At 38.3% G+C, this 144,179-nt stretch overlaps 8 protein-coding genes across 13 annotated transcripts; 2 read left to right on the top strand and 6 right to left on the bottom strand.

Annotated features, from left to right (window-relative positions):
- Positions 1 to 391: 391 nt before the first annotated feature.
- atp5f1b (ATP synthase F1 subunit beta) lies at positions 392 to 4,161 on the bottom strand. Its single transcript, XM_081357830.1, has 10 exons — positions 3,977 to 4,161; positions 3,182 to 3,355; positions 2,904 to 3,078; positions 2,628 to 2,749; positions 1,839 to 2,023; positions 1,584 to 1,742; positions 1,369 to 1,491; positions 1,075 to 1,287; positions 782 to 983; positions 392 to 638 (listed from the first exon to the last, which is right to left on the bottom strand). Exons 1-10 carry the CDS (start codon positions 4,080 to 4,082, stop codon positions 541 to 543), a joined length of 1,557 nt encoding a protein of 518 aa, XP_081213956.1. The 5' UTR covers positions 4,083 to 4,161; the 3' UTR covers positions 392 to 540.
- Positions 4,162 to 14,574: 10,413 nt separating this feature from the next.
- On the bottom strand, positions 14,575 to 26,813 carry mknk1 (MAPK interacting serine/threonine kinase 1). 3 transcript variants are annotated; one of them, XM_081357006.1, is made up of 13 exons: positions 26,664 to 26,813; positions 24,148 to 24,235; positions 23,910 to 24,017; positions 23,595 to 23,692; positions 23,435 to 23,514; positions 22,640 to 22,713; positions 22,448 to 22,552; positions 21,583 to 21,638; positions 19,340 to 19,435; positions 19,035 to 19,229; positions 17,951 to 18,115; positions 17,104 to 17,147; positions 14,575 to 17,024 (listed from the first exon to the last, which is right to left on the bottom strand). In XM_081357006.1, exons 1-13 carry the CDS (start codon positions 26,718 to 26,720, stop codon positions 16,835 to 16,837), a joined length of 1,356 nt encoding a protein of 451 aa, XP_081213132.1. In that variant the 5' UTR covers positions 26,721 to 26,813; the 3' UTR covers positions 14,575 to 16,834. The 3 variants fall into 3 exon arrangements, with proteins under 3 accessions (XP_081213132.1, XP_081213133.1, XP_081213134.1); XM_081357007.1 differs by lacking the exon at positions 26,664 to 26,813 and adding an exon at positions 25,619 to 25,740 and having other exon boundaries at positions 15,480 to 17,024; XM_081357008.1 differs by lacking the exon at positions 26,664 to 26,813 and adding an exon at positions 24,386 to 24,418 and having other exon boundaries at positions 15,480 to 17,024.
- An 853-nt stretch (positions 26,814 to 27,666) lies between these two features.
- On the bottom strand, positions 27,667 to 38,128 carry mob3c (MOB kinase activator 3C). 2 transcript variants are annotated; one of them, XM_081357586.1, is made up of 4 exons: positions 34,709 to 35,010; positions 31,578 to 32,106; positions 30,254 to 30,456; positions 27,667 to 28,361 (listed from the first exon to the last, which is right to left on the bottom strand). In XM_081357586.1, the coding sequence occupies exons 2-4, from the start codon at positions 31,993 to 31,995 to the stop codon at positions 28,332 to 28,334; spliced, it is 651 nt and encodes a 216-aa protein (XP_081213712.1). In that variant the 5' UTR covers positions 31,996 to 32,106; positions 34,709 to 35,010; the 3' UTR covers positions 27,667 to 28,331. The 2 variants fall into 2 exon arrangements, with proteins under 2 accessions (XP_081213712.1, XP_081213713.1); XM_081357587.1 differs by lacking the exon at positions 34,709 to 35,010 and adding an exon at positions 37,959 to 38,128 and having other exon boundaries at positions 27,718 to 28,361.
- A 652-nt stretch (positions 38,129 to 38,780) lies between these two features.
- On the top strand, positions 38,781 to 68,924 carry elovl1b (ELOVL fatty acid elongase 1b). Of its 2 annotated transcripts, XM_081357771.1 has the most exons (10): positions 38,924 to 39,025; positions 39,247 to 39,329; positions 56,999 to 57,082; positions 62,681 to 62,782; positions 64,841 to 65,031; positions 65,242 to 65,322; positions 65,423 to 65,479; positions 65,567 to 65,672; positions 65,932 to 66,068; positions 67,245 to 68,924. In XM_081357771.1, the coding sequence occupies exons 4-10, from the start codon at positions 62,722 to 62,724 to the stop codon at positions 67,581 to 67,583; spliced, it is 972 nt and encodes a 323-aa protein (XP_081213897.1). In that variant the 5' UTR covers positions 38,924 to 39,025; positions 39,247 to 39,329; positions 56,999 to 57,082; positions 62,681 to 62,721; the 3' UTR covers positions 67,584 to 68,924. The 2 variants fall into 2 exon arrangements, with proteins under 2 accessions (XP_081213898.1, XP_081213897.1); XM_081357772.1 differs by lacking the exon at positions 56,999 to 57,082 and having other exon boundaries at positions 38,781 to 39,025.
- A 71-nt stretch (positions 68,925 to 68,995) lies between these two features.
- zfyve9b (zinc finger, FYVE domain containing 9b) lies at positions 68,996 to 84,772 on the bottom strand. The gene is made up of 16 exons (XM_081357770.1): positions 84,620 to 84,772; positions 81,097 to 81,688; positions 80,923 to 81,022; positions 80,704 to 80,837; positions 79,649 to 79,763; positions 77,006 to 77,128; positions 76,597 to 76,752; positions 76,275 to 76,502; positions 75,264 to 75,346; positions 75,066 to 75,170; positions 74,696 to 74,846; positions 73,239 to 73,319; positions 72,918 to 73,080; positions 72,735 to 72,840; positions 70,779 to 70,955; positions 68,996 to 70,358 (listed from the first exon to the last, which is right to left on the bottom strand). Exons 2-16 carry the CDS (start codon positions 81,580 to 81,582, stop codon positions 70,197 to 70,199), a joined length of 2,370 nt encoding a protein of 789 aa, XP_081213896.1. The 5' UTR covers positions 81,583 to 81,688; positions 84,620 to 84,772; the 3' UTR covers positions 68,996 to 70,196.
- A 1,062-nt stretch (positions 84,773 to 85,834) lies between these two features.
- btf3l4 (basic transcription factor 3-like 4) lies at positions 85,835 to 89,081 on the bottom strand. Of its 2 annotated transcripts, none has more exons than XM_081357269.1 (6): positions 88,970 to 89,081; positions 86,891 to 86,952; positions 86,668 to 86,781; positions 86,381 to 86,582; positions 86,235 to 86,294; positions 85,835 to 86,154 (listed from the first exon to the last, which is right to left on the bottom strand). In XM_081357269.1, exons 2-6 carry the CDS (start codon positions 86,942 to 86,944, stop codon positions 86,108 to 86,110), a joined length of 477 nt encoding a protein of 158 aa, XP_081213395.1. In that variant the 5' UTR covers positions 86,945 to 86,952; positions 88,970 to 89,081; the 3' UTR covers positions 85,835 to 86,107. The 2 variants fall into 2 exon arrangements, with proteins under 2 accessions (XP_081213395.1, XP_081213396.1); XM_081357270.1 differs by having other exon boundaries at positions 86,891 to 86,949; positions 88,970 to 88,990.
- Positions 89,082 to 105,410: 16,329 nt separating this feature from the next.
- ptgfr (prostaglandin F receptor (FP)) lies at positions 105,411 to 107,167 on the bottom strand (the record flags this gene model as incomplete). The annotated part of the gene is made up of 2 exons (XM_081357666.1): positions 105,411 to 105,734; positions 106,358 to 107,167. The coding sequence occupies 2 exons, from the start codon at positions 107,165 to 107,167 to the stop codon at positions 105,411 to 105,413; spliced, it is 1,134 nt and encodes a 377-aa protein (XP_081213792.1).
- Positions 107,168 to 133,362: 26,195 nt separating this feature from the next.
- chrna4b (cholinergic receptor, nicotinic, alpha 4b) lies at positions 133,363 to 139,637 on the top strand. The gene is made up of 6 exons (XM_081358172.1): positions 133,363 to 133,462; positions 134,098 to 134,249; positions 134,456 to 134,500; positions 134,644 to 134,753; positions 136,070 to 137,456; positions 139,280 to 139,637. The coding sequence occupies exons 1-6, from the start codon at positions 133,405 to 133,407 to the stop codon at positions 139,403 to 139,405; spliced, it is 1,878 nt and encodes a 625-aa protein (XP_081214298.1). The 5' UTR covers positions 133,363 to 133,404; the 3' UTR covers positions 139,406 to 139,637.
- The last annotated feature ends 4,542 nt before the right edge of the window (positions 139,638 to 144,179 follow it).

A 144,179-nucleotide genomic window follows, 5' to 3' on the forward strand; every position in this document is an offset into this window, starting at 1 on the left:
TACTCCTTAAAATTAAACAATTGTGAGAATATGAAGTTCATTGTCATTTATATTGACAGTCACATTGTCATTTAGATGTCCAGTGTAAAACGAAATAGAAACTCATTGATTTACATAAGCTATAAGCCATTTACATAATATGCATATAAATACCAGCTGTCATTCTGTTTCCCAATGTCAAAGCTCTGGACAATAAATAAAAGAGATGAACATGTAAAATATTGACATGTTTCAGTCTTCATAGCAGATACAAAATGTACTAGACAGCAGAAGGCACTTTTTTTTTAACAAAGTTGATTTAGAGGCCTTAGAAATTCATGCATCATATGATGTAGGTTCATAGGACAACAGCCAACTTCTTAAAATTAAACAAAAATAGACAAAGAAACAGTTCACGGTAAGACAGTTTTATTTCCATCATTAAATATAACTTCAGAAATGACCAGCGATAAAGATACAATTTGTTTTTGAATGTGACGTTACAAACCAAGTGCTTCCCTCTTTCATTCAACCTGCCCTGACACATTTAAACAGACTCATTTACGAATGCTCCTCAGCCAGTTTCTCTGCCTTCAGGACGACCTCCTCGATGGGGCCCACCATGTAGAAGGCCTGCTCGGGCAAAGGATCATACTCACCTAGGGGAAAACAAACACTATGAGCAACACTGAATAAAAACACATACATATATATATATATATATATATATATATATATATATTATATATTCCCAAAAGAGACTAATAAAAACAGCCAAGACAAATGGAAGGACTTGACTTACCATTGAGAATGGCCTTGAAGCCCTTGATGGTGTCTTTCAGGGGCACCAGCTTGCCAGCATGTCCAGTGAAGACCTCAGCGACTTGGAAGGGCTGGGACAGGAACCTCTGGATCTTACGTGCACGAGCCACTGTGAGCTTATCCTCCTCAGACAACTCATCCATACCCAGAATAGCAATGATATCCTGCAGGGACTTGTAGTCCTACACAGAGAAGAGCAGGAACAAGGTCATGGATTGGAATTCAAAAATGGAGTGAAGTGCTCCGATGAAGCCTTTACTCGTTGGCGCTCACCTGGAGGATCTTCTGGACACCACGGGCTACATCATAATGCTCAGATCCCACAATGTTGGGGTCCATGATACGGGAGGTGGAGTCCAGTGGATCCACAGCGGGGTAGATGCCCAGCTCAGCAATGGCACGGGACAACACAGTGGTGGCATCCAAGTGAGCGAATGTGGTGGCAGGAGCAGGATCAGTCAAGTCATCAGCAGGCACATAGATGGCCTATGAGAAACAATGACGTTGAAGAACATGAAGAGATCCAGGAAGCGGGAGTGTGTGCTGTGCAAACAAAAGGAGGCATACCTGCACAGATGTGATTGAACCCTTCTTGGTTGTGGTGATTCTTTCCTGCATGGTACCCATGTCAGTGGCCAGAGTTGGCTGATAACCCACAGCAGAGGGGATACGACCCAGCAGGGCAGACACCTATGAGAACAGAAGTAAAACCCAATCTATAAAACGCTAATTTCAGACTAACAGAATTCAAGTTTAGACTTCTAAACAATCCCAACACTGACCTCTGATCCAGCCTGGGTGAAGCGGAAAATGTTGTCGATGAAGAGCAGCACATCCTGCCCCTCCTGGTCACGGAAATACTCTGCAACGGTCAATCCAGTCAGAGCCACACGGGCACGGGCACCTGGGGGCTCGTTCATCTGTCCGTACACCAGCGCCACCTAGCGGGAACCAAGAGGACCTCATAACTTACCGCAGTTCTCAAGATGGACCAAATTTAACTACTGTATCAGAGGATATTTAGATCTACAAGTTACCTTTGAGGTGGTGTCCTTCAGGTTGATGACACCAGACTCAATCATCTCATGGTAGAGATCGTTTCCCTCACGGGTTCGCTCTCCCACGCCAGCAAACACGGAGTAACCACCATGAGCCTTGGCCACATTGTTGATCAGCTCCATGATCAATACAGTCTTTCCCACACCAGCTCCACCAAAAAGACCTGAAGAAATGAGAAGGTGCCTTTAGCCCAAAATCAAAACAAACATGTTCTGCTTCAATTTGAATTTTAATAATAAACCGTTCAAAAGTTTGGGGTCAGTAAGATCTTCATCAACATGTTTGGGGGAAAAATACAAACAAACATGCATTTTAAATAAAGTTGAATTGTAACATTGTGAAATTTTACTACAACTTAACTTAATGTCTTAATCTTATTTATTCCTGTGATAAAGTTGAATTTTCAGCATCATTACTCCAGTCTTCAATGTCACATAAGGTTTGTAGGGAATTACAAACCTGTGCACATATTCAAACGCGCATACCAATAGACTCAACTCGTAATACGCATGTGCACGCCATCAGCGTTCTCACAGGTTTCGTGTTTAAAGTCTGTGTAGATTTTCCTGTTAAAACGGTGTCGTATTAGCTTTTCTCATGACTATTTGACAAAGAAATATTTTGTAAAGTTACATTACTCACTTTTGATCAATTTAATGCATCCTTGTGGAATAAGTCTCTAAAAAAAAAAAAAAAAAAAAAAAAAAAAACCCACAACAACAACTTGCAGACCCCAACCTTTTGTATGGTAGTGTATATTCACATACCAATCTTGCCACCCTTGGCATAGGGGGCCAGCAGGTCTACAACCTTGATTCCTGTGACCAGAATCTCCTGTTCGACACTCATGTCTGTGAATTCTGGTGCCTCAGCATGGATGGGGGCAGTCCTGAAGAACAGATCACAATATTTAACTTTAAAAGACATTGCTACAAATATATCTGCATCGATAAATGGACAATTATATACTTTACAAGCGGCATAACAGCCATAAAATTAGCTAGCAAAAACAAGGTTGCTAAGTGCGTTTCATAAATACTCACTGTTTTGTGGAAATTGGTCCTCTTTCGTCAATGGGCTCACCGATGACATTCATGATCCTGCCAAGCGTCTCAGGTCCCACAGGGATTCTGATGGGGGCACCAGTGTCAAGAACCTTCTGACCACGCACCAGTCCCTCAGTACCATCCATAGCAATGGTACGAACGGTGCTCTCCCCTAAAGAACAGAAAAAAACTATTATTTGCATGTACAAATTCATCATGACTTTACATATTTTTGCATTAAACGATCAGTTCCAGTCAAGCTTTAGACATGTTACCCAGATGCTGAGCGACCTCCAGGACTAGCCTGCTGTCACGGCCAGCAACTTCCAGGGCATTGAGAATGGGGGGCAGACCCTCGTCAAACTGGACGTCCACTACGGCACCGATGACCGCAACGATACGCCCGCTGGCGGCAGCAGCAGCGGCGGCAGGAGCGGCATAATCCCTGCCTGAAGGGGAGGAAGAGTAACAGCTGAGGATCACATGCAACTGACATAAGTTACCTATTTGTAATTTAAACCAAATTACAAAAAAATACAAGCTATTCTGAAAGTCGTGTCGATGTAGTTTGTTTATTGACCGGAGAAATCAAAAAAGGCAAATGAATGCACCTAAACAAGACGATGTTCTATAGATAAAGCAGTTAAATCTGCTGGGAACCGCCTGCAATATGCACTTAAAACTTGTGAAGGTTCATAAACGAGGTTGCATCAACTCGTGATCTTATTCCACGTTTATCTGAGCCATGACCTCGCGAGCTGCGAACACAGCTAGCAGCGCGAGCCTCCTCTCCATGACACATAAAGGTCATTCCCTTTTTCCTACCAACCAGAATTAGTTGTTATCATTAAATGAAGTATTCCATTATGGCAGCATATATCTACCACAAATCAACATACACGCAGAGCATCAGGCGAGAGCAATCATTGAAAATATTCCAGTAAAAACTTTGCGGCCTGCACTTGCTGTCCGCATGCTGCCATTTAGCAGTCTCGCGCTGGCGGTGACGTTTGCTGTCAGAAGAGCGGAGTTAAAAACAATCAGTCTAAAAAACAATTATTTCTACTTACGAGAAAACAGTGCTGCTGGAGCTCCGTTGAGGGCCTTCAGGGGGGTCACCCCGGGCTTAAGAGCTTGCAAAACCCCGGTGCAGCAGCGTCCCACAGCTCCCAACATCGTTAAAATGGCTGAAGGTGGAATGGGGCAGAGGCTCGCGAGTTTATATATGGTGCCGCTTGCGCCTCACACTGCGCATGCGTTTCAGACATGGCGACTCGGGAACTGAGCGTCTACGCATGCGTCAGTGCTGAAGGACAGACTGGGCATCGTTACAATGAACTGAAATAGCATTATTCTGTATGTGCAGTGGGGAACCATTGAGCAATGATTTGGACGATTTTGGCCAAATGTAATACCGTAGTGGCCTATAAATATATAAGAGTGCATTTACACAAAATCATGGATCAATAACAGACCGCCTTGGTATTATTATTATGATCTAGAATGCGTTTGTTTAAGACGTAATATCCACAGGTAGTAAGTCTGTGCGTGCTCCACCCACGTCTGTTTTAGAGCACAATAAACATGAATGCTTTTGAACAGATTAGATATAATCGTAAATCGAAATATCAGGGTTTTTTTAACATACATATACACCCAATGTCAGTGACGATTCCTAGCCTATGTTAGCTAGCTTGTGACCTCTAGATGTCGTTGTTGTGTAAACGTTTATCGACTGAACAGTTTTAGAAATTTTGTCAGAATTGTGTATGAGTGACAGAGCTGTCTCTTATTAGTATGTGAATTGCCAATAAGCCCATTATGATTTGTTCTGACAACAAAATAAAACTATGGTAATATTAAACTTTTCATAAAATATTTTTTGGTTCGATTAGATTAAAAAAAAAATCTAATTTGCAATGCATGCAGGGTAGTTAACCCTTTTTAAGGGGAAAACAGGGTTACAAAAAAGTATTACAAAAATTTTAACATTTAGAATTTTACCTAAGTTTAATGTCCAAAACCTAATATTTTAACAAAACGAGAACTGATTTTAACGAAAAAAAATCACAGACCTGCTGTGAGCTACGTACGAGGTTGTATCATGTTTTTATTGAAGTCATCAATTCACTTCTTCAAACTTAAATATTTGTACAGATGCATATTTTGCAATCAGCATCTTCAAAGTAGTTTTAATTAGATTGTCACTCGCAATGCTTCATGGGAATGTAGTTTCCATCATAAAAGCAGTGCAGAGTCTTTTTTTTTTTTTTTTCCAGTGTGTTCCACACAGTTTTGTACATTTTGTCTTTTTTGTTCGAATTGCACATACTTTTTTTGGCTTCAAATAAAAAATGTTAATGTTGGTTATGGTTCATGCTTTAAAGCAACACCAAAGATTATTTTGTACCTTAAAATAATGTTTCCATAATCGTTTCAGTGGTTCAACTCGTAACAGGGTGAACGGCACTTCTGCATTCGCTTTGCGACCCTCTATCAGCTATAACCGCACTATGCAAGTTTGCCAGATCAGGTGGAGGATCTGTAGTTCTAATGAGACATAAGAAACTACAAATTTGACTTGCTTTACGGCAAGCGTTACTATAGCGTTAGCCTACTATAGCCGATAGGTGGAGCCTCTATATAAAATAGCCGTTTCTGATGTCGCAATACATCATACTTTCATAAAATCATGCAACATACTATACCTTGTCTGTGGACATCGTTATTTCCAAAGCCGGTGCTGGATATTTCTTTTACTGTCTATGGGATAAACAAATAGTGTGCGTGCGACGATAGGCTAAATTATTTACGACAGCGGTAATGGACAATTCCGCTTCCAACCTGTAGGGGGACCGAAGAGGAAAAGTGCTTTGGTGTTGCTTTAAAACTCTTTACAGAACACAATCCTATGGTTAAAAAATGAATCAGAAAAAAGAACCAAGCACATTTTTTTGTTCGGAAATCGTACTTTTGTGTACTAAATTACTGACGAATTTACTTGAAGGCTTGATTTCAACGATGACGATGTCAAGGCGGAAAATATTAATCAAGACGATAATTAAACGTTTTTAAATTAATTTAAACATAGCCTACTGTTTACGAAAAAATAATATTATTGCAAGATTATTATAACACTAACGATGTTTTTAGAAGAGGAGTAAAAATGTATTAGCTTTTAGTCTTGTTTATTTTGAAGCCTAAGCTCTCCCAAATGAGACACTAGAACCTTTGCAGGCTACTGTTGTTGATCCAAATCCAATCATTTTATCTCTGGCTGTAAATCGCTTCAGGACTCAAGCTCGAGTCATCAGGTGAGTTAAACTGCTGAACTGTGTAGTTATGTAACCACAACTAATTTCGGAAAATAAATAGAATAGAAATGTATATTTGTGAGTCTCTGTGAGCTTTTTAATTAACCCATCCAGCAACCACATGTATACCTCCGATAATAACATCGACCATGAATAATAATGCTTCCAAAACCATATTCACAGTATGACAGCATATTGTAAATTATAACTTACGATTATAACTTACATCTGCAAATAAATGAAGTGAATGCAAGTAATTTAATAATGTTTTTAATTAAACATGCAAATGATATACTTAGGCCTATTAAAATAATTTTGTTTGTATTTGTGTACTCTACTACACATATAAATATAAAAGTGCATAAAGCCTATATTCATATACAGTCTAGTCATGTCTTATGTCTTAAGTGTCTTTCTGTGTCCTTCTAGTGTAGCATCCGTTTACATCAGTAATGACAGGTAAGTGGTGCTCTACACTCTGCTCTACATTGGTTTCCTCACTGAAGAATAAAATAAGTTTTCCTCTTGTAAATTCTTTGATAACCAATTCATTGAACATTCTATTCATTGCTGGAAAATCACAACCCTGAAAAGCTGTAGGTTGATATAATGTTTAAATCTGAGTGCTGAATCCAGATTGTGAGTCTAGCACAGACGTCGAAGTGATAGTTTAGTCAAAAAATAAAACTCCATCCTTATTTACCCACCCTCATGTCATTCTCAACCTGTATGACTTTCTTTCTTATGTAGAACTCCAAAAAGATTTTTGGAAGAGTGTCTCAGCTGTTTTTTTCCACACATTACAAGTCAAAGAGGTCCAAAACAACATAAGAGCACTTTGACTCAATATGGACAGTGTTGGGTGCACTGTCCACTCTTTAAACTGGTCTTCAGGAAATCAAGGTCACAGACACTGAAGGCAGTCAAAAATTGACATTCTGTCATCATCAACTCACCCACATGTCCATCCAAACCTGTATGTCTTAGGGCTTTTCACACTTGTTCCGTAGGCTATGCAGGGACAGACAGTCACAGAGCACCGTAATCGAACAGGAGTCCTCCTGAACCAAAACAACAAGCTTTTGCTGCTTTCACGCCATGTCGTAATTACCGTGGTTTAGAGATGACAACCAGTGACGTTCTACACAGAGCTGTTCACGTCCCCGGACTAGGAATTACGCTTTTCTATGGCAACACTATCAATGGCGAAATGAATCTGTAGCAGTCAGGTGGTACAAGTCAGAGCTCTAAGTTGTTTACTTTAATTATTGTAATGTTATGTGCTTTGAGACACAAGGTATTTTAACACCGTCTCTCGTGACGCCTTGCCGACTCTGCTGTGCTGTCATGTGTTTAGGAGGAGGTGTGGTTTTGGAGACGCTCTGAAGGGAGGGTGGGATCTTATGCTTTCAAAGCTAACGTTAGCTTGCTATTGCTAGCCTCTCCGAAGTTGCACTACTTTTAGGCCGTGTGTCCACCAAAGCGTTTTTAGCCAGCTGAAAATGTTAAGTGCTCTGCTCACAAGCCAGTGATCCTCTTGCCAGATACATCAGGCCACTCTGCTGCTGTCCAGATTGCTGTTTGTCTTCGTCTGGCATCTCAGCTGAGACCTGTCCAGTATGGGTGACCCTACCAGTAGTTGTGAAGTACCAGTGGCGTAGCTCTCAGCATCACTGATGCACACAAGCCCTCACAGGACGTCAAGCTGCAAACCATGTGAGGGACCATAACCTACCCTAACCCAACTGCTTAATAGCAAATGCATTTCAACAAACCACTCAAAACATCCTAACAACCACATTGATGCATGAAAAACCACTCAGAAGAGTCCAGCAACCGCATAAAACAGGTTAACAGCCTCGCAGAAAACCTTGGCAAACAAGCCAACACACGGGAACCACCCAAAACATACTGAAAACCACATAGCAAGCACTAGAAACCACTCAGAACAACCTAGGAACTGCAATTCAATGCATTGACAATCACCAAAAACATCCAAACAACCACACCGCAATGTGCAAAACACTTACTCTACAAAATAAACCTTATACTCTATAATTATAAACTTACTCTACAAATTATAAGCTTACTCTATAACTATATACAGTATTTACATACGTAGGTCCCGCTGTGTGGTACTCCGGGCTCTACGTGACACTAATGCCTCAGTGTCTGGGTTTCTTTCTTCTGGGTTCCTCTGGCAGGGGCTCTTCACTGATGTCCACGTGGATGTGAGGTGCGAAGCTTCTGTTGGTTGCAGAGAAGCTCTCGGTAATCAGTACGCGTCCGTCAGGCTGCTCTGTCTCCACCAGTGAAGGGCAGTTGAGTGTCTCCCACAGCTTGGTCTTCAGTCCCAGTGTAAGGCTGTAGGACCGGTGCCGACCACAACGTGTCTTTATCATGGGCTCCGCCACAGAGCGGTAAACGTCCCGGTAGCCCTGAACGCTGCAGCCGTGGGTGGAGACAGTCTCTTACTGCTGACACAGAGGGGCCGGATACACGTTCACTGAAGAGACTGAGGCTGCTGGAAGAATGTTGGGAAGGAGAGCAGCGTTCTTCAGGTAGCGCTCTTCCAAACCGTTGGGTCGTTGAGCTTTCTCAGAGATGCAGCTGTAAGTGTGATCCAACTTGATTACAGTTGCCAGCTGTGAAAGCTCACACCGGTCTTGAATAGAAGAGATGCCCTCCACCAAGAATCCTCTCAGGCGTGAGGGAAGAGCCCTGGTTCTTCTTGGGCGACGCTGCTCCATGGTGATGACTGGAGGAACACTTTCCAAATTGGACAAATTGATAAAACTTGTCAAATTGTAGAGTTGTGAAGAGCTTGTATGTGATCAGGCGTCAGGGACAGTTGATTTCAAATATCAACTCAAGCTTCAGTACTGACATAGAATGTTGAGGCTCATTTAAATGTAAACAACACTTGATATCAGGCATAAGTCAATTAGAGCAGCATGAACTCTGTTACATGTACTATATGCTTTTCTATTACCATTATCGTCTTCATTCATTTATCTATTTCTCATCTGTGTCTGGATTTAGTGGTGTCTGTTAAGGCCAGCATCACTGATAGGAGCTGTGCTATATTAGTGGTTCAAAAATGAATCTGTGTTGAATGAATCTTTTACGAAGTGTACGAATCATTCTTCCACTGATTCATATCTTTTGTTCCCTGAAGTCTCTTCCATTTGAAGTGCACAACTGCTTTGGTGTCACAACTACAGCACAAGCCAGAGTGTGGCCTCTGAAGAAGCATCTAAGGTTGTCAATCTACTTAGCGAAACTGTGTTTGGAGTCTGAATTAATCTTGCTTGTGAATGAATATGCACATACATATTTGTTTAAATTATTTTAAATGATTACTTTCTGTTCTTTTTCTAGCTTGGTTTATAAAAAAAACTGGTCTGAACAAAAACAACAGATCTGCTCATATTATGTAATTAATTCTGTTTTTAACTTGTGTCTTGATTTTTGTAGTTGCAGACACCAAGGATGAAAAGCAACATGAGGTTGTGAACAGCTTGAAGAAACTTTAAGTTATGAACAAAATGCATTGAGCTGCTGAAAAGAAGAAAGCAAAGTTTTAATGGTACCTTTTAATGTACCATTAAAAGGTACATATACTGTATGTACCGTTTCTTTTAAAGTTTAAGGTACAATATTGTACCCTTGAGGGTACAGCCCCAGTGACAAGCCATTGTACCCCTAAAGGTACAATTATGTACTTTATTTTCTGAGAGTGTAGAGAGAGCGAGAGAATGGAGTCACCTCAGACTCCTCTAACAGCTCCATCTGTGAGCCCCATAATTTAAGTCTATATGCGCCGCCTCAGCGGACACGGGACTCGAACCGAGCTTTAAAAAAAAAAAGAGAGAAAGAAATTAATACTTTTATACATCAAGGATGCAATAAATTGATTCAAGTGACATTAAAGACATTTATAATGTTACAAAAGATTTCTATTTCAAATAAATGTTGTTCTATTGAACTACTGATCAAAGAATCCTGAAAAAAACTATTTTATAATCTCGAGATAATTCTGATAGCTGTCATTGCGAGTTTATATTTCACAATTCAATTGGGAGAAAAAAGTCAGAATTGTGAGATAAAAATGACCTTTTTAATTTTGTGGCGGAAACATGCTTCCATATTGGATTTTTTTATACAGGTATAAAATTAATTTTGTTTGAAATAAATTATACTAAACTCACCAGTAGCCTACTAATACTGTAAATGACAATACGGTAATAATCTTCACATGAAAATACAGTAATACACTAACTAATTTATATCTATACACTGTAAAACCTAACAGTCAAATTTACTAAATGAAACAAGTTCAGTTTACTCAAATATTTCAAAGTTTATTATACTTAATAGAAAAAAGGTGAACTCAGTTATTAATTTTTACAGAACTCAAATTGAATGAGTTACAGCAGTTTCTTTGCTTTCGGCTGTTAAAGGAGAGTAAATGTTAAAATTAAGTGTTATATTATGTTTTTGTTTACTCAAATTTAATATAGGGTGTGATCTGTTAGGTTAATGTTCTGTTATTATTTAATTTAAAAGGGTTTATTTTATGTCTGAATTTGGGGCATTACCATTGTGGAGAAGAGTACATGACCAAAGGCACACATACAGAGAAGCCAGTTACATTGTGTGTACCCTGATGTGGATGTGTAGCAAATGCTGAGGTGTCTCAGCGGGAGCAGTAATTGTGTTGTGTGCACAGATGGTACAGCAGTGCAACTGAACAAACACGCCTGAGCTGTTGCTAGAACTGCCTGTACATGTTTGCCCTGTACGATAAGAGATTTCTGTAATCTGTGTGATATAAATCCAACTTGTTCAGATTGGCTTTGATCAATCACTTGTGTATCTGAGGCAGATTTTTACAGTGTTGTTGTGATTTGTATAGCTCTTGGACCAGTGTGAGGTTTTTGTCTGTCGTGGTTATCAGGAGGAACAGATTGTTGAAAAGCAGGACACATTATGCTGTTTAGAAAGTGTTGACAGGAAGTTGTCGTATTTTTTCCTCATTTAACACTGTAAATATTTGCGCTAATTTTTATATCTGAATGTGCTTGTCATTTCCCTCATCACAGATTATTCAATCAGATAGTCAAATCAAATTTTGCTATTGATGTCACGAATGAGACTCATTTTCCACAATTACTGAAGTCAACTAACAGACAAGAAGAACAGAGAATATGGTGATGAACGTGTCATCATACAGACACAGTAAAACAATAACTTAATGCTCACTTAATCTTTAAAAATATTAATAATTGAATAACTCTGTTAAATGTCATCTTTAGTGAATCTCAAAAGCAATGTCCATTTTTTAATTTACAATGCTGTGATGCTTAAATTCACTTCTGTCATGACAACTCTGAGTGTTTTGGTTATGGGAATGAAATTGTTGATATATTTGGTCTTGGAATAGGAATAGATAGAGTAGATCTGCAACGCTGCTGCTGCAGAGCAAGAGACTTACTAGGCTAATACATACACGACACGCTGCTTTATAGACATGCTGCTGCTGTACAAAATAATGTACATTACCCGTAGCAGATCTATATAGGTGGAGCTGGGGAAGGTGGAGGGTTTCTGAAAGCGTTCTGCATTGCTACAACAAATTCTGACCTATAGCAGCGAGCTCATTGGCTGCTGATAAAGCAGCAACCAATCAGCTGTGCCCTATAGAGAATAATGTGATTGCAAGCAGGTTGAGGACCTATAAGCCTACGGCGTCTAGAGTTTCATGATAGAAATGTGTATTTGTGGCATTTAAAATGATTGATATTAGTAACTGTTTTATTTTTAAATTATTAAGACTAAACAGTATGTACATTTTATATAACATCACCGTAACATTTATAATTTAAGCAACTTATAGCCTAGGTATCTGCCAAAAATGTAATATCTGTGCATCTCTAGTGCATTTACAGATATACAAATATAATAATAATAATGTGTACGGTTAAACAACCCAATCAGACCACAGATAATACCATTCTTGAACAGACTCAACAACTTCTGATACACATTGCAAATGAAAAGGTGTCACGTCTGAAGATTGACTTCTATAAGTTAAATCTTAAAACCGTAATAATAATAATTGCCACTGCAATCTTTCAGAGTAAGGTTGATCTTTTTCTGCATGAGCAAAATTCATCCTTCACCAGCCAAAATTGTTCAAGATTTTCTATTTCTAACTTCAGCTCAGTCAATTTGCCAGATCTGATTTGCCAGAAAGGACAGGAGCGCTGGATAAAACACTTTCAAACTGATCCTGCATTAATCCAATATTCTTCCTTTTCATACTATTCTGAGCCTGAGATGATGAAATGATGATGTGCTTTTCTTATTTCACCACCAGTCTTATGCCAAAGGTCGGACTGACCCTGTGAGCTGATGGCAAGTTGAATTCGTTCGTGGTCTATTACATGTCTGCTCACATCTTATTTAAAGACCTTGGTGTGACTGTGGATATTTGACAGGCAGTTCTGAGGGTTGAAGGGTTTGATTTAGCACACAGCATGGTCCAAACTATGAGTTATCACATCATTTCCCTTGGTTATTGAAGGGTGGAGTGGAGCTCCGGGAAGGTGGGTGGGGCTGCAGCGGTGGGAGGAGCTTGGGGAGTTTGTTGGACTGAGCTGAATGGCTGTGGTGTCCTGAAGAGTGGGCTCACTGGTCTCCATCTCGAACACGGCTCCGCCCATCCTCATCAATGGCCAGTGGTCCCGTCCGGAAGACAGCCGAGAAGTCTGTCCGATGGGTCGGCGACTGCAGATGCAACACGCTCCAAAAAATGAAAAGGCCACCAAGAGGAGGATGGGTCCGATGATGATGGGAGGGTTGTTTAAGGGGAGGAGTTTAGTAAAGGCAAGAGCACCCACCAAGGTGATGTTAATGCCCGCCAACATGATGCAGAGGCCGCAAGCGCAGCAAAGAGCCGGGGAAGGCAACCCTGGAGAGCGGAGCGCCCTCCTCTCAGCTGACTTCTTAAGTCCAGTGCGGGCATCTTCGTTAGAGAAAATCATCCTCCAATATTTTTGACCTTCTCAGCCACTGCATAAAACAGGAGAAATGAGAGAGAGAAAACAAGGAGGAGAGCAATAATGAGTATTATAGCAATGTGCTGGTCCTCAAACATCCGCCTGCCTGTTTGTGGGTTATGTCAGCACCAGCTCTGGGCCGAGCCAATTCAATTAGTGCCGTCAAGACCATATGAGTCTGATGATGTGAAAGCTTTGGCTGTGAGGAAATTACACTTCCATAACTTTATTACTTGCAAGACATGTTATTGTTTGCATGACAAGGCGTAACGGTTATGTAAATGTTTTAATCGGATGTTATGTCTGAATAAGGAATTTAATCATGAACATCATATATACACATATTCCACAATTACAATTTCATAAAGTAAACAATCTTTTACATTTATGCATTGAACTGATAGATTTTATGATAGATTAATTTTATTTAAATTTTGAATCTGATTATCCATATCTATCTATCTATCTATCTATCTATCTATCTATCTATCTATCTATCTATCTATCTATCTATCTATCTATCTATCTATCTATCTATCTATCTATCTATCTATATATATCTGTCAGTTGCTTTAGACGTTCTGGACTGGCAGTGACCTACTACTTTATATACATTTAATCTAAAACAACGTTTTAAGATATTCAATCTATATAAAACATATTTAAAGTCAATAATTTAACTGCGGGCGGCATTACTCTCGTGTATCTTGCATAATGAGCCAGAACGATTCCCAGCTCTTCAGGTAAAAATAAGTTCGTCTGACTTTAAACTCACCAGAAGATGAGATTTCGAAGAGTTGCCCGGTGTTGTCCTGTATTTTAACGAATCTTCAGGAGTTTCAGGTAATGTTATTTCGCTCTTCAACTTCAGCCGCTGGAGGAGCGCATCGTTTGGCTCTTGGAGGTTTGTGATGGAGCGACTAGGCTGAGCACTTCACAACCGAGTCATTCCGCTCATCACCGCACGGGGCGCTCTCGAGTTCCTCATGAGTGCTCTAAAGATGAAACCTGTTGTCCTCCTCCTCCATATTAATCTTCAACGCTTTCAGGTCTGGCTGAAACATTACAAATTACATGATGCATCATATCTGCTCACACACGGTTTGTAGAATATAAATTCACTTGGAAACAACGTTACAACTCGAGGTACTCGTGATTGACACTCATATCCAAGGACACACATTCTGTCTTCATCTCCTCCACATGGCAGACTGAGAAATGATGAACACTCTTTTCAGTGCAAGAAAGCCTTGAGGAAAGGTTTAAAGATAGTACACTCCTCTCCTCTTTGTCGTCTATGCTTTTCTTTATTGGGTTTATTTGCGTTCAGGTGCTAACAGTGAAGATAAACACTGACTGTTCATTCAGGTCATTTACATGAGGTACATTTTGCAGGGAATAATTAAAAATAATTTACAAGATGGACCATAATGTTCTCTGGCCCTGTAATTAAATATAAAAATGGATAAACCTATTCCAGAAGTACACTTAAAATCCATCATCATACTTTTATTCTTTAAAAAGAACCAAATGTTTGCAAAGTCGACAGTTTTTTGAGCAATGAATTTTTCCATGATGACACTTGTGATTTCTGGATGGTGATAATTTAATTGAGAGCAGTGTGACATATTATGTCTAGCTAAGGCCTGGTTTCACACACAGGGCTTATATTAAGTCAGGATTATTACATTTAAGTAGCTTTTATGAACGTGCCTTAGAAAAATTGTTAAAAAAAATGTTTTGTGTGTTGTGTGTCTTGAGACGTCTACTTTAAGATATGTCAGTGCAACATGCTTTCAGTTAAAATAGCTCAAACATGCATTTTAGTCTGGACTTGGCTTGTGAAACTGAGGGCATTACTATGTAAACAGCATTTTGTTTTGCTAATGGTGATGGACAACAATCATCTTTTATAATAATTTGTAAAATGAACTAGTGATGGCAAAAAGTGATTAGGTATGGAAAAAGAAATGAACAGTTACAGGTATACAATTTCCTTTACAGAAAAAAGAAAACATATTTTAACCTTAAATCTTCATGATTGGCAGATTTTATCAGTGTAATCATAATCATCAAATTCAAAATAAACTATTTCTATTGCTATCCACAATGTTTAGCACCCCACATAAAAGCAGTTAAGTGATCGTTACAGTGTACAGTACACTGCTGTATTACATCTTAAAGACTCGAGTATTAGCCAGGTTTCAGTGCAAACTGCTTTATTTCTCAAAATTGGAAAACCAAATGAACACCTCAGATCTGTTCCAGAGTGCTTAGGGTTTAAATGGCCATTCCATAGACATCTGAATTTAGACTAAGATACTGCATTACAGTATCATACAAGCACAGAGTACTGAGAACCATTAATATGAGGTAGCGCCCTCTAGTGTCATCCCTGTAAATGTTTCCCAACACATTCTCAAATCTACATACATGGATAACCACTAAATTCTTACCATTTCATACAAGTAGCATTTTGAGCAACAAATAACAGAAAAAATAACTGTGCATGTTTTATAATTTGATAATACAAAAGACAACTGAGAGGTCATTTAGTTATTTTGCTAATTAGGAGCTCTGCCCTCCAAAATGGCACAATTTCCACTGAATGCAAACTAAAAATATAAAACTTACTCCACCTAATAACTGAGTCGGCTGCAGAACGGGCTCACTGCCCTGATGCATAGAAAAACACTTCACATTTTCAATAAAATAATGTTCAACACTCTAAAAGACACTAAGCAAGAACCATGCAAAAATATACATTAAATGAAAAAATATAATCATCTGAAAAGACAAAAATACTGTGCAATATTGACTAACTGTTTGAGCTGAAAGTAACTGGTCAAACGTCTATAATACCTCATGAGCACCCTCATTAAAGCAGCATACCTCTTGATGGTGTTTCCATACATAATGATACACTTCATCACGTATTTCTAAGATATGTTACTGTTAGGCAGCATGGCTTTACATAGCTCAAATAAACCAAAACATTATTCACTCAACAATAACTATAAACACTAGACTTTTGTTAACACAAAAACAAATAGAAAATAATGGTAAAAAGTGACAAAGCAAGAGGTCCAGTGCTTTACAGTAACTTAAGTGTTTTTTAAAAAAAAAAAGTTAAAATAAATGCTAATATAGATTAAAAAGCCTCACTGATGTTTTTACATTAAAATTAAAGCATCTGTTAATTCCCTTAGAGCTCACCCTTTTTATATCTGACTGTAAAACACCACCAACCATAAATATTTGGTAATAAATATTTGAAAACAAAAACAAATTCTGATGTCTAAAACACCCAAAACTCACATTACACAGAAAGACAATCAACCCAAGTTGTAAATGAATTAGAAACATCTGCATGTTTTTGGTTTGTATACTTAAGGTTAGTCTGTTCCAGTGCTACAGGTTGGTAGCACTGAGCTTGTGGTGCATACACACGTGTGTTTGCTTTACAGTTCGTTCAAGAACCATTCCGTTTGCCAGAGAATGTACTTGTATGAAGGGTTGTAACGCTGGAGCACTGTGGACTGGGAAGGCATCAGGTGTTGGCGCGTAGTGCTTGAGACTGAGCTCGGCGACGGGCTAATCTGGAGTTGGAGGGAGGAGAGAGCCTCATGGAGCAGACGACGGCACAGGAGTCCTCCTGCTCTTCCTCCTGCTGGGACAGTTGCCGATTGAATGCGATGGCTTCAGCTGCGAACTGTGTCAGGTCTTTAGTGCTGCAGTTCCTGTGGGTCCAACCAGAGCGACGGTTAGAAACATCCCAGAAACTGAAAAATATACTTCACACTGAATCAAATCAAATACCTTTGTAGAACACGAGGAGTTGAAAGAACTCTTTCAGGTGCATTCTGTAAAATAAAATACATATAATATAACTATATATATATATATATATATATATATATATATATATATATATATATATATATATATATATATAACTATATATATATAACTATATATATATATATATATATATATATATTAGTTACATTTTGTTTTTTATAATATACACTACAGTTCAAAAGTTTGTGGTTGGTAAGAATTATGTTTTGAAAGAAGTCTCTTTTGCCCACCAAAACTCCTGTTTATTTGATCAAAAATACAGTAAAAACATTAATATTGTGAAACATTAATAATTTCTATTTGAATATATTTTGAAATATATATATGAAATGTATTTGTGTTATGGCAAAGCTGAATTTTTGCATTATTACTCCAGTGTCACATGATCGTTCAGAAATCATTCTAATATGCTGATTTGGTGCACAAGACATAAACATTTCTTATCATCATCAATGTTGACAGTTTCTTATTAAAATCAATGTTGACAATCAAACAGTTGTGCAACTTAATATTTTTGTGAAAACGCAATTAATTATTTTATGAAAGTTCAAAAGATCAAAAGCATTTATTTTAAATAGATTTTTTTTGTTACAATGTAAGTCTTTACTGTCACTTTTGATCAATTCAATGTGGCCTTTCAGAATAAAAGTATTTTTTAAACTTTTTTTATTTATTTAATTTCATTTAAAAGGTTACAATGCACAAAAGTAAAATTATTGTCTACCACACTTGTTCATTATCAGAAATTCCATATAGTTCAAAATCAAAAAGGCTTCAAGAAAACTAAAGAGAGCAGAAGACTCACCCCCTGCACCCAGGGATGCTTCAGGACCTGGGCGGCACTCAGCCGTAGAGTGGCATCTCGCACAAGCAGCCGCGAGATCAGATCTTTGGCACCGGCTGATATCTGAGCCCAGACTCCATCCCCAAATTCATATTTCCCCTCCTGAATCCTCTCAAAAAGGTTGTTCTGAACGGGAGACAACAACACTTTAAAGGTCTCTACATGGATAAAGTGAATTCTGTACATACAGTGCTATGCATAAGTTTAGACACCCATGCTAAAGTTGACTAAAAAGAGGAATAAAAAAATCATCTTTTGGAAATTGAACTTAATGCCTTAATTTAAAAAAAATAGGAAAAATCCAACCTTTAAGGACACCAATTTTCTTTGTGAATGAATAATGTATCGTAAATAAATAAATGTTCTTCCTTAAAATACAGGGTGCATAAGTCTGGACACCCCTATGTTAAATTCCCATAGAGCCAGGCAGATTTTTATTTTTAAAGGCCAGTTACTTCATGGAGCCAGGATACTATGCATCCTGATAAAGTTCCCTTGGCCTTTGGAATTAAAATAGCCCCACATCATCACACAGCCTTCACCATACCTAGAGTTTGGCATGGAGTACTTTCCATAAGATCATCTCTCAATGCAAATCAAACTAGCTATTAGGCTAACTGAAATAAAACCATGCCAATCTCTAGGTATGGTGAAGGCTATGTGATGATGTGGGGCTATTTTAATTCCAAAGGCCAAGGGAACTTTATCAGGATGCATAGTATCCTGGATCCATGAAGTAACTGGCCTTTAAAAATAAATATCTGCCTGCCTCTATGGGAATTTAACATAGGGGTGTCCAAACTTATGCACCCTGTATTTTAAGAATATTTATTTTTATTTAAAGAATATTTATTTATTCACGACACATTATTCATTCACAAAGAAAATTGGTGTCCTTAAAGGTTGGATTTTTCCTAATTTTTTAAATTAAGGCATTAAGTTCAGTTTCCAAAAGATGATTTTTTATTCCTCTTTTTAGTCAACTTTAGTATGGGTGTCTAAACTTATGCATAGCACTGTATATTGGAATTAGCGTGTGCCTTACCTGGCAGGCACGACACATCTCTCCTCGTTCCCAGCCGCAGTTGGTGCCGCAGTGGCCAGTGAAGGGGGGGCTCCCGCTAAGCAGGATGTAGAGAATGACCCCAAGGCTCCAGAGGTCACAGCGCTTATCATAGAAAGAAGCCTCATCCGTAAAGACCTCGACCACCTCGGGAGCCATGTACTCTGCTGAGCCACACTAAAGCAGAGAACGCACCTCTCAAACAGTGCTACTCAACACGAGAACACTACTATAGCACAGTTCTAGCGTGCGAAAAGCATTGAGAACAAATCTGAGGTTGTGTTTACTGGTGTGGTGAGCTCAGGTGTGGTTATGGGGGTACAGGCACTGTTCAGCTTTACTCCACTGCCAAGGTCAAAATCACAAATCTTCACAGGAGAAACCTGAATGAAAGCAACAAACTCATTACAGTTAAGACTGGCTAGATTTTAAACATACATGTTCTACCGATCAAAAGTTTGGGGGTGAGTGATATTTAAAAAAAAAATTATACTTTTATTTAGCAGCTAGGGATGCATTAAAATGTTAAATCGAAAAATGCATTCAATTGACAATAGAGACATTTATAATGTTACAAAAATGTTCCCATTTAAAATGTTCTTTTGAACTTTCCATTCATCAAAAACAAAAAAACACTGTTTTCAACACTGATACTGATAATAAATGTTTCTTGAGCACCAAATCAGCATACTAGAATGATTTCTGAAGGATCATGTGACACTGAAGACTGGAGTAATGATGCTGAAAATTCAGCTTTGATCACAGGAATTACAAATATATATTCAAATAGGTTAGAGTTCATTTAGATTAAATAGTTAGAGTTCATTTAAATTGTAATACTGTTCCACAATATTACTGTTTACACTGTATTTTTGATCAAATAAATGCAGACTTGCTGAACGTAAGAGACTTCTTTCATTTTTTAGTTCTTGCAGACTACTCTCTGATATTATTTCCCTATGTGTATTCAGTAAATGCTACAGCTTATACATGATTAATTTGGTTAATTTTGCATGAGGTACAGATATTTCCTTACATAACTTTTTAATCATGAATCATACAGTTTTTGACATAATATGCATATATGTACATGTAAATCAATACTTTTAATGTACGTACTGAAAACAGACTTTTATTGCTGCTCAATATATGATGCTTTTGACAGAGAGATTAGGGGAGGAGGACAAAGTAAATGTTTCTAAAGAGTGTTAAGTGCTTATTAAGAATGTAAGAGGACGAACTGAAGGTTTCAGGCAGGTCTCTGCTTATCAGTCAAAATCTGCATGACCTCTGTTGAACAGTTTATCTGAGACACTCAAAAGCAAGGCTGTAGATAACTACTGAGCACAGGCCCCCTCTTTCCATCATACTCTTGGTAGAAGACATATTGTTCCTTTTCTCTCTTTTCTGTCTCATGTTTCAAGTTTAATCTGCAAATGCTGTGAGAACTTGGTTATATTGCTTCTTTCTGTAGTCAAGGTCAGTAGGCCTGGGGAGAGTCTAGGGAGTCAGATAAAATGTTTCAAATTAAACATTATTTACGCATATAAGGTAACCATAATATGGGATGATGAGGAAGAACAATTTGGATGAATATGAGTCAGAAAGCCTTATGATAATCTGTTCATTTATCTAATCATCTTTGAAAGTCTTTGTTCTATGATAAATTAAAATGTATGATTTTACTGAATAAAATGTGTGGCTTTCTGAGGTATGTTTCGCTTGTAAGAGAGACTCTGGATCGCGATTTCAGACAAATACAATTTCAAATACATTCTAATTTTATCAATTACCATTGAGAGGCCTGGTTGAATTTTCACCAATTCTCCAAACCCTAACCCTTATAGCCCTGCAGACTACACAAGAGGGCTTGTCACACTGCACCTAACCTCGGGTCATCGTCGATCTAAACCCTGCCTATGACCCCAGGTAAAGGAACGTTTCAAACTTCTAATTTAGAAGCGGGGTTAGCACTGCTTTTTACTTTCACACATCGTCACTCACACAAGTTTGGCACTGCATGACGATATGTGAAACGATGCAGGGAGAGAATATTACAACTAGATGCTTAACGTCAGACACCCATCACATGCCTCATATTCACATGCTTTGGACAGTCACAGAAACACGTGTTGTATAAACAGTTTCAGAGTTTGAGGGGAAACATGTCAAATGGTGATGGAAAACACGTTAAATGGAGTGAATAAGAGTTTCATTGTTATAGTCTGAAAAGTCCATTCAGGAAAAACTTGATAGTACAGTCTGCAATATATAAATGAAGATGCGCAATACTAGAGCCTTTATTTAAACAGGGCGAGTGCGGCGTTCGTCCAATCAATGACACTGACACCGCAAATAAATAATAAGGATGTTAACCCAGGGTTTAGAAATGTATAGTGAGAAGAGTCATCTTATAAATAACCAGATTTAATTGTAAACCCTGGGAAAATTTCGAGCAGTGAGAAACGTGAAGCAAGACAACCCAGGATTCGGTTTACCTGGGGTTTAGAAGACAAAATGGATGCATTACCTTATCAGTATATTCACACAGGATATTTTCAGGCTTAAGGTCCCGGTGAGCGATTCCTGTGGAAAAACACAAACAAGTCTGAAGTAAACCGATTCGCACGAGTCATGGTCAGTGGGCCGCAGAAAAAATCTACAGTAGTTCCAATAGTGTAGATTAGAACTATTGGCTAAAGTACCCGGATGTCGGCGTGTTCGCACCGCAGGAACTAGGAATGATTTTAGTTTAGTTCTAACTCTTTTGGAGGTACCAATTTAGCTCTACTTCAGAGTAAGGTCTAAACCAGCACTAGGAACCGTGACGTTAGTGTACGCGGATTGGCCAAACGCACGCGAAACACCAGCACCCGCCATTTTTAAAACAGCTATATGTAAACACACAGATTATAGCCTATATATTTACTCCCCAGAAACTAACTATACGAACATGGAAAACAGTGATAGATGGGCCACTTAGCCTTTACGCGGGGGAGAAAATCCAACGCAACTTTGAGGGGACCAAAAACCAAACATAATTATGTATTTCTGCTCAGCTAGCAACACGGGACATCAACCACACAGTACACACTAATAACTTTTCATATACTGTCTACTTTATATGTATAACAGTTCTAACTAATAACGTATTAGACAAGACTGTTAGACAGATCGTAAACTATAATGAACACGGAGAATGCGAGCACGGTTTGTTTGCTCAGGCTCAAGGTCCGCCACGCCGTCAAAATAAGTCACAAGAACGAGCACAACAAAGTCCTACTGGCGGTGCGAATGCAACAGGAAAACGTTCCTATGGGAACCATTAGTTTTTGGAGAACCACCCAGGTGGTTAGTTTCTAGAACTATCCGGTGCGAAAGCCCCTATTATTTACCTTTGTTGTGCAGAAAGTCCAGTGCATGTACTATATCCCGGACCACATGACTAGCCTCTCTCTCATCAAAGTATTTTCGTCTCTGGATGTGTGTTAAAATGGAACCTGAGAGGGAAAAGAGAAAAATAATCTGAAGAAAAAAACTAACTGAAATTGAGACTGCATTTGTATTTCATTACAATATAACTGTACCTCCACGTAACTTCTCAAACACCAGATAAAAACAGCTGTCCTCTTCAAAAAACTGAATGAGCTCCAGAATGTTCCTGTAAAGAACACACAATGGATGCAGTTGTGCAATTATGTATACTACTAACTACAATCAAGTATTTATACAGTAATTTTAATATGAAGTACAGTATTTTCTTTTTATTAAAGTATAATGGTTATCCACTTGTTAGGTCTGACACCACTGTTTCCGGGTAAAAAAAAAAAACACTTCAGATTCCAAAAGCAAACACCAAAACGTGCTAATATACACTCAAGGCATGCTGTAATACACCGGGAAAACTCATGATCCTAACCTTTATCTCCATACCCGAATCAATAGACTCGAAGCGTGAACTAATCAATTCTGTATCCGGTACCGACTGCATAGCTCAGTTTATGAAGATGTCCCGGGATAAACGAAAGACTCAGATCAGGAGGAGAGGTAAACTAACAGACTGCATAGCCTGAAGACCCAGATAAATAAATTAATTGTTTCTGTTTCTCATAATTTGGCCTTTTCCTTGCATTGCAATTTTTTTCTCATTCTAAATTTGAGGTGTTTGTGGAATTTGGCTATTAACATGTAACATTTTAAATACATTCTGCTGAGATAAACGAAATGACCCGAAAAAAAGATTCATTCATTTTGATTAACGAGATTCAAAGATCCAAGTCAGTAAAATGATCCGAACTTCCCACTACAAGTGGAGAATTGGACACGGAAACAGAATTCGATACGTCAAGAATTAACAAGCGGATATTGGAATATGATCTTACTTATTTCCTTGACACTGGTAAAGCGTCTCCACCTCTCTGAAAACTCGGCTGCGACTGTGACCAGCTTTCTTCTCAATTATCTAAGAAACATAACCACACAAGGTTTATCACGTTTGTTTGACAACGAACTAATGCAATATTTATCTAAAAACCCTCTCACCTTCACAGCATACTCATTGCCATTCTGTAAACACACACAGCCCTGGACTTTAGCATAAGCGCCCTGACCCAGCAGCTCATCCGTCAGCCTGTACAGATCTACAACACACACACTTCTGAGTTGACTCATACCTTACCCAATCAGGAAACGTTGTCAGGAAATGCAATCAAACATCCTGAAGTTATGATGGTGCATGATAACAAATCATGAACATTGAATAATGCTGAGAGTAAACCAAATAAAGACCAGGAACACAATATGAGGAGTAATAGTTTTTTTTTGTAATGTCCTTATATTGTAATGATGGTATAATACCGCTAAATTTGCCTGTGAAACTGTCCGCGGCCCGAGTTCTGCGTTTCTTCTTCCGCCGTGTAGCCGTGTCCGTGATGTTGATTGGCTGACTGCTCTCCATTCCTAATCCTAAAGTAAAAAACACAAAACCACAGATGTTATATGACAGATCTTGGGTACTCTGTAAGAATTTTCTTTTTGAAATGATTTCAAGATTTGAAGGATATGTTTTAAAATGTTTAGCCCTAAGCAGCTGTACCTGCGGGGGTTTGGGAGGCACTGTTGGGGGCATGAAGAAGCGGGCCACGGTTCTCCACTTGGCCAGATGCCAGAGTGCTACTGGTTATCTGAGAGAAAAAAAGAGAAAGAGAGAGAGAGAGATTTACGCTTAAAACAAAGTGATAGTACACAACATCAATGTTCCAGTGCTTATAGAGACAAATAAAGTGCATTTCACACACTTTTTCATTATTAAAAACTCAATAATCCATATTCACCTTTCAGATTTCACTTCCAAAATAGTCATTCTGTTTAAAAAAATACAACCGATAAATCTTCAACAGGCAATTTTCAGTCCATTTATTTTGCTTTACAAATTCAGTGGTTAAAATCCGTCAGAAAATGCAACATTTCACATCCGGGAACTGCAGGAACAGCAGTAGAGTGCCGAAGCATAATCCCCACCTGCTGTTAGTCGATCTCAACAGAAAGTCCGGAAGTAAAAATCCCATTCATTTTCTCTATAGTGGAATTCATTTTGAAGGATAACAGATCTACTGTGACCTACACGGCGGCTAATCAATGGTAAACGCATTTGTTGAAGTCATTAGCTTGCATTATTTTATAGTTTATCAGTGGAATCCTGCAAATAAATCTCCACCAATCAGAGAATGACAACAAGCAAATCATGCCAAAAAATAACTCTTTAGCCCCTATCCAATCCAATGAAGCACTATGATTGACGTAATTGAGTCAGTCTCTCTACACTCTCAAACTACTTACATTTTGTGTCTATTTTCAAAAAATGTCTATTTTCAAATATTTTTTTGCGTTGGTTTAGTTTAGTTGGAGTGAACAAGAGCCAGAGTTTGTCATTGACAAACATGCATGACAATGTATGCGACTATCTTCTTTTTTGCTTTATATGCTCCTCCACGAATATTTAATGTGCATGACTAATTATCATCATATTTTAATTTAAAGTCGGCATGAAACAGAAGTCCTGTCTTCTCTATTGTGACGTATATCCGAGTAAACCGGCTTCTCAAACAGGAAATAATTTAGGGCTGGGCTTGATTTTGTCCATTGAGAATTGACTGAATCATCTGATTGTGGTTTGCTGTCATTGCAAGAGGAAGTGGGAAGTTATTTTGATTAAGGATTATGAGGACACATGCTTTTTTTTTTTAAATTATGATATGAAGGGATAAACCATAATAAATACTGCAATATTCCCAAAAAAATTATTTCATGGTGACTTTAAGTTCACTTTGATGTCCTGTAAACATGAACTTCTATCATAGAAAGAGGAAGTGAACCCAAGCTCTAAAACTTGCAGTGTGCTCTTATCAGATTTCTCACTCTGAACAAGCCTCGCGCATGACTAATGCGTTTCTAAACATCTCCCCATTTCCACTACGAAATACATGTGCAAGCTCTGCTTTACAGTTTGAGACTCACAAACAAGTCAAAAAGCCCGTTTTAAGGCAAGTCGCGATACTTGGCAGTACCTGACGAGAGCAGTGGAGCGCCTGAAGGTCCGAGAGCTGAAAGAAAACACAGACACGATCATTCCAGAAGCTGCGCGAGACGGAGCCGTGACAGCGCTCGCGCCGCAGGGAAAACTCGTGACGTCTGCTCTTAGTGCCACATACGTACGTTTGTCTTCAATGTAGGTTGAGTGAAATCATGCCAAAGATATTAGTGTCGTGACATTTGGTCAAGTTCTTATCACCTGGCTTCTGAGTGGGAAATCCAGCAAACTTAACATGATATATTAATTGTATTACTTAAATACAGAGAAATAATGAGAACAAAGGAGGATTAAAATGATATGGCATATTTACGAAATTATATTAAATAACGCTGATTGGGTAATAGGCGGGAATATTGATAAGAGTAGCAGCGGGCTGGAAAATAGCATATTTAAAGCAACAGTAGCTGCTACTCAATGCTGATTGACCGTTCATTCACAAATTCTAGCAATATCCCTTATGACTTTCTTCTGTATTGCAAAATAGTAGGTAGAATGATAACATTGATCACCATTCACTTTAATTATTTGAAAAAGAGATGCAATGAAAGTGAGGAGTCTGAGGTTATCTTTATGTTCCACGAAGAGTCAGTTTGTGTGAACATGAGGGTGAATAAATGACAGAATTCGTTTTTTGAGTGAACTGTCCCTTTAAGAGAAGAAGAACATGAACTTAAAATGAGTGTTGAAAATGAGTGTCGAAAACAAGCAACAAGTGTCAGAGAACCGAAATAGTGTAGCAATGTCAGCAGAATTGTGACAGTGCTAAGTTAACCGAAGAAATGTTCTTTCTGAGTAACTGAAACTCATAGTTTGAATACATATAACTCGCGCTTACAGAATTAAGTAACGTTACAAACGTTTGTTTTTTGCGACCTGGCGCGAACCGAGCGACCCAATCGATGAAGCCACTTTATCACATGACACAGATTACACCAGCGAGCTGGAGATATACCTGACCTCATGTAAAACACTATTTATATACATATATAATATTTATATTAAAAAAAAAAGATTCAAACCTGAAAATTGCGGCCGAATGAGTCTAACGTTAGCTGTTCAGTGAGTGCCTCCGCCATCCCCGCTGTACAGCACCGCAGCAGTGAGGAGGAGGAGGAGGACAACACAGAAACCACCACAACAGCACCACCCCAATCGCGCCAAACCGCCCTCCTACTGATGGTCACCGAGACTGCGGTGTATTTCAAGAGGATGACGGGTTGGGTCATGAATATTAATCAGGTTGCGTGACTGGACGAACGAGGGAGATCACGAGGTGACGCAAGCATGGCCTAATGAATATTCATGTACGAAGACGTAGCTGCCACCAGAGGGCTATACTACCACGTTTTTATGGGAGCAATACAGGACTTGTTGTGTCGGTCAAATTAAATAATTAGACTCATACAGTGAAGTGAATACAACTCTTTTAAAGTAAATGCTGACTACCGTGTCCGTATGAGTCCCTATAAAGGAGTTATATAATTGGATGATGTGGTGTATTTATTTATCAATGCTAATCTGAATTCTCTGCCGTGAATGTTTCCCACTCGGGCGTTTGTCAGCTGTTCATTTCCTTTAAACAGTGTTAATTTAGAAATAATTCAGTTCTTTTTAATCCTAACCCTGCATAAATCAGGGTTGCCACAGGCTAATCAGAAACCTGGATATATCAGTGAAATAGCCAAAGCCTGGAAAATACATGGACATTATGAATATCTTATTAATTCCTAATATACAGAATATACATTTTCTGTTGTTTTTCAAAACATCAGAGCGTTTGCTCTTGTATAAAGTATATTGCTTGCAAGCAATAGTGAACTGTCCTTTGTAACTCGGTTCTTCTTGATGAATCTGTCAAACCTTACTCATACAATTGTACTTTAATTGACTAGTATTTTCATTTTTCAACCAGTATAATTGTATGGATATTGTGATGAGGATAATATAAGGATGATATCAGAGAGAATAAGCAGTATACTAAAGCTATATAAGAAATGTCTCAAAGTGATATTTCATTGTTTTGAGAAACTTCTGGCTTGTATTCTCCTAACCAGTTTAAAAAAAAAGAAGAGAGTAATTTAAAATGTTTGTATTTTAAACTTGCATGCAAAAATACAAAAGCAAAAACAGCACATTTTCAGAACAAAATGTCCTGAAATAAGAACAATACTGTGGAGTACTATTCCTCATCATTCACCAGCTATGGTATAGTTGTTGTATTTTTACTGCACATGCCCTGGTTAAATAAAAATACTAGCAAAGGCTTCCACCCCTGCACACTGGCACAGACTCGACAGAGCAATGTAACATCTCCAACTCAGCAGAAGTTTAAGACGTGCCATTTCAAGACAAGTTTCCCTCAGGGACAAATATTTTTAAAGTATCGTTGAAGTCACATTGCGAAATGCTCAAAACTGTGTGCATAATACTAAGCAATCAATGCATCATTTCATATCAATACTGCACAATCTGAGATATATAATTTAAACATTTACTAGAACATGTATTGAATTGCTGGACCCATAGTATTTCAGAAATATTGAAGAACATTTTAGCACACAAGTTTAGCACATTTGTGAGTCTCAGATCTCGCCTGATCTTAGATCAGACCTCAAGTACATTATTCTTTTGGCCTGAATGTTTGAAGTTTTTGTTGCTTTTGGATGCACATCCATTCTCCACATCTTTCAATGGCAGATCCTCTCTGTCATTTCTTTCTGTAAAGACAGAAAAGACCCAATTATCAGGACAAATACAACATTTTCAAGTTAGCTAAAGCTGAGTGCATTCACTAATGGCCACCAGTGTTGGGGAAAGTTCTTTTTTTTTTAAGTAATGCATTACAATATTGTGTTACTAGTACTAGGCTACTCCCTAAAAAGAAACTAATTGTGTTACGCTACTTTTGTGTTACTTTTCTTACCTGGGCTGGGCTTGTTTGTTTTTTTAAAACAAAAAAACAAAACTTCTATTTTTATGCAAATGTAAAAAACATTTAAGTGAAATGAATAAGCCTCAGGCTGAAGGAAATGCAAAATCACGCCTGTACAGTAGAAGGTGCAGCTCAAACTTTTCAGTCTGTATTGCAGAATGATGCAAGAGAAAGAAAAAGAAAAGAAAAGGAACACACAATTAATTTTTTACCAACTGGTACTGTTTAATTGGACCATTAAAGCTCAGCAGCAAAGACATGGTTAATAAAGTGAGACTAAACACTTATTTGTGTAATTTTAAATGTAATTATTATAGGTTTGCATAATTTTCTGAGTTTGCATTTCACTGGTTTTATTCATTTTGAGGAATACTGAATGTGTTTTTGTGCAAGTGAGATGAGTAAATGCCTGCTCACATTTAGTCTAGAACAGGGGTCGGCAACCTTTTTGTCATAAAGTGCCATTTTTAAGTTTCCGAGTTCATCGCTGTGCCACAACACACATTTAGCCTATATATATATATATATATACACACACACACATTTTACATTTTCAAAATAGCTAACACAGAAATAGTACAAACATTTTTAATATTCTCTTGAAATTTGTTTTAGATTTAGATAGACAAATTATAGTATTTATAACTCTTAACTAGAGATGCACCGATTACAATTTTCTAGGCCGATTCCGATTTCCGATTTTTCATTGAGTTTGACCTGCTGATACCAATTTTAGCCGATTCCTATTTCATTTTACACTTTACAGCACACACAAATATTTATTTTCTATATATATATATATATATATATATATATATATATATATATATATATATATATATATATATCTATCTTTTTTTTTTTTTTTTTATAAAATACCATATCCTTTTACCCAAACTGAATAATAAAAACAAGTTTAAATGGGTACATTTTTTATAAATATTTTTGAGTCTTCATTTTCTTTTCTGACATAACCTAATCCAGTTCATGTTAAAACACACTAGACATGCACATTCTGTGCATTTTGGGCACTTTTGTTTGAAATCATATTTATTTTGTCCTTTAAAAGTGGGCTTTCACTTTCATTGAGCGTGAGCAGCGCAGACAAAATAGACTCGGCGGCGAAACCCGCGCTTCACTGCTGCTCACGCGCTGCTCCTGCTCCCGCGTGAATGCACTCATTGATTAACATGCACGCCGAAAAAAATATGCGTGAAACGGCCGTAATTCACGAGGTTTCCGACATGTGCGTTCCGTGTTTTTTTACTATGAGGAATTATTACATCAAAATGTAGATCTGTGTGCAGGTAGACTACTTTATCTGAATGAAATACATACACTACTCTCGCATTTGCGCGCGTGCCAGCGATTAACCCTCCGCGTGCCAGTGATGGCACGCGTGCCTTAGGTTGCCTACCCCTGGTCTAGAACTACAATAACCATCATGTTTACACTTCCTCTCGATTTCTCTCAACATGGGGACAGGAGAGGTGTCAGTCAATAAACGGAAAAACAAAGTAACTTGTGTTTCTTACTTGAACAAGTAACTGCATTTGAGAATGTAACTGCATTACTCGTTACTAATCTGATTACATAACTCGCGTTACTTGTATGTGTTACCCCCAACACTGATTGCCCCTCTGCTCTATAACAGTAATGAAAGCGCAGCTCTCTCACCAGTGGCTCCAGCTCCGAGTGGTCGATTAGGCTGAACTCAGAGATGAAGAAATAGTAGTGTTTGTAGCAGGTGTTGATGTGAGCCTCAGCCCCCATACTACAGATCATGTCAAAGTGATGGATGTACACATGTACAAACACCCGAAACAACCGACTCAGAATCTTTTTGCACACCTGCTGAAAGTTCTTTGGAAAAGGGACTCCTAAAAACAGAAGAAAACCAGTGTCAACCTCATCACATTGCTTTGTATCATAAACACATTTCAAAATGGTAGACTTGTGCTGTGTGATTTTCTTCCATGTGAAAATTCAAATGGTATTTAAGGAGAAAAAGCCTACTGAGTATTTCTCAAGGGTTTTAGCAAATAGTTCAGCCTGTGGAATTATGAATTGTTGGCAGTGCTAGTATAGCTTCTGTAACTCTATCCAGCAATTTTTTTTTTTTTACCAGACAGAAGTATGTGTCTTGTGTTCCCTGGCCCCACAAATCATACAGGAATTCCTGAGAAACTTAACTGGATATTTCTGTCTAAATATTTTTGTCCTATTTCTTTTCATTTGCATTGATACGCTAAGGTTTTCAAAGCTACTTACTGAAACAATAAAAAGGTCACAAATGCAGGAGTCTGAAAAGATAGGAAAACCTTGTAAAATCTAGTTTAAAACACAAAGAAATGTACTCTTTGTATTCATGTTGGTTTCATATTTTGAAAAGTTTTATGACTCTAAAAATGGGGTTTAACCATAAGGAAGTAATAACATATTTTCCCATACTGTGAATATACATGTGTTAAATATATTTTAGGGTATTTTTATAAAAAGAAATATGAATTCATAAAAATATCATTATGTTAGGGTCATTAAAAAGGTCGAATAATAATTTTGATCTTGATCCAGCCAGCAGGGGTCTGCTTTATGATATAATTTCCTGTGTTATGTTTTTTTTTTCCTGAAAATGTTTGCATGTTGGTTGCCCTATAAACTCAAAAAGGTTTTTCAAATATATTAATAAGCAGTGAAGCAGTTTTGTTAAGAAAAAAAAAATCTAATAAATAATAATAATAGATAATGCCAAACTATAAGGTTTTCTTTTTCTCACTAAGGTTTTCTTTTCAAGAATTTCATTGTTTTAATGGCATGTTTCCTCATTATGATATTAGGACAGTTATGCACCCTGCTATTTTTTGTACTTTATGCCCCCTATATCAAATGATTAATTTAGCAATTAACAAAAAATAAATTAGCATCACGTCATTAACAGACTGCACTAGTAGCCCTATCCCAGCAATGAAGATGTCAGGAAAACACATTTGACATCACAGACCTACTCGTGTAGGAAAGATGTCCTCATTATTGATGAGTGACTCGATCCAGTTCATCAGGAGGTTCATGTATATAAGAGCAGGCAGTTTGGTGGGCCTCTTGTATTGATCCCCATCCTGCCACCTGTATTCATATCGTGGCCCTCCAGACATGATGGGACAGCTCTTCTCAGTGCAGAACTCGCTCACGGTCCCGTAGATGAGGTTGATTCGATTGAAGAAATCCACCACATGCACAGCTATCCAGTCATTAATGTTCTCTCCATCGGGCAGCTGCACCACTTTCCTCAGGTCAAGGCCTGATTTCAGAGACGCTTGGGCTCTTTTGTACAGCTCAAAACGCTGGGTCCCAGGTTCAAAACGCTTTCGAGGCCGGAATGTTTTGTCTTTGCTGAAAACCTGACCCAAGCACAGAGCCATTGCTGAACTGAGCAGGGTGATGGAGGAGTCAGATCCAGTCAGGATCTGGCCAGTTGTGAATGTTGACTCTTATGATTCCCTGGGCCCTCGTCCCATCCGATAAGGATGTTTCTAGAGAGAAGAAGAAAGTAAAGCAATGCCTCTCTTATATATATATATATATATATATACAGCTCTGGAAAAAATTAAGAGGCTACTGCAAAATTAGCAGTTTCTCTGGATTTAATATTGATATGCATATTTATCTGTTTGAGTAAAATTAACATTTTTGATTTATTCCACAAACTACTGACAACATTTGTCATTGTCATTTAGAGCATTTATTTGCAGAGAATGCAGAAACTTTACAAAAAAAGATTACTTTTACTTTTCAAAATGACAAAAAAATATGCCATGTTTTCAGACCGTGAATCATGCAAAGAAAACAAGTTTATATTCATTTTTAAACAACACAATACTAATGTTTTAACTTAAGAAGAGGTCAGAAATCAATATTTGGTGATTTCCAATCACAGCTTTCATGCGTCTTGGCATGCTCCCTATCAGTCGGTCACATTGTTGTAGGTCGAATTTATGCCACTCCTAGCGAATATATATTATTTCTATTATTATATTATACATTTCTATAATATATATATATTTTTTTTTTCAGAATTTTTTGATGAATATAAAGTTTAAAAGATATACCAAGTTCTGGCATGAAACTCTAGATGGCGCAGGCTGATAGGTCCTTAACTCATTTGGTAGCGAATGTAGCGATTGCATTGTCATCTACATTAGCGCAGCTGATTGGTTGCTCTTGCATCTGCGGGCAATGAGCTGCGGCCAGGGGGCCAATGTTTCATAAAACATTGAAGCTTCCCCCGGGCACCGCCATAGATTAGCAGACCCCCACCTGCTGTTAGCATTCCATTGACTACCATTCATTTTGGCATCACTTTGACAGCGAATAACTTTACATCTGAGGCGTTTAAAGACTCCATTTGTTCATTATTTAATTCTAAAGAAACACGAAAATGTGTAAAAGGCTCCATTACCTTGTATCTTACGTTATGGCCCCGTAGAAGCCGTTTTTGTAAAAATAGGCTAACGATTGCGTCATAACCACGCGACTCTGCCGCACAGTAGAGAAATTACCGTATGGATAGGAGGAGAAGTTCGCGGACAATCGGGGGGACGTGGAGGCAAAATGACAAAATAATTAATCAGAATACTTAGCAAAAGTTTCTCCTGCTCCTAGCTCATGGACACCTCCTACTCACACTCTCCGTCTCAGCAAGTTTCAGAAGGGAATGATTCAGATTTCTCTTGGCACAGCTACTAGAAGACAGACGGGTTGCTCACGTCACATCTACGTCGTCAAGCTCAGTCTGAGTCTGTGCAGTACGCTCGGCCATCAGGAAGTGAGTGCTTCTAATTGACTTCACTTTTCTCTGTTGAATCCAATGGGGTCGCTGTGTCCATTTCTTTTACTGTCTATGGCTGCGGCTCAACATTCAAACAAATACCGTTAGTGTTGCCGTTAGCAGTCTGCAGCGCGCTTTCAGAAACCCTCCACCTTCCCCAGCTCCACCTGTATAGATCTGCTATAGGTAATTCATGCTATATTATACAGCAGCAGCATGTCTTACTTGCTCACAGCAGCGTGTCGTGTATGCATTGGCATTAGCAAGTCTCGGTATGCTCTGCAGCAGCAGCGTAGCAGATCTATTCCGCCAAGACCAAATACATTAACATTGCCATATCCATTACCGTGCCAATCTCTCCGAGAGTTGTCATGACAGAACAGCATAGACATCTTTTATAACATTATATAAGTCTTTACTGTCACTTTTGATCAAATTATTGAATCCTTTCTGAACAAAAGTATTAATTTCTTTAAAAAAACTTACTGACCCCAAACTTTTGAATGGTAATGCATATAAACTTCATAAATAGACCACTACAAGCAAACAATTCATTTAATTCTCTCTATGCATTAAGTTTCCATTTGCGTTGTTTTACCCACATCACCATTTTCATAACTTCCTGTGTTTGTTCGAAGTGGCTGAAATGAGATGTGTTTTGGAGGGACTCAATCAAACCCTGCCTCTCTGTTTTCATTTAACGTCCTGGCTGTGTATCCATGATTGAGTCCATCCTTTCTTTGTCTATTTTTGATAAGTCTTGTTTTTCTTTCCCTCTCTTTTTCTCTCTCCTCCCCTATTGACAGAAAGCCTGGTTACTAGATAAACTGTTAAAGTTTCTCTTACCTCTCATAGCCAATGTTGAGATATATTTTGCAGGAACATTTTAAAGTTCTCATAAGTCTGTTTCTGGCATTTGTTGCTGTAACTAATAATGCATATCACAGTATTGCACTTAAAACAGCCAACTTGATTTACTCTCTTCTATATATTTTTCAATTCTATGAAATAGACATATGCCCGTTTCTAAGCAACGTGTTAAATATTCTCAAGTAAAGACTTTATAATAGACACAGTTGCAGAGGTTGGTTTGAACTCAATTAATTCAATATGGAACCAAAGGACAGAGGAGTTATTTGTCCACCCCTCCAACAATCACGTCAAACACTGACGTGTCTGATCACGCTTTCTCTGAGCCCCCACGGCACATGAGCTCTGACATTACCACATTAACACAGATCATGAAAACAATAGCATCTTATTAATGAAAAGAAGGCAAGTAAAACTGGAGATTTTAAGGTCCCTACCTAAAGAATCTGGCTTTAGTCCCGCTTTAGACACTTGGAATGTTGTGGGAAACTTGAAAAGAATTCCTCTGGCTCCTGTTCTTTCCAAGAGGGAACAGTTAAAATCCAAATTGTCTTGTGAGGATTCTTTCCCTTTCCCACTCATCAGCCGGTCTTATCCCTCCAAACCTCAGTTAAGAATACAGTATAGAGTAAAAACAACAAGCTGAAAAGTTACTTGGCTTCCTTTCCTGTGTATGATGTCATATCCTGATTTTGTCTGGTAGGCCCTGTTGTCTGTTTTTGTGTGCCTGTGTGTGCGTGTCGTGTGAAGTTAAAAGGAAAGATTTCATTGGTGGTGGGAGGAGCATCAGTCTGTGAAGTCCAGTCCCACATCAAGCCACATCCTTTGCCCTGCCCAGCACCCCCCCCCCTTCTCAGACCATTTAAATAGAACATTTGGACCATATTTTTCACTAACTTATATTTTAAATATATTAAAAAACTCAATATAAGTTTAATATTACATTTGTTCATAACTTGTCTAAAAGTTTAGAATTCATTGTGAAGACGCCAGATTTAAGACGCCAAGTTTGTTGCAGATAATTAGGTTTTATCTTTAGATAAAACATTTTTTTTTTTACTTAAAATTGATAAGTAAATAAAATCAGAAAAACAGTTCTGGGTTTTAGTCTATTACTGAATACAAAATACAAGATAAAAATTGTAGTTAATGTAATCTATTACATTCCACATTTTTAGGTAATGTAATCTGACTACTTTATTGATTACTTTTAGATTACTTTTGACTTAACTTGTTTATAACATTGATTTGAATAGTATAATCTTGTACCATAATGATAAAAATACAGCGAGAAAGAAAAATTATTCCCTTTTTTGTCATCAATAACATGAATTGCATTAGATTTTACATTATCAGGGTTTCCCAAACTATAGTTTGGGAAGGAACTGCAGAGGTAAAAAAAAAAAAAAAAAAAAAAAATATTAATTTAAAATATTAATTTTAAAATAAGTAAATTTATAATAAAAACAATCAAAATAAAACACTAACAAAAAGATGAAATATTTGATTTGATGCTGTGTGGCCTGATTAGTCTGTGTGTGCAATTCCACAAAACTGGAAGACTTTCTGAACAAATTAGTTTATATATATATATATATATATATATATATAATTTTAGAAAAGAACATTTAAAAAAGATAAAACAACAATTAGGGAGAATCAATGAATTCTGAATAATTTATTGCCATTTTTTGAATGCTGAGTAATCTTGTCATCAATAAAAAGTCTGATTATGATATATTTAACATAATATAATCTAATTACAAGAATTTAATTCAGATTACATATAATCAGTTACTATTCGAAGTCGAACTAACTATAAACACTCTGAGCACAATTGTGAAGTAATGTAATTACTATTAGTGACCACTAGATGGAAATAAATATTTAACAAATTATTAAGTGGCACAATCATTGACCTTGGGTTTGAATTCTTTTAAAGTATAAAGTAAGTAAAAAAAAAACATAAGCATATATTATGAAAGATTAGAACGGCTTTTTACAAAACTTGGAGAATCTTTATATCTTGAGTAATGAAGATAATTGGGATATGCTTGATGAATATGATTAATGGAAATTTACATTAAAAAAATGCTTGTGTGTTTTTGTTTAGGCCTATATGAGACAATGTTTAATTGTTTTGTAAAAAATTAAATAAAGTACACTGTTTTCACATTTACTGAGGCATAGAATTTGTCTCATGTCTATTCTAAATCTATGCAAATTATATTTCTACAATTTTCCAAATTTTTTCAACAGTGGGTGTTGTTTGTATTTGAAATATTTATGTTACAGATCAAAAACTAGATCTTCAAGAAATATGTGCCAGTGATTTTTTGCAGTGTTTGCTATTTATATGCATGTTTGTGACGTAGGCAGAAAGTTCTTTATGTACTTTCTTTTCAGGACATCCTAAACCAGCTGTGCCAGTTGGACAATTTATGACCTGAAACCAGATGTTTCAAAACTAAAACTTCTTTCTTCAAATGTTCATCAAACTGGACTGGGCTTTGGTCACTGCAGGGCATCGTTGTCATGTAAAATACCTGACCCCGAGCCTAGATTCATTTTTATTTTTTAAAACGTACAAATCATGCAGTTTGTCTCACAACTTGTGGGGTTTATTTTGCAATATTACTTGAATATGAACAAGTACAAATATTGAACTTTTTTTGGGGGGTGAATTTAAATAAAAATGAAAGGAATTACAGAGTTTAATTAAACAGGCCACTGAATGATGTCGGTTTACTGACCTGTTATCCTGCGCAGCTGTTACCCCGACATCATTTCAAGTGTCTTATGTGCTGTTCATCTTACTTGTCATACATATAGCAATTACCCTTAGCTTAGGTGGTGTATGCAGTTCTAAATGTTTTCCCTTATTTAACATGAATGACAATAATAAGGTTTAGTAAAAAGACACATGTCTTACCAATCATGAAGAAAGTCTACTTTGTGGTACAGCCTATACCTTAGATTTAATCAGGGAATAATGAGCAAAGCAGTGAATGAAAATAGTTAATGTCTAATGTTCCACTAATGTTTATTTCATTTTCATATCAGCTGCAGACATTAATGTACCACAGCTTTCAGTAATTCTCGAGAATGTGACCCAGTGACTTAAAGGAGAACTCCTTTAACTCCGCATAGGTTTACCGCGTGATAAACCTATGCGCGTGAACTCGGCAATCGACTACTTTGGACTTCAACCGAAAAACAGGATGTAAACACAGATATTTGCGCTGGCTTAAATAACATCGTTTTTATTAATATCTTTCACATCTACTGCAGTCAGATCCACTCGTGTTCACTCAGAAGGAATCACTCACATTTTCTGTGCACTTGTAATGACACATCAAGGATGTTAAGAGGCTAAAAGCAGGTTTAGTACTTGCCCCATTGAAGTCAACAGGGTGCAAATTTTAAAAATAGAATAACTCGGTGTAGGCAACACCGATTTTTGTCGTTGTTCTCTGTATTGACAGCACTCCAAATGTACAAAAAAATGAGCTCAATGTTAAAATTGACCGGAGTTCTCCTTTAAGAAACGAATAGATGGACAGAACAGATAGAAAGAACAGACAGATACAAATAAGCCAAGCTTTAAAAGATAGATAGATAGATAGATAGATAGATAGATAGATAGATAGATAGATAGATAGAGACTATAAATATAATTTCACTCACCTAGCACCAAAAATCATCCTTCTGTCCTTTTAAATGTCCGTGTTAAAATAGAACGTTTTGCCGTTTAGCGAAGCTGATAGAAATATTGAAATATTCAAATTCAATATCTCTACTCTCTCCCAGAGCTCTGCTCTCTCCATCAGCGCTAGAAGTTCAAACTAATGTCACGTAATTTACGTCTCTACAATGATTGGTTGATATACCAAGGGGGACAAGCCTCCTCATGTGTTTTCTCTGGTTTTTCTCAACACTCAGTCTAACCGCTGAAAGTGGAATACTCGATGGTGATTGGATAATGTTTATCACCAACGGAGGCACAAGTCCCCGGCTCTGGATTTTTGCATCCCCCTCCCTTCTCCTTCTCCCCAGACTCGCTTCAGCAGTTTCTGAACGACTGTAATTACATCGGCAGATTCGGCACATAGGGGAAGAGCAGCGGTGGTTCCGACTTCAGTAATATTCTGAAATGAATAACTGGGAGTTTTATTAACATTAATGAAATGAATAACTGGGAGTTTTATTAACATTAAATCGTCTTGCTCCCATTGCCTCCCCTGACGAGCCGCCACTGATAGATATCTATAGATAGATAGATAGATAGATAGATAGATAGATAGATAGATAGATAGATAGATAGATAGATAGATAGATAGATAGATATTCAATGTAATTTATATTGTTGACATACTTAACCTATATATGAAGAGAGTGAAAGTGAAATGATAAAAGATGTGCAGTAGCCTTGTTCATCTGGCTGTTTTGCCACTGTATGGTTGTGTCTCAAAACCTTCAAAACCGCCTACCAAGACAGAAAGAGACGATGCCCAAAAATTCCAGTAGGTCTTGAGACACAGCCTGTGCCATTCTCTCTCTCTCTCTCTCTCTCTCTCTCTCTCTCTCTCTCTCTCTCTCTCTCTCTCTCTCTCTCTCTCAGAGGGCTGGGTTGAGCCTACAAAACACCTGAGGGGAAACCACGAAAGTACAGTTGGTTTTGGTGAGCAGGGCAGGACGACAGAACCATCATTCCCACCTGAAGAGGACTGGAGCCCTGCTTCATCATTTCACAGGTTGGTCTCGAGATATGTAGCCTACTTAAGAAGGGAAAATTAGTAAAAACTTTAATTCGTGAAATGACTTTAACAATGGACTTTGCGGTTCCCACGTGGTTTGACGCAGAACAGTGACATTTTGAAGAAGTAACGTTACAGCAACTTCTGTTTACTCAGCCTCTGAAAGGCTGCAATTGGTTTAATTTCAGCTTCGCGTTGTTTCCTGTCTTTTGTTCAAGGTGTGTCGCAAGAAGTCGAGATCCGAAGAGCCAAAAGCGTTAAACGATCTGCTGTTAGAGCCCGAGCACTAAACCCGTTACAGGTGAGTCTTTCCACAGTTCAATTCTACTAAACCACATTTGTATTGCCAGCATGAATTCGTACGGTGACAAATTATGCAATGTAATAATAGCATAGCAAATATATAAGTATTATTATTATTATTAAAGTAACCTATTATTAAAACAATACAGTAACAGTGTAGAGCACTAAGAAAGGAGCCATTCAATTTAAAAAAAAATAAAAAATTGCAGAAGTAATATCAAAAAAGATAAATAATGAAGACTGTAACTAAAGTGGTTTAGTGATGGAGACAGACTCAAGTTTATTCACCATTCTTCATGTTAGCAGACTGACTCAAACATGATCAAATATGTAGTGTTTCAGTTTTACTTTTATCAACATATATTTCAAAGCTGTTTATTGGGCATTCTGTCAAAGCGTAGTTTCGATTTTGCTGTGATCGCAGAGTGGACACAAGCTGACTTCCTGTGGGGGCCTTGCTTTCCTGTGTCTGCTTGTTTCTACAGGCCAGGGACTGTGTTTTTAAGTCTGTATGTTGTCAAGCTGCCTGTCAGTTTTTATCTGAAGCGACGTTCAGTGTTCCCTGGAAATCATTCCCCCTTACTAGACCCATACAGTTGAGCTACAGAAACAAGCACATATGTTTCGTTTGAGAGTGATATTAGTGAAACATAGACACTAAATCACTCTTCTTTCAGTTTCCTAAAGTTGCTTGCGTCAAAACGATAGACTGTTTAAATAGATTACAAGTTCAATTTTAAAGGGATAGTTCACCCCAAAAATGATAATTTACTCAGGCTCATGTCATTCCAAACCTAAATGATGACCAAATTAAAAATTTAGGGTGAACTCTCCATTGAAGCACCACTTGTGTGTATTGTAATAGGTGATTTATTCTACATCTGAAGAGGTGGAATACTTTTCCTCTCGTTTACTTTCCTGTAGACATTGGTGATCTCCCTTTCAGAAATGTTTAACCTTGGACAAAGGCAAAGTGAAGGTGACCTGTTCCTCATGGTAATGCTTAGTAACGTTAAAATAAGAAGCTTGTTTAGTGACTTGTTTACAGTGTAAACTTAGGTGTTAACCATGCGGATAAGTGATGTGTCTTGTAACACAATGTATGTTTACCTTAAGTTTAGTTTTCCATTGAATTGTTTAATTGAATGAACTGTTAGACCCCGTATACTGCTGTATTCTCCTTCAAACTGCTGATAATATTTTAATCAAACCTAAGAGAAGAGCTCCATCTTAGCTGTTAGTGTGTTGAAAGATTGTTTCACTTGCTAAGTGTTATGTAAGTTTCCTCTTTAGAGTTCTGTTAGTTTCCGCCAAAGAGATGAATGACACCTTGCCTAGTTTGTGTGTTCAGTAAACACCCATTAACCTTTTGCATTCTCTTTGTGGGCTGGAAGGTATTCTCGTACTTACGATGGCTGAGAATAGGAACTTAGGAACACTTATATTAGTCAAGTTTCACTTGATGGTTTACTGTTGTATGCATTGTTGGTTATATTTCAGTGTGCATGTTCAGTGACATCTAATGAACTTTGATAAGACTCACTAGAGTTTTTTGGAACATTGTGTCTAAGGAATTCAATGAGTTCATAAGATTAATCTTTAAAGTTGGCATGAAATGAATGTTTGTTCACCCTGTCGGTTTTCTAAATGCATATTATAAATCTAATTGTTAATGATTCAGCAATGCAAGCATTTAGTTAATTTAATAATGTTTAATAGAATTGTCATACCTGGACCTTCCAGTGAAACGGCATACTCTCTCTGGTGGCGTATGCAGGACTTCTTCAATCATTTAGTCAATTTTTTTGATAATCCATTACACTCGGATGTACGTCACGTTACGGAAGAGAATTTCTGACGCTTCTTCCGTTGCATTACAGTTTTAATGCAAAATCCCAACTTCTCTTTTTTTGCCAGTTGTTCACAGAAGAGAGAGACTGGGAAGTTCTCTTTTGTAATGACTGTAATGAGATTTTGGATAGTTTTGTGTGATGCAAAATCTAATTTAAACCTTGCAACAGAAAAGTTTTTAGAATTGTGCAGAAGTGCACAAAGTCATGTTTTAAAGTTGATTATGCAAAATGAATAAGAAATGTCTTATTTTGAATAAGAAGATTCTGTACAGTTTCTAGATCAAATAAGTAAAATTGTGACATTGACCATGTGAATTCCTTTGTTTGTACAAAAGACCAGGTTTTCTTCCATTGAAGCACAAGATGCTCTTTGAATCATTTTGAAAATTATGCTGGAGAACATTACCAACAGCTTTTAGACTTGGAGTTCATGCAGTGTGAGAGAAATTAACCAGAAATGGAAATTCATTTTCACACAAATTGTTATGTTGATGATCATTTATAATGATTTTTGTTTTATTAAATTAAAAATATGCTAAATATGAGCATTTTTACTAGTGGTCTCAGACGTTTTAACCTCAGTGAATTGTATATGTATTTTGAATGTGTAATTGATTTCAAGTGAGACTATTAGCATGGTCATTGTGACATTTCAGAATTAATGTATTTGCCAACCTGATGTGACATTGCTGTAAAATCATGTGATAAAGACATACTTAAAGGGTTAGTTCACCCAAAAATGAAAATAAGAGAGCAATGAGAATGTTTGGTGCATGTGTTATTGACAGTGTTTCAATGCGTAAGGTGTAAATGCTGACTCTCTACACACCTGCACTCCAAACACATTGCTCAGCCTCGCTGAATCAAACAATCACATTGTAGTTTAATTCCATTCATTCCTGAAACGAGGCATTCCCCTGTGACATACTCGTTCCTCACTCATTCCTCTCATGAAACAGCGCTGAGTAAGACGCATCGGAGCTCTTACCTAATGTGACAGCTCGCACACTTTTTTTTCAATTGTTTTTTCAATTGTCTCCACCAGTAGTCTGGTATCTAGATTATTTCACGGAGAGCACCTGTTTAAATATTTGTGAGTAGTTTTACTAATTTGATTGATAGAGATAATGGCAGGCAGGCCAGATTAGTGTTGTTGTATGAAAGTTGGATCATTTTCTGGACTTTTAATTTATTTGTTTACAAATTCGGTCCCTCCTTTTAAATAAGCAACCTTAATAATTTGGATTTCAATTTTAAAGTAAAATGGTTATTTAATGGTCATTTCGTTTAAAGGCATAGTTCACCCAGAAATGAAATGTCTTTCAAAATCCTATGACTAATTTATAATTTAAATTTCAGTTGGTTCCTTGCACAAATCTATTAATATATTCACTGGCTTCAGAAGACTTTGGGTGCATCTCAATCAGCTCACTAGCTTCCTAGTTCTTGAATCAGTATATTGTGTACATGAATTCGGGCACTGATAAGGACCCTGGCTGGCTCACTAGACATTGGGACGCTGATGAATGTATTTCCAGTGACATGGCAATGTCTTCATTGTACAACATCACTACTGGTATGAACAACAGCAGAACTGATATCTTTCTGACAGAGAAACTGTTGAGGAGCAACCTTGGAATATAGGGCCCCAAAAAACTGTTAGGGTGAGTCGATGATCACAATTTTCATTTTGGGTCAAGTATCCATTTAAGTTCCCATTACCAAGAAAGAAGGTATTGCACTGGCCGTTGGATTGAGCGCCTGTCTTGACAGATTTTGACAGTTTTGGAGGCCCGACAGGGGCCATGTATCGTACTGGTTAGTGGTTAGGCACTGGGTTATTTTGGTAGGGTGATATGTTTTTTTTTCTTGTGTACCGCAGAAACTAAGAAATACCTGTTTGCAAACACTCTTGGTGCTGAATATTCATATACCTGGCACTGACAGGCTAATTTAACCTTCTTAATGCAACAATACATGCTTAAAGTCTTTCTTGAAATGTCACCAGACCCTTCATAGCCAAGATTACAATAAACTTTTGTATCTTGGCATTAGCATTATTCAGGGGTTGCCATGGTTCCATGGAGCATTGTTATTAGATGAGCCATTTGTTGTAAAAGCCCTCAGCGAGGTACAGTACAAAGGGAGTTTGTGAAATGTGATAGCATTTTTTTTCCCCTGGTTGCTGGATTGAGACAAACACACATTCTTAGCCTCTTTTAAACCAGCCTAAATTGGTTTGCTGGTTTAAGATGGTGTATCTGGTCACCCAGCATGGATTTACCATGTGTTCCTCTGGTTTAAGATGGCCTGGCCTGCGTGGTCCTTGCTGTATGGTTTACAGAATAACATGGGCTTGATTCTTTCCAAAATGAGACAGAAAGTTTCAGAAACCTGAGCTACAGGAAGCTGAATGGGGTCTTTTATGATGCCATTTTGTGTGAGTGCACAAGTATTTATTGTACACACGTTTTTTTGCCATATAAGCATTCAGGCCTTTAAGAGTAGTTTTGATAACATGCTTTTTTTTCACCTCCCTAAACACTGTCCTGTAGAGCAGCACATGCTGAAGTAACTTATTACAATTACCTCAACAACAACTCTGTAATCACACACTCATGCAGTGCGTGGATTATTCAGTGACCTTCAGACCAGCTGACATTTTAATCGACTCTTTGTCATTAATTTTGCAGAGCAGTCGTTAGTGGTTAACCGCTATTTAGGGTTGTTTGATTTATGGATTTTTGTGAAAGTTGTGATTATGATTTTAAAATTATTTTTTTAATCTCTAGGTTTGCTGTACTTGTATTAATAATATAATAATAATTGTAGTATAACGTTTTATTCAAGTTTTTATTATTAATATGAATTATTATAATAATCATTGTAGTATAAAATAATAATAACAACACTTTTTATACCACAATGTAACACACACCGTGTAACGCCGGGAACACCGACTATCGCAGCAAGCCTAGAATGTAGTAAAGTAAAAGTGAAAGTTTCCCAAAATAAAAATTCTCTGATAAAGTACAGATACATACAGTGCTATGCATAAGTTTAGACACCCATGCTAAAGTTGACTAAAAAGAGGAATAAAAAATCATCTTTTGGAAATTGAACTTAATGCCTTAATTAAAAAAATTAGGAAAAATCCAACCTTTAAGGACACCAATTTTCTTTGTGAATGAATAATGTATCGTAAATAAATAAATGTTCTTCCTTAAAATACAGGGTGCATAAGTCTGGACACCCCTATGTTAAATTCCCATAGAGGCAGGCAGATTTTTATTTTTAAAGGCCAGTTACTTCATGGATCCAGGATACTATGCATTCTGATAAAGTTCCCTTGGCCTTTGGAATTAAAATAGCCCCACATCATCACATAGCCTTCACCATACCTAGAGATTGGCATGGAGTACTTTCCATAAGATCGTCTCTCAATGCAAATCAAACCAGCTATTAGGTTAACTGAAATAAAACCATGCCAATCTCTAGGTTGTAATTTGTTTAATTAAGGCATTAAGTTCAATTTCCAAAAGATGATTTTTATTCCTCTTTTTAGTCAACTTTAGCATGGGTCTAAACTTATGCATAGCACTGTAAATGTAGCCCACTTAAGAACAGTAACGAATTAAAAATTATTTGTTACTGTCGACCACTGTTCAACATACAATACTGATCCTAACGGAAAACAACTGTACAGTATGTTGCTCAAGTCCTCAGGTTACTCCTCAGGTGAACACAACTGAAGTTTACAGAAGCCACACCCTCACCGCAGCAGATCTCTCAACACAGAGGCCATTTGTAATAAGAGAGTCCCAGATATCCATTCATTCTGAGTAAGAGAGCATGAGTGGAAGGCCGGGAGTGTTTGTTTAGAAAGTTTGTATGGAACAGTTTCTAGTTGGCCTAGTTGAGCTAAAAAAGGAATTTACAGATTGACAAACTTGTCATAAGTAATATAAGCCAAGTGCGTAAGCTGAAAAAAACTTGAGTAATGTCTTTTCTGTCAAGCTTGTGAAGTTTTTGGTCTTGACTAGCTGGAATGAAAGTAATTTCCTTGTCTGTGGGTTGTTACTGACGTGGCTCTTGATTCACTTCTTTGTAGGAGAGCTGTTCTGTCTTGTTCTTTCTCGCAGATCGAATATCTGATAGAAGTTGTTGGATTGTTTTGTTCAAAAGAATGAAACGTGCAATTTTCTTAACTTGTTTTCAGGGTTTGAGATGTCCAGGAGGGTGGAAGTTCAATTAAAAAATCTGTAGAATTCCATATAGTAGTTTTGCAGAATTTGTGAATGCATTTTAAATGCAGGCTGCATTTATTTAAGTAAAAACAGTAATAATGTAAAATATTATTACAATTTAAAATAACTTTCTATTTTAATATATTTTAAAATTGTTAATGGCAAAGCTGAATTTTCAGCTGTTATTACTCAGTCTTCAGTGTCATATCATCCAGAAAGCATTCTAATATGTTGATTTGGTGATCAAGTAACATTTCTTAATTAGAAAAAAAGAATAATATAAAAACTTGATGTTACTGCGTTTTGCTTTTTTAGGGCAGAATATATATCTTTATCACTACTAACTAAACTGTAGTAAATATCAGGTTTTTGGTATCAGATGCATTGCTTTTGAGATGTTCGTGAGCAGAATTGACAAATTAATATTATGTCATGTGAACAGATCGTTCAAATAAAGTTTCTTTCAGTGTGCATACAACTGTGGATGCATCTGTGTTTGTGTGCCAGTTACAGTAGATATAAAAATAGGGTAATAAGAAATCAGGACAAACCCAAGAAAAGAGAACAAATTAAATGCTTTAACCTTATTGTTCTTCTTGTGGCCTAGTTCTGTTCTGCTTCAATTCACACAGCAGTGCCAATGAGGTGAATTGACCACCTTTTAGGACTTCTCTGAACATAAATTCAGTTGACTCTTAATGAAACGTCACATCCAGGTGCTGGGGTGGTTAAATTCCATTTGTTGTGTTAACATCTCGTCTCTTTTCTCATCAGCATTTTTCTTTTACTGACAAGATGCTTAAAGAAGGTTCACATTTTGAACATTTTACTGTGATGGAGATTTCCAGGCATTTCCAGCATGGCTTGTTTGGCCAGCAGAAAGCACTTTTTTTTATCCAGCACACTTTTAGCATAGCATACTAACATAGTACTTCTACTATCTATATAGTGTACATTTTTGCACAGTATGCTAATTTTCTGCATCTATAAAATAACAGGAGGACCACATTTTTTTCACATCTCCTTAACTCTTGGCAGTCAGATTACACAACCAAGTGAAATTTTTATGTAAAAAAACAACAACAAAAAAACAACATTTCTCTATTTAAAGTGTTCGCTTATTCTTTAAGCTTGTTCTGCGGAGCACTATCAGAAAACCTCCACCTCCCCAGCTCCACCTGTTTAGATTGCTAAATTATTGAACCCCTCTGACCTGCAAGACATTCTGGTTTTGTAAACTAAAACACTTCAACTTAAGGCATCAGTAAACCATCATAGAAAGTTTATTAATACACATTTGTGACCCTGGATCACAAAATATTTGTGGCAATAGCCAACAATACATTGTATGGGTCAAAATGATCGATTTTTCTTTTATGCCAAAAACCATTAGGATATTAAGTAAAGATCATGTTCCATGAAGGTATGTTGTAAATTTCCTACCATAAATATATAAAGCATTTATTTTTGTGAGTGAATGCTGCACCATCGCAAACATAAATGGACAAATTTAAAGGCCATTTTCTCAATGTTTTGATTTTTTTTTTGCACCCTCAGATTGCACCCCCAGATTTTCAATAGTTGTATCTCGGCCAAATATTGTCCTATCCTAACAAACCATACATCAATGGAAAGCTTATTTATTCAGCTTTCAGATGGTGTATAAATCTCATGTATAAAAAAAATTTTTTTTAAAGAACCATTTGTGGTCCAGGGTAGGGTTGTAACGGTATGAGATTTTCACGGTATGATAATCGTCTCAGAAAATATCACGGTTTCATGATATACGGTATTAAACAATCCTTATTATTATTTTAATCATCTGCTACAATGCCCCTTAAATTAATGAAAACAGATAGGGTTTTTTGGTTGAACATATGGTTTATTAAAACAAACTTTTTTAATGAAAAAAAAAACTTTTTTGTGTGAGTCTATCTTTTGGAAAAAATAAGAAAGAAAAAATAAATTCCCATTTGAACAAACATGTCTAATCAATTGAATTCATAAAACCTTAAATTATTTTTATTCTTAATTTATTAATTATTATTTAAGTTAATTATAAGATAGTAGAGTCTTATGAAATGTATTTTATTTCCTCAGAAATTCTGGGTAACTTGTCTGATATAATTTGTCTGGATTCTATGATTTAATACAAATATATTATTGAAAATGCAATCAGATGAAATGTAACAACTTTTGTTTGTCTGGATAGGGTTACTAAATTAAAACAGACACAAAACTATATTTCTTAATGTTTAAATAAACTTTATTATTGTTGTTGTTATAACTAAGCTATATTCTATTGTACAATAGTAACATTTCTTTAAGCTAAATCGAACTTTTATTTTGACAGGTTGTACTAAACACCTATGAGTTTCAGTCAGAGTGTATTTGATGATGATTCTTTTAAATAAAAGCAGAGCAGCTCTGGATATGTTCATGTGTTCACGTCCTCATATGAGTGAGACGGCAGACGCTTTAAACACCATGAGCGTCGTCACACATATTTGAGTATGTACTAGGCGAAATGGCGCTGCTCATTCACACAGAACAAGCAGAATATACAGGGTGGGCCATGTATATGGATACACCGTAATAACATGGGAATGGTTGGTGATATTAAAGTCCTGTTTGTGGCACATTAGTATATGTGAGGGCTCGGACATATCTTTATGCCTGTCGGACTCGGGTCGGGTTCGGTTACTGCTCTTTCGGACGCGTGCCGGGCTCGGACAGAAAAATTCGGCCCGATCCGCACTCTAAACCCATCTTCGAGGAAAATCCCGCGTTCGTTTTTCAGATAACAAAAGTATAACGTTACTTGTTTTCGGCGGGGGAAAACCATAGGGGAAAACGAGCGCACATGTATGGGTGGAGTCTAAGCAGTCAAGTGAAAAGAAGTTGCATATGCGCAGATGAGATCTGGTTTAATTTTTTTTTTTTCAAAACCGTGGATTGGCAAATATTTACGATATGATAATCGTACATGCCAATATCGTGATAAATCGTCATACCGGTATACCGTTACAACCCTAGTCCAGGGTCACATTTGAGTGATTCTGAGAGTTACTGAAAAATATCAAATTGGCTCTAAACATCCATGTACAAAGTTATGCAACCCTCAAGTATCAAATTTTGTAGAGAATCATTTACTCTTCATAACCTCCAATAAACGTTGCCTGTAAGTGCTCACAAGCTTCTGACACTTTCTACTGAAATCTTAGGCCATTCCTTGTGTGCAAAACTTCCAACTCATTATATTCTTTGGTTTCCGTGCTGCCACTGTTTCTTTCAAATCTCACCTAAGATTTACTAGCAAATATAAATCTGGTAACTCAAGAACATTCAGAACCTGATCCCTGAACCAAGCTTTGATAGATTTGGATGTATGCTTGGGATCATTAGTCCAGTGATCCAGTAAATCTTTAGTTTACACACTGAAGGCATCATAATCTTTGCCAAAATGGCCTGATACTTCAAAAAACCCATGACGCCGGTCATATGGTCAAGATTTTCACTTCCTTTTGCAGCAAAGCTTATGATCAAATCTTATTCCCCTTGATGAAATTGCGCTTATATATATATATATATATATATATATATATATATATATATATATATATATATAATCCCATATATTTATATATCATTTTTCTTTTTATTATTTGCATGTTTTTAAAAGAAATCTCTTCTGCTCATCTCTTGTGAAATATTACAATTTAAAACAGCTGTTTTCTATGTGAATATATAGTAAAGTGTCATTTATTCCTGTGATCAAAGCTGAATTTTCAGCATCATTCTAATATGCTGATTTGATGCTCAAGAAACATTTATCATTATTGTCAATGTTGAAAACAGTTATTTGCATTTTTATTTCAGGATTCTTTGATGAATAGAAAGTTCAAAAGAACAGCATTTATCTGAAATGGAAAGCTTTTGTAACATTAAACACTACCATTCAAAAGTTTTGGGTCAGTAAGAATTTTTATTTTATTTTTTGGAAATAAATAAAAGAAATCAATACTTTTATTCATCAAGGATGCAGCGATTGCAGTCTTTATAAATGCCTCATTCATTCATTCACTCATTCATTCATCCATTCAGTCTGTAATCGTCAACTTTGCAAATTTGAAAATAATGCATAACTGTATTCCCAAATTCATGCTAAAATCAGCACATGTCTAGTTCACTGCATTCATTCACTGTGCACTGAGACGCGGAGCTGATCACGTGCTGATTGCGTAAGCGAAGTGCGCACTTCTCTTTGCGCATCACAAACAGACAAGCTACGTCAGAAATCGCGTGCTGTCTGAGTAGGTACTACATTTCAATTTGAACTTACTTCGCGACTGTTAAAAAGTATGTTCTATATAGTATGAATTTGTGTAGTATGAATGTAATCCGGACGTAATACATCTGCTAGTTATCACGATTATCATGTGACCTACCAGCACCCTTCACCTCCATTCATAAATCCTCTCCTGTGGCCTCATGGGATATTAAAGTGTCCTTCGAATGCACACTTCAGAATCTCGGCAGAAGTAGTAGGTCATCTGGGCACCCTACTAGTAGCACACACACTGCTCATCCTTAAGGGGGTGGACACACTGGTCCAACAAGCTTGAATGGTCTGTGACACCAATTTCATGTTTGCAATGAGTATCTATCTAAGTATTTGTATTGTACCTGTGAACTTGGTTTCCGAAAGTCTGAGAGGACTTTTCCTCAGGCATCTCACCTTTCACCCACTTAACAACCAGCCAGCGAACCTCCAGTTTGACTGAGCAGTTGTCCGTTTAAGCTGTGATCACCTGGAGTGGAAAAAATTCATGTTCGTAATCTTTGTGCATCTGCTAATGAGTACAATGTTATTGATTTTCTTAATAGACCATCTGTAGACCATCCCCTGTGGTTCGTTGAATTTGTTAATGGTTACACTCTCTAGCCCTACATCTTGTGAAACAAGACCAAACCTGAATATGTCTTCATAAATTCTTTGATCCACAGTCACCTCAAAGATTTTCATAGATTGTATGGACTTGTTGAAAGCTCTTTGTGGTGAAGCACAAGGTTCAAATTCGATGATGTGCGGAAATCCTAAGTTGGTTCTGCAATGCTCTTAAGCTGCATGTTCACATTGCTAGTCATCAAATCAGATCAGTGTGTGTGTTTACTCTATGGTGTGTAGCAGCATTGGTTGCTATAGGATTGACTTGGGTGTTCGTTTTTTTTTTTTTTTTCTGAGTGGCCCTCACCATTATCGCTGTGCGTTTGATCAAATTTGGTGTATCACTGTAAATAATTATTGTTGGTAAAAGATTGTAAAAATAGGATTAAAAACCTGTTAATTGTTTAACGCTTAGTTACACACATGACATAAAAAAATGCAATAAACATTGATTTAACAACATTAGATGTAACATAAAACGAAACGAAAATACATCAAATGTGAAGTGTCACGCAGGGAATTCTGGGAATGTCAGTTTACTGTTTTTCACTGTCAAATTATACAATGACTTGTTCTTTTTGACTTCCAAGAACTCTAGAGTAATTTTACTCTAAATTTAAATTAAATGTAGGGTTAGATTAGTTATTCACTGTATATAGTAAGGAATTAGGCCTATATAAATTACTGTAATAGATCTAACCTTACATTTAAAAGTTTTTTTTTTTATGTATTTGCTGTTCACACTGCATAGAACAGATCAGGATTGGGCAGGATTGAATCAGAATTGGGCAGCACTGCAGCATAGCCTTAGTATCACTGACCCACAAGCAAACATAATTTTTTAAAAACATTATTATTATTATTATTTATTTTATTTATTTTTCAAAAATGAATATCCTTGCAGCTTTACTAGTATTCACTGGAGTAGGCTATGCCATCCATTTATAAATCTTTGCATGAACTAAAAAAAGAAAGTATGTTTGACATTTTCTAATGATCTGTCCAAATCATCTGTTTATGTGTCACAGTTTATGCAGATTTCTTTTTAACAGGACATAGTAGTTTACATTATTTGCATGAACATGACAGCTTAGCTTTTAGATTTAGTTTATGCAAAAAGAACACAGGCTGTTTTTAATATGTGTATGGTCACTGAGGGCTGTGCTCTTGTTGGTCTGGAGGAGGTTTTTGTATTTATGAGGGTTAGTGATGCTATAGATGCTGGCTTTGTGTGGCAGGGTGTGTTTCTCTGTTGTGCTTCTGGTAAGAGCGGGTGGTGTACAACAATAGCCCCCTTCATCATTACAGAGTTGCACTGATTTCTCGCCTCGGCTTGTGAATAATATTATAAGCGCAGGCCGGGAGGGTTCAGTTTTCAGTACTACAATAAACACACTATATCGTATATTCGGGAGGATTTTACTAGTGATAATAGGGTTGAAAATAATGCATGATTTTCTTAGCCATTGGGTTTCCCAAAAAGCGGGTCAGGTGACAAGTTTTTTTTTTTTGGTCTTGTGCAACTCTCAATGAAAATGAATGATGTTTGGTCACTTTTTTGCTGCTAATCACTGTGTGTGAACTCCCTTAAAAACACTTCTTTAAAGTTCAGTTGTGAAATCAAATCAGTGGTAAGGGCCGTTCACACCAAGGATGATAACTATGACAGTAAAGATATTCAAAGAAAATCGTTCGAAATTAAAAGTATAGCAGAATCCACACCACACCACAACTATAACAATAACAACACAGAGAACGTTTCGGTTACATATGTAATCCTCGTTCCCTGAAGGAGGTAACGGAGGCATCACGTCAACGTACCGACGAATTGGGATCTCGCCTTGAGAACTTAATCACCTTCGAGTGTAAATTAAATGAGCCAATGGACATTGGCGTGCAAGATTTGCATCTCACGCTCCACCCCACAGCATGGGTGTAAATATTGAAGCAGATGCAATGCACATTCAGGTTTTCGCTGAGGAGCCGAACTGGTGACCCGGCCGTTCAGCGATTGTACAGCAACTGTGGCGACGGGGACGTGACATCTCTGTTCCCTCCTTCAGTGAGCGAGGCTTACACGCATAACCGCGAGGTGACATCTCCGTTCCCTCATTCAAGGAAATGAGGGTTACAAGTTGCATATATAACCGAGACATTCCCTTTCAGTCAGTCACGTTCGTCACGTCGACGTACCAGCGAATTGGGATCCCTAACAAAGCGCCACTATTGCTGCCCCTTCCAGCGCCCTATGTAAGCCTCCTGATCCCCCCGCACCTCCTGGGGCGGAAGATGGAACAGGGCTTACACAGAGAAGGTCAGTCACTGCTGTTCCGCATGATCCATACAACGAAACTATTGGATAACACTGGGAAAGCGTGCCCATTCAAGTTTTGGAAAAGGACGTTGTGGAATCCACATCCTACCCGTAAGGATGGCCATTAGGGCTGTACTACATATGGAAGGTCTCTGAGGTATCTCCGGCTTAGTTGGGGGGAATCGATACCCAGTCAGAGCCGGCAGAGTGGGCTCTGCCAAAGGAAAGCCAAAGGAAAGACACGGGCTGACCGGGAGCCGTACCGTGGAAGAATACCCATATGAGATCAATGTAGGGATCAGAGGTCAACCAATGGGGGTACTTACGAGTCCTAGGCCTAGCGTCGGATGCTCCGCCATGTCTGACTGCCGAAGGTGGTGGTAGAGGAACTCAACAGGGCTCACCAACTGGGGAACTCTACTGGAGCAGAATAGCGCACTCATTCAGTCCTAAGGAGGGGAATGGTGCAGCAAGCCGACACTTAAGCGAGGTCTCCGGTGTTACTGGCTACTTTGCACAGTGTCTGTGCGAGTAGGCTCACTGGGGGAAACACATACTTGCGTAGGCCCCGGGGCCAGCTGGGCCATGGAGTAAAACAACTGGCAGTGAGACATGTCCAGGGCGACAAATAGGTCTACATCAACCATGCATGGACACTTGTTCTAGGGGAACTCCTAGAACTTGGTGGTTGCATCTTCGAAGCGTTGCACACCGCCAACCGCACCCTCTTGGGACCCAGAGATTTTATTGAAACTTTGGGTACCACCGGCTGTGGGGCCAGTGGTGGAACTGAAACAAAATTGAACAGAAGATTCTCCACCCTGCCCTCCTCCGGGGGAGGGAGTGATGCGGTCACCATCTCCCGAAGAGCAGACTGGTTTCTGGCTGAAAAAGGTGCCGTCCACGATTTGGTGACCTCTTCATGTACTTCCGGAAAGAAATGTGCTAGGGCAGTGCGCTGAGAACCAGCACGAGCTGCCCCGAGAGACCAATCGTCCAACCTCGGGGGTTTGGGACACTGTGGAGTCCTTCCCTCGAGCCCAACTCTCTCAGCGGCCCGGGAAAACATAGCCGTCAGTTCTGGGTCAGGCTCAGGCAACCCGAGTTTTGGGTCAGTTCTGGGTCAGGCTCCCCGTAGGGGGCAATGTAACCAAGTTTTCATCCCCGGAGGACTCAAGCTCACCCTCCGATGCAGCAATCGACATCTGATCGTCCAGCGGAGCCTCGAATTAGACGACTGGCCCCCCATGGGAAGGACCAGAAGCTCCACATCTTGCCCTCACTGTGTGAGAGCAAGATGTCCGGAATTTGTCCCGAACCCAGAATACTTCCCCCTTTTGACTGGGATAGAAAACCAGCCAAGAGTGAGGTGATGGGGTGGTGGAGGGATGCGGTGAAACTGTCATAGGACAGAGGTGAGGGAAGGCTACATTTTATACCGGCTTCTTCTTGTGCTGATTGGTTGATTACCTTAACGTGCTCCTCCCAAACTTTGTTACATAAAACTTAATTTAAAGCGGCAGACAACCAAAACTGCAATGTGTGCTTAGAATAAACAGCGTTATTGTTTATTGGTGTAGATGCTAATGTGGTTATTGTTATGGTTATCTTTATAGTTTTCGTTCTTGGTGTGAATTGGCCTTTACCGTTGATATGTATGATTTATTTCGATGAGTCAGTTCAAATTGCCTCACTCAGAAAAGTTCACTGTTTTCTCTGCATTGTATTTTTTTAAATTATGTATTAAGATGTTTTAGTAAGAATATGTAGGTTATTTGTATTGTTATATTAGGGAAAACATTAAATGACAAATAATTCTTAGGGATGCTCCGATCAATCGGCCACAGATAGGTATCGGCCAGTAATCACATTATATGACCTGATCAGTAGTCAGTAGGTTTGGTCGATCTCACGAACTGATCGCAATTTGATGACTTAAAAAACTTTAAAAGTTTACTGATGAGGCTTTTGCACCACGTTCTGCTTTGTAACTTCGAAAAACATTAGTAAACCATAGTAAATCGCACAGCTTTATTTAGAGCAGGTTGTTTAGATTGAAACGAGCCCACACACAATATAACATGATGCGTAAATCTTGAGAAAATCCTCACGGAGTGACATGACATGATGCTTGGCTAAAGCTATAGGACTTCCGGGATCCGATCGTGTCGTGATTATTACGCAGTGATATCCAACGTCATTTAAAAGTGCAGCCAATGAAACTGGATTTTGGGTAGGTTGGTTGATTTTGGGTTATGGTTTATTGGTTTGTCTACCATGGCTCAGAATGCCATAACTTTTGATTGCATTGAGATAACACAAAACTATCTTAGATGCAGTTGGCATGCTTGTGAACAATTTCAAACTTGATTTTATAATCTGTCATAAATACTTTCTAATAGTCATCATGTCAATCATGAACAATAACAATATAGATCAATAAATTGCATCACTCTTTACAGGGTTTTCCCAGCAGTGTTGTAACATAATCCAAAACAGGATAAACAGGATCAAAATCTATTTTCTTTAAAATTTTATTCTATTTTATTCTTGTATTCTATCAATTAAGACAATGTACTTGATACCTTTGTTTTTTGTATGATAATATGAATTATCAATATGGTCAAGTGAACTTTGGGCTTCGGGTTTGTGCCTAAACGGTCAAATACACACAAAAATATGTCAAAATGCAAGGCTTGGCAAGTATCCACGTAAACCTAGTCAGTTATGTCACAAGTAAACGTGAACAATTGGGAGAAAATATAATGCGTATCATTTAGTGCTGCACAATTAATGATTGTGAAACCGATCGCGATTTGGCAAAGGCTGCGATTATTTTATGCGCAGTTTGTCAATGCAGTGCGTCTGATCGGTAGTAAATGCTGCTCCATCTGAAAGCCAGAGAGCGCTCTCACGCAGACACGCCAAATATGCCCCGTCGCAGACGTAGATAACGCACATCATTCCAGGAAATCCCTATCGGCATCATCACTGGAGCTGAATAAATAGAAGAATGAAACGCTTTGATTGATTTAACATGACTAATAAACACACGACTGCCTTATTCTGTGTAAAAAGCCATCTCACAGAAGGATACTCAACTGTCGTTATGAAGTGAGTTTGGAGTAAAAGCATGTTATTAAACGTTGTCTTTTGTTGGACAAGAGGTTCATAAATGCTTCTCATGTTTGGAAAGATGTTTGACGCATGTTGCTTTTTCAAATGCACATTATAAGTGAATCAAACTCTCAGTGCTTTCAGATGGAGTAGCGTTCCAGAGCCGTACATCAGTGACAAGCTGCGCATAAAAAATAATCGCAGCCTTTGCGATTTCAAAATCGCGATAAGCCAAATCGGTTTAAGTGCAATTACATGGAAATTGCGATTAATCGTGCAGCCCAATCAGTATATTGGATCTGTGCTTTCTGTCTTACATGACTGGACTAAAATGTTACTAACTTAAGAAAATGAGAAAATCACTCGCGAATCAAAGCTGGTTTAATTCTTATAGTGACGACTATGCTGTTTTATTTTACATTTGATTTTTACATTTCTGCAGTACGTTGTTAGCTGAATATTTATAGACTTGCATGAAAAAAATTAAAGCACTGTTTCATTTTTATAATTTTTCTATTGTATTTGTCCTATTGTTTGTACTTTACTTTACTTTTTGTTTTTTATTGCATTACTGACTGTTAACTTAATTTCAGTATTTTTTGTGGACATTTTGACTTACATTAGTTAGCCAAGTAGTCTGCTGTGAAATTGAAAATTTGAAATCGGTTAAATAAATTTTTGTGTAAGTTTTTGGTCATATGGCCCACTCATCGTGTTAAATAATTGTGATTACAAAGTTGACCAAAATAATTATGATTTTGCCATAATTGAGCAGCCCTTGGTTGACCTACAACTTTCATACAGTAACAGGATCCTTGCCCTCTCACTGACCACTAACCATGTCGCCACAGCTGTTAAACTGCAGGTCAATAGTTCTAACTTACTCGCCGTTTAGTCAAACATACACAGACTCTCTCTATCTCTCTGTCCTACTCCCATTTTCAGTCTCTATCCTCCAGTTTGCTGTCTCAGAGCCAGTTATTCATCCACAGAGTGAGTCAGGGTGGGAGGGACCAGGAGGCAGCCGTACCAGTCACACCGTCATTTCTCTAACACACACACTTATACTGTCTCTTTCCTTCCACTTTTCCTGCCCTCTATCTATCTCTCTCTCTCTCTCTCTCTCTCTGTCTCTCTCTGCCTCTCCCTCTCCACTACCGCTGTCCTGGTTTCTTCCTCTATCCGCAGTGAGAGGGCAGACGCCGAAGGAGAAGATAAGAGTTGGGCTGCCAGCACTGATCAGGAATCTCAGAGGAGGCAGGAGTTTGTAAGGTGAGCCGTTCGTTTTGTTTAGACTTTTTCCATAAGTCCTTTTCCTGCCCTTCCTATGCAGACTGCTTTTAATTATTATAAAGTGTGTTAAAGTGGAGATGTCGCCTCTCCAAACAGCTTTTATACTGTGATTCTTCTCTTCCGTTTATTATTAACTCTAAACATGTTCCTTTTTTTCGCCGCATGATTCACTCACAGGATGCCTGTTGCCGCAGCCTGTGTGTAACCCCACCCTTTCCATTCGCTCTCCCGGCAGCTAACTGTCGCTCGAGCTTCACTTTGAGTACTTAAAACTTTCCCTATTGCCCATAAATGGAAGTGTTACTTTGAAGCGCACTTGTTTTGGAGTCGTATTCTTTGCTCAAAGAGTGATTTGTGCTCTACTGTCTAGGAAAGGAAAGACGGATTATTCAGTTAATAGTGATTTTCTGCTTGTCTTTAGATGTCTTTTTCTGCCTGTGGCTTTTGACCTGATGAGGTCTGGTCACATGACAGACGGGCTGAGAGCAGGGTGGTTCCCCGTCTCTGCTAGCAACCGTGTCATTTTACGCCTGCCCGCTAATTCTCACAAAGCAGACTTAAAGGGCCGGATATGGCTTTATGTTTTCCTTATGTTGAGAGATGGAGAGAGCGGGGGAAGTTTGATAGAGTAGAGGAGGAAGAGGGACTACCCTGTGAAACTAAATGCTAACATACGATGGAATTAGTTATTTTTGCATTTAAAGGGCTTTGATGAGGGTGTTGTTGCCATAAACGGTCATTGTGTTAGTCTCTTTTTCCTGTCTAATCTTTAGAGACCAATGCTGCATTGTTATGTTCAGGTTTGACTTTCACTCAATGACTAGGTGATTATAATCTGATTTTCTTTTCTTTTATGTATTCAGGTTCAGTACAGAATGACAATCAGTTTGAGAGTTGGTCAATAAGCTGAATAACATTGGTCATTTCTGAAGTGAAACCCTTTAAGAATGTGTCTGGGTCATATTTCAATTTACAAAAGTCAAAATATAAATAATTAAATAATCGATATATTTTTACTTAAAGAAAATTGGGCATGTTAGGGCCGTTAAGATGTTTGGTCATTATTTTCATGACAATTAAGGGGTTAGTTCACCCAAAAATTACAATTCTGTCAATAATTACTCACCCTCATGTTGTTCCAACCCCGTAAGGTTTTCATTAATCTTCAGAACACAAATTAAGATATTTTTGATGAAATCTGAGAGCTGGATCACTCCTTCATAGGCTTCTATGTAATTTCATCTGCCAGCCCAGAAAAGTTAGTATTAAAGACATCGTTAAAATAGTCCAAGTGAATACAGTGGCTCAACCTTAAGTTTATCAAGCGACGAGAATACTTTTTGTGTGCAAAAAACAACAAAAAATAATGACTTTATTCAACTATTCATTTTCTTCTGTGTGGGCATCTGACGTGAGTTCCCGTAGTGTAACAGCGCAGGAAAAACTGGAAAAATAGTCATTTATTTAAAATAAACAAAATGCAAAATGCAAAGTAATTCAGTTGCATATTGAAACTAATCTAGGGCTGTCACTAATGATTATTTGAGTAATCAATTGAATTTTCTGACGATTAATTGAGTAATTGGGTCTTTTTTGTATGTGGGAATAAAAATAGACCTAAGTAAACAATAGCCTTTAAAATGATAATAAGAAAATAATAATGGGTTCAAATAAAGTAATCATTAGGTTTTATTGAAAAACACTGTTAAAATACATGTAATGCACAGTACATAATATAAACATAATCAACTTAAATACATTAAGTATTATAACAAATGCCTGCAAGGGGCACCAATTGTCTGGTGATTGTTGTTACACCTTACAGCATAATCAAATCCTTGTTTAATATTGGCCAAACAATATTTGCTACAAATGCTACAGCCACTGTAATTTGCGTTTCCAGATGAACATATAATCAACCCAAACTCACACCATATGTAGAGATGGAGTTTGTTAACCGAGCTGCTGAGACGTGCTCCACATATGTATGATAACAGCGCAACACTTAGCCATGAAACACAAAACGCATAAGACTTTATAATGCATTTCCAATGCATTTTAGAGGTTTACTAACATCATGACCACGGACTCATAGTGTTGTCATTCTGAAGTGTGCATCCCTTCCAGGAAGTGAACATTTTTATCAGGACAGTCAATCCAGAGGCAAATCCAAATGCAACCCACTGAGACATAAACACCAATTAGACCTGGTCAAGTCAAAGCTCTTTTGTGTGTTTAGATGTGGCTTCCATGAGTTTGCACTGTTGGAGAATTTAGTTCCTGAGGCATGTGTTCTCTCAGCCATGCCAAAACCTCACAATGCATCCACACAGCCATTAACAATCCTGAGACGTCTTACAGATGCCTCTCATATCTTGGACAATTCGATTTCCCCCACATTGGCAACCGTGATCAGACACTGCTTGCATTCAGCTTTTTCTTTTTCTTTTTTCGTAAACACAGGTTTCAAACGTACAAGACCACACTGGGCCTATTTACATTTAGTCGCTTCATGCATTTTTATTGAGTGTACATGAGGATCACTTTCTGTGTTCAAAAACTAGTTTGCAACGTATTCCGTTTCTCCTTGTGCATTTGATCCTTAAAGGATCTCCCTACAGAACAAGACTGTACAAGTTCCATGTGAACTGAATGTTCAACCTCTATCACACCTGGCTGTATAAAGGCTTTTTTTCCGAGAAACTCCCGCTAATTCTTGACTATTGTGAAAACATCAATGAGCTTTTTCCTATGAATTTATATTATGCGAAGTCTGAAAGGAAGGAATATTTCTGATAAGTCGGTCAAGTTCACATGCATTTGTTTGTACATTCAAGCTGTTTCCTTTGCTAAAGTCAGTGTTGCACTTATCTTATCTCAGGTCTCCTGACTTCCATTTGCTGGTCAATATGACACAGTAGTTTGAATTCTTAGATTTTACTCACAAAACAGGAATTTTATCACATTTTTACAATCACACAGTCTCCTTGAAGCGATAGCGACCAGAAAGTGGTTGAACCTGAAGGCCACAGTGCGTTTCCTATGAACATCTCTGTGTGCTGACGTAACGGTCCATGATTCTGATCAGTCCTTCAGTCTGTGAATGTGCTTGCTAGCCCATAGTTGCTCTCCCACTATCACTAGCATCTCAAATGACATCTGTGTGCCCCAATCCAGGGATCTACACAGAGAATATGTGAGCGAACCAGTCTGGGTTTGTCAGTTTTCTCTCTGAACTTGCCATTTAAGAGAAGTTTCCATCGTTGCTATAGAGCAGATGTTGGGTGGTGGGGAAGGCAGAGCTGTTTGTTCATGTGAGTGGAGCCCTTGGAAGGTAAAGACAGCATTTATTGACCCTTTATACATTGTTCCCTCTCGTTGCTATAATTGCTCTTTAGATGAAATCATTATTTTGACCAATGAGAGCCAGTCAGTCTGTGTGTGTATATATGTTATCAGAAGGACAGTTGGGCCATATATTTCCCTGCTGATATGGGCACATCATTGTATCGAGGCTGTAAATGAGTAATTTACTGCTAATCTTATCTAAATATACGGTTATAAAAATATATCCTCATATACATGACTACTGAATGGGTCAGTGGATTACATTTGGCTGTAGTTTTGAGTGACCCTTTTTTGTATAAATACATAATTCATATAAAAAAAGTATCTGTTTGCATGCACATATATCTAATAATTAATATACAATTCATTTTATAATAAATGTAAAATCTATTATCTTTGTGTGTATATATAAACACACCTAAACGTAACTTTTTGCCACACCTGCCAATGGCTGGTGATTTAAGAAAATTTATCGGCCATAAATATTTTTTACCATGTTAAACTGTTTTGGCAAAATTCACAATTCTCTAATCCAATTTTTTATTAAACATTATTAAAGACATATGAACAGTCAGTAATCGCACAAATACAACAGAAAAAAGAAACAAAGTGCTTTTCAGGTACATTTTCAGGTAGCTCTAACAGTAGTTTTCAGATACAGAAATTTAATAAAGTAATCAAATGTAAAAATTAAACACAGATGAATCCTTAATAAAAAAGTTGTTCAGACAAGAGCAGTGAGTGATTGATTTTCTCTTTGTCTTTTGTTGTTTGATTAGCATTAATGACATACTGTACACATGCGTTTTTTTCCTCAACTCTTAACATTCACTCAAGACAACCAACTATATTTAATAGGATACTTTGTGTGATTTTGCCCTTTCAAGTGCAAGAAGATGTGAAAGAGAGCCCAATTCAATATTCCCGACTGTGCCTGTGTGTGTATATGAAGAGTTCAGATGCAAAAGTGCCATCTGAAATTTTCTTCTAGAATGATCATTTTTATCAAGCTCATATTTAAATTCAATAATTTCACTTAAATGGCAATGAAGATTACCTATTAACTGTCATTTAAGTGAAATTACTGAACTTAAATATACGAGCTTGATAAAAATGATCATTCTAGAAGCAAATTTCAGATGGCACTTAGAGGCTTTTGCATCTGAACTCTTCATATATATAAATATTATATTACTATCATATAATGAGATGCACATTCAATGCAGCAGAGCCAAGGTGAATTTTTACACCTGCATTTGTTAAAGCTGCAGTCTGTAACTTTTGGCGCTTTAGCGGTTAATATGCATGCGTCTTGTGGGGGAACCTTGTAGCCGTAACTACTTCTCTGTTTGTCTATGACGAGTCACACAGGTACTGGGTAGCGGGAGGTTGCTGTAGTGTTTTCTGTACCGTCTTTGTACAGTCTTTCCTCCCAGCTTTCTTTAGGAACTTCTTTGTTTTATTGAAAAGAAAGACTTCAAACTAAAGTGTGCGACACGCCTGAATTCTTCCTGTGTTTACCCAGAGTTCAGTTGGAACGAAGATCTGTGATAAGATCAGACTCCGCTTTAGTCAGCTATATTGAATCCATTAATGGTTATTGTATCAAAGCTCAAGCATTGACACATTCATGGTGGAGGTGACCGAGCGTTTCATGAAGGTTAAAATGAGGAAAACATTACCTCACTTGTGCCGTTTCCACTCCCTCCTGTGGCCACACCTCCCAACATCAGGAAAAAGAAATGCATGGAGGGAAAGTGACAATGAAACAGAATTTGGAATAAATGGAGAAATCAAATCAGGAATAAAATGTTTTGCTTTCCAACCGTTTTAAGTGATTATTTCTGATACAATACATGTTTTTTTTTTCTGAACTGTAGTAGAGGTTTGAGTAAGTGTTTCTGTATTCACATTTGTAAGAGACAAATTCAGTGCAGCATCTGGCTAGACACGAGATGAACATCACATGTTTCCAGTGTGTGGTTCAAGGTCTTTCATTTTTACTGGCTCAGCTGTTGAAGTCACCTGATACAGTGAATTCATTCCATCCCTCACAAACACTAACTGCATTTTTTTTTGTTTGGCATTTAACTCAATAAGACTGACTGGTAGAAAACCCTGTGTGGAGATCAAGTACTGACTGAGGAATCGCACTATCTGCACTCATGCATGTTTTGTGCCACGTGACATTATACTCTGAACTGACAACATCTCTGTTCGCCCTCACAGGTGCTTTTGTGTAGTCAAACGTGAAGCTGACGTCAGTGAAAATGCTGGAGATGGTGAAAGACAGAGTACTGGAGGTCTATGACAGCCTCTTAGCAGGAACAGGTAAAAATGCACGTTCATGAAATGATTACAGATACATTAAGTAGTCCTGAATCTGCTTCTATTCAGATTAATGGTGAACCAATATGACTTTTTCAATGGACAATCTTGTATTAGCTAGTATACCAGGGATGCATACTTATATTAGGTTTGTAATTTTTAATTTTAATTTTTTTTGTTCTAAAATTATGCTTAATTTTTTTAATTCTTAAAGGGATAGTTCACCCAAAAATGAAAATTCTGTCATCATTTACTCTCCCTCAAGTTGTTCCAAACCTGTATGATTTCCTTTCTTCTGCTAAACACAAAAGAAGATATTTTAAAGAAGGTTGGTAATTAAACAGTTGCTGGTCCCCATTGATATCCATAGTAATTTTTTTTCCTACTATGGAAGTCAATGGGGTCCATCAGTCGTTTGGTTACCGACTTTCTTCAAAATATCTTCTTTTGTGTTTAGCAGAAGAAAGAAAGTCATACAGGTTTGGAACAACTTGAGGGAGAGTAAATGATGACAGAATTTTCATTTTTGGGTGAACTATCCCTTTAAAGTCCACCTGTAGTCCATCATTTTATCCCTTAAAACTCATCTTTGATCACCAAAATTACGTGTTAAAGTGTTTTCCTTGAAAATAAAATTCTTCATGCCTTAAAATAGATTGAATGTAACTCTACACCAGGGATGGGCAACTTCAGTCCTGGAGGGCCACTGTCCTACAGAATTTAGCTCCAACCCTGAAAAAATCACCTGCCTGTAATTTTCTAGCAATCCTGAGGACCTTGATTAACTTGTTCAGGTGTGTTTTATTAGGGTTGATGTTAAACTCTGTAGGACAGTGGCCCTCCAGGACCGAAGTTGCCCATCCCTGCTCTACACCCTTGTTCCATTTAGTATACGTGGCTCTATGAATATGCAAATTAGCCCCGCCCCACCCTGCCTCCACTTACTCACACCAGCTCAGAGATCCACTCGTTGACGATCACACGTTGTCGTGATCAGTTACAAGGTAGTTTGTGACGTCAGAAACACCAGCGATTTCAAACCGTGTTTTTGAGACTGTCTTTGGTTCACTGCAGTTTTAAGAAGAAAATACTCAGCAATGGGTGTTGACCGATGAATTTGCACATGGTTTGTCTTAAAGCATATTAAAAACACCACATAGATGTATAAACAACAATAAAAACTTGATTTTCACCACAGGAGGACTTTAAAAATCTTATAATTTAATAAAATAGAAATATATAATAATAATAATTATTAGTAGTAGTAGTACTTGTAGATTTAGTATATAGCCTTATTGAATGGGTTCCATAAAAACAGTGTGTATGTAGTCTCAGACAACTGAAAATAGATTTTGTTTAAAAAAAAAGTCTTTGTCGAGTTTTTCCTTATTTTCTGATAAGGAAAAAGCTGATATTTTTTTTATTTTCACCCCTGGTGAGTTTGCATCCTTGGTATATACACAATACAATTTGATAACAACAAATGCTAGCTGAAATGGCTATTAAAATTGCAACATGTTTAACGAGATTTCTAAACTGTTTCTCTGCCATGATATTAGTTGATGTGAAAGTGAAATTGACTGTAGTAAAAGCAACAAAGTTAACAAAGTGTTATGAGTTGTGGTCTGACATTTCAGAATGGAATGCAACTTGCCATCTGGGAAATGCTAAATACTAGAGGCATTAGCATTTGCTTGTTTTGAGAGTGTGTACACAAAATATCTGAAATTAACATTTATTTGACACAATATGCTCAATTTACTGTCAGAAGAATGTCAGAAATAGTTTATTATGCATTTACAAGGCTGTCAATAGATTTTTTTAGACCGATACAAGGAAGCTAAAATTGCTAAAGCTAAAACGCTCAAAATTCAGAATGTTGGCCTTGTCGATACATTTCCCCAACACTAATTCATAACGGTCAAATCTTTTTGGAGAAACCGTTTTCATCCAATTATAATATTTGAATAAAATGTAGTTGATTTTTGTGTGTGAAATCTCTGTTAAGCTGTTGCTGTATGTAAAAGAGCTGTGTTTTTCTCTCTCTCTCTCTCCTTCTAGACCCACGGTTGAAGGATTACCCCCTAATGGGGACTCCAGTCAGTATGTCTGTTATTCTACTTGCTTATCTTTTCTTCGTACTGTACGCCGGCCCTAAGTTTATGGCCAACCGTAAACCCTTCCAGTTGAAAGAAGCTATGATCATTTACAACTTGTCCTTGGTTGTCCTGTCTGCGTATATCGTATATGAGGTGAGAACCAGGAGATATTCATTCTGCTAGGTGGCGTGACTGCGCAGATGTGTTTGATCTTGAATACACGTTTGTTTTTCTGTATTGGCACATCGAGAGGCGTGTAACATTTGATCCATTATGGAGACGCTATTCTGTTTTTGCTTTGCTGCTCACAACCAGTTCCTGAAGATAAATTGATATACTCTTCAATCTTTACTTGATGTGTAGTTCATGATGTCGGGGTGGGCAACAGGATACACGTGGAGATGTGACCCATGTGATTATTCAGACAGCCCTCAGGCACTCAGAGTAAGATTTGCTTTCTGTACCCTGTAATATACTCAAATATTACTGCAGTTTGTGCATAAATAATAAAATTCTCCATATTAAAGATGTCTTTTTTTCCTAGATGACAAGAGTCGCCTGGTTATTCCTGTTTTCAAAGTTCATTGAGCTTATGGACACTGTAAGATTTAAATACACTACTCCAAAACTTCTGATTTTAAACTAGTTATGTCGGTTCATGTATTGATGAATGATGTATTATTCTCAGGTGTTTTTTGTGCTGCGCAAGAAACACGGTCAGATCACCTTCCTGCACATCTTCCACCATTCCTTCATGCCCTGGACGTGGTGGTGGGGCGTGAGCTATGCACCAGGTGAGCCATTCTCCTTCCCATCTGGGTCAGTCAGCAGATATTTACATGAATGGCGCATGCTGATTCAGTTGACGTGACCTGTTTGTGTGCCCTGACAAATATATTCTATTCCAGTCAGACATGCTTTTCAACAAGCCAGGAACTTTTGCATGTTCTAATGGTTTTTGTAAATAAAGCTCTTGGTGTTGGTGGTCATCAGAGTGTGTTGTTTTACTGCTTTAGCACTCACATTTAAGACTCATTGCAATGTTTCCTGCAGGTGGAATGGGCTCCTTCCATGCCATGATCAACTCTTGTGTCCATGTGATCATGTACTCCTACTACGGCCTTTCTGCTGCCGGGCCTCGCTTCCAGAAGTTCCTCTGGTGGAAGAAATACATGACTGCAATTCAGCTGGTATGTTTAATCTATTTGTAGAGCAGAATAAAACTCACCTGTGTGGATGTTGAAGGGATAGTTCACCCTGAAATTTGTCATTATTTATTCACCTTCTTGTTTTGTTACACAAAACACCAAAAGGATATACTTAAAGACTCCTCAAAATGTCCATGTCCATGACTGTCAAGCTTCAAAATGGACCAAAAAAGGCCCGTAAAAAGGGTCTACTCAACTTATTCCAAGGCTTCCGAAGTTGTGAGAAACAAACAGAAATTTAAGTAATTATTCACTGATAATCCCCTCAAATGAGTTGAGGTCAGAGATCAAAGAATCTGATTCGGGAAAGAATCGTTCTTTTCAGTGAATCGGTTGATCCAATTTACAAATTCAGTCAACAGCTCACTGGATGGAAAGAAAAGCAGTGGAGGAGTTATCTGTCATCATTTACTCACCTCAAGTTGTTTCAAACCTGTATGAATTTCTGTCTTCTGCTGAACACAAAGGAAGATATTTTGAAGAATATTGGTAACCTAACAGTTGATGGGCCCAACTGAGTAAAAAATACTGTGGATGTCAATAGGGTTCATCAACTGTTTGGTTACTGACATTCTTCAAAATATCTTCTTTTGTGTTTAGCAGAAGAAGGAAATGCATACAGGTCTGGAGAAATTCATACAATTTTCGTTTTTGGGTGAACTATCCCTTTAAGGGGGAGTAAATGATGACAGTTTTTTTTTTATTCGAGTAAAATAACCCTTTAAATTTTAGAATGACTGTTTCCGCCACAGAATAAAACATTTTAAAAGATAATTGTGACTTTTTCTTGCAATTGCGAGTTTATATTTCACAATTCTGAGAAAAGAAGTCAGAATTGCGAGATATGAAGTCAGAATTGCGAGATATAAACTCACAATTACGGGGGAAAAAGTCAGAATTGTGAGATATAAACTCAGAATTGTGAAATAGAATTGATGTAAACTCACAATTGCGGGGGAAAAAGTCAGAATTGTGAGATTAAAAAGTCGCAATTTCTTTTTACTCTGTGGTGGAACAAGCTTTCACAACTCTGAACTGGTGTTGTTTGAAAAGTGCTGCATTAATATTACACATTTATTTTTGTTTTTCACAAACCATCCCTTTAAAGATGTCTTCAAACTATACCAAAAACTCAGACTTCCTTATTCTTCTCAACAGATCCAGTTTGTGTTGGTGTCTCTTCATGTAACCCAGTGGTACTTCATGAAGAGCTGCGACTACCAGGTGCCTCTGTTCATTCACCTCATCTGGATGTATGGGACCTTCTTCTTCGTGCTATTCTCGAACTTCTGGTACCAGGCGTACGTGAAGGGCAGGAGGCTACCGAAGAACACCCAAAAGCTCACCCAGAACGGCAAGGCTAATGGATCTACCACAGTGGCCAACGGCTCGTCGGTAGTTTCGAACGGCCATGGCGTACATGCAAACGGCCAGAGCAACGGGAAGAAACACCACGAGAACGGAAGCACTCTCAACGGCAAGATGAAGAATGCCTGAGAGGCTGAGGTCAGGAGGAAAAGACCCAAAACGGATGACCAGGAGAACCTGCGGAATGGCACTATGGAGTCCAAAGAGTGTTTTGGGACCTTTCATTTTCAATTTTTTTTTTTTTTTTTTTTAAATGTGTACATTAAATAAGTACATGGGGATATGAATGCCTTTAACCCCATTTGTTTATTTTTTTTGTCATAAATTAATCTAAAGAATAATTATTGAGCATTAATTAAGAGAAGAGGAAGAGGAAAAGTCCTGACTTGATGCATCCTCCGCTGATGTTGCTCAACAGAACGAATTCACAGATGGCCGCAAACAAACACACACACACACACAAACACACACACACACACACACACACAGATGTGTGTGTCTTTCATACTCCCCCCAACAGCAGACTCTGTACAGTCAACATCAAACTTGAATTACATCTGTAAATAGTTGTACCGTATAAACTAACGGGATTGATACGTTACGTTGAATATTGTTACTATTGAAATAAATACAAAAATTCAATAATTTCCATTTTAAAATACAGTTATCTGTTTATTTCATGTAAGTTATGCTGTTCAATGGCACAGTTCCTCCTCGAATAAAATCAGTGCAGGTCAAAGGAATTTGACCTACAATTCCAGCTGACATTCCCACGTGGTATTTGGCATCTCCAATGCCAATGGTTGACATATTAAAATACTTTTTGTATAACATTTTGTCATCAGGTGTTCGCTCTCGCGTTTTAGGATTCATCGGCCGTTCGAGGGCAGTCGGTTGGCTTCCATCGGATGTGGTTTATAAAGAAATGCAGTGTGTGTGCACGCCGCACTTCTTCATAATCTGCATTTGTCATCTAGAGTATGTGCAGCATGTTGGATGTAAACAAAAAGTCCATTCAGTTCCTGAAAAGCAACAGAGGAAAACTAGATGAGCAAGCGTCCTACACCGTGTGTGTGCGAGGGAGAAGAGAAGGTCGTGTAGGAACAAATGACTTCAAGCTCACAGTGCACTAGTTTGTGCGTATAGTTCGCGCTCCTGTTTATTCAAGCTTCGCCTTTGTTTGGCTAAATTCCTCCCGTCTTTTTTCTTTTTTTCCCCAGCAGGTGTGCGTTAATGTAGGGCAGAGTTCAGGGCGCTCCTCTTGGCAAGCTGGGAGAACAGGGCGTTTACATGGGATTTGTACAGTGACTCAGAAGGATGTCATCCTCATGCCTATCTCGGGAAGTACAGCCCAGATCGTCATAGCTACAATGAGTTCTACATGTGGAAGACTGAAGATTCAGGAAAAGAAGAAACCAAGTCTCTCTCCAATATCAGGTCATGCTAATAAAAGTCATTTGCTCAAGAATCATGTTTTATGTCGCACTTTGGTCCTCATTTACCAGAATCTGGCCTTAGGTTTAAATTTTTTTTTTCTTTTTCTCTGACCAAGCCGAGGTCTCTAGGAGGAGTCCAGACTACAGAATAAACTACAGAGAGCTACTTCGATTTGTCATAGATGATCCGTTGGTGATGACTAGAGGTCGACCGACAATAGGTTTTGCTGATAACAATGTTGAAAGGAAACTTAACATTTTTAGTTCGTTTGTCTTTTTTTGTTTTAAATCGGTTGAATGAATGCGAATAATATCTTCAACTAGTATAATTACTGACTGGTTGAAGTCAGTTCTGTTAGTACTGAAGTTGCAATTATTAGTAAAAAAGTCACAAGTGTGAGATATGAATTCGCAATTTAGAAATTATTGCAATTATTCGAAAGTCACGAATGTGAGATTTGAATGCGATTTTAAGGAATAAACTACAAGAAAGTTGCTACTGTGAGATATAAAGTCACGATTAAGACAAATAGTTGCAATAGCGAGATATGAGGTTGCAGTTACTTTATACCGTGAATAGAAATAGTCACAATTATGAGAAATGGTAACGATAGAAAGCCGCAATTACAAGAAATATAGTCGCACACGTAAGCTATAAAGTTACAATTACAAGAAAGCTGCTAAATCACAAGACAAATAGATGCAAAAGCGTGATATGAGGCCGCAATTACGAGAAATTAAGTCAATTTAATGGAATAAAAAGTTGCAATTATGAGAAATATTCACAATAGTGAGACACAAAGCTGCAATTACAAGAAAATAAGTCGCCGCAGTTGTGAGATATAGTTACTATTAAGATAAAGTCGCAACTGTGAGATAGTCACAATAAGTTGTAATAGTCAGATATAAGGATGTGATAACGAGAAACAAAGTAGCAGTTACATTTTAATTTTATAACTTTGAGGTGGAAATGCGCTTCCGTAAGAACCTTGTGTCACCTAATGAAAGATCAGTGTTCATTTTTGCCATTATATGATCATTCCAAGAGCTGTTACAGGATCAATCAGCAAAAACGATATATCAGTCGACCTCTAGTGATGACTGAGAAATGTTAGCAGTTTTTAAAGCCATTTGATGTTGTAACTCCCGACCTTTTCACAGTGAGCAGTGGGGTATTGAATAAACTACTAAAAAAGCTGCCCCATGGGGACATCTACTACATTCCACTCTCAAATTATACTGAACTCAAAGGTTATGCTCATGAGGTTTCTGGGAGTGTTGGCACGTGACAGTGGGTGGTCCGTCTCTATGACGTATCCTCCAGAATATAGAAGATGAGCTCTAGCTGGCAGGCGGCGAGACCCTGGTACTGAGAGTTACTCTGCACCACGGACATTAATGATTGGTTAAGACAGTCCTGGTACGGTGCTGGAAGGCGCTGACCGTTACCGCCTGCCAAAAACTCCACCTGAAAGATTAAAGAAGAAAAAAATTAAGATAACATAGATTAAGAACCCCGTAGATCTAATCAAATACAGCACTATTAAAATAAAGCAGAACAGTGGGGAGAATGTCAGATACGTAATACTCACATGCTACACTCCTGACCTGCCCTTACACAATACTGAACCACAGCAATTAAAGCAGCTCAAAGGGTACATGTTCAATCTATGATTAAATATAAGATTAAAAAAATAGTTCTAAGTTGGTAGTCAACTAGCAGACTTGGAAAAGTCAATAGATGAGGTACAGTATATTAAAAGAAATGACTTCTTTTGAAGAATGAAGGCAATAAATCTGTAAACATAAATGATTAATTATCAACTTAATGGGGGGGGGGGATTATCGTTTGGCATCACAGCTGTGGACATAATTATCTCCATCTCACCTTCTGGCCATCCAGAATTACTCTCAGTGCCAGTTTGGTCATGCCGTCCTCCTTCAGCAAACAGAGAGACTGGCACAGTGCCAAGCAGAACGCCCGTGCAAGACGTTCTGATAGACGGTTGTGGCTGGTGTGGTTAGTAGGACCATTTGGATGTTGGTCTTTCAGCAAGTAAAACACCTGTGACATCAAAACATGAATTAACCAATTGTTGAAAGTGGTTCTCAAAAGCATTTTCAGGGAAAAAATTCAATCACATTCAGATAAAACAACTAAGATGCAGCAAGCTCTTAGTCCATAACTATAAATCAAAATAAAGGGCTATTGACATTAGATTTTGTTTATATATAGTGGTTATATTCAGGGCTTTTGACATTCATTTTCTTGCTCACCAGCCACTGTGGCTAGTGGTTTTCCAAAGTTAATGTGAAAAGCATTTTCACATGGCCACAATTTTGACATCGATACCATAGGGGAAAAAGCCATTTAAATATAAATCATAATTTGGCAGCAGGTATATTAAAGCTGCTGTCACTTTAAGACCTGATGCACGGATCCATTATACTGTTTTATATAGCCAATATAGTGTCTTTATGAGCACTCATAAATCAATACGCGCAATCCCACTTCGAAATTCAATATTCATCCGGAGCAAATGAAACGAGCGAGTAAAGGGTAAAGATAACTTTTTTTGAGTGTGGGTCAAATCGCTTTCGGAGAGATTAGAGAGCGAGAATGCGCAGCTGGTATTGTGCATCCTTCGGAAGAGTTTCAGATATCGCCATGTATCGAAAAATCTATATTTTTTCTATATTTTGTGCACTTAGTTTATTACTTCAGATGCCTTTTTGAAAGACTGCAAATGAAAAATGTATATTACATAAAATGTCCGATGCACTCACAGCAAAGTCCTTTTAATTTTTCGTTTAGAGGTAAAGAGAAGTTTGAAATACCATTGTAGCAATATACTGTTAGCGAACATCCCGACGCCGCCCACGTTGCTGAGAGTGGCGTTTAGATAATTATGTAAATATTTGCTGCTCTCTTTCTTCTCGATAATTAAATAAACACACAACAAAAATGACAGCAGTGAGAAAACAGCAGTTAAGAAAGCATCAGGTAATAGCGATTTGGGTGTTTGCACGAGCTCTGCAATTCAACACGCCAGTCAAGTAACGTCACGTCACGTTTATTTATACAGCACTTCATACAATAGAATGCTTTAAACCAAACCGCTTTACAGTATTAAACATGAAAAAAAACAGCATCTGTGTTGCTTTCAATTAGAATTACACTTCAATTTCTACAAAAAAAACAGCTCTCCGGGTCTTTATGTTTTCACTCGCGGACGTCTGACCGACAGACTCAACAGAGGAAATGAAACGGAAGATTTCCATTTGAAAAAGGGCACATACCCATTATGTACTCGCCACAGACTAATAACAGCTTCGGCAAGCCATTTCAAACTCCCGAAACAAACTCCAAACCAACTTTGTTTTGGCCTGATTTTGTTCAAAATGACGTCACACCAGTTTGTTCTTTGATTTCGCTTGCGCCTTTAAGGTGTTTTGAGCCCGGTTCTGTCAACACTGCATTGGCTCCCTGTTAAACATTGCATACATTTTTAAATCTTGCTGATTACTTAATGTTTTAGTTCCCCAGTACTTGAGCGAGCTCTTAACCCTGACGAAAGTCCTTCATGTCTATTGCAATCTCAAAATTCTAGCCAGTTGATAAGCAAAAATATCAAAAATCAACTGCAGGCGGTAAATCCTTTACCTATTTAGCACCAAAACTCTGGAACGGATACGGTAATGTTACAGAAGGAACGCATGAACAGAAACGTTAAAATACTTATTCTGCTTGGAGCGAACCAATCGATTCCCCCCCCCCTTTTTCAAGCCCAAACACATACAGTCCACAAGTTACACTCAGTGCATAAACATGTTCAGTGTTTACCTCTGTCCAGCGTATGAGCTTCCCATTGGCTTTGTATTCTAAGCGCTGATGGGTCTTGATGTTTGTGAGAGATTCCATAGACTTCCCATCAATGGGGCTGACAATGCTGTGAGATACAGGACAGAATGAGTGGCAACTAGCACAGATTTAAACTTAATCTACTGTTATTATAAATTTCCTAACCCTTTATTAAAGCGCGGCTCTTCATCCTGCCACTGAATGTGCACATATTCCTGCCTCTCTGCTGGGTGGAGTTTTCCACAGGTGACTGTGAAGTCTTTCATGTCCCGTAGAGATCGGCGTAACTCGCCCATGGTCTCCATGGTTACCTGCACCATCAATCCATCTGTAATGATAAGCAGACGCATTGGAATCTTAGCACATGCACAGCTAAACTTCTAGACATACGCATTCAAGGAAGATAAACGTAGATAGAAAGGCATTAACATTAAATAACTGTTGAAGTGAGAAACAAGAAACAATAGGAATGAACAAATCTTTAACCTTCTACAATGCTGGACTTGGCCAAGTACCCTGATGAAGGTTTGAGCGCTCCACTGAACACAAAAAAACACGAGCCAGTGACTGAAAGGTGAACAGAAACAAAGATTTAAGTTCAGAGAGAATTCCAGTCAACACAGAATACAACCAAACGGGCTTTCCAAGACTGTCAGACAGCGCCCTCAAGTGAGCGTTTATGTATCAGTCCTTCGTTTTCATACAGTATGTGTGCATTCACAAACGTTTTCTTACCGTTTTTTCTTTTGTTATGGTCATATTAAATAATGTGATAATATTAAAAGTGATTTTTACACTACATTTTAGTGAATATATGAAGTTCACACTGGTCTCCTAGCTGAGTAACCACAGGTATAGTCCATCATACTGCCCTATTCAGACGGAAATGGTTTCTAACGGGGAAGTAAGATAATTTCAACATTTACAGTGGCTAGTCTGTAATTTTAGTCCTGTCCTGTTTTCCTCCCACCACCCGTGAAACAATTCCCTGCCAAACAACTACAAACACTCAAGTTTCATTGTAATTGAATTGCCGTCTGAATCTCAAGACGGCATCGATCCAAAAGTCGTTTTGTAAATCCTTTTTGACCACTGCAAAGTACTGTCTTTCATTATTCTGGAAACTTTTGAAATGGTCCATTATTATAGTATGCAATACATTTTTTAAATATTTACTATATTATTTACTTTTATATAAATTAGGGCTTGCACGACTAATCATTTTACAAATCGAACAAATACCCAGGTCAAATGTTTAGCTAGAGTTTGCATTAACTAATTTCTAATAAAGCTAATTTCTTTTTTTTTAAATGCCATCCATAATTTTAAGAGATAAAACCTAAGAGAGAAATCCATTTACAACACAGCATGTCAATTTTCCTGTTTTTTTTTTTAAATAGGATATTTAAATAATTGTATAAAAGGAAATGATTTTACTATTAATAAATAAAATATAAATGTATTAATTGTCCAAGCAATAACATTTTGTTTACAGCTGACAATCATGTGACTGACCAAGTGAGCAGTGCATTCCTGGGTTCGTAGGATGATATTTGCTCCTTCACAAGAATAAATGGCCATCTGAAGATGCGTTCACGCCACGATGTAATTACCATAATCGCAAGATTCACGTCCTTGCAGAAACCGTAATTACAAGTTGATGACAAACAATTACCGTCTGAATTGGGCTTAAGAACATGATCCACAAAGTCTGTAAAACCACAAACAGTTACATTTTATCATTTAAAACTTCTTTATGTGAAATTATTTGCTTGAAAAATATGTTTGTGCTAACTTTCTTTAGGTTTGATAACACTTGTACAGCTGTAGGTGCAAAAAGTGTCCAGATACTTTTAGGGGCTCATGTAGTAACATTTAAAAAGAGCCGACAGACATTCCAGTAGTGTCTAAGCTCAGGCCGGTGTCGGGGTGTTCTCTCTCACCTCTGCGGGGTTGGCTGTGAATGCTGATGGCCTGGGTCTGGTACTGTCCATCTGCCGTCTGCACGCAAATGAGATGAGAGTCGGCCTGCTCATTAAAGCAGGCGCCCAGGGCCAGCACTCTTTCATTAGACTTATTCAGAGCCTTCAGCAGCTAAAACACCAGCAGAGACAGAGACAAGACAAACATTATCCTGAGAAATGAAGGAATTATTACCTCAGGTTTGCTTATCTATTGGACATAATTTATATAATAATCCAATATATTCTGACATTTAGTAAATATCATGCTAATACCATCTACTGTCTTTGGACGTGATACCATGGTACTCCTGATGCATTTTCTATTTTGAGCAGTTCATGGTTACGGTACCTCTGGATGACGTGTTTTAGGGATTCTTATACAGGTGCTTCTAGCCTCTAGATCAACCACGAGCCCCGGCACCGTCGGCAGCGTGTAACGGTAAAAACGGAAATCCTTTGAAAGTCGAAACAGAATAAAAAAGACATCACACAAACTACATAAGCAGCATGACAGGATATAGTAAATGAAACCGGTCATAAGTCTCACCACTAAGAGCCTCATGATACTGTTGTTGACGGGTCCGAAGAGAGGCTCTCTGAAGCGCACACTGAACAAGGGACAGGGATAAACTACAGGACAGCAGGACTCAGTTAGTGTACTTCCTGAGGTCAGGGGTCATTAAAATGATGCATACAGAGATTATGAATGATATTAGAGATTTTAAGATCGTAGAGACTAACGCTGCATCTCAATTAGCATATTATCCACCCTAAATAGAATGTTAAATAAGTAGTTAACCCAAATCATAGTACACCACCATTCAAAAGTTCAGGGTCGATATTTTTTTAAAACCTTTTTTTAAAAATAAGTCTCATTATGTTCACCAAGGCTGCATTTATTTGATCCAAAATACAGTAAAAACTTTAATATAGCAAAATATTATTACAATTTAAAATCATTTATTTTGATATATTTTCAAATGTAATTTATTCCTGTGATGCAAAGCTGAATTTACAGCATCTTTACTCCAGTCTTTAGTGTCACATGATCCTTCAGAAATCATTCTAATATGATGATTTGGTGCTCAAAAACATTTCTTATTATTATCACTATTATCAGTTGTGCCGCTTCATATTTTGTTTCAGAATTCAGTGATGAATAGAAAGTTCAAAAGAACAGCAAACAGCAGCTTTCACCAAAACGTTTCATTAATTTAATGCATTTTGCTGAATAAAAAGTATTATTTCTTTTTCTTTTTTCTTTTTTTAATCTTACTGATCCCAAAGTTTTGAAAAAGACTGGAGTAATTGCTGGTGAAAATTCAGCTTTGCCATCACAGCCACAGGATTAAATGACATTTTAAAATACATTAAAAATAAAAAAAAGTTATTTTAAATTGTAATAATATCTCACAATATTACTCATTTTGTTGTTGTTTTGATCAAATAAATGCAATTTTAGTTAGACTTCTTTCAAAAACAGTAAAAAAATCATACCCACAGCTAATTTTTGAACGCCAGTGTATATATTAATCTTATTTTGAGACTGTTTTCTTACATCTGTACTCCGCTCCTAAACGCAGCATGAGTCTCAGTGGAAAGGCTTTGGCCCATGGAGCCTCGGCACGGAGCATGAGGAGTCCGAACAGGAAGGGCGGCACAGGTAACGGCAGGCCCTCCAGAGACTGGAATGTCGGACGCACGTAAAGAAAGCCTGCATGCTCGTTATTACCCAGAAACCCTCGGGATACCAAAGAGTGACTTAGGTGATTCAGAAGCTTTCCTGCTGCTTAGAGAAACAGAAAAATCAAGATTTATCAAGTGATTGCTAATGTTTGATCTAAGTTTTATGGTCGAGTAACATCTGATACAAGTGTCACCTGTCTGGGCATCCCAGTAGATCTGAATGAAATGATTGAAAATATCCGTTGGGAATCTTTTCTCCTCAGGCAAACACTGCAGTAAAATGACCACCTCTGGCTGTCCAACAGCATGCATACCCTTCGACATAACACACCAGCACCGGCGGTTCACATCTACAGGAGCACAAAAACACCACAGCGACCCACATGAATACACCAGCATATTGTTATCAGATGTACAGAACATGCACACACATCCTGAGAACAGACGCACATGCGCGCACACACACACGTGATGGTTTGGAAACGACTGACTACACAGCTTCAATCACGATATAATATACCATACCGATTCGCACAGGTTCCACATGTCAAATCACCAAAAGCATAAATCCATCAAGTGTGGAGTGAGACATTGGGAACATACAGCTGACGATCTTCACCACGGCCAGCAGGTTGGCGTTGAGCACAAAGACGAGAGGCTCTGCGAGACCCCTCTCCAACTCCTCTAAGAGTGACGACTCTGTTCTCTTCTCCTCCAGAGTATAGTCTGCAGAGAAAACACAAGCACCAGCCTCCAAAACCTCAAAATCACTCACAAACCTTCAATCAAATACTTTACAAGTAAGTTTCACAAGTAAGCTTGTGGTCCCACTGTATGCATTCATTATATGGAAAATCATTTTGTTCCACAAAAGAAAGTAATGAGGGTTTGGAAAACGTAGGGCTGCCCTCGACTAAAGGTTTTCTAGTCAACTAGTAATCATTCAAGAGATTACATCTGCGATTTGGTTATTCCATCTATACCCGCTGGCTCTCTCCGCTCTGCTGGTTCTCTCTCTCGCTGTAAATTAAAAACCAGCTTGTACCAACAAAATGAAAAGCATTTTCCTAGGGCTGCCCCCTAATATTCGACTAATCGATATTGACCAAACATTTTATTATTTGGTTAGTTGCAGAAAAACGAACCTTGTGGCGAAGTTATGCAATCCTTGAGGGACAGATCGTTAACGCTAGGTTCTTTTGGTAATTTCAGTATGTCGGACAGGAACTCCAAACGTTCATCTATCATCCATCGACCGCAAATATGTCTTATCGTTTGTACATGGCTTATCAAGTAACTTGCCCGATTGCTCTAACGTCAACCTAATTAGATGTGTGCTGCTATTATTAGGCGCATGTGTGTGTTTGTGCGGAGTGTGGAAGCTAAAGTGTAATGCGTTTTACTGCATGACATGGAAGCGCGATCACTTGCATTTTTTCCTGACTAGTGCAGGGCCCGTGCAGAATCATTTTTTGTGTGTTTTTTGTAATTGTTGGTTTGGTGTGTTTGAGTGCTCATTGTTACAATTACACAGCAAAAGTTCAGTGACATTTTTATTTGTGCATGGTAGAAAGCAAATACTGATACTGACATAATGACATACAATAAATATGGAAAATTGAACTACATGGTTACAAAACAATTTATAATGGTGATATTAGGTGACATGTATTTGGGTATCTGTGTACAGGTAGCAGGAGTTTAGATTTAATTAGATTATATTTACATTAGTTTCATCTTTGTTTTCATTGTGCAGATCACAATTATAGAGACAATGAAAGGCAGTTAGCGTCTAACCAGAAGTGTAAAAATGCAGAAAAGTGCAATGTGAACAGTATAGACATATAGTGCAGTGGAGACAGTAGTATACAGTTAATGAAGTGGTATGGTGTACAGTAAGGATATGGGGATTTGCCGTCACAGTCGGTAAGAGGAGAGTTAACCTCGTTTAAGTCTGCATAGCCTACATGAGCAACTATTTAACATCGCATATTCAACATCACATAGTTACAGGCTAACTTCAGCGCGCATGACACAGTAATAACTTAGCATTGAGACCAGGCTATGCTTGAGCACACAGTTTGTGAATAGGCTACTACAAATGATGGCCGTGAAAGAGACTGTGAACACATTGAATAGGATATGTTTAGTTGAATAGCATAGGCTACTATTACACAGTAGCGATAACGTTAAGCGCACCAGAATAAAATCTAATAATCAGAAGTAAACAGTGTAGCTGACTTACAGATTCAGTTAACATCCACAAATGAATAAGCGCAACGATTCAGGGAGCAGGCTACACAGTGAACTCAGAGAAAATGCTACTTAAGCTCCGCTGCTTTCTTCGACCCTCTCTGTCTCTGGTCCTGGGCTGTGCTAACTCAGTGTCAGTGTGAGAAGGGGAGTGGCCAGCTGTGCTCACTCAGTGTCAGTGTGAGAGGGGGAGTGGCCTCTGGTCCAGTGCTGTGCTCACTCAGTGTCAGTGTGAGAGGGGGAGTGGCCAGCTGTGCTCACTCAGTGTCAGTGTGTGTGAGAGGGGGAGTGGCCAGCTGTGCTCACTCAGTGTCAGTGTGAGAGGGGGAGTGGCCTCTGGTCCTGCGCTGTGCTCACTCAGTGTCAGTGTGAGAGGGGGAGTGGCCAGCGGCTAGAGCAACAAAAGCCAATGTGTGATTCTTTTACCAATATGTTTACCAATATTTTTTGCATTTCTAATCCAAACGTCAAACTTGGCACTGCACTTACTCATGCCCGTAGCAAGACACCTGTCAAGTTTGAAATCCATCAGACTAATGGTTCGAGAGATATGCGAATAACAGACACACACACACACACACACACACACACACACACACACACACACACACACACACACACACACACACACAGACAGAAAGACGTTCCTGTAATTTATAGATAGATGTTAAATTTAATGTCCCCAAATAAGCAAGCCAAGCCAATGGCAACAAAGGTGGAAAAAAGCGACAGTGGCAAGGAACCAAAACTTCATCAGGTGGCAGAATAGAGGAAAAAACCTTGGGAGAAACCAGGCTCAGTCGGGGGCCAGTTCTCCTCTGAACGAAGGCGGGGAGCAGCAGCTCATTTGCATTTAAAGGAACACACAAAAACAGCGTGATTTTGGTCACACCCTAAAATCTTGTCAAAAGGATCATAAGATGTCACCTTTAAGCCTAATTTAAGCTAAATGTAATGTCTTTATTAGCAGTGAGAATGTGGACACATTCATACCTCCTTTGACCCCTGTCGATGTCAGAATAGGGGGAAGGTCCTTTGGTGGAGTGGGTTTTGTGGAGTTGCCATTAAGACCTCTGACTTCATCTCCTGCTCTAATGTCAGTCACGTCCTACAGCAAATAAATAAATAAATAAATAAATAAATAAATAAATAAATAAATAAATACAACTATACATAAAATAACTGTGCTATGAGTTAGAAAAGCTTTTTTCTAAAGTTTATTTCAAGATATATATAAAACAAAAATATTTCAAATAAAACAAAATATCCTCTATATTATGTCCTTATAAGGAGTGTTGGGTGTAACTCATTACTAAGTAATTACTTACTGTAATTTAATTAATTTCCCCTTGAAAAAGTAAAGGATGGCATTCCTCTACTATTTTCTGTCATTTAATTACAGTTACTTCTAATGTAATTACACTAAATACTGTATTTATTCTAGAGCAATTCTATGTAAAACAATAGTGGATTTAACATAAAAGTGTAACATCTAATGTTAAAATGTATGTTTTAATGTAACATAGTCCCTTTAAATACTTTGGTCAGTTCAAGAATAATTTATGCAATTTTATATTATTTATTTAAAATAATTAAAAGAGCAGTTTGATGTCTACCCTTGTATTGTTTAACTGGTCGAGGTTGATATGGGATTTAGAAAATAATTAGTATTAAGTAATGCAATACTTTTTAGAGAGAGTAATTAGTACAGTAATCTAATTATACTGAAGATGTGATTAATGACTTTTTTAGAGTAACTTACCTGACACTAATAATAAGAGTGTAAAAGTGTTTAAAGTTGCTTTGCAAAATTGAAGAGAAAATAATAATAATAATATTAAAATAAAAATAATCTCAACAAAATTATTATAATAGTGTTTTTAAAGTTACTGAACAAAGATTACAGGGATGAAGGTATTAAATAAAAAATAATAATAAAATTAAAATCAAAATAGGGTCATTGTAAGAGTGTTTTGAAAAAGTTCCTTAAAAAATTAAAAGGAATAAATAAAATAATATAAAATGAGCAGAAAGATCTCCCGTCATACCGCCTGAGCGAGCTCAGTGCTCTGTGTGTGAGACACACTCCTGTGAATGGGAGAGCTGTTGGCACTTCTACTCTCAGACTGGGGAAGGAGATTATCTGCAAACCAAACCTTCTTTTGGTCCTTGCGAAGAGTCCCTGGTAAAATTACATCATTATAACACCGTAATGTGTAATAACAGTACATAAGCACATAAGTAGCGGAATCCACCACGACACTCACGGTTAATCAAAGTTGAATGACAGGTGACACAGACTCGCCCCTCTTTCCCACCGAGATGAGTCAGCTTAAATCTCAGGTCACAGCAAACCACACAAAAAACCTGCAAACCAAACAGACTTTTCATTTTTTGAAGGTAAACAACATTTTGGTCACAGAATCGCATGCATCTATCACCTTCCCACATGCTCTGCAGTGATGACGTCTTTTGGTGAAGGAGAATTTGGATCCACATTTCATGCATGCTGGTGCTTGAGAATCAGGGACCCACTGAGGGGCCGTAGTGCCCAGGGAACTGCAGCGCTGCACAGGCAGAGCACCTAGAGAACCCTTCCTCCCCGCAGAGTCAGCGTTCTTAGAGCCAGACACCAGTGACGCTTCCATCCCTCCGCTCTCCATACGGTCCTGGCACAACTCCAGCGTAGAGTCTGAGGGCTCCGTGCTCTCAGCGTTCTCCACAGGGGACGATGGGAGTCCCAGCACAGCCTCCAGGTGCTCCTGCTCATTCTCCGCCCGCTCTTTCTCTTCAATGACAGAGTCCTCTTTCAGACCAGGCCTCAGCTTGCGCTCATCTAGCAGAGACTCGCTGGAGTCCTTGAGGGTGGAGTACCCAAAACGCCTCTCGCCCCACACAGACAGAGTGGCGGTCACTGCTTGCCTCATAGTCTCAGTGGAGGGAGCTCAACGCGAGAGGGTTGCTGATCATATTTTAGCCCACCCCGTGCTTTGTTTTATCCTCAAACCATCACGACATGGCCTGCACAAAGTCCTGCCAAAAGATGAGTCAGATGTATTAATTCCCAGCAGGTCAGTGGATTTGTCAGGACTGCTTTGGCCTCTATTTTAACCCTAAAAAGCCTATTATATTTTATATACAAATTTCTTTTAAATTATCAACATGATCAAAACGTTGCTAAAATACCAGTTATACACAATCTACTGCATGCCTTCTGTTTGACCAATATATCTTTAAAGTAAAAGGCCTTTTAGTATATTAGTAACAATGTCCACCTTCAGGTTGTGGTACACGTCTTTTTGCTGTGAAATAGTTAATGATTTTTATAAAGTAAACATAAGAATAACTTTTATATTGTTGGAAATATTATATTTATATTTATTATATTATTATATTATATTATATATTGTATGTATTATAAGCCCCCACAATAAAAACGACAGACCTTTGATCATAAAACTAAGCATTTAAATATCATCTTACGAATATTGTTTTTGCTCAGTTCGGCCTCTAAATAAAATTAAGGTGTTTTTTACTTTACGGTCGTGAGCTTTATGATAGTTTTTTTTTTTTTTAAGTTACTGAAAAAATATTACAGTGAAATCATTCTCCCTTTATCTATATGATAAACTTTATTATCTACAGTATACTTTATCTATACTATATGAGCCATAACAGCCTAATGTATCAAATATGATACTAAAAAAAAATAAATATATACTTTTTTTTAGTACACAGAGGAAAAAAAATAATATAAAGTAAAATTAAAATAAAAAATAACAACAAAAACACAACCACTAACAACAACGGTTACATGTGGTCCAGAGTGTAACAGATTACTGAGAGTGAGAAAAATTAGAATGGAGATTTTCAATGGTTCTTGATTGGATTTTGAGATGTTGGTGTTGCACTCAAAAAGTGGAGAGGCAGGATTTAAAGCTACAATATGTCATTTTTATCGCCGCTAGGGGTCACTAACGTCTTACAATAACAAGGCTGTTGATGACGCATAAGCGGAATTATGGAACTTGTCGTCATTCCGATAGATCTAATGAAGTTTATGGATGAGTGAATACATCAATGTTTTTAACATGACTGTGGTATGAAGCATGGCACGATTGCTAATGAGAGACAGATATCAGTGCCACAAGCGAGTCCCGCGGATATAAAGGAATAAGGACATTTCTACCGAACTAAGTTACCCTTAAGTACAAAATTACTACTCACACTGGTCAGTTTATTTGACAAATTAAACTTGTGAGGTAACGCAGCGCTGTTTCACTTGGTCTACACTATCACACATAACTGCATTTGAGTGTGTTGAAAGTTATAATGTTATTCTATGTGTTAGTTTGTTGGCTGTATGAGACTAGCAGTAAGCTAGATCAACATTAGAATAACATACTGATCATATTCTAGCATTTCATCATGTTGAGCGATATAACATCGATTAGTTTATGTACATTTGCTCACCTGTCTAATAAAGCACATGCAAGAGCGGCGTCTCTGTCAAGTCGAAGTTAGTCGCGGACGCGGAGCTCTCGGCATCTCGAAAACGCCACGCCGATATTGATCCTCGTTTTAGTTCTCCTTTTGTCCCAAAGTCTGCTTGCCATGATCCATAATGTTTGAACGAAACAACAACAGCGTGAGCGTGCCGCTAGACGTAAGGCAGTTGTCCACGTCTATCGCCATGGTTACTATGGCAGTACGAGCGGAAACCAGGGATAACACGGATATTACGTCATTGACAGGCGACAAGTGAACAGGGACGAGCCATTATTTAAAATTAGAATTTCTCTGAAATTAAAAATCTTTGGGAACGTTTGGGATATTGTAAGTACACAACTGCAGGAAATATATCACACTGTGCAAGTTATTTTTTTTATATTTTATTAAAAAAAATCGTACATATTCTACCTTTAAAGGGACTAAATGATTAAAGAAATCCTGCATACTTAATGGCATAATTGCATTCAAATGCATCATGACGATCCAGGTGTAAAATTTTGATTACACTTTACATGGTCACTTTAAGATAAAACAAGTTTTATCTTTTAAGATAAAACATATGCACGGATGAATTGTTTACAATTAGGTCTATACATTTAGAAAACAGACTACGCTTTGAACGGTGTTCTGTATTTAATGCTGTGCCACTGTCTCAGACACAGGTCCTGCATCACTATTTCACAGTGAGGATTTGCTGAGTGGGCAGAATGACTCTTCTGCATGGGTGTATGCAGATACATATTCAGTATTCACAATGATGCATTTAAGCACTCAATCCAAAACACTAACACATTTCAATGTGTATTCAATATACAAATTCTCAGACATTTAAGAACCGCTGAAAAAAGTGCTGAGCAGCATTGCTTTCTGATTTAGAGCCAGTTTGTCGCCTCACCCCAAACTACACTACCAGCAACGCGACGCGACACACTATAACGCGTCGCGCGTTTGCAGTTATGAGAGCGTTCAAGTCTGAATGTCGCACTGAAGTGTCAAAACATTCTAGTTGTGTAATCTCCGCCTAATTTGAAATTGTTTTCCAAAAAGTTAGTGTAGCATCTGTAACCGCAGGAATGACTGAATGTGCGTTTGGTAATTCTCTCAGCACTGCATTGCAGACAAGCCGCCGCAACCTCCACGTACAAGATCTTCTTCACGCCTTTGACATGGACACACGGTGCAGTGGTAGCTCAGCTGTAATTCAGAATCTCTTCTGGTTAGCAAACGCATGTGTTCATGGCTGATGCACATCACTCTCGCCTGTGGCTGCTGGTGAGTGACTACAGCAATGCGACACAGTACCGTCAACAAGAGCCAATTACCACATCCTCACTTACAGTCATCGGCTCAGAATAAACCCCCGAAAACTCCCTCAGGAATTATACAGATTATGTAGCGCTCGATGCTGACACATCTAATGAATAAATATAACGAATGTGCGTAAGTATTTACCAGGATCTCTGCATCCCATCGCCACCTCAGTGTGCTGTTGACTTGTGCTCGCCATCCGAGGTCTGTCTGCGCGAGTGCAGGCAGATAATATTGGGCTAGCGGCGCTCGAGATGAACGCGCGTTCACAGGGGCGTCGCAATCACTTGAGAAGTCAAGACGTGCACTCTGACGAGCTATTATCTTTTCTTTTTCTTAATTATTAATATTGCCCATTTTGCTTTACTTGAGTAGACTAGCCTATAAGATGACAGCTATGTCTCATTACAGCAGATATTATTTTATTATTACAATATATTATTACCAACCTTAAAGGTGCGGTCACGAGAATTGTCGCAGGCAAAGTCACAGAACAGAAAAGTAAAGTCACTTTCAAACCAGCTTTCTGCTGGTACGCGCCAAATTCGGATCAACTTTGCGAAATCTGCGTTGTAATTTTTTACCGATTGAGTGGATTCCTTTTGAATTAGCAGCTACTGGACACACCCGCGAAAATTCGCCGAACATCGGTGAATGTGAACGTATTTTAACTCACTATTCATGTTCTGATAATTGCAAATTAATAAACAAATAAAGCCTGTGTAAGCAAACAATGTTAATAAGTTAACAGAAAAAAAGCCTTCAGGACATAGTACTAACAATCTTAGATGCTTCTCATATTCTCAAATGAATTCCAAATTAGAAAATATCTTATATTTAAAGTGTGGTTACATTAACCGTCAGTCAGCGAACTTTCGTTGGTGTAATCCAGTCGTTTCAATAGAAATCCAAGGAATCTGGAATTTCTCAAAAGAGAGCGAATAAAGATTTCCGCACATCATTTTCCATCGGTTCCATCACTTATCTGCTTTTACCAACAGCTTGGTTTCAAAGTGACTTCTGTCTTTATAGTATCACCGGAAGTAGCAGTTGCGTTGTGAATATCGCCATTTGCCACTTTAACCATCTTTATTCTCAATTTAGGACTTATATTTAACATACATATATGCAGTTTCTATGTGATTGTCATGCTGTAATCATCAAAAGAAAAAACAAATCATGACATTTATAGGCGACATAGGATATTATTAATTGTACAACACCCTTTTGGCCAAAAGTGGTAGCTAGTGTTTTGACATAACCTGTTAAGCAATTCAAAGATAAAACATTTTATTCTTATAATATTACTAATGTCAAATCTCTTCAAGCTTTTATAAGAAAACCAAAGCACCATATAGAAAATGTTTATGAGTATTGTTTTATTTAATTAACAGAAAAAAAAATAATTAAGACACAACCATCAAAACTAGCATTTCAACTAGCATTGTGGTTAAGATTTATAACCATGTAACCATCAGTCTTACAGTATAAATGCAGGAGAAAGGTCAGGGATGGATCTGGAACAGCCAATTTATGATATAAAAGTCTCTGGTTTCACTGGATATGTTGTTGAAATGATATGTCTACTGCAGGAGACTTTGTCCTGAACAGGAGTTACTGAAGGTCCAATGATCAGTTTGCCTCATTCTTTGAAGCCTCGTCGAAATTCTCTACAAGATCTGTGAAGAGAGAATAATGACTGAAATCAGCATCTTACTATTTACCACTTGATCAAAAGAAACACTTCAAAACTTCATACCTGGGACATCATCATCTTCTTCATCGATATCTTCTGCTTTCGGGGCTTTGTTGTCGAGAACTTGGAAGTGTAACAACAAAACAACAACGTCAGTGTCTACACTAAACTGTAAATTCACCCATATTTCTAAAGCACTCTTTGCTCACCCTGTCTGGGGAACTGCTCGGCGAGTTTGCGCAGACTCGTGAGACTGTCAGCGCCGAGCTGACTGAGGATTCCTGGGAGCATTTCCGTGAGCTGTTTGGTCTCCGCGTGGCCCGTGATGGCGAACGTATTGGCAGACAGAGACGCCTGCACTTTGGGGTTATTGAAGTGAATGACTGTGCCATCATCTTTAATCATATTCACCTGTAAAAACAAGACCAAATTCTCAATGTTCTCTAAACGCGACTGAATGAGATCAGTAAAGAAAACTGGAGAGCTGCTACTGTACCTCCTCAATGCCAGCTATGTTATTGACAGCAAGCTTTTTTAATGAACTCTGGAGTTTCTTGTCATCAGCTGTTGCTGTTCTGTGCACCACCTTCTTCTTCCTGCGTGCAGTGCCCTATAGAAAACAAATCAAGACTGAGTAAAGACAAAAAAATAACAACAGCAACACCATAAGAAATGTCCAAAATCATTAATGTTCAGGTTTCATTGATAATACTTCTTACCTTGCCCCCTATCCGGACCTGGGCTTGAAGTTTAGCCAATTTCTCTTGGTTCATACTGACTTCTGAAACAAACAGATGCTTCATTTATTTATATATATATATATACACGTGTGTGTGTGTGTGTGTGTGTGTGTGTGTGTGTGTGTGTGTGTGTGTAAACTTTTCCAAAGAATTAACAAAAAGTTTTATACAATTAAAGTTATAACTTTTTACACCATAACCCTTTCCGCCGAATAATTAACTACACATACAAATGTTAATATAACAATAATAGTAATAAGAAATAAATAAAAATACAAAATATGTAAATAAACTTTGACAATGTACACTTTTACAAATGAACATAATATCCTCCTAAGAAAAACCTAATTAAAATACATAATAATACAAATCAAATCTTTGACATATTCATGGTCTGTACATAAAATGTTAGGAGTATATAAAATCAAGCACAACACAGATGATCTTGCTTAAATCAGTCAGTTTCTACAAATGTAGTTATAATGATCAATTTAGGGGGAGAGTCTTTATCTTCTCAAAATATGTATAATGTTTAATTCTCTCTAATTTTAAATATGACTCAAGGTCACATATCCACATTGAAGCTTTAGACGGGTTTGTTTACTTCCAACAAACAGATGCTTCATTGTTCAAATGCTTCAAGATCCATCCACCTTTCGCTATAAATGAAAATCTATCATCCACTTACCCTCACGTCACTGGACATAAGTTTGACTTAACCACCCCATGGTGGGACATTACCAAAATGTCAAAGTTGTATTTTTGGTTAACATTTTTACCAAAACGTTTAGTTGTAATTTATACAACTAAAATATATGGTGATGTGTTAAGTATCAATTTTGCCTGGTTTAATAAAAAAAAATTACAGCATTTTTAAGTTTAGTTTGGATTTCCCCTGTAGGTTAAATAGCTATGATTACAAGAAGAACCACCAGAAAAAACAAAAACAAATAAATATCTATTTTTCTAATAAAACATATAGACAGATTTCTGCAAAATTAATCATGCTTAAAAACACTCAAAAACAATTGTGGTATGAAGCTTTCAAAACGTTAGCGTTTTCATGGAAAGCGTTTGTGATCCCCCAAGAACATTTTCATTCACATTTACAAAGAATGTGTTCGCTCATAAGATTGAAAAAAAAAAAAGTTTTGCGAGCTTAGGCACAATTTATTAGAGAGATGCAATCAGGGGCGCCGCTAGCAATTTATATTATATTATATATATTTATATTACCATTCCATTAATAAAATCGATCTCTGGGGGCCCTTAGAATCATCCTAACTTTCCCCCCTGGATGCAATACATCTGGGAGCAGACAAAATTCCTCAGGGGAGCACAAACTTATGCCAAAAAAGGAAAAAGCAATGCACTATAATTTCTCCATCTTTATATTCTTTTTAAACTATAGCACATGATAATTTAATATATATATATATATATTTGTGTGTGTGTGTGTGTGTGTACATATATAACTTTATCAGACCTTTTAATTTCATTATCTAAAAGATATTTTACAATTATTATAATTAGTAACGTTACTTGTATACTAAATTTTACAAATGGCACGCAACACAAAGATAAACTAAACATAAAGCTCCACATTGTACGTTAACTAACTACACAAACACACAACAAATTGTGAAACTACTCTTCCTTTCAGAGTTGCAGAGTCAACTGTCCTTACAGAGAGAACTGCTGCCGATAAGCCTGTCAGGAAGCTACAAAGCCCTTAGTTGAGATGTGAAAATTACGGCATTGAGACAGGGCATCGCGTTCACAAAGGCTTACTCGTCGGTTTAAGGGATTTTCCAGGCTTCACTATCTTTAATATTGTCTCTGTCCCTAACACATGACGTGATGGCATACGCAGTGATGGAGAATAAAGACAAAACCTGACGGTGCATAATCTGAGTGAATGCATCACTACACCATAACACACATGCACACACCTCAATCACACGGCAATGAGCGACTTCAACACATATAACGCTTACAGCGAAGACATAGTGGTTGTAATATATTTAAAGTAAACACAGAACGGTGTTCATTACTGACCTGATAAACTCAGCTGCTCAGAGAAGCATGCGTTGAATGAGCAGGGCGGAAGTGGTCAGACTAAAAAAGACGTCACGTTGTTTTTGTTGTTGTAATGGCTAACAGCAGTGATGCTGCCGCCTAGCGGCTCGGGCTTAAATAATGGAGATGTGAAGCTAAAACATGCATAAACTTGTTGAATGCGTGCCATGGTATAAAAAAATATTCCACGCAAAGCCCAATAAACTGCATGCCTTTTATATATAAATAAAATAATAATAATAATAGTAATTAAATAATAAAAGTATGTGCTGGAGTGTGCTTAAAAAAAAGAAAAAAAGAAGAAAAAAAAACTTGTCACGGACAAGCAAATAAGCGTTATTGTCGATCCCTGAAATGCAAAGTTGAACCAAATTAACCGTTGTAAACCGTTGCAAACTTATAGGTCATGTTGACCCTAAGTATATGCAGTTAAAGGGTTAGTTCACCCAAAAATCTAACTTTTTTGTCAAGTTTTGCAAATGATGGCAGAATTTGCGTTTTTAATTTCCGTTCTGTTGAATGACGATTTAAAGCTACAGAGCTCTAGTTCTACACTTTGTGGCGGAAAAGGCTTCAAATCAGTGTGGTAAAATAAAACATTATTTTTCTTTTAGGCTGTCATGTTATGCCCACAGACACAAAGTAGCTACTGAGCAGATCAGCGGGTCACTCACACAAATGGCAAGATACAACAGAAACCATTTTTTGAATCAATTTACATATAATATCTGACATCTGATAGGCTATTAACCATAGGCTATATATTGAAATGTTTATTTTCACCACTTAGAGCTCATGCTAAAAGTCAAATCAGAAACATCAGTCCCAGTGTCTTATAGCATCATGCCACAAGTGACACTGCTGTCTAGTGGATAACCGACATTATTCCATAATCATTATTAACTGGTAATAATCATTAAAATGGTGGCAAGAACTTTGACTGAGAAACACATGAAAATAAACTAAACATCTTCCTCTCAGATGGATGGAGAACTGTGCCCTTCTGTGGCCTGAATGAACTGCCTTGAACTGAGTATAATTGTTAACAATCCGCATTAGACACTCTCATATGTTTTAAAAACGCTGCTTTCTTTTTTTATTATTATTGAGAACATTATATAAACAAAGAAGGAAGCACTTACTATGTAGAACAAATAGGAAAAAGAAAAAAGAAAAAAAGATACAAGACGGGTCAAGTCAAGTCAAGTCATCTTCATTTATATAGCGCTTTTAACAATGTAGATTGTCTCAAAGCAGCTTTACAGAGATAAGCGTATAATTTAAGGTAACAGAGATTGTTTCGGCTTTACAGCAGAGTTAAGTTATTTCCATCTAAAGTTAGTTTTAATTGATTTGGTTCCGTCGCAATGATCATTTGTTATTAAATTAGGGGCCGCTAAAACGACACCATTCTCTCTACACAGACTTTAAACGCGAACCTGTGAGAAACGCTGATAGTGGTCACATGCGCATTTAGAATGGGTTCTATAGTTATGTGCGTTAGAATATACGCAGGTTTGGAATTCCCTACAAGCCAAGCCTAAACAAAATACTTGTCTTTCCTTATAAATTTTGATAAGAAATTTTATTTTATTTGTTGCTTTGGGGTAGGACCGCGAGACGAATTTCCCCGACAACGCCTTATCTGTAGAGTGGTAGTGGGATCCTCCATAGGGAGAGACTAGTTGGCACTTCAGCACTGCGTTGTCATCGGTCCAGGTGAAGGTCCTTCGTCAGATCTGGATACGGCCTGGATCCGGCAGGCTGCAGGAAAACCTTGGGATAAACACAGACACTAAAATTAGCGTAGATGCCATTCTTCTCATGATGTAACGAGTAGATCAGGATTTTTGGGAAGTGTTCCCGGTTCCGGCTGACCTAATCTATGCAGCCTAACATTAAATTATAGAAGTCTATAATGTATTATGTGAAAGCTAGGTCAAAGAGATGTGTCTTTAATCTGGCTTTGAATTGACAGAGTGTGTCTGCTTCCCGGACAATGGTAGGAAGACTGTTCCAGAGTTTTGATGCTAAATAGGAAAAGGATCTACCGCCAGCAGTGGATTTTGATATTCTAGGTATAATCAACTGGCCGGAATTTTGAGATCGTAATAGACGTGACGGACTATAATGCGTTAAGAGCTCACTCAAGTACTGCGGAGCTAAACCATTCAGTGCTTTGTAAGTAATCAGCAATATTTTAAAATTTATGCGATGTTTAATAGGGAGCCAATGCAGTTTTGACAGAACTGGGCTAATATGGTCATACTTCCTGGTTCTGGTAAGAACTCGAGCTGCTGCGTTTTGAACCAGCTGTAGTTTGTTTATTAAGCGTGCAGGGCAACCACCTAGTAGAGCATTACAATAATCTAGCCTTGAGGTCATGAACGCATGAACTAATTGTTCCGCATTTGTCAATGAGAGCATATGACGTAATTTAGATATATTTTTAAGATGGAAAAATGCAGTTTTACAGATACTAGACACGTGACTTTCAAATGAAAGATTGGTATCAAAGAGCACACCCAGGTTCCTAACCGACGACGAAGACTTAACAGAGCAGCCATCAAGTGTTAGACAGTATTCTAGGTTATTACGTGAGGAAGTTTTTTGTCCAATAATTAGAAACTCTGTTTTTTCAGAATTTAGAAGTAGGAAATTACAAGTCATCCAATTTTTTATATCCGCTATGCATTCCGTTAATTTTGTGAATTGATAAGTTTCGTTAGGTTTTGAAGAAATATAGAGCTGAGTATCATCGGCATAACAGTGAAAGCTAATGCCATGTTTCCTAATGATATCTCCTAAGGGTAGAATGTACAGAGTGAACAGCAGCGGTCCTAGTACTGAGCCTTGTGGTACGCCATACTGAACTTGTGATCGATTAGACATCTCATCATTTACTGCTACAAACTGATAACGGTCAGATAAGTATGATTTAAACCATGCTAGTGCATTTCCCGTAATGCCAACATAATGTTCTAATCTATGTAAAAGAACGTTGTGGTCGATGGTGTCAAATGCAGCACTAAGATTGAGTAACACTAATAGAGAGATACAACCACGATCGGATGATAAGAGCAAATCATTTGTGACTCTAACAAGAGCTGTTTCGGTAATATGGTACGGTCTAAATCCGGACTGGAAATCCTCGCAGATATCATTTCTTTCAAGAAAGGAACACAGTTGTGAGGATACTGCCTTTTCTAATATCTTTGACAGAAAAGATAGATTCGAGATCGGCCTGTAATTGACTAATTCTGAAGGATCAAGTTGCGTTTTTTTAACAAGCGGTTTAATCAAAGCCAGCTTAAAGTTTTTTTTGGTACGTATCCTAGAGACAAAGACGAATTAATGATATTAAGAAGAGGATCTATGACCTCTGGAAGTATTTCTTTCAGTAGCTTAATCGGTATAGGGTCTAACATACATGTTGTAGATTTAGATGATTTAATGAGTTTAGTAGATTCTTCCTCTCCTATAGCAACGAATGAATCAAATTTTTCCTCAGGGAGACTACAATGCACTGCCTGATGCGATACTGTAGTAGACGGTTGCATAGTTATAATTTTGTCCCTGATATTATCAATCTTATAAGTGAAGAAGTTCATAAAGTCATTACTGCTGTGTTGCTTGGAAACTTCGGTGCTTGAAGCTTTATTTTTCGTTAGTTTAGCCACCGTTTCAAATAAATACCTAGGATTATGTTTATTTTCTTCTAATAGAGTTGAAAAATAAGCAGATCTAGCAGCTTTTAAAGCCTCTCTGTAAGTAATTGAGCTCTCTTTCCATGAAATGCGAAATACCTCTAGTTTTGTTTTCTTCCAGTTGCGCTCCATTTTTCTGGCTGCTCTCTTAAGGGCCCGAGTGTGCTCGTTGTACCACGGCGTTGGACTATTTTCTTTAATCTTCTTTAAGCGCAACGGAGCAACTGTGTCTAAAGTGCTGGAAAAGAGAGAGTTAAACGTTTCTGTTGTAATATCTAGTTCTTCTAAGCTATCTGAGATGCTGAGATGATGAAACTGATTAGGAAGAGTATTAATAAAGCAATCTTTAGTGGCAGAAGTGATAGGTCTCACATATTTGAAACACGGAGTCGGCTTTGCAGCCTTGGCTAAATGCAAATTACACGAGACTAGATAATGATCTGAGATGTCATCGCTCTGCTGCAGAATTTCAACGGCATCCACATCTATTCCGTGTGATAATATTAGATCTAGAGTATGATTACGACGATGAGTAGGTCCTGACACGTGTTGTCTAACTCCAATTGAATTTACAATGTCTTTAAATGCCAATCCCAATGCATCTTTTTCATTATCGATGTGTATATTAAAATCACCAACAATTAGTACTTTATCTGCAGTCAATATTAATTCTGATAGAAAGTCCGCAAATTCTTTGATAAAGTCTGTATGGTGCCCTGGTGGCCTGTATACAGTAGCCAGCACAAATCTCAAACGTGATTTATCGTTTACACTATATATTTTTACATTAAGCACTAATGCTTCAAAAGAATTATATTTAAAACTTGATTTCTTAGTGGTTTTGAAACTATTACTATAGATTACAGCAACACCACCCCCTTTGCGTTTCAGACGAGGCTCATGTTTATAACAGTAATCTTGCGGGGTTGATTCATTTAAAGTAATGTAATCGTTTGGTTTTAGCCAGGTTTCTGTCAAACACAGCACATCTAGGTTATTATCTGAAATCATATCGTTAACAACGAGTGCTTTTGAAGTAAGCGATCGAATATTCAGCAACCCAAGCTTTAGCATTTGCTCATCTGTATTATAGCTGTTTTTTATTTGTTGAACATCAATTAAATTTTTAACCTTAGTTGGGTTTAAACGTTTTTTGGATTTCCAAATTCGGGGAACAGACACAGTCTCTATATGATGATAGCTAGGTGAAAGAGGCTCTATGTGATGGGATTTATCTGACCTTGGTGACGCGAGGCCGCTAGCAGACGGTCGGTTAAGCCAGTCTGTCTGCTTCCTGACCTGAGCCCCAGATTGACATGTTTGAGCTCTAAGACTATGAGCCATATTACTAGAGAGAAGAGCAGCACCATCCCAGGAGGGATGAATACCATCTCTTTTCAACAGGTCAGGTTTGCCCCAAAAACTTTTCCAATTGTCTATGAATTCTATATTATTAATCGGACACCACCGAGACAGCCAACCGTTAAGCGAACATAATCTACTAACTATCTCATCACTCCTGCGAACAGGAAGGGGGCCAGAGCAAATTACAGTCCTTGACATCGTACTTGCAAGTTCACACACCTCTTTAATATTAATTTTGGTGATCTCCGACTGGCGGAGTCGAACATCATTAGTGCCGACATGAATAATGATCTTAGAGAATTTACGATTAGCATTAGCCAGCACTTTTAAATTTGCTTTGATGTCAGGCGCTCTGGCTCCCGGCAAACATGTGACTATGGTGGTTGGTGTCTCTATTTTCACGTTCCGTGTAATAGAATCGCCAATAACTAGGGCACAATCATTCTCAGTGGGTGTTTCACTGAGCGGGGCAAATCGATTTGTTATGGTAATCGGAACGGAAGAGTGGTTTTTAGATCCGCGACTAGAGCGATCCCTCACTGTCACCCATTTGCCCGGCTGCACGGGCTCTACTTCAGCCAGAACCGACTCATGTAAAGTGTGCACTATTCTATGCGCATCCAAAACATCTAAAGCACTAGCACTCTTACTATCCTCAATTAAAGTTTGGATGCGTGTTTCTAATTCTAAAATCTTCTCTGTCAACCTAACTGTCTCCTTACATTTATCACATATAAATCCTATATTGTCGACAGAGAAGCCTATACTAAACATGTGACATGAAGTGCAAGTGACAATAACAGGACAAGACATTACTCACCGTGTTTGTTGAGTGATTCTTACTCACCTGAGCTTTTTATGAGCTCAAAGGCGCGGACGCGCGAGAGAAAAATAAATAAATAAAATAGCTGAGCGCACGGGTGGCGCGTTAACAGGCTAGCGAATTACTAGCGTTTTGTGCTAGTAGTACTAATAACAAAAGCTAGCGATGTCAGGTTAATCTGAGATGTTGGGTAAAATGTAGTAGTATAAACAACTAGAAATGGTAGTAAAATGATGGTTCAAAACAAAGAAATATATGGCTAAGACGGAGCTTATCGCACCGAATCAAACAAACACACTCACAGCAGGCAGCGAGGCAGACAGGAGCAATCCATATAACTGGTATATAACTCTACCTCTAAATCATTTATTATTGAGAATTTTGATGATTTTTCTTTACTTTGGAAAAAAGTATTTTGTCTGGAATTGTTAATTGTAAAAAAGAGATTTTTTTCATTTACAGAAAAACAAAATATAGAATTAATCTTATTTTGTTTACAAAATTTTAGACACATTAATGTAAATTTTCAGGACAGAAACCACTTTTTTTTAAGTTTTGCTTGCTGAATTAGAGCATTACTTTCGGACTATTTCTAACTCATGTCATGTAACAAGAAAACGCTGCTTTCACTTATGTCCTGCATGAGCATTTGTGACGTCACAAACAGAATTCTGTGACAGACATGCTTGAAAATAAGAGTGCAAATCTAACTCGCTCATCTCGTAGTAATTTCGTAGTCAAGCAAAGTACAACGATACAACGGTGTTAACGATAGAACAGTTATTATGGGACAGCTAATTTGTCGTCCAAGGAAAGCGTCAGATAGGGAGAGTGTACACGAACAACCCTGTGCACTACTTAAATTCAATCCCATCACAGAGGAGAACCATCCTCCTCGGCATGATGAGATAGATGATGGTGAAGGGGCAGGGAGAGAGGAGATGAGGAGAACGAAGAAGAGGTTTTGAAGGAAAAATTACAACATTACTTTCCTTCCTTCACCGCTTTGTCATCGTGTGTGTATATAGACGATATTCTCATCTATTCCCGGAACCTGGCTGACCATCGCCACCACGTCACGTAGGTCCTACAGAAACTTCGTAAGTTCCATCTCTTCCTAAAACTCAAAATGTGAGTTCCACCGTGACAGTTCACTTCCTCGGGTACGTCATTGATCAGCACGGCATCAGGATGGACCAGAGGAAGGTAGAGACGGTGGAGAACTGGCCACAGCCCACTTCTATCAAGGAACTCCAACGCTTCCTGGGGTTTGCCAACTTCTACCGTCGATTCAACAATGGCTTCAGTAAACTCAGCTCATCACTCATCACTCACTAACACTGCCTTCAGCCTACTCAAGAAAGCCTTCAGTACAGCTCCAGTACGCCTCCACCATTGGGGTAGGAGCTGTGCTATCTCAGCGGCAGGGTGAGCCTCCCAAACTCCATCCATGTGCCTTCTATTCTAAAAAAACTGTCCCCGGCGGAGCAAAACTATGATATTGGTAACCGGGAGCTACTAGCAATCAAACTGGCTCTTGAAGACTGGCGACATTGGCTAGAGGGAGCTCAACACTTCTTTGAAGTCATCACTGACCACTGCAATCTGGAATATCTTTGCGATGCCAAGAGACTGAACACCTGTCAGGCACGCTGGTCTCTCCTTCACCAGATTTAACTTCACAGTGACTTACAGACCTGGTAACAAGAACCTGAAAGCAGATGCACTCTCCTGGTTATACCATCCTGAATGCATTATCGCACCTCCCGAGCCCATTCTCCCTCCAGCCATCATCATAAGCCCGATCCAGTGGTCACTCTGATCAAATCGCCGAAGCCACGCAGTCAGAGCCTGCTCCGCCGGGAGGTCCTGAGGGACAGACATATGTGCCAACTCGTCTCCGTCTGTCCCTCATGGACTCAGTTCATACATCACTGGGCTCTGGACACCCAGGCAGCCAGCAAACCCTCTCGCTCATCAGCAATCACTACTGGTGGACCAATATGATCCAGGAAGTCTCCTGATATGTTCAGGGATGCTCAGTCTGCGCCATATGCAAAGTTCCCCGTCGTCTTCCGGAAGGCAAACTAGTCCCTCTCCCCATTCCTAACCGACCCTGGTCGCATATTGGAGTGGACTTCATCACCGAGCTCCCATCCTCTAATTCTCATACCTGCATCCTCATAGTGGATCGCTTCTCCAAAGCCTGTAAATTAATCCTGCTGAAGGGACTACCCACTGCCTTCGAGATGGTCGAAACCCTCTTCCAGCAACTCTTTCTTCACTTTGGAATTCCCGAAGACTGCGGCCTTCAGTTTATCTCCCGAGTTTCTCTGCGAGCCTTCTTCAACCTACTCGCAGTCACAGTCAGTCTTACATCTGGATATCATCCGCAGTCCAACGGCTAGACTGAGCAGAAGATACAAGAGATCGGGAGGTACCTGTGGTCATTGTCACGACCATCAGGACAGCTGTAGCTGTTTTCTTCCCTGGACCGAGTATGCACAGAACTCCCTGCGATAAGCCACCACAGGACTTACCCCCTTCCAGTGCATACTCTGCTATCAACCGCCCCTGTTTCCCTGGTCAGGAGAGCCTTCAGACGTTCCAGTTGTCCACCACTGGTTCCAAGCGAGCGAGAGGGTCTGGGACTCCGAGCCGGTTCATCTACAGCAGGCAGTTCGGAGATACAAGAGCCAGGCCGATGCAAGATCAGCGACACCCCGATACCATCCAGGGCAAAAGGTCTGGCTTTCAACCAGGGATATCCGTATTCGACTGCCCTGCCGTAAGCTGAGTCCCCGCTATATCGGTCCCTTCACAATACAGAGGCAGATCAATGATGTCATGTACCGGTTAACCCTTCCTTCTCACTACAGAATTTCTCCTTATCACGTCTCCCTACTCAAACCATTCACTAATCCTCTGGTTCCTTCTTCCACAGTCTGTTGCTGAGAACATACCTCCTCCTGTAGACCCGTCAGAGGAGAACGTCTACTCTATTGAGTCAACATCATCCTACTCCCGGCGACCGGGCGTTCTATTGGAATACCTCGTTGACTGGGAAGGATTTGGTCCAGAGGAGAGGTCATGGGTTGCTCGTGATGACATTCTGGACCCTTCACTGCTGCACGACTTCCATAATGCTCATCCCAACTGTCCAGCCCCAAGAGGCAGAGCCCGTCCCCATTGTACCACAGTGAGTACCACAGTATATGAGAGCATTGACTCTGCAGCGAGTCCCAAAAGTAGATGGAGCCATTGACTGTGCAGGGCGTCCCACAGAAATGCTGGAAAAGGGTAAGTTTACTGCCACAACCCAAAACAGCGTTGACATTTATTTAGATTTTTCATCACTTTAATCACCATGTAGCTTTTTTGCAGTTCACTTTAATAGTCCTCCAGTGTGCCAAATGAATTTTAAAATCCCTTGTTGTCTCTTCATTGATATAAGGGTAATAAAATAAACATAATGAATACTAATAAGAATTACAAAATGTTAATTATAAAACAAAATACAAAAAAAAAGTAAGTTTATGTCATGTCAACTACTTTTACTTCACATTTAATAGATTGCATTTGCTGTGGGTATACAAATTCGGTGAGAAAGCTGGGCAAAGGTGCATAAAGGGATTTGCATCCAGGATTTTTACTTATACTGCACTACCTAATTCTCAAAACTTCTGTTCAGGATTCATGACTGAAATGAAATCACCCTTGTGCAGATCTTAATCGTTAATTCTTTGTTTTGTTAATCAAGTGGCAGTGAAATTTGTCCGAAAGACACCAGACTCAAAATATATCAGCACTGTAAGTAGGCTGCGCTCTCTGTTTTCTCTTTTTAGTCACTATTTTCAGTTTATAATATCTTACTCTATATTCATTTTAATCATAGATAACAAATAATTTTTTAAGACCTTCGACCAACAATTTAACCATCATATTTTCTTTTAGCCTTTTCATCCCGAACCCCTTCCTTTAGAAATTGCTTTGGCAGTCATCTCCAATAGTGGTCCCAGCTGTCCAAAATATAATTCAGATGCTGGACTGGCAGGACGACCCAGAACATTACGTCATGATCATGGAGCACCCCTTGCCAAGCATGGATATGCATGAATTCCTGAAACTCAACGGAGGTGTCCTCAAGGAGCACACAGCACAGCACATTATGCGGCAGGTTATTATGCCATTAGCATTTGCTGTTATCGGGGTGTTTTTCATGGCGACATCAAGCTGACAAACCTGCTCATAAACCTGAGCTCACTGGGTGTCAAATTAATCGACTTTGGGTGTGGGGACCTCTTGAGGGATTCTGCCTATATGTCCCTCTGTAGTATGTATTATGCACCACTTTGCTATTAAATTAATTAGAGCACTTAATCTCATCCTGTATATAGTCAAAATACTTTTATAGTTTATAAACATCATACAAAATCTCTTTCCTCCAGGCACAAAACCATACACCCCCCCAGAGTATTATGACACGGGCACGTACCATGCAAATGCGACAACAGTGTTTTCACTAGGGGTACTTCTGTTCAAAATGGTGCATGGATGTTATCCAACAGCCCAGGACCAGTACAACCTTGCAATGACTGGTCCAGATTTATTGTCACAAGGTTAGATGTTAATCAAAGAACAAATGGGTAAATATAGCATGTGTACAGTTTAAGGTAATAATAAAATTTTCTCTTATCTTTTTGCACAGAATGCTGTCTTTTCATGCAGGGTTGTCTGTAACGTCATCCAGAACACAGGCTTCCTCTGGAGCATATGCATTGCCATGACTGGTTATTGGTGGGTTTTCCTGTGCATGTCACATAACCAGAATGCATATGATCAACATGCACATCATCAGTGTGAAGTATGTATAAAATGTTTTCCTAAGTTCAAAGATTTGAATTTAGTTCTTCAAGAATGTTACCTCCTTTTCATGCTTATGACTTTATATGCTTTCTAGTGTGTCAGAGCTGCCTTGGTCAGTGCCAGATGGCTGGCGAATAATACCTTCATCCTGAATGACTTCTTTACCTGTCATGATTTGGATTTCCTATTCGTGACTGAAACCTGGCTGAATGTTGGTGAGTCGAGCGCTTTTTCTGAACTTTTACCGGCTGATTGCTCTTATTTTAACTCTCCGAGGACTACTGGTCGAGGAGGTGGACTTGCTACTATCTTCAAGAAAAAGTACAGCTGCAGACAGCTGTTAATGGTCTCCTTCTCAAGTTTTGAACTAACCATGTTTGAACTGGGTCAAGCTCAGCCGGTACTATGTGCAGTTATATATCGACCTCCTAATAAGGACTTCATCAGTGACTTTTCTGATTTCCTGTCTGAAATTATGCCGAAATATGATCGGATTTTAATTGTAGGTGATATGAATATTCATGTGTGTTGTCCTACAAATCCGCTGGCAAAAGACTTTTTAAATCTTATCGATGCTTTTAACCTTACACAGTTTGTTTCTGGTCCGACACAGGTCCATGGTCACACATTAGACCTTGTTCTGTAATGCTGTGTACCTATTTGTAATGTAGACGTATTCAAAGCTGTCTTCTCTGATCACGTGCCTGTTTTATTTGACGTTTCTCTTCCTTATCGAACCGCTAAGCAATACGCTCCACCTCATATCTGCAGGATGATCAAACCCACCACTGCTGCGCAATTCTCTGGTGCTTTTAATATTGCTAGGGAGGCTATGGGATCCTCTGCTTGTCAAAATACAGCGGAGTTAATCTCTTCTTTTCTATCCACTTGTTGCAACATTCTTGACACCATTGCCCCATTTAAATCCATGTGTTCAAAACCCAAATATGAACCTTGGATAAATGATTTTACTTGGGCTGCTAGACAAAAGTGTAGAAAAGCTGAGCGCAAGTGGAAAAATGATCATTTGCAGGTTTCTTATGAGATTCTTAGAGAAAGTTTGCACAGTTATCAGAGAACTGTTAAAGCTGAGAAGACCAAATATCTCTCATATTTTATTTCAAATAACTGCCACAAACCTCATGTTCTTTTTAAAACAATTAACTCTGTTCTTAATACTCCCCAATCCGTCTATCATGTAGCATCCTCTGAGGCCTGTGAAAAATGTCTCCATTTTTTTGTGGATAAGGTTGCCTCAATTAGAGCAAGCATCTCACTTCCTACTTTTGATCCCTCCATTTCCATAGAGTGTGCAGCTGTTTTCACCCGATTTGAGTCTGTATCCATCGCTACTCTTACAAATATTGTTACACATTTGAAACCCTCAGTTTGGCCCACTGATATTGTCTCACCTCGCCTTTTTAAAGAGGTGTGGGACACTATTGGACCTAATATCCAAGAAATTATAAATAGCAGCCTTGCTTCAGGATTTGTACCAGTCTATTTTAAACAAGCAGTGGTGCAGCCACTCATCAAAAAAACTAATTTGGACACATCAGTATTTGGACACAACATTTTAGAGAAGGCAGTTCTTCTACAGTTGCAGTCCTTTTAGACACACGTGGTGTTCTTGAGGTGTTCCAATCGGTTTTAAGACATTTCATAGCACTGAATCCGCACTTTTGAGAGTTTTTAATGATCTTTTAATCTCAAATGACTCTGGAGATTGTGCAATTCTTATGCTTCACTGTTGCTAGATCTCACAGCAGCATTTGACACAGTTGACCACAGTATCCTTATTTCTCACCTCGAGCATGCCGTGGGGATTAAGGGCACTACCTTAAAATGGTTTAGGTCATACTTGTCAGACAGAGATTTTAGAGTCAGTTTTGGTGGCTCTATTTCACCTTTTGTGTCTCTCACATGTTTAGTTCCCCAGGGTTCGATTTTCGGGCCAATTCTTTTTTCACTCTATTTGCTCCCCCTTGGATTAATATTAAAAAGACACAACATCTCTATGCAGATGATTTGCAAATCTACCTGCCCATCAAAAGAAATGATGGTAATTCTTTAACAAGATTGGTTGACTGTTTTAATGATATTAAAGCCTGGATGGCTGTAAATATTTTAAACTTTAACAAGAGTAAAACTGAGGTCATGATTTTTAGACCCAGTGGCACCTCTGATGTCTCACAAATAGATCTGGCCATTTTGTTAAGTCTGCTGTAATTAGTTAAAAGGGATTGTGATTTTAAAATGGAGAAGCAGATCAATTCTGTTGTGAAAGCCAGTTTCTTTCAACTTAGGCTTCTTACTAAGCTTAAGCCCTTTTTATCCTTCACAGACTTTGAGAGGGTTATTCATGCATTTATCACAACACCCCTTGATTATTGTAATGCTCTGTATGTAGGTGTTAGCCAGGCCTCCCTTTCTCGTTTACAACTGGTTCAAAATGCTGCCGCTCGTCTCCTTACTGAAACTCGTAAGAGTGATCATATCACCCCTGTCCTTCACTGGCTCCCTGTTAATTTTAGGATTTATTTTAAGATTCTATTGTTTGTTTTTAAAGCCCTTCATGGACTAGCTCCTGTCTATATTACTGTTCTGTTGAAGCCACATGCTCCTTCAAGGTCTTTAAGGTCTGCTAACCAGTCTCTTCTTGTTGTCCCTAAAACGCAGCTCAAGAGCAGAGGGGATCGAGCTATCTCAGTCGCAGCCCCGAGAGTGTGGAATGAATTGCCTCTGCATGTTAGACTGGCCCCCAGCCTTACGGTTTTTAAATTGCGACTTAAAACACATTTTTTTATTCCTTGGCTTTTAATCCGGCATGAGAATTGTTGTAATTGTCTGGTGTTGTATCCTGTCTATTTACTGTTTCTTGTCAATGTACAGCACTTTGGTCAACATGGTTGTTTTAAAATGTGCTTTAGAAATAAAGTTTGTATTGTATTGTATTGTATTGTTGATAAAGCTTATACATGTTTTTTTTCCAGGCCACTGCACAAGACAAAATGGCCACCCAGTTGTTTAACCTATTCAGTCAGCTTTGTGTCTGGCAGGCTGACATGAGTGGCCTTTCCATCGCTTCACATAGGCCTTAACTTGCTTACGGATGTTTAAATATTGTAAATAGTTGTACACTTTTTATACCATACCTGCACTTACACCGTGCCTATACACTGGACGCAACAGTTGCATCACATCGCAACAGTCGATGCTGTCTACGCTGGATGCGACAAAGTTACTGTTGCAAATCCATTTGTTCTTCTTGTCAGAAGTAGTGTGAGCACTTGGAGTATGTCAGAAATAGAATGGGGCATCGGTTTATTGCCAGGAATTTGCTGTGTTGTGTCGTGCTGCATCCAGTGTAGACAGCATCACTGATTAAAGTGGGTTCTATTTGCTTTTGTCGCATCGCATCGCTCACGTCTGGTATATACACAGTGTTAGGCCTTTTTACTGGTGATATTACTTGCTTAGGGATGTTTAAATATAATTGTAACAAGGTTTGTTGATAAGGGAAGAAGGAGACGGGAACCGGTGAACATTTAATAGGAACAATTTAATCATCAAAATAAACAAACACAAAACGAAAGTAAAGCGGCAGCCACAGACAGACAACTGCCGCACACAGATAAACAAAACACAACGTTAAGTCCAGGCCTGGTCCTCTCTCGTCCCTCACTGTTGTCGCTCCTCTTTTTATTTATCCAGATCTCCTTCCGTGAGACTCGAGGCAAAGAGACTTGGAGCTGCGTGGAACCAGCGGTGACAAAGGAGACTTGGAGTGCAAGGAAGGAGACGTGGAGCTTGGCAAAACCAGCGACAACAAAGGAGACAGGAGACTGGGCAGAACCAGTGGTGACAAAGGAGACAGGAGACTGGATGGGACCAGAGGAAACTGAACTGAACAGGCGTAATAAATTTAATCATATATCCCCATAGAGTATCTCTGAACTGCAAGGTTTGTGGGTTGCTTCTGGTCAGCAGTGGTGAGAGTTTACCAACAGTAGTCCATGGAGGGACAAACCGGTGGTGTTGAGTGCCCAAAGCTCATCAATGCACGAGGGCAATGAAGGCTATCCCGTCTGGTCCGAGCCAACAGAAGTTCTAGTGTGGCACAAGACACACAAAATGGTGAAATGGTAATGATGGTTTTGGGAGGAATGTATCTCAACAAACAGTGCATTGCACTCTGCTGCATATGGGACTGCATAGCAGCAGACCAAACCGAGTACCTATAAGTATAAATATAGCTTAATGTACCCTATATTGAAGCAATATTCTCATCAGTGTTCAATCAGCTTTTACATACTTAAATCTGCATATTTGTTATATTTACTCCAGGGCATTATACCTTTGTAAAGGCGCTGATTTTAATTTTTACCTTATTAAATGTATCCATCATCTTTCATGTCAAATTCTTACATTTGATCAATAAATTCAGTTACATACAAGGAAAAAATCTATAATTCTTTTAAACATGAAACTAAACCGCCAAGTAGGTGGCGACAAGTGGCCGTCTGAGTCATTCGTTCAAAATGCTGAATCATAATCATTCAGTAACAAAACACCGCGCTGATTGCCGTTTTCCTTTGGAACTATTTTCATCGGTGAAATATGACTAAAACAGTCAATAATGTCTCTAAAATGTAAATAACTTATTACTTGTTTGTGATAAACGTTTATGATAATAAAATAGGCTATTTCGTGATAATATTCAGCAAAACAGCTCCCTTGGTCGTGCTATGTAACTAGCCTATATCTATACGTTATGAAAAAAATAAATTAAACTCAACATTTAATTTTTTTACCTCTATGTTTCTTATGTGAGATTATTGTGTGCTGTTGCACTCGTTTGTTTCGATTTCTCCACGAAAGAAAGTCTCTCTCACAAGAGACAAGCAACACGACCTTTTTATGACATCACCTCAGCTCTTTTCTGACTTGTCAAACTGACAGTGTTACAACTGACCCTGTATTAAAACACTCCCCGGTCTCCCACCATTCCTTGAGTAAAAATTACCAATAGAAATTTGCAAACAATAAAGCACATAATTTAATATATTTGACATATAATTTAACATTTTTACAAACAGTTAGGAAAAGATAACCCAATAATAAATGCATGTATCTATAGTGTTTTCCTACTGGTCACAAATGAAATTACATGAGACAGAGTAAATTTTATAATAATCTAATAACAGACCACATAAACATTATAGGTCCTAAATATGGTAGTGCTGTCTATATTATGACATATTTATATTTGATAGATATTTGGCACAGATTTATACAGCCTTGGTCATGTAAACATTTACAGCAGCCAAGCAAAATGTTCACCTTTTAAATCGAGACAATTTCATAAAAAATGCTAAAATCCATAGATATCATAAAATACAACCATCATCATGACATAAACCCACTATATCTTAATATGTAAATTACTTACATGCATAACACATTGGACACCATTTTTGGTGTATAAGCTGTAATTGAGAGACAAAGGACACAGCACATAACATGACTGATACATTTAACCTTTTTTTTCATGACGTTTCAAAACACACTTACTGAAGTTGACACAACAGACTATAAAACCAAAGACATGTATAGACCCTGCTATCCATTTGAACAAAATGTAAAATGTAAAAAAATGTCAGTGAGCTGATTGCATGGCAGTGTCTGGTGGGAAAGGTCCATCCAGGCAGATGAAGTCTGGTCTGCTGATCACTGAGCTCCTGACCTCTATGGTGGAGCTCTCCTGAGTGATGCCCTGCCACTGGAGTTTAATTTTCAAGTGAGGACTGCAAAGTCTCAATGCCACCAGAAAAAGTCTCTTCAAAACAGCTTTGCGCAGGAGGATGTACACCCATGGATCCAGGATCTGGTTCCATGTTGCCATGCGTACAACCAGCAGCATATGAGTGTAAGATGCCTGATCCTCACCGTGATCCTGTAGGCTGAAGATGATACCTGTTATCTGGGGATTCAATCATAAAAGCATTTGTCACTAAAATGATATGTCTGTGTGTGTAGCTCTAAGCAGAAAGAAATTATTTTTTTATATGCTCAACCAATTTTATGCATTTTTAATATAAATTAATTTATATATTTTAAATAAAATAACATTTATTGAATATAGAATTTAATTATATAATTTATCTATTGAGGATTTATATACAATACATAATATATATATATATATATATATATATATATATATATATATATATATATATATATATAATGTTCCTAATTATAAAAACCCACAAATTATAAATTGCAATTCTTACTTTTACCAGTAAATAATATAATATAACATATATAATATATAATATAAATAATATAACATTTTATTTATTTATTATTATTTTTAGTAATTATAACTATAATAAAAACATAATGTTATAATTAATTATTATAATATTCTAATAATAATAATAATTATAGTTTTTAGTGAATTAATCTATAACCTATCCCACAAATTCAGTATCTGAACAGAGAACACAGAACAATTATTTATTAATTTCATTACTTAGCAATAACACGGTGTTTATTTAGCAATTTACCAGCCAGTGTGAGAAATAAGAGTCATCTTCTCACCAAAATTGGCCCCCAGCACACACAGGACACCAGCATGATTGCCAAAAGCTGGCAGACCATCTCAGAATGGTGTGATGTGTTACGACAATGGCGATGAGAATCACGGTCAAGTTGTACCCTACTTCGCAGGAGAGTGAGGAAAGTCATGGTATTGCACGCTAGTGAGAGGAGGAGAGCCAGCAAACCCAACACAGAGAACAATATCGGCAGAAGGACATCCAGCCAGTCACGTGGCCCCTGCAGGCGGAAGAAGCACCAGCTTCGTGAACGTTGCATCTGGTACGACCGCTGGAACAGGATGGGCAGCAGGGCCACCAGCAGACCTAGGAGCCAGGTCAGACCCAGTAGACTCTTGACATGATGGGACCCCAGCGCCGTGGTGTGGAAGAGTGGACGGGTCACTCCGATACAGCGCTCCACTGCCATCAAGCTCCCGAGCAGCAGAGGAGTCAAGCCGAAGAACGCCATACAAACTCCAAAGAAGTCACACAGAGACTTGTGAGGGTCAAATGTTTCCCAGTCTTTCTGCGAGGCGTAAACGTATAGAGCTAAAGAGCCATTGATCAGGTGTCCCAAGAAGTCAGTCACCACCAGACCACTTGCAAACAGGAGGAAGGCTGCTTTAGACTTGAATCTGAACCTGCAGTAGGCTTTGATCAGGATAAAGAGAGCCAGAGTGTTGGAGACGATGCCCACCGTCATTGAGATGGCAGTCGAGGTCACGGACACTTCTCTTTTGGTACAGCTCCTGTTACGCACATCATCACTCGGCACCAAACATCCAGCTTTAGCTGTCCCATTATAAGACATGATCGGCACTTCACACTGCAAAGAAAGTATTAGTTCAAGTGATTTCATTTATATTAAACAATATCAAGATAAGACTCATTTACTGTCATTTAGAAACCTAAATGTGTGAAATTATAATACCTTCATTTTGGTCTCAGTCCAGCCAGATCCCAAAATCAACACTAAACTAAATGTTATTTTTATGTTTTATTTCTACAAACATATTTTATTTACTTGAAACAGCACATTTGTGAAAATTTTTAATCTAATACATTTGATCTAATTTAGGATCAATCTGTTGTTAAAAAACTAGGATTAAACTAGAAAAACTAGATAAAATATCTATCTATCTATCTATCTATCTATCTATCTATCTATCTATCTATCTATCTATCTATCTATCTATCTATCTATCTATCTATCTATCTATCTATCTAATTTCTCTCTCTAAGATTAATTTAGGCTATAGCTTAACTTTTGTACAACATTTAGTCAACTATTGTTCATTGTTGTTACATGTACAGTTTCCTGTTTAGCCATATTGAGAAATAAAAATAAAACGATCTCCTAAATATAGCTATGATTAACGTAGCCTATAGCCAAAATACCATCATTCCAGAGCGTTAAATAACTTGTTTAATTATTTTTAAACAATTATCACAAATAACATAAGACTTGAGTTCAGCTTTCCATTAAAATGTATTGTCATAATTTGAGCGCACAAATGCTTAAATCTGATCCACAGCATTACAGCAATCACTATTAATGCTTCACTAATCACTTGTTTCCAAATCAATTCTTTCAGTTTTACTCACCATACTCTGTTAATCAAACGAGTCTCAGCAGTCTAGGTTCATTCGCTCTCTCAGTGTGAATAACGGCTGCTGGGCGAATCCACTGACACTGAAATATCAGACTGAAGCGCGCACTCTGTTCACCACAGTTAACTGGCCAACGAGTTCCCCATCACGCACCAGTGTGCTCGAGATGTGTTCTGTTCCAAATTTCTTCAATATAGTAGACAGTCCTTTGTTTTTTGGTCCATCATTATAAAATAATAAATCATTCCATCTGATTATATAATCCATTACTCTAACATATATTGCAACAGTTTATTCTCACTCCTACCGGGGCCAGTATGAGCGGAACACCCGCCGCGCGTGCCAAATAGTGCCATTACGCACAGGATGTGTCCTGCCTGCTGCTTCTTCTTCTGAAGATTATATAAATTCTATAATAAAATAATATTTAAGTGTTAATGGCTAAATTGCATTGTGCCAAATTCTATGTCGATGTCATTATGACTTTTATTTATTTAATATTTACATGGGGAAATGTGACGGTTGACGCAGAGGCTGTGAGTGAGGACACACATAAGTTGGAACATTTACAATAAGGTCCCATTAGTTCACAACTAACACGGAGCAATAGATTTGGCTCCACTTTCTATATTAGGTGTCTTTACAAACATTGAAATTATTAATTTGATACAACTTTATTACATATGGCACATGCAATTACACACAAGCACTTGGATTTGAGGGACATAGTGTGGACATCATTTTTATACATAGGCTAAAATATGGGAACACAAATGTGAATAAAAATGTGCTTAAATTAATTTAGAAAGGAAACACAACTCAACCTTTTACTTCAGAACAAAAAAAACACATAAAATAGATGTTACATTTTATATGTTTTTTGTAACACGTGCACAGCAGGATATAGAGTTTACACCATACAATGATTTTGCATGAAGTAGAGCATGAATTTATTTTTTCAATTAGTGGGTCTGTTTATGTGGAGATTAGACTAAACTCCACCACCACTGTTCTTTGAAGTGGTCAAACAGCAGTAATTTATAAAAACTGAAACAGATGAGAAGGCTTAAAATAAAGCTCTAAAAAATATTTACAAGGTCACAAAATAACCCTTCATGTCATTTATTGGCAGAGAGACAAACCCCATTAGGTCTTGCTCTGGGTCAAGTCTGAGCCAAGTTTTTTTTTAAAGATTTCACAAATATATAGATGTTTCCGTAACACTTCAATAAGGTCTCATTTGTTAACATTAGTTAATGCATTACCTAACACAAACTAACAATGAGCAATATCTTCTTACAGCATTTATTAACCTTTGTTAATCTCAGTTAATAAAAATGCACATATTCATGTTAGTTCACAGTGCATTAGGTATGTTAACAGATAACATTTAAAAAAAAAATCTTAAAAATGTATTAGTAAATGTGATCAACAATCGCTAAATGATTAATAAATGCCGTAGAAGTATTGTTTTGTGTTAGTTCATGTTAATAAATTAAATCTTGTTGTCACATGTGCTCTGTGTCTGTCCTTATTAGCAACCAAAATGATCTTTGATTGGTTTGGTTGCCTGTTTTGAGCTTCAAACCCTGGACAATACAGTAGTGCGATGAATCCAGGACATGGCAAAGATAGTTTAAACTATAGTTTAGCAATAGCATGATGCTTAAACTTGCATTTAACAGATGATGTTGTAAGTGAATGCTGTGTATATCAGTATGTATATTATGAATAGCTCTGCTCTGATGTTTTGGATGTTATCAATTAAAGTAATTAATAAATTAAGGGATTGACGGGTCTGAAAAGATTGAAAAGGTTTTTGAAGTAAACAGCAGCAAACCTCAAGACTTACATAAGGTTAAAATGTTTTTTATTTTATTGATTGACTGCACTGACAGTATTGGATGAGAACTGGACTGAGCTGCATGATGACATCACTGTTTTCTCCAGAGCTGCTTTATAGATGAATTGAACTCATTCCATAATTGATGAACATCGGCAGTGTTGGCCGAGGCTTAGGTGGTGGACGCTGGACTGGACCGCAGAACAAACATAGGAACCATGGTTGAGACAACAGCGATAGGGATGAGACAATGGTGAAAGATGCCAGGGAGGAGTCAGTGATTGGAGCCAGGGCAGAGCTCCCAGCAGGGATACTTGAAAATGTGAAAATACTTGAAGGAATACTTGGCGAAACCAGGGGGGACCGATAGAGGTGGAGACTCTCGGACCGAGAAAGCTGAAGTGACCAGGCGACACAGAAGGTGCTGGAGACCAAGGTGGAGCCGCAGGGACGAGCGGCTGAGGCAAAGCCAGGGTGGCGGAGAACAGAGGCTGAGCAGGTGCTCCCAAGGACTGGGATGGAGCCAGAAGGAAAGGTGGAGCCCGACGGAGCCAAAAAGGTGTACGGACAAGTCACAGACGAAGGCTCGTAAGTCCGTGGCCATGGCAAAGTGATGACTGACCAAGGTAAGCTGGAGGGACAAGGTACCTGGTGGAGCCGACTTGTCGACGGGCCAGTGTGGAATGACAGGCTCAGAGGGTCTGGGAAGAGTTATAGGGTTGATCCTCCAAGGCTGAGCTGGCGAACTAACAGTCCAAGGTGGATCCTTGACGCACTGAGCAGGCAGCATAAGAAGAGACCAATGGCTAATGAGAGGCAGTGAAGACAAGGCTGAAGGACTGGGTAGTGCAGGCAGGGGGTCCATAAACGGCCTTCCTTGCCGATACTGAACACATATTTCTCAGGAACAGCCCTTTTGGCAGACGTGGAACAGGCAGAATATTCAGGATTGTTATGTGGTTAGGAATCTGTTACGCGTCAAAGTTGGTGGGAGTGGGAAGCAGGGCAGGAACATCAAAGACTTCAATAACTCGCTGTTGGGCTACGAAACAGGCTCGGTGCAGGGCAACAAAACAGGCATAAGGCTCTCTTTATGCTCCTCCAAGATTATTAAGGGTGCAAAGTTCTGTGCACTTACATCCGCCTTGGCTGACGGGACAGGGCTCCACTCCATCCCCTCATATTCCCCAAGTATGGGCTCAGGCTTTGGGACGATTGTTTGCACTGGCTGCAGCTCTGGCACAGAAATCATGGTAGGCTCAGGCTCCATGTCTGTGGTGGACTCTGGCTTTCTGTCTGCTGGGCTGGTTGCTGTGGATGTAGCAGGTGCTGTGTGCACTGCAGGTGCGCTGGACGACTCCTCTCTCTTGCAGATGGTAAAGGGGGAACCATTGTGCAGAGGCATCTATTCTACATACTCCATAAACGTCCTTTGAGACCGTCTCCAGGCAGCCAAGCTCTTGTCTCCGTGTTAAAACCTGACCGGAAAACACACACACAGGCTATTGTCATTGGAGTGGACTAGGTGGAATAAATCCAAGAAGTCCTGTGTGTGTCTCTTGGGGGAACGTACCCCCTGCGAGAGGAAGAGGATTTGTATTGCCACCTGATCCATTAGATCGGTCCGTTCAGCTGTCACGGGCGGTTGAAGAAGAGAAGGAAGAGGCAGGATCTAATCGCAGGCAGTAACAGTTTATTCAACTTTACCACACAAACAAACAAACAAAACACTCTGGGCAAAAACAGGAACAGAAAACCAAGAACAATGTGACGTGAACGGACAATGAACAGAACAAACACAGAGTTTGAATACACAAGACAAACTAATCAAAGAAACAAGCCACAGGCGTATAACATAATCAATCAATGAAAAACCATAGAAACAAACTGTAACACAAGACTGAACTAAAACACATTCCAAACCCACCCAAAACAGAAATAGGCACAGATTACCCGTAACATTACGGTTGTTTTTAAAGAGCTGCTTTACAGAAGAATTGAACTCTGTTTACATCATTGAATCATATAAATAAAGGTGACTGACTTGACTAGAAAAAAATATTTTAATAGCATGAGCAAATGTTTGAAAACTAATCTTCCTCTAGAACAACAGGTGTATCCAAGGACACAGCATGTACCGGAAAGGCCATTATGTCCGCATGAAAAAGCAACAACTTGTTTAACCCCCTGCTTCAAGTGAACAGTGCAGCCTTTAAAATACACCCTAAACGAACCAAAGTCCAAAAACGTAATTCTAACCTATTCTTATTAAAATTTGCATGATTACACCAGAGAAATCTGAGGTGCAAATTGTTTTAATGACCACATTTATGATAACAAGTCAGCCTGATTTTTAAAGCAGTTTAAAGCAGGACAATCTCAGACAAAAGGTTGGACTAAAAAATATAGTTAATTCAGGTTGCACTAATTGGAAAGAAAATATAAAACCATAAAAATACATCTACGGAGGCCTCTTATCTTGTGGATGTAAGTTATTTTTAAAACATTAACGTGATTGCAAAAACAGTGTGGCCAAAAACACAATAAAGAAGCGGGGGGGAAATGATGCAATATCAGACAAAAAAAGAGACCCCTGGCTCTGAAATACAGATGTCTAGCACAGATCTGCACTATAATGGAGACCGAAAAAGAGAAAGGAGAGAAAAGGTACTTGTGCCTTAGCAGAGAACAAGGTTTGTAATACTAAAATGGATTATGACCTGAACGTCTCCAGGCTTCGAAAGTGAGAATGAAGAGTGTATCTCTTTAGTGTGTAATGTAGCGAGGACATCTTTCCCAGGGCAGGTCAGAAAGAATCTCTTTTTATAAGTACACACTGAGATGTGCTGCATTACTCTTTGTATCACATAAAAAGGAAAAATGGTGTGTGGTTTTATGGTGTTCGTTTCTCCCGACTCCAGCAACCATTGGGCCCTGTTTCTGTCATGACCCAATGGTTAGCTGCAGCTCATCTCTGCTCAGTGGTTTGTGATTTCACAGGTTCTCTTCATCACTCTGAAATGAAATGACTTACTGTATTACCACAACTTAAACAACTTAAAACTTAAACACATGCATGGTTTCAAATTAAAACATCTTATATATCGTTAAACCTTTCAATTTGCAAATGTTACCACTGTGCTGAAGAGTAGTGCTCGTGGTTAGGTTTTAAGTGGCTACATGAAAGTATATATTGTATTGACTATATGAACAATGACTCTAATGACAAGTAATTACAAAAACAGAAGCAGGAGCGCTTTCTGCCCCACACTGTTTGCCATATATCCTTATCACCCCTCGCAGCTGTGGAGGTACCCACAAGACTTCACTCTACTCTAGTCACAGTGGCCGCAGGACCTGGGGGTAAAGATAGAAGAGGCAAGAGAAAAGGAGACAGAAGGATGAGGAGTAACAGAGACGTGAGAGAGGAGAGAGAAAAAGAATAAGAAAAAATTCTGGGTCTGGTTCCCAAAACACACTACCATCCAGTACTTCACCACCTGGGTGAACTCCTCCACGATGCCTATCGGTGTATAGCCATTGGTGGACTGTCAAATGTTTGTTAATTGTTCAGGGAAGAAGGAGGTGAAAACCGGTGAACATTCAATGTAACTTTAATAAAAAAATAAACAAACACAAAATGAAATTAAAGTGGAAGCCCATCACGGATGACTGCCACACAAAAATAAACAAAACAACGTAAAATAGTACAGGCCTGGTGCCCTCTCACCCTTCACTGTCGTCACTGCTCCTTTTATCCTCCCGGAGCTCCGCCATAAGAGACACAAGGCCGGTGTGGCAATCGCGCCACCAGCCTCGCTCCTTTCCCACGGCTCTCGCCCCCGCCCTGCTTGCCACAGTCATGTGTTGTCATATCAAAATTATGGTAATTATGACATGGTGTACATGTTTTTTTGTTTTTTTTTTGCAATTTTGCATATGCAATGCTTGCTGTGATTTTGATCTGAAATAGAGAAGAACAGTTGGTTCAGGGCCACCATTCAAATTAGTTAGTTAAGGTAACACTTCATTTTGATGGTCCTCTTTAGACATAGTTAATCCAAATCCAATTGCAATGCAATTGTTGTGCATATCCAATTTTGAAATCCAAACAGATATAGCAAGTGTGGATGTAAAAAAATATCATGAAATGTCCATTTCTGTCTGAAATCCTATTCAAATCGCATTTCTTGAAATCCGTTTCAGTCTGACTGCTCTGATCGGATTTCGCTTGGTTTATGTGACCTTCTCACGCCACTTAAAGCTGCCGTCGGCAAAAAAAAATTGTGATCACATTCAGTGAAATCGACACTATAATCCGACATAACAACATAAATAAGGTGGTTTTAGAAAAAATCCCGAGCTTCTAACTCCACCTGGAGTGTTATTTGTTTTGCAAAAATCCACCACTCCTGGTTCGTCGTGTCCAATCAGCGCAGGGGGGTGTGAGATCTGACTGTCAATTACAGGTCGTGCACAAGCCACAGATCCCCCCTGTGACGCGCACGTTACAATATCACATGCACACGACACGCCTGAAGTTCGCCTGAAGATTGCACTAAGCGTGATGGCGGAGAGAAAATCTACTAACAAGCTTTCAATTCCTCGGGTATTGCTATCTATGGATAGATTAGCCAGGGCAGCCTACCTCCGAGTCCATGGTGTTGATCGATGCTGAAGAGACACGCACTGACGAGCACGACCTGGGAGGGTGCTCGCTGGTAGTGGGGGAGGGGCATGAGAGTTGTAAACATTCAAATTTTTGGCTAAGTCGACCCAATCTGCCAGACTTGCCGACTGCAGCTTTAAAATGTGAAAATGTTAGACGTTGTTATAGGAAACATGCTAAAAGTCACTTCAGAAACAAGGTTGTGTTGTTGCAAGGCGCCAGAGAGCAGAAAATAATGTAACAGAGACAATAAAGCTGCTTATAAGCCTCATAAGACGAAGTAGTCCAGCGCAGCTGTACATGTGTTATAAATAACTTAGATCAGATTACAATCGGATACACAAACAATCGGATTTGGACTGATTTTGGACAGATTTTTACAGATGCGTCTTTGTCTGGAGTCTGGACTCTCTGGCTGCTCAAATCGGATTTCAAATGCCGCTAGTATTCACAAGTACGGTATTCAAACAGTAAGTCCAAAGATTGCGACCGTGACTACAGCATGGAACGTCACAACACCAGTCTCCTCCGTCGCTGGGTTTTTCTTGTGCAATGAAGGAGTTCTGAACCACCACTCGGCAGGGCGCTTATAGAGCTGGTAAGTCCCGCCCATCCGTAAAACCCCAAGTGGACCTCTAGGTTGAAAAATCGTCAATGCAAGTGAATGGGAGAAAATAATTATTTTCTGGTCCCGTTTGAATTGTGCCATGAATGTGAACATATGTTGTCTGTGAATTTTTTATATAACTTTTCATGTTACGAGTTTGACAGTATGGTATGATTCTTCGGCTAGCAGTTGTGGAAACGACATAACGAGAAAGACTACATGTCGCCTATGTGACGTCACCCCATAAAGTTGACTTACCCGTGGTTTTCGCCAACCTCAACGATTCTGTCCTCTCCCTGAAAGAAGGCGGTGAAGTGCACCAAAGACACAGCCATGTTTAGCGGGATCCGTGAGCTAGTATCCGTGTGCGAGTGGTGGTGACGTTTCAAACGCGTCGAAAGCAGCGAAGAGTTGTAGTCCATAAAGTGCTCTCACACAAAGTCTAACCGTATCAAACTTCTACCCGCTAAATAGTAGCATTCTTTACACGAAAAGTTATATAAAAAATTCACAGACAACATATGTTCACATTCATGGCAAAATTCAAACGGGACCAGAAAATAATTATTTTCTCCCATTCACTTGCATTGACGATTTTTCAACCTAGAGGTCCAGGGGGATTAGCGGAAGGGGCGGGACTTACCAGCTCTATTTGGAGAGCGAGATGATGAACCTCCATTTTGCCTGCATTCGTTTTGAAAGCCTCGTCACGTATACGTGGGTACATTGTTACCAAATCAAACCATGCAGATTGGTTGGTTATGTCTGGACACACAAATCTTATTTGATCACTTGCCAATGATAGTGCGGACGTCTGCCTGAAAAGATCCGATTTGAGAAAAAAATCAGATTTGCCTGCAGTCTGAACATAGCCTGAGTAACTTTGCAAGTAGGCCTACATGTCAACTTATTCTACTAACTAACCCTAACCCTACCCCTAGCAATACTCAACTAATACACGAGAGTTAGTTTACATATTGTAGGCGCAACGTTACTTGTAGTCAACCGAATGTCTAAAGGAGATCATCAAAATAAAGTGTAACCCAACTTAATAAAAAAATAAATAAAAAAAATTCAGCTAAAAAATGTGTTTATGCTACAAAATTAAAGTCCCCCTGTAGTCAATAATTGTATCCCTTAAAGCAGGAGCTGGTTGGAGCTAAACTCTGCAGGACAGCGGCCCTCCAGGATCGAGATTGGTGAACCCTGCCTTAAAGGCACAATATGTAACTTTTTTGCTTTAAAATTAGCAAAAATCACTATATCTACGTTATATATTTTTTTTAGTTGTGTACTTACATTATCCCGACTGTTTCCAACAACTTTCAAACCAGGAGAAATTTTAATTTAATTTTTAGACACGACACGTTTCTTTATTTCCGTTTTGTCGCAGTCAATGGCGTCATATCCGCGTTGTCCCTGGTTTCCGCCTATGGTTTCCGCTCGTACTGCCATGGTAACCAGAGCTATGAGCAGAGCCCTCTGATTAACCAAAGCGACTGACGCGGAGTCGCGGACAACTGTGGAGTTCGCAATGTCTATTTGCACGCTGTTGTTGTTTCGTTCAAACATTACGGACCATGGCAAGCAGACTTTGGATAAAAAAGGAGAACTAAAACGAGAATCAATATCAGCGCGGTGTTTTCGAGATGCCTAGAGCTCCCATAGACAGTATATAAACGAGAGCTCCACGTCCGAGACTTCGACCGCTCCTACATGTACTTATTAAACAGGTGAGCACATTTACATAAAACTAATCAATGTTATATAGTTCAACAATGATAAAATGTTAGAATATGATCTGTATGTTATTCCAATGTTGATCTAGCTTACTGCTAGTCTCATATAGACAAACTAACACATACTTTTCAACACATTCAAATGCAGTTTAGTGTGCTAATGTAATGTTAGACCAAGTGAAACAGCGCTGCGTTACCTCACAAGTTTAATTTGTCTAATAAACTGACCTGTGAGTAGTAATTCTGCGTGTAGTTCGGTAGAATGAAATGTCCATATTCCTTTTATATCCGCGGGAGCTCGCGTCGCGTGTGGAGCTGATAGCTGTCTCTTAGCAATCCCGACCTGCTTCATATCACAGTCATGATAAAAGCATCGATGTATTCAGTCAACCATAAACATTATTAGATTGGCCGGCTTGACGTTGACGACAACATCCATAATTCTTAGCATGTGTTGCGTCATCAAACTACGCCTTTGTTATTGTAAAGAGGTTAGCGACCCCTAGTGGCGAAAAATTCCATACTGTACGTTTAAAACTCATCTTTGATCAACAAAAATGCATATTTAAACATTTTTCCTTGGAAAAAAAAATTATTCTTCATGCCTTAAAATAGCTTGAATGTAACTCCACACCCTTGCCACTATTAGTATACAAGGCTCTATATGCAGATTAGCCCTGCCAGCGAGATACACTCGTTGACGATCACACGTAGCCTACAAGATCATTTGTGAAGTCAGAAACACCAGCAATTTCAAACCGCAGTCTTTGGTTCACTGTAGTTTTAAGGAGAAAAGAATTAGCAATGGTGTTGACTAATGAATTTGCACATGGATTGTCTGATGGCATATTAAAAACACCACATATCATATAAACAACATTAAAAGCTTGATTTACACCACTAAGTATCTCTAACTCAATGTAGAGTTTATTAGTTGTCATAACTCAAAAAAAGGTTGATGCAAAACTCAGTGGCGGCTGGTGCTAAAAAATTTGGGGGGGGGGGGCACAACAAACTGAATTTTTAATTCAGGACTGAATTTAGGCTTATTGTTAAATAACAATTTAACAGTGATAATAATGTAGCTATCATTAGCCTAAAGTTTAGCTAAAACTTCAGCCGGTAGGGTAGCCAATTGCCAAATAAATCTGAATTTTTGGGCTAAATGGCGATGTATGGTATAATCTGAGTATTTAATTATTATTTTTCTATTTGAATAAAAAAAAACCTGTATTTAATTTTTAAAAAAAATTTAATATCCTGATCGATATTGTCCTACAAACAATGTTAATATTGAAGGTTATAAAAACAAACATAGTGTTGCTGTCTATCTGCAGTCTATCCAAAAAGGGGTCAAATCACATTACATTCTAACATTGCAACATTACAATCTAAAAACAAAATAATGCTTTTTAAAGAAGTAGTTAAATTTACTAAGCCAAAAAAAAAAAAAAAAATCTAATATCATAAAAATACACATGTAGGTTTGAAATTCTCTAGCACATTTATGTTCACCAACAACAACAAATATTCAACAACAAATGTTTTAGCTAAATATATTCATAATTTAGTGTATGTATATTTTAATGTATATTTTAGTCAGAATAATTGCGCTCCTATTCATTGCGCTCCGTCTGTTCGGCGCGCATGCACGCGGGGGCGCTCGTTCACGGAAGTATAGCTTGCAGAAAGCTCGCCCACTCATGACAGCAAACTGGACTTTCTAACATTTACAGATGGAGAATATGTCCGTGAAATGTAAGTTATGCAATGAGGAAATTATTGGATGTCACTTCAGCTTATGGCTAAATACTATTAGAGGTACATTTGTTTCCACCAATCGCTGCACAAGTTAAGGTTACGTATGATGACGAAAGCACGTTAGTGCGAGCCCTCCCGGAACCCATAGAGAATAGGCTTGTTTGAGATGCGCCTTGCCTCGCCTGAAATGTAGTCGAGAGTAGGCGGCTGCAGTGAGAGGAGGAGTGAAAAAAGCGCAGGCAAGCCGGACAGATCTCTCTTCTCGCAGTGGATCTGACACCTGTGAGATCAAAGATGGATATCGCGGGATTCACGGGATTCACGCTCGTGCACAGTGTTGCTAATAAACTGGATGTAATTCAAGTTCTGTTGCTTTTATATGGAAATAAATAAAATGAACAAGACACCCAAAGTACTTGTTATTTAATTCCATTCTAAATACATGTTTATCAATCATTTTTTCTTTAATACAGACATATGTGTTTTTATTTTTTATTTTATTTTTATAAAAATTAAACTGCATAACCCAAAGAGATCGCACTGTCAGATAGTTTGGGAATATTCACACATAACATATACACATAAAACATGATATTAGAGTTTTAAAATCAAACATTTTAAAAGAGAACAATACATCACGGTTGTTTAAACCAATGAGCATTAAGCTGTGTCGTCAGCAAGTCGTTTCCCATCATGCTTTTGGCTGCGTTCCAGTCCAAGGGTGCTTCTCAATATCCCTCCTCGTCTCCTCTCTCCTCCGTCCTCCATCCTATGACCCGGAAACCGATCGAGCTCAGCCATCTTGAAGGACATCTCAATTCTCTAATTGCACCGCGAGGAGTCGAGGATCGAGGAGTGAGAAGGCTTCCTGAGGAGTCATGAGCGAGGATACACAGGTGCATCCTATGCGGAAGAGTTTTATCGACTAAAACGTGACGCACGTATCAATTCTCCTCCCCCTTCACATCGGTCACAATAATTTTGATTTATACTTTAATTTTGCAGTTTATATAAACCACACACCTCACATATTTCAACAGGGTATCTTTCTTTATTATTATTTATTATGAATTTATTAAATAAACAAATTTCAACAACATGAGGGCAGATCCTCTGAGCGCTGCTGATGACGCGATGAAGTGACGCTCGAGTGATCAAGGATTCCAATGTATACAAAAAGCTTTCATTCGATCCCTCCGTCCTCGCGTCTTTTCCTTGCAGCCTTCCCTCGCATCCTACAGGGGGCGGAGCTGAGACGCGAGGAAAGGAAGCGAGGAGAGGAAACGAGGATGCACAAATAAGAATTGAGAAGCACCCCAAAATTGTCATGCCCTTCACTTGCTAACTTCCCTTCCTCTCGTTCACTCGGATGTACGTCATTGCGAGTGCCCACTACTGGCGGAAACTGCAATGGGCTGAACTGGAACGTCCTAAGCCCTTGATCACTTGGAATCAGCTGTGGAGTTGATTTATTATTTACATTTTTTTCCCTTTAAGAATTTGTTTAATGCAGCATCCAAATGTTTATAGGTGTGTTTGGGTTGTTTTAAATTTAAAAAAAATTATAATTAATATATCATAGAGTTGTTTGTGTGGTGGTGATTAGACGAGATATGCGGTGACGTCACAATCGTGTTGCATTGTGGGACATATAGGTGCCTGAAGTGTACATTTGAAGCAGACTCGCTCCCTCGGTCAAAATCGAGGGAACGAGGGTCTGTCCATATAAACTTCCCTCGTCCACTTCACGAAGTGGAACGCACTTCAAAATGGCGGCAGGGATTCCCCCGAGGGGAAGTGCTTAGGGAAGTTTGCAAGTGCGTGTCTAAAAGTGGACTGGAACGCAGCACGAGATCAGCGCAGTCGGTGGAGAGCAACTGCGCGCGACTGCAGAATCCGACAGGTGTGCCTTGCGCTCGCGAGAGATTTTTGACATACGTCAGCATGACATCAGAGCAAGGCGGACCGCTCTCGGACACATTTCTAACCGGCATGCATCTCGCGCTGATCACCGGTGATCGATTCTGCGCAGATTTTGCTCATCTCAAACAAGCCTAATGCATTGCAGTGCCTGCAGTTCGAAAAAAAAAATCTTTGAATGTAAGTCTATGGGAAGACTCTGGGCGATTCTCAGCCAGAGTGAAATCGCCCAAAAAGAGGCGGTACTCCACAGAACGTGACTCGGCGCTGATTGGACTATATCCAGAGGCAGAACAACAGTGAGTGACTGCTAGCGTAACTCTGTGGTTGAATGAGATAGTAGGCTTGTTTGAGATGCGCCTCGCCTCGCCTGAAATGTATGCGAGAGTAGGCGGCTGCAGTGAGGGGAGGAGAGAAAAAAGCGCAGGCAAGCCGGACAGTTCTCTTTTCTCGCAGTGGATCTGACACCTGCGAGATCAAATATGGATATCGCGGGGTTCGCGGGATTCACGCTCGTGCACAGTGTTGCTAATAAACTGGATGGAATTTAAGTTCTGTTGCTTTTATATGAAAATAAATATAATGAACAAGACACCCAAAGTAGCCTACTTATTTAATTCCATTCCAAATACATGTTTATCAGTCTTTTTTTCTTTAATACAGACGTGTTTTTCTTTCTTTTCTTTTTTATAAAAAATACATTGCATAATCCATAGAGATCGCACTGTTAGATAGTTTGGGAATATTCGCACATGCATAAAACATGATATCAGAGTTTTAAAATCAAACATTTTAAAAGAGAACAATACATCACGGTTGTTTAAACCAATGAACATTAAGCTGTGTCGTCAGCAAGTCGTTTCCCATCATGCTTTTGATCAGCGCAGTCGGTGGAGAGCAACTGCGCTCGACTATGGCAAGCCATTTTAACATTTAAAAGCTAATTTTGACTATCCGGAATTAACATTGTAGATATCAACAATGTCTTTCTGACTAGTCGTAATTACATTTTGGATAGTTGGAATTGTCATTCAAGATATCTGTAACGTAATTGTGACTAGTCGAAACGACAGATAGAGATATCTGTAATTCAGTTTTGACTAGGCAAAACTGAATTACAGATATCTGCAATGAACTCGTTGAAAACAACATTCAACTAGTCACACATCATAAATGACAATTGCAGATATCTGTAATTCAGTTTTGACTAGGCAGAATGAAAGTTAAAGATATCTCAAACGTCATTATGACTAGTGCAAATTATTGTGCATGACGTTGCTCTATTTTACATATCCATTTCCCCTCCCTGCCATAATCAAAGAAAAAGTGGGTTCATTTCCTTATTTCTATGAATGGAAGAAGAAAGAAGCAGTCATGGCGTTGGCTGTCATTAAAAAAAAAAACACCAGAAATTGTTTTTATCTACAAATTAAAAAAAAAATGATATACAATATTTTATATACAAAAAAAAAAAATGTTGAAATGATATGTTTATGATCATGCTTAAAATTACGTAGGTTATTGTTGCCGTAAGATTTATGTGTGAAAGTGATTCACACTAATTCACTTTAATAAAGATGCTTACATGCATGCTATTCTTGCTATGGAAGTACAATAACATTAACTTCCTTAGATGAGAAAAAAAGTTCTTAGTTCAGATTAGTTCTTATTTTTTATTTTATTTTTTCAATTTGAAACAGTATCTAACAGCAATAAAAAGACGATTAAAAACTCTGGTTGCTCCGACATTGTGCTAATCAGTGCTAATTACAAGTTAACCTTTAACAGGTGCTATGTGATTTGATGATTTGAACAACATGCTCTGTGATGCGGGCCTAATTTGCATACAGATATCTGCAACGTCATTTGGCCTAGTCAAAACTCTAATTAAAGATATCTGTAATTACATTTTGACTAGGCAGAATGAAAGTTACAGATATCTCAAATTTCAGATATCTCTAATCAAAATTCATTTCAAGATATCTATAACTTGATAATAGATATCTACAATTAAATTATGACTATCCCTAACTCCAGTTTAAGATATCTACAACGCCATTTTGACTAGTCATAACTCAAGTTACAGATATCTACAACGTCATTTCGCCTAGTCAAAACTTAATTTAAGATATCTGAAAAGGAACATGTAGATATCTTGAATTGAGGTGAATTAAAGATATCTTGAACTGGAGTTATGACTAGTCAGAATCAAATTGAAGATATCTCAAACTAGAATTACAGATATCTACAATTCAATTGCAGATATCCATCATACTATGGCATATGGCAAGCCATTTTAACATTTAAAAGCAAATTTTGACTATCCGGAATTAACATTGTAGATATCAACAATGTCTTTCTGACTAGTCGTAATTACATTTTGGATAGTTGGAATTGTCATTCAAGATATCTGTAACGTAATTGTGACTAGTCGAAACGACAGATAGAGATATCTTTAATTCAGTTTTGACTAGGCAAAACTGAATTACAGATATCTGCAATGACCTCATTGAAAATGACATTCAACTCGTCACACATCTTAAATGACAATTGCAGATATCTGTAATTCAGTTTTGACTAGGCCGAATGAAAGTTAAAGATATCTCAAACGTCATTATGACTAGTGCAAATTATTGTGCATGACGTTGCTCTATTTTACATATCCATTTCCCCTCCCCGCCATAATCAATGAAAAAGTGGGTTAATTTCCTTATTTCTATGAATGGAAGAAGAAAGAAGCAGTCATGGTGTTGGCTGTAATCGAAAAAACACCAGAAAATGTTTTTTATATACAAAAAAAATTTTTTTTTACAATGCTATGTTTATGTTCATGCTTAAAATGTTGTTGTTGCCGTAAGATTTATGCGTGAAAAAGATTCACACTAATTCACTTTAATAAAGATGCTTACATGCATGCTATTCTTGAAAGTACAATAACATTAACTTCCTTATGAGAAACAAAGTTCTTAGTTCAGATTAGTTCTTATTTTTTATTTTATTTTTTCAGTTTGAAACAGTATCTAACAGCATGAAAAAAGACGATTAAAAACTCTGGTTGCTCCGACATGGTGCTAATCAGTGCTAATTAAAGTTAACAGTTAACAGGTGCTATGTGATTTGATGATGAACAACAGGCTCTGCTCCCGCCTAAAGTGTGATGCATGCATACAGATATCTGCAACGTCATTTGGCCTAGTCAAAACTCTAATTCAAGATATCCCTAATTACATTTTGACTAGGCAGAATAAAAGTTACAGATATCTCAAATTTCAGATATCTCTAATCAAACTTAATTTCAAGGTATCTTTAACTTGATAATAGATATCTACAATTAAATTATGACTATCCCTAACTCCAGTTTGAGATATCTACAACGCCATTTTGACTAGACATAACTCTAGTTACAGATATCTACAACGTAATTTCGCCTAGTCAAAACTTAATTTAAGATATCTGAAAAGGAACATGTAGATATCTTGAATTGAGGTGAATTAAAGATATCTTGAACTGGAGTTATGACTAGTCAGAATCTAATTGAAGATATCTCAAACTAGAATTACAGATATCTACAATTCAGTTACAGATATCCGTAATTCACATAGTGGATATCTGCAACTGAATTGTAGATATCTGTAATGATAAACCCCATTCAAATGAATGGCAAAAGTGATGTCATTTGTCCTAGGAAGAATGTCTTTGTGGATATCTGAAATGACAATTATGGATAGGAAGAATGTAGTTGCGGATATCTGAAATGTTCTTTTCGACTAGGCAAAACTGAATTAAAGATATCTGCAACACATATCCAGTCTAGCTTTTAAATGTTAAAATGGCAAATGGACAAATGATGTCACTTTTGCCATTCATTTGTATGGGGTTTATCATTACAGATATCTACAATTCAGTTGCAGATATCCACTATGTGAATTATATGGCAAGCCATTTTAACATTTAAAAGCTAATTTTGACTATCCGGAATTAACATTGTAGATATCAACAATGTCTTTCTGACTAGTCGTAGCTTTTAAATGTTAAAATGGCTTGCCATACTCGACTGCAGAATCCGACAGGTGTGCCTTGCGCTCGCGAGAGATTTTTGACATACGTCAGCATGACATCAGAGCAAGGCGGACCGCACTCGGACACATTTCTAACCGGCATGCATCTCGCGCTGATCACCGGTGATCGATTCTGCGCAGATTTTGCTCATCTCAAACAAGCCTAGTGATTGAAAAAGTCCCTTTCACACTTTAGTGGTGCGTCGCCCGATCGCCCTAATGAAGAAACCGCCGCTGGCAAAACTGCTGTTTTAATTTTTCTTTAGTTCACGTTTGTTTAGTAATTTTTTGAGTGCAAGCCTCAGATGAACTTCAACATAATGCTGCACTGAGTGCTGTCTGAAAGAATGAATATGACAGTACTTATGGATTATTTTACATCTAATTATATCTCTGAATGTCTGTCTTTAAATTACACAGGACTGAGATCAGGTTCACAGTGGCAAAAAAGAAATAATGAGCTTCTTGAAAAGTTAAAAGACAGCAGTGTGATTTTACAAGACACTAGTGTGTCTAGATGGGAACATCTTAAAAAAAAAAATTGACAGCAGGAGTAATTTTTGAGGAGATATGTCCGTTTATCGATCTGCATTACACAAATTAGGTTCAACCCCAAATAGAATTTAAGAGCTACTGATCACCATACGCTACTCTATCATCAGTGATTATTTTGCATGACACTTGCAGGAGGCATGTCACTTCAAATGTAAATCAAATGCTAAATAGCAAGCAGCTAAATGTATAATGTTTGGTAATATCACATCAGTTTCATAGCCCTTCCACAGTTCCAAGCAACCCTCAGTACGGTAAGGGTGTCAAGAGCCACTAGAGGGCAAAGTCTGTCTATGTAACTTTCAAATACGTAGAAAATCCAACCTAAACCCTTCTTGATCAAATTATCACCACATCATTTCACACAGGTTTTGGATAGCATTTTAACGTACTACTATTTCTGCAGTATATACATAATACATACTGAATGCATTGAATGCCTGTATGATCCACTACATTCGCCAATTAATGCAGTAGCTTATAAAGTGGTGCACGACAAAATATATAAAAAATATCTTAGAAATCAACAAGCTCGTCTTGACCTTTTATTTAAAGTGCATGTGCCAAATAAATGGAAACAATTACAGTTTTTCTTTTTCTTATTTCTGACTCATATTTGATTAAATAATAATTTTACACAAATTTTAATTAAAAAGATAGCCGGATACCACTAACATGCAATGTAGCATTCTGTTATTTCAAACATTTAGCATTGCATTCATATTGCTGCACTTACTAATTAAAAAAAAAATTAGTAGACAATATGCAGTGTATACTGCATGTATGTATTAAGTTAGCAATGCTGGGTTATTTCCCCCCGAAATTTAGAAGCATCACAAATGTATTTTTATGATATTTACAGTAAACATGCCAATTCTATATTGTAAATAGTCAAAGATAAACGGACACACAATAGTATTTTGAAAGGAAAATGAAGAAAGTAAAAAGAAGAATTAGGTAGAATCAATAAATTATGAATAATTTACTGCCATTGTGTGAATAATATGTAATCATGTAATCCATAATAAAAGTAACTGTAATCGAATTATAAACATTTTAAAAGGTTATACAATCTAATTACAAGGAATAAATGTTTGGAATCGGATTACTTAATCCAGATTACATGTAAACAGTTACTACACAGAAGTGTAAACTTGTATCCAATTCAAAGATTCAGTGAACAGATTTAAGGGCTGATCAGACATGAAGAGTTTCATTTGTCCAGGAAATGAGGTGGTTCTTTACATTTGTATTTCCAAGGTGAAATTTAAAGAGGATTTAAAGTGATTTATTCCAGCTGCTACCCTCATATTCAGATCAGTCAGAAAGGAAAACAAAAGGATCTTACACAGAGCACCTTGAGGTTTTATTATATGGCACAGTGTGAGAATTTATACCACAAATAAAACAACAACATTAAATTTTGTCATTTAATTGGATCCAGCAGATAACCATATTGTCACACGCATTCAATTTTGTTTGTTCATGGATCAGTTTTCATGGACGTTTAGTTTGTTTTCATCAGTCACATGTGTTCGTTGTCTTGGTTTCCTGCCACTCATCTGTTTGCATGACACATGTAATAAGAACTAACAATGAACTTTCAGAAGCAGCAGCGGTGTGGGATGTGCAGGTGTGATCTTGAGCAGATATTCCTCTACATATTGCTTTTGTTAAAAATGTGTCATACTTTTTGATCTGTGGGTGGCCAGGTCGTATCCATATCTATTTCTGTTTCTTATTAGGGCGAGGGAAAAAAGCACCTCTCTGAGACATCTGTCCCAGTTGTCAAAACCACAAGAGCAAAGACACAGAGTTCTTGCCTTCGTTAGCACCTGTAGAAAACACTGCTCAACCGATGCCCTTCTCAGACCAAGCATCTTAAATCAGTCATCTTTCACTCTGTCCTTCTCTCGGTCTGCGTTTATCGCATTTGCTCTCTGTCTTCCTCTTTGTCTCTTTTTCTGTCACTTAATGCTCTTGCTGGGTCATCGCACCTCTATTGGAATCAGATACATGAGAGCTCTGGTATTTGCTGACTGTCGTCTGGTGGGAAATTGGAGTCAGTGACCCTGCAGATTCTCCAGAGGTCATCAGGAAAACCTGATGCTTTTTGTGTTTAAAAGGGCCAAAATACAATGAAGCTATTGTAATAAAAGGGTATTGATAATCTCTATAGTGTAGTTCATAACCACTGGCGGCTCATCCATCACAGATATCCTCAGGGTTGTGAACATTTTCATAATTTATTACTATAATTATATGTAATTGATAATTAGTGGTCTTTGATGGAGATACACTTTCCTTGCCTTTGGCCATTTTTGTTTCAAAAATGTTTGTTTTCAGTATGGGATTCATGGCTGTAGACCAGGGCTCATCACAGATCCAAGCCATCTGGCATTCCAGCATACTTGAAGCAGGAATAATAATAATAAAAAATATATGTATCTTATAATAGTTCAGGAAGCAGTTTAAACTTCTAGTTAGTGTGTTTGATATATGGTTCTTTGTCAGATTACATTTGACTTTAGAAGCCAGAATATTTACAACACAGTATAAAATCCTAAACAAAAATATTTTTTTTAAACTTAATAATATGTATTTAGTATATTTAAGGGATAATGTACAGTCAGCTGGTTATTAATTTTGTGCTTTATTTCGGCAACGAAAATAGTTCGAACAAAGCCACAGCAGTTTCTGAGAAACACACGTGGCGTTTCGTTAACTAAATGAATCGGCTGCTTCGAACGAGGACACACAAAGCTACTGGCGGTTTTAGTTTCATATTTAAAACTATAATTTTTTCCATCATATTTCTGTTAAAAATTTTACCCAACTATAATGACTTCCACTTATGAGAACCCCCAACCGCGGAAATCTGAAACGACTCCATGGTGTACGTGAGTTTGGGGCGGGACTACATGTTATTTTGACCAATGAATGAATAAAAAAAAAGAATGACCCTTGACAAACAGGTTTTCCTTATTTTTTTTTATTCTGTTTGGTGACTCCATTCACGTAAAAAGCACACGCTTCACCTTTAAAGAAAGCTTAGCTGGAGTGGGAGTTTGATTAAATGTAACCTTCAGTGTTAAGTCCCTGTCTGTTGGTTCTCATCTGTGGTGTTTGATCCAGAACTGTTTGTCTAGACTCTGCAGTGATTTGTTCGTTTGTGGAGTGACATCATCCTTCTCACTGTGGAAATCCTTTTAGGCAACATGAAAAAGTCAAATCGCTCCAACAATTAAACATCACAGTTTATCAAAAGTGACTGAATGAGGATTCTAAATCCCATAATTTTGTCTGACTGCACAGTCAAATCAGACAATGCTGTCAATGACGTTTGTCAAGGTTTGGAAAACATCCAAACCCTACACTGCATAGTCTGACTGCTGGCTGCAGCTAAAGAAAGAGACTACTCATTTGATATTTGGGAATGCAGCTAAAGTTTCAAGCTAAAGGTCTTATGATGTATTCCTGCAATTATCACGGGTGTATTTTTAAAAGTCCCACTGGAACCTCAACCAACAACCTCATCAGTATTGCAGCAGGTGGCCATAATCTCATCACACGAGAGAGAGAGCAGGAGAAAGAAAAAAAGATGTCTTGAATGCATTATATACTTATCAGTGTGTAAATGAAACCTACGAATATCTAAAGACCCCTTTCCATGCAGTGTCTTTATTCAGCATAACAGCATTTAGGAAAAACAGATCAAACGATTAGTCCTAAATAATGTGATTCTAATGAAATCTATTAGACAAGTATTGTATGTACTGCCTATTAGAATAAAAGACAACCAAACACAATTATTGTGTTTCAGATTGTATCGTGTGGGCAGACAATTTCTATATCTCTATCATTATTTAAAATAAAAGTAATTGTAGCAGTGTTTGATTGGCAGCTCTGTTATCATATAGATTTACAGATATCTGCGCCACTGTGTGTGTGGTTAAACTACAGAGAGAACGTTTAGAAATCTATTTATTTGGTGTTAATCCCCATGTGGAAAGAGAAAAGATGAAAAATAAAGGAGAGAGATTGTGTTTCAAAAGCGTAAAAACTCATTTGCATCTTAGCGAGAACAGAGGGACTGTTTCGACATAAAATCAATTTGGACTAGAAGGATTTATGTAGTTGAAATAACCTTTCACACTCAAGGAATTCAGGTTTCAGTGGAGTGTATTATTCCTTTAAACCACATTTGGAATTCTAAAAAATGTGCTCTTTGTATTCATGTTGGTTTCGTACAGTTGCATGGAAAGGGGTCTTTATGTTCAGTAGATATCCTTAGATTTCATTTAGACACTGCTCGACCTTCATGTCTACTGGGGTCTCAAAATTATGGCCAGTTTATATCTAGAATATCAAAATCAACTGCTGGTGGTAGATCCTTTTCCTATTTAGCACCTAAACTCTGGAACAGTCTTATTTGGGAAGCAGACACAGTCAGTTTAAATCTAGACTAAAAACACATGTTGGCATACTCATGGCATACACATTATCAATTTCTATAATTCAAATCATGTAAAATGGTTATTAGGCTGCATAAATTAGGTCAGCCAGAACCAGGAACACTTCACATAACACCTGATGTACTCGTCACATCTTAAAGGAGAACTCCGGTCAATTTTAACATTGAGCTCATTTTTTTGTAAATTTGGAGTGCTGTCAATACAGAGAACAACGACAAAAATCGGTGTTGCCTACACCGTGTTCTTTTTAAAATTTTGATGTTGTTTCAGCCAGCGCACATACCTGTATTTTCTTCCTGTTTTCGGTCGAAGTCCATAGTAATCGATTGTCGAGTTCACACACATAGGTTTAGTTACCTATGATCACGCGCGTGAACTCGACAATCGATTACTATGGACTTCGACCGAAAACAGGAAGAAAATACAGGTATGTGCGCTGGCTGAATAAACATCATTTTTATTCATATCTTTCACATCTACTGCAGTCAGATTAACCCGCGTTCACCCCGAAGGAATCACTCACATTGGCTGTGCACTTGTAATGACACATCAAGGATGTTAAGAGGCTAAAAGCAGGTTTAAAACTTGCCCCATTGAAGTCAACAGGGTGCAAATTTTAAAAAGAAGATAACATGGTGTAGGCAACACCGATTTTTGTCGTTGTTCTCTGTACTGACAGCACTCCAAATTTACAAAAAATGAGCTCAATGTTAAAATTGACCGGAGTTCTCCTTTAAGAAGAATGGCATCTACTACGCTAATATTAGTCTCTCTGTTTATCCTGAGGTTTACCGCAATCAGCCAGATCAGGGCCGTATCCAGATCAGATGAAGGACCTGCGCCTGGACACGACCACAACCACCGTTTTCACAGATTCACGTTTTTGAAGTTTACACAGAGATGATAACGGTATCGCTTTCAAAACCCGATTCAAAAACGTGCTCTTTAAAACCTACTTCAAAGTTTGCATTCTCAGGCCACCAAAACGCTGTTGTCGTGTAAATTAATGGCCAGAACGCATCAAAAGGTGTCCGAAAAAACTGACTGTGTCCGAAATCACCCCCTATACCATTAAATAGGGCACTATTTGAGGGAACATCCATTGGTAGTGGTGTCCGAAACCATATAGTGCACGTTATCGAGTGCACTCATTCAATCCCACAATGCACTATATGCTCAATAGCTAGAGAATACCCATAATGCACTGTGAGAGTCACACGTGGACAGAATTTGAACAATCCTTTTAAAAGACAGGACAAAAAACAGGGTCATGTCATTGACCCACATATTCATGAATCTAAGCATTGGCACGCATGGAGCGCTGCTGAGGTCAGAGGTCATAAATGAGCTCAGATGTGCTGCTTGTCTGTAATTCTGATTCCATGGCACAGAAATAACTGTGATGAATTATGGAGGGCTGATATGTGAACAGGTGTTGTGACTGGATACTAGCACCAGCACAGTATTGATCCACAATTAGATGTAGTTCAGTAAGTTCAATGTGAACATCACATTCAGGAATCCACTTGTTTTATGAGTGTTGCTGTACATTTGGGCATGAATTCATCACATGAATAGCTTTTTATTAAAGTCATATTTCTGTCTATTAAAGAACCATTGAATTGCTCTCTCTTATGTAATCCTGGTTAAAGTCACATCCGCCTATTGATCAGAGCTGAAATTATATTACATGCGGTTACGTTAGATAAGTATTCAGGGTGTGGAAATTTCAGATTCAATAGGATGATATTGATCCTGAATGTCAGAGTTTAAGCTTATATGAGTGTGTGTATCTGTGTGAACGAGGAAGAGAGAGAGAGACGATATCTCAGTCAGGTCTTTTCTCTCCGCACCTTAATGAAAGTCTGGATATTGCGATTCAAGGTTGAATTCATTCGCGTGGAGGACAACGTTCTCTGTGGGCATTTGCAAATGGCATCTGATGAAACAAATTATGAATGTTGATGACCGCAGCCACATTCACAGCCAAAAAATAGCTCTTCGGAGCTGGTTTGTGTCCAACAATTAGAGTTTGTAGGCAAACAAATAGGTTACATGGTCTTGCTATTAGGTAAAGTGATAAATCAGCTTTAAGCTGTGAGGGGGAAAACATTTCATATTGAGAATTTCACATCTCCAAGATGTTTTATGTATGGCGAACATGTATTGTAAGCTCTCCATGCATGTCCAGTTCATATCTGTATTATTCATAAGGACATTGTGGGTCGTCCATGGCTGATTTATTGCCTCTCCAGACAGATGGTTAATCAGTTTCTTGGATAAGCTCTTGGTGGATTGCAGGTGTGCGTTGGATTGGAAACAGCGTGGATAAATATTTTAGAATGCTAATATATGCCTGATAGCAGCCTGAAGACATGCATGTCTTTCTGTACAATATTAATGACATTTTTTTTTGGCATGCTTTTTTTTCTCTCTCAAAAGTATAGTTTATCTGAAAATTAAAATTGTCATAATTTACTCAGAAATATTAGATCCCATTGATTGACTCTCATTATCTTTCAAAATATATTTTTCAAAAGAAAGAAAGTCATACAAGTTTGGATAAAAGTGAGTGAAAAGGATTTTCTATTTTGAGAGAACTATCCATTTAAGTCTGGTAAATCCATTTAACATTTAAACATAAATAAATGTTGACTGAACCTGATTTCAAATACAACATGTTCTGGATCAACATCTTTGTTAATACTGGAACAACATTCCAATCAACCAATCAGAATTACAGTTTACAGTTTATGTCAAATTTAGGCTTATAGCCAGGATTAGGTGCTTCTACATCAGTGTTATTCACCTTTCATTTCCCTCTGATTTTAGGGATAACTTATGGGTAGGTTATGTTTGGGTGGGGGGGGGGGTCGTGGGGTGGTACAATATGATGAATACAATATGTTGACCTAGGAACGCGTCCAACTCTGCAAAATCAGGACATGCCATCCAATCAGGGACAAACGCTGAGACGGAGTGTCTCTTCTTGTAATTAATAAGCAGACAGCATCCTGAGTTTGGCTGCCACTGCTCATCTGCACTGTTAGATCACTTCCAGACATATTTCAGTCTGTTTATGTCTCCTTGCCTTTGACTTTCCATCCTCTCTCTCTCTCTCTCTCTCTCTCTCTCTCTCTCTCTCTCTCTCTCTCTCTCTCTCTCTCGCTCTCTCTTTCTCACCTGCTTGCTCTTTTGATCCTGTATTTTTAAAATTCTTTTAAAGGCTAAACATGCTTGGAAAATGCCATTAAACACGGATCATGATCATAAATATATATCAAGCGCTTTTAAATAAGGCATTTGGCCACATCATTTTGAGGGTTTTGTCCTCAATCAATATCATTCAGTTCTCTCTCTCTCTCTGTGACATTCTCATGTATAAGGCACAGCCTCCAGCGCATAACATCTACTCAGCGTAATAGGCAAAGATTGGAAGGTGGAGGGGCCGGAGAGGAAAGATACTGAGAGTGAAACAGCAAAATACTCACACAGAGAGAGAGAGAGAGAGAGAGAGAGAGAGAGAGAGAGAGAGAGAATGGAGAGAAAGTGGGAGGGAAAGACTCTAATGACAGCTAGAGAGGTATTCTGAGGGACTCCTCACTTTTACGAAAGGTTTGGACACTGAGTGACTTTTGTGGCTGTTTTCATGCACTTTTTAAGTCAGTTTGCAGAGAGATGATCTATGGGTCTTTTTTTTTTATATATACTTTTTGTCTAATATTTAGGCAACTGGACATTGTTATCAATTTTCTGTGTCAAAATTCTTGCAGATCACCAGAGTGGGATATCATCTGACATCAAGTGGACACAATGAGAGCAGCGTGGAGTGTCTTCTTTCTTCTGTCTGTCTGTTTGGAGCTGGCATTTGGTAAAGTCCGACCTTCGGTTTAAATTTATTTGTAACTCGCTGTTGTTGTGCCCAGTTTCCTGTTTATGTATTGATACAGCGTGAATGAGGGAGTAAGCTTTTCAGTCTTTTGTTTTGAGTAATGGGTGCTCCTACAAAATCCCTACACATTGTAGAAAGAAAGCTGCAATATAACTATAATACAATTATAATTATTAATAATAATAAGAAGAATAGTAACAAATAACTGTTGGTTCTCAGTTTAAGAGGAATGTTGGTCTTTATTAAATGCTTTTACGTATACATTTAAATCAATAACTTGAAACATAGCACTTATTGTGTACATATTTTTACATTGTACTTATATTTAACATGCATGTAATTAATTTCTGTAATTACAGAATTACACTGTTGACCCATCCCTTACACCTTAACCTAAACTTACCACCAAACCAAAACGTACCCACATCCAACCTCAGTGTTTTGCAATACAACATCAACACAATAAACATTGTACATAAAAATGATTTATTATGTAAGTACATAGTAGTTAAAGACCGGAATGATTGAAATCATATTTATCATATTTGCATAGAATCAGTTTAACACTGTAATTGTCTCAGCAGTTAAAACAAACAAAAAAATCCTTTTGCCAGTGTTTTCCATCAGTCCAGCTCGTGCCCATGCGGAAGAAAGACTCCTCCAATCTTTGTTCAGCAACTACAACAAGCTCTCTCGTCCTGTAGCAAACATCTCAGACGTGGTTCTGGTCCACTTTGGCCTGTCCATTGCTCAGCTCATTGATGTGGTGAGTCTCAGATGCACTCCAGTGCAGCAACATCTTGATTTTACAAAAATGTATGGACATCTGTCAATCAACTATAATGCTTGAGGCAGTGAAAGATGTTGTAATTTCTTTAAAAAATGTGCAAGCATTTGCTCAATGCAGAGTCTTCCCCTTCTCTTATTACTCTCTTTCACATGGGTATCCCACTTTGCTTCACAATAAACCAGGATGAGAAGAATCAGATGATGACCACAAATGTCTGGGTGAAGCAGGTATGTTTTTTTTATATAAAAAACAGCCCATAATTGGGCATTAATGAGATTTTTAATTGGAACTGGGATCTTGTTGCTTCACTCTCCACCCCTGTCATACCTGCTGGTTGTGAGTGGTGATGAGCGCACATGTTTCCCTGCAGGAGTGGAACGATTACAAGCTGCGCTGGAACCCAGAGGAGTATGAGAATGTCACCTCCATCAGGATCCCCTCCGAGATCATCTGGAGACCGGATATTGTCCTCTATAACAAGTGTGTAAGGCTTTTAACAATCCGGAATTCAGCCAAATCCATTTCTAAAAAAATCGACATCTTCAAAACACGGTTAACCTCCCACTGTTCCAGTATTGTAATGTGTTCGCGCTATTCTGTTGGGTAACTGTTAATGGCGCTCAGTTAGCTCTTTTCCTCATTTTAAATTTACAGCTAAAACCCACTTTTACCGCTATTGTCAATATACAAAATTTCAGATTTCAAATTTCAAACATTTCAGGTAATATAAGGATGTTTTATTTAACTTTCATAAAATAACTAGAATTACTTATTACTCCGCTTAATCCACTTTGGCTTTTGTTCACACAAAATTGAAAATGCTGTCATTGTTTACTTACCCCTGTGTCGTGATTCCATGGAGTTTGATTGAATTTCATCAACATGAGATAACATATACAGTAGGCTACTGTATAATGATCAGTCCAATTCACAAGCAAATGACTCCTAGTGTATGAGCCATTTACTTTAAGGAATCTTTCAAAAAGAAAAAAAGATCAGTGTGATGAATTAACTCACTGAATCTGAATCTGCAGTTTCTGAATCAACATCTGCCTCACTTCAAGTTACCATTACTTTCACTGGTTATCCTGATTTTGCCAACTAAGATGTCATATTTTTTTATCCTGGAACAACATTGCTGTCCAGAAATTTAGTCCTAACCCTATACCTACCCCTTAACCTAACCCTACCACCTAACCCTGGTTGTAAGCCTGATCTTGCCATAAACTGTAAACTTGTCCCTCAATTCTGATTGGTTGATTTGAATGTTGTTCCACGATCAACAAAGATGTTGATCCAGGAACATGTTGTACTTGGTGAAATCATGTTTACCACTTTGGTCGATGTCTGTTTTGTACTTAAGGTTTGTTCAACTTAAAAACTTATCATTAATGGTTGATGTGTTGAAGATATTTTAATAATTTTTTTTTTTATAAATGATATTTTAATAAAAGCATTTACAGTGACTAACAACTCCTAACACATGAAGCTTGAAGTAAACAATGACAATTTTTGGTTGATTTTTTTCTTATATATGACCTCTGATTGCACAATTGCATTTTAAGTCAATAATGAAGCATTCAAAAATTATAAGTTCTCTACCATTCTCTTGATCCAAGAGATTTGCTCTCTCGGGAATGAAGGTTCTGAGAGTTGCGAGGTTCTCTAAGCGTGTCAAAGACGTCACAGGTTATTGATGGCTTGGCTCACACTGACACCACTTAAGCTGTCTTTCACATTGCTTCACAGATATTTCATTGCAGGCACTGTCTGACAGAATTGTGTTTGATCTGCAGTGCGGACGGAGACTTCGCAGTGACTCACTTGACTAAAGCCCAGGTGTTTTACAACGGCAGGATCAAATGGAAACCACCTGCCATTTATAAAAGCTCCTGCAGCATCGATGTCACCTTCTTCCCCTTCGACCAGCAAAACTGCAAGATGAAATTCGGCTCTTGGACGTACGATCAGGCCAAGATTGACCTGGTCAGTATGGCCAGTGATGTAGACCAGATGGACTACTGGGAAAGCGGGGAATGGGTCATAATAAACGCCGTTGGCACTTACAACATCAAGAAGTACGAGTGCTGTACGGAAATATACCCAGACATCACCTACTACTTCATCATCAGACGTCTTCCACTGTTCTACACCATCAATCTAATCATCCCCTGCCTGCTTATATCCTGCCTGACGGTGCTGGTCTTCTATCTTCCCTCAGAGTGTGCAGAGAAAATCACGCTGTGTATCTCCGTCCTGCTCTCTTTAACCGTTTTCCTCTTGCTAATCACTGAAATTATCCCCTCAACCTCACTGGTCATTCCGCTTATTGGCGAGTACCTACTCTTCACCATGATCTTCGTCACTCTCTCCATCATCATCACTGTGTTTGTGCTCAACGTACACCACCGTTCATCCCGCACGCACAACATGCCACACTGGGTCCGCCAGTTTTTTCTTCACCTGGTGCCCCGTTACCTGTTCATGAAGCGTCCACCTGCCTCAGGTAAGAGGAACTGTGGGAAACTGATTGAGATGATGCACAAGCCAGTGGAGGCACAGTCCATGTTTCTACGGACCACCATTCTGGATATCTCCCCGCAAAGCCCGCTCCATCATTTGGTCACTTCGGTTGACAAGTTGGATCAAATTCCGCAGGACTCTTCCCCCAAACCCATGTTTTTCTGCAGTTCTCCCAGCAGCGAGTATTCCATCCTGAAAGAAGAAACTTCCCAAACACCTCAAACGCCGGTCATCGGTTACACGTGTGCATACACAAACAGCATATTCGCCTCCAGCACATCTTCATTTCCAGACACTATCATCGGTAGTCTGCTGCACACTATCCCGAAGGATGGAGCCGAGTGTACAGACTGTGATATCAAAGGCCACAGTGCTGAGAGTGTCTTCATGGAAGCCAAGGAGAGTGTTCAGGGAGCAGGGAGCTGTCAACACTGTCTTACTTCTGAGGGGACGAGTCTGCAGAAGCTTGGTCACGATGAAGTAGGCAGGTGTATCAGACATAACATGCCCAACGCTCAGATCTTCAGCTCTAGCAGTGACGGCACTACTGATCTGAATGCCGTGGAGCCGATGAGCAATCTGTCGCAGTCGCTTCTCAGAGCCTTAGAAGGAGTTCAGTACATTGCTGACCATCTCAGAGCAGAAGATTCAGACTTTTCAGTAAGTTTTAAAGGAGTGAGAATCATTTACTCACCCTCATGTCATTCCAAACCCAATGGACTTTTTTTCTTTCATTGGTGGAAGACAAAAAGTTGTTCACGTTGCTCTTTTCAACACAATAAAAGCAAACGGTGACCGCAGAGGCTGTAAAGACACAAAAATGACATGTCAAGTCAAGTCAAGTCATCTTCATTTATATAGCGCTTTTAACAATGTAGATTGTTTCAAAGCAGCTTTACAGAGATAAGCGTATAATTTAAGGTAACAGAGATTGTTTTGGCTTTATAGCAGAGTTAAGTTATTTCCATCTAAAGTTAGTTTTAATTGATTTGCTTCTGTCACAATGATCATTTGTTATTAAATTAGGGGCCGCTAAGACGACACCATTCTCTCTACACAGACTTTAAACGCGAACCTGTGAGAAACGCTGATGGCGTTCACATGCGCATTTAGAATGGGTTCTATAGTTATGTGCGTTTGAATATACGCAGGTTTGGAATTCCCTACAAGCCAAGCCTAAACAAAATACTTGTCTTTCCTTATAAATTTTGATAAGGAATTATATTTTATTTGTTGCTTTGGGGTAGGACCGCGAGACGAATTTTCCCGACAACGCCTTATCTGTATTGTGGTAGAGGGATCCTCCATAGGGAGAGACTAGTTGGCACTTCAGCACTGCGTTGTCATCGGTCCAGGCGAAGGTCCTTCGTCAGATCTGGATACGGCCTGGATCCGGCAGGCTGCAGGAAAACCTCGGGATAAACACAGACACTAAAATTAGCGTAGATGCCATTCTTCTCATGATGTAACGAGTACATTAGGATTTTTGGGAAGTGTTCCCGGTTCCGGCTGACCTACTATATGCAGCCTAACATTAAATTATAGAAGTCTATAATGTATTATGTGAATGCTAGGTCAAAGAGATGTGTCTTTAATCTGGCTTTGAACTGACAGAGTGTGTCTGCTTCCCGGACAATGGTAGGAAGACTGTTCCAGAGTTTTGGTGCTAAATAGGAAAAGGATCAACAAAAGCCAGCAGTCGATTTTGATATTCTAGGTATTATCATAAAAGTAGTTCTAGGTATTCTAGGTATTTGACATCATAAAAGTAGTTCATGACTGTTAATTGTTTGACAAAAATACCAAAATTGAAAGTAATTTTTACATTTAGCATATTTTTTTATATATTTATCACTGAAAGTAACTTTTTTTTATGTTATACAAGATTCAACAGTTTTTAAGTCAGTTTAATGTCATTTAAGTTGAAATTACTTAAATATCCAAGTTGACTGTACTTAAAAATTTAAGGCAGCAACTTTTTTTTTTTTTAAAAACGATTCAGTAATTTGCACTGTATATAATAACCAGCTCATAAGGAGTAATGCGCGAATGTTTACGTGCGAAAGAAACGAATTACGTTTCTCGAAAGAAATTAAGTAATGGGTTTGGAATGACATGAGTTTAAGTGGGTTACGGTTTTGCCTTTGGATGAAGTATTCTGGCAAAAATACAGTACAGATGAAAGTAAAAAATAAAAACAAAGAGCTCCAAAGGTGAACAGACTACAACTGTAAAAAGAAACATGTTTACTTGCAATAAGAACTTTAGCAAGAGATTCTCAAGTTCTTCTGAGGCACTTTGAACTGGCCTTTGATACTGGTATTATTTTTTTATCACTGTTCTTGCTATCCTACACAAACCAGAAAACACTGTGGTCTCACAGGAAAGTAGTCATCCAAAAAATCAATTCTGAGAGGGAAATACATGAGTGGAAAATATATCATGATATCTGAAATGAATGAATTTCTTTTTTCCCCCACCAGGTGAGGGAAGACTGGAAATATGTTGCCATGGTGATTGATAGAATATTCCTCTGGATGTTTGTGCTGGTGTGCATTCTGGGGACGGTCGGACTGTTCCTCCCACCGTGGCTGGCTGGAATGATCTAGAACGTCATGCGGAGTCTTTGATTGGCTCTGAGTGGGTGGGGAATGGCCTTGTCTATCACACTTGACTTCAGTGACCTCATTAAACATCCGCTGTCATGGAAATTAAGTGATGTTTAATGTCATCGCTTCTGAGTGCAACAGGAAGTTAGTATTGGGATTCTGTAGATCTAAAGGACTGTTTTGGGTTAAATGGAAGTTAATGAAAAATGAAATTAAATAAAATGAAACTATGAAACAAATTTCTTTTGAAATCTATCATTTTCTTTCATCTGTGGAATTAGCAAGAAGTTTAATGATGGCACTGGTCGCTCTTTTCAATCCAAATATAAGTTTAAGACTTAAAAAGGACACAAAAGTGTCATAAAAGTGGGACATACAGTACGACTCGTGTGCTATATTCCGAGTCTTCTGAGGTCATACGAGGTCATCAGTAACTTAACTTGTATTTAAACCCGGAATATTCCTTTAAAGAAAGCTGGGTGAGTTGATTCAGTGTGTCATCTTAAGTACTGCAACTGCAACTTTAATGAATTCTAAACCCACTGATATAAAAACACATCAACATTAAGAATAAATCTAACTTAATGTGTAACACTGAACAGATTTAAATTATTTACATGAATAATTTTCCCTAAGGATTGCATCACAGCACGTGGATTTCAGTATGTGAGAATGGCTTACAGGAGATTTCAGCTGTGAAAGGTAACACGGGTGACAGCAGATACAATTCTGAAATAGTGTGTTCAAGTCTGTCTCGAATGTGATAAGAATTCATAAAGAATCCACAATTTCTCAAGGTCTGCTTGCATTTCAGTTAATCACATTTACAAACAATGAAATATATCAAACTGAAGATGCCAAAAGAATCGGGTCCATCGTACACTATGTATGTCCAATAATGCTGCAAGATTATTTATTTTCAACAAATCAAATGTTTTTCAGGGGCTATTTATAGCAAGCGAAAAATGATGGTGTTTAAGATATTACTAAACATCAGTGATGATTTAGTAACTGAATGTTAGGATGCCAACTGAAAAGCCATAGACGAGTGATGAAATATCTTCAAATGAAAAGAAATAAGTCAAGCTATTGCAAATAAAAACCACGAGATTTGTGTTTTAAATCTGCCTTTCAAGTATTTCATGGATTTAATATTTTGCTATTAAATGCTGAAATTTCCCAATGACAGGTTTAGTAGCCTAAGGCACGCTCTGTTATCTTCTGAAATACCTGTCAGGGAAAATCTGCTATAGCCTTCTCTCCTCTCATGTGGTGGATGAGTTGACCAACAAGAGAAGAGGTCACAGGTTGAGTTGAATCAGTGGCTCAGGGCAGATGGAAAGCTCAGGCTGTCAGAGTGAACCAATGCCGTCGTCCACTTCAAGAGCATCACCTCACCAATCACGCACTTAAAGCACCGATATTGGATTCCAGCATCCACAACAAAATGAAACCTGTCAAAAAGTTTTGGTTACCTTTGAAACATGTACTATTTATTATTCCTTTGTCTGTCTTTGTAAATAAATATTTGATTGTTTCAATAACACACACGAGCACACACACACACACACACACACACACACACACACACACACACACACACACACACACACACACACACACACACACACACACACACACACACACACACACACACACACAAAAGAATATATAACAAGAACCAAAGTGCTCAGCTTGGGCAACACGTCCTGCTTGGGTTCATAAATATTTAAACAAATGTCCCACAGCCAAATATAAATATTCTGCAGAGTAGTTCGAAATAAAAGCCCCATCTATTGTATATATTTGGTATAAAATCAAATGTAATGATTTATAAATAACTGGAAGTATGTGGCAATAAATGCTGAGATGCTCTGAATGTTGTTACTTAATGCATTTTGGAAATAACCTCTCAGATCTGATTCTAGGAAATCACGACCTGTAACCAGGACTGGACTGGATAATCCGCAATTTGAAGAGGGGAATCCCCTTTACCCCGCTGAAAAGACCAATCTGCCTTCTGTCATGATTTGGATGAGGGTGTGCTGGTGTCTGACCTTTAGCTTGGCCAAGTTTCACTGGTTATTGTTTTGCTGGTTAAAGAATGGCACTGCTGGTCCACAAGGTAACAGAATAATTTAAAAATGTGAAACCAAGATGTTACAAAAAAGTGGTATACAATATATCAAAAGCAATTTATCATAGAAGAGCATCATAAGTTAAAGAAGGGCATAAATTAGAGGAATTTATGCTTAAATAATAGAACATTATTTTGCTATTTTGCTTAAATTAAAAGCATAAATCAGAGAAAAGAGAGAACAGGACATTAGTAAAAGCTACACTCTAACTTTTGACCCACTGTAAAAACTAAAGGAGCCTCAAATACCCTGTCGGATACTCAAGGAACTTCAAAATGTAATTTTGGTGCCTCAAAGCTCTTTCTCCTATAGTAGGGTTACTGGAGGAGCATTGACAATCTTTGAGGTTCTTGCTGGAACTTATGGGATCCTTTAAGCACTTTGTATTTAGTTCAGAGGTTCTGGAGTCACCTTTTCATTACCATGAGACCTCGAAGTGCTTTGGGGGAAAATAGAGGAACTTAAATGCGATAAAAGGGTTATTGGAAGATCTTTTAACATTTAAGTGGTTCCTGGAAGATCTCTTATGTTAAAGCCAGCATCTGGAGGAACCCAATGGTTCAGTGAGGCCCGAATTAGATTATTATTCTATTATTAGGGGTTCAAGCACGAAGTGCTGAAACCCTATTGTAATTGTAAGGATTTTTAGGGGTTCAAGCACGAAGTGCTGAAACCCTATTGTAATTGTCCTGATTTTTATTATTATTTTTCTTCTGCCGTAAAACGCATCGTGCAGCCCAAACCGTAAGAGCTGGAACCTTGAAACTTTGCCAGATGGTAGTACAAAAATCGAGGAGAGGTTATCAAATTATGACCCCAATTGGCCCATAGGTGGCGCTATAGCAACCAAAAGCGCGAAACTGCTCAGAACTCCTAGACCGTATGTCGTAGACTCAAGTGTCTTATATCATTGGAAAGCTGGACGCCTGACGAACAAAACGTATATCTCCGATTTCATTTCCGCCATGATAGATTTTCCGCCATTTTGAATTTTGTCAAAAACCTACTTTTGCGAACTAGTCCCTGGTTTTTCGCCCGATCGGAACCAAACCAGTGCAGAAATGTTCTCTAGAAACTGAAGATCAATAATTATCGAAAAAAAGTTGAAATTTCGATTCACGGACGCTAAGGAGCGCCAAAACGTACGTTGTGGGAGCGGCCTATTTTACTAAAATGGCTATAACTCCAGAAGTAAATGAGGTATCTTCACCAAACTCGGTACACATATGTATGAGCTCAATATGAGGTAACAGTAAAAAAATCGCGGCGATTTGCCACATGGTGGCGCTATAATATGAAAAAAACTTAAAACAGGCTTTAACCACCTGACCTTTAGTCCGATTGACTTGAAAATTGGTATGCAGTGTCTTGGTCCAAGGTGTCATGTATGTGTATGAGGACATTGGCGTATCTAAAAAAACATGGCCGCCATCGGCCAATGAAGTTTGAGCACCTATTAAACAAGGTTAACGGAGGCCGATCGGAACGAAACTCGGTGGGCATGTTCTACTCATGGCCCTAGAGGTCTGTAAGAATTTTAAAAGAAATCGGCCACTAGTTGGCGCTAACGAGATTTATGGCTCTGTAATCACGTGGTGTTACACTTATTGTCACAAAATGGATACCATTTGATAGATCTCCTCTTGTTGAACAACTTTGCCTCAAGAACCATTGCTGTCAATCAAACCGTTCATTAAATATTCGTAATTATGTTAAAAACCTACTTTTGCGAACTAGTCCTAGGTTTTTCGCCCGATCGGAAACAAACCAGTCTAGGACAATTCTATGGACTCTCTAGGTCAATAATTATCAAAAAAAAGTTGAACTTTTGCATTTTTCGCATGGCTAACAGGGTCATTTAGAAAATGGGCCTGGTAAAATGCACTCAAAAGCCTATAAATCCTAAACGAAAACTCAGAACTTCACGAAAATTGATGAGCATATGTGTCATAACCTGCTTAAGAAGCATGGAAAATTTTATGGAGAGCGGACCATAGTTGGCGCTATAACTGTTAAAACGCTTTAAAACCATATATTTCCTATGGTAAATTGCCTGTATTTGCTGTAAATGGTGTCTTCTATCATATAATGTTCATATCATAATGTTCAAAACCAGTGCAGCACAATTCTCTGAACTCTCTAGATCAATAATTATCAGAAAAAAAGTTTAACTTCTTCAAAAGGTGATTTTATATGAATATAATGACATATTAAGCCAATAAGTGGTATTTTACTGCCCCCTGCTGTCATTTCATCATACTACTCCCTAATATTGTTATAAAATTCATATTTAGACTTTATAAAATCATTATTTTAACATTTACAATCACATTTTGTCAAAACTCATCTATTGAGTATTACTATTGACAATTGTGTTACACTGAGATATGGAAATGGACGAAAGTAAATGAATGAAATGAAACGAAAGTAACGGCATTTAAGCCACGCCCCCGAATACAAATTCATTCATAACTCGAAAACGGAAAGTCGTTGCGCGCTCAAATTTTGATGGTGAGGACCTCTCCGGGCTCTTGATCGAAACGTGTCGTCGCGGGCCTCGGGAGCGCGCCCCCCGCGCATCGCGAATCCGCGGGACCCCCGATTTTGAGCGGCCATTACTCCCGACCCAGACCACC

Source organism: Scardinius erythrophthalmus, assembly GCF_964197995.2.
Source record: "Scardinius erythrophthalmus genome assembly, chromosome: 25".
Classification (NCBI taxonomy): domain Eukaryota; kingdom Metazoa; phylum Chordata; class Actinopteri; order Cypriniformes; family Leuciscidae; genus Scardinius; species Scardinius erythrophthalmus.

Excerpts from the sequence above, each read along its gene's own strand:
- atp5f1b (XM_081357830.1), bottom strand. The coding sequence starts at position 4,082 with ATGTTGGGAGCTGTGGGACGCTGCTGCACCGGGGTTTTGCAAGCTCTT. Across the intron at positions 1,492-1,583 it reads TCACCCAGGCTGGATCAGAG|GTGTCTGCCCTGCTGGGTCG; the intron begins GTCAGTGTTGGG and ends CTGTTCTCATAG. Across the intron at positions 984-1,074 it reads GTGTCCAGAAGATCCTCCAG|GACTACAAGTCCCTGCAGGA; the intron begins GTGAGCGCCAAC and ends TTCTCTGTGTAG.
- mknk1 (XM_081357006.1), bottom strand. The coding sequence starts at position 26,720 with ATGGCGGAGGCACTCACTGAACAGCTAACGTTAGACTCATTCGGCCGC. Across the intron at positions 18,116-19,034 it reads AGATGTGTCGTGCCTGCCAG|AACAACCTTTTTGAGAGGAT; the intron begins GTAAGGCACACG and ends TCTCCCGTTCAG. Across the intron at positions 17,025-17,103 it reads ACTCCTCGTGTTCTACAAAG|GAACTGCAGCACTAAAGACC; the intron begins GTATTTGATTTG and ends TTGGACCCACAG.
- mob3c (XM_081357586.1), bottom strand. The coding sequence starts at position 31,995 with ATGGCTCTGTGCTTGGGTCAGGTTTTCAGCAAAGACAAAACATTCCGG. Across the intron at positions 30,457-31,577 it reads CATCTTTCCTACACGAGTAG|GAGTCCCTTTTCCAAAGAAC; the intron begins GTCTGTGATGTC and ends TTCTGTTTTTAG. Across the intron at positions 28,362-30,253 it reads ACTCGGAGCTGGAGCCACTG|AAAGAAATGACAGAGAGGAT; the intron begins GTGAGAGAGCTG and ends CTGTCTTTACAG.
- elovl1b (XM_081357772.1), top strand. The coding sequence starts at position 62,722 with ATGCTGGAGATGGTGAAAGACAGAGTACTGGAGGTCTATGACAGCCTC. Across the intron at positions 65,032-65,241 it reads CTGCGTATATCGTATATGAG|TTCATGATGTCGGGGTGGGC; the intron begins GTGAGAACCAGG and ends CTTGATGTGTAG. Across the intron at positions 66,069-67,244 it reads ACATGACTGCAATTCAGCTG|ATCCAGTTTGTGTTGGTGTC; the intron begins GTATGTTTAATC and ends TCTTCTCAACAG.
- zfyve9b (XM_081357770.1), bottom strand. The coding sequence starts at position 81,582 with ATGAGGCAAGCAGTGACCGCCACTCTGTCTGTGTGGGGCGAGAGGCGT. Across the intron at positions 79,764-80,703 it reads GCACTGAGCTCGCTCAGGCG|GACGTGACTGACATTAGAGC; the intron begins GTATGACGGGAG and ends TATTTGCTGTAG. Across the intron at positions 73,081-73,238 it reads CAAGTCCAGCATTGTAGAAG|ATGGATTGATGGTGCAGGTA; the intron begins GTTAAAGATTTG and ends TTATCATTACAG.
- btf3l4 (XM_081357269.1), bottom strand. The coding sequence starts at position 86,944 with ATGAACCAAGAGAAATTGGCTAAACTTCAAGCCCAGGTCCGGATAGGG. Across the intron at positions 86,583-86,667 it reads ACATAGCTGGCATTGAGGAG|GTGAATATGATTAAAGATGA; the intron begins GTACAGTAGCAG and ends TTGTTTTTACAG. Across the intron at positions 86,295-86,380 it reads CGAGCAGTTCCCCAGACAGG|TTCTCGACAACAAAGCCCCG; the intron begins GTGAGCAAAGAG and ends TACACTTCCAAG.
- chrna4b (XM_081358172.1), top strand. The coding sequence starts at position 133,405 with ATGAGAGCAGCGTGGAGTGTCTTCTTTCTTCTGTCTGTCTGTTTGGAG. Across the intron at positions 134,250-134,455 it reads TTGCTCAGCTCATTGATGTG|GATGAGAAGAATCAGATGAT; the intron begins GTGAGTCTCAGA and ends ACAATAAACCAG. Across the intron at positions 134,501-134,643 it reads CAAATGTCTGGGTGAAGCAG|GAGTGGAACGATTACAAGCT; the intron begins GTATGTTTTTTT and ends GTTTCCCTGCAG.